Source organism: Aricia agestis, chromosome 7 (genome assembly GCF_905147365.1).
Source record: "Aricia agestis chromosome 7, ilAriAges1.1, whole genome shotgun sequence".
NCBI lineage: Eukaryota > Metazoa > Arthropoda > Insecta > Lepidoptera > Lycaenidae > Aricia > Aricia agestis.
Genome location: NC_056412.1, coordinates 13,517,642 through 13,661,820, shown reverse-complemented (window position 1 = coordinate 13,661,820; position 144,179 = coordinate 13,517,642). Strand labels below are relative to the sequence as shown.

At 35.8% G+C, this 144,179-nt stretch overlaps 3 protein-coding genes across 10 annotated transcripts; all 3 read right to left on the bottom strand.

The window, feature by feature from the left end:
* Positions 1-41,681: 41,681 nt before the first annotated feature.
* Positions 41,682-48,193, bottom strand: LOC121728542. 2 transcript variants are annotated; one of them, XR_006035830.1, is made up of 4 exons: positions 47,598-48,193; positions 47,033-47,213; positions 42,345-43,537; positions 41,682-41,987 (listed from the first exon to the last, which is right to left on the bottom strand). XR_006035830.1 is itself a non-coding variant. In XM_042116708.1 (3 exons), exons 1-3 carry the CDS (start codon positions 47,941-47,943, stop codon positions 43,195-43,197), a joined length of 870 nt encoding a protein of 289 aa, XP_041972642.1. In that variant the 5' UTR covers positions 47,944-48,193; the 3' UTR covers positions 42,299-43,194. The 2 variants fall into 2 exon arrangements, 1 of the variants encoding a protein (XP_041972642.1); XM_042116708.1 differs by lacking the exon at positions 41,682-41,987 and having other exon boundaries at positions 42,299-43,537.
* Positions 48,194-55,189: 6,996 nt separating this feature from the next.
* LOC121728541 (proton channel OtopLc-like) lies at positions 55,190-125,143 on the bottom strand. 7 transcript variants are annotated; one of them, XM_042116700.1, is made up of 15 exons: positions 124,990-125,143; positions 79,763-79,921; positions 76,842-76,999; positions 60,842-61,026; positions 60,535-60,758; positions 60,197-60,280; positions 59,632-59,746; positions 59,273-59,433; positions 59,034-59,199; positions 58,798-58,959; positions 57,834-58,050; positions 57,275-57,559; positions 56,653-56,890; positions 56,222-56,389; positions 55,190-55,984 (listed from the first exon to the last, which is right to left on the bottom strand). In XM_042116700.1, exons 2-15 carry the CDS (start codon positions 79,892-79,894, stop codon positions 55,844-55,846), a joined length of 2,436 nt encoding a protein of 811 aa, XP_041972634.1. In that variant the 5' UTR covers positions 79,895-79,921; positions 124,990-125,143; the 3' UTR covers positions 55,190-55,843. The 7 variants fall into 7 exon arrangements, with proteins under 7 accessions (XP_041972634.1, XP_041972637.1, XP_041972636.1 ...); XM_042116703.1 differs by having other exon boundaries at positions 56,653-56,833; XM_042116702.1 differs by having other exon boundaries at positions 57,275-57,505.
* LOC121728544 lies at positions 58,098-58,758 on the bottom strand. The gene is made up of 2 exons (XM_042116709.1): positions 58,288-58,758; positions 58,098-58,198 (listed from the first exon to the last, which is right to left on the bottom strand). Exons 1-2 carry the CDS (start codon positions 58,568-58,570, stop codon positions 58,143-58,145), a joined length of 339 nt encoding a protein of 112 aa, XP_041972643.1. The 5' UTR covers positions 58,571-58,758; the 3' UTR covers positions 58,098-58,142.
* Positions 125,144-144,179: the final 19,036 nt, after the last annotated feature.

Below are 144,179 nucleotides of genomic sequence, written 5' to 3'. Positions count from 1 at the left end.
GTGTCCATGGGCGACGGAAGTTGCTTTCCATCAGGTGACCCGTTTGCTCGTTTGCGGGCGCAAACTTATTTAATTAAAAAAAAAAACAATTTACAAAGTACGTTTTAATGACAAGTAATGTTATTTTTTAATTATATTTTACCAATATCATCTTGATCCATAATTATTGAACAAACAGACAGAACCTCAAAGAGGAAACGAAAACTTACTTTCATTCCATTTCGTTACGTATCCACTCTAATCCAAGTGTTCCAGGTTAATCGTACCCCATTTCAAAATATGGGTATAACATGACCCAATTTCTTAGAACCAGCATAGGGTTAACCTGAAGTTTGGTCGCCCTGGGACCGATTGGGCCATTTGTTCCCTCACAAATGCGACATAAACGAATTTAACAATTTCACCCTAACGTACTCTAGCTGACCCCAGACGGAGTTTAAAATTTACTACTGTAACCTGTTATTTGTTTTATGAATTTTACGAATCAGAATTATTTTAAATGCACGATATAAAGTCGTATTTACAAAATAAAATATTCTGAGTCCAACATCCGTTTTTAACTAAGGTTTATTTCAAAAGCGAGATGCTGTAATATTAAATACTCGTACATTTAGCTCATGTATCCGGAATTTTTATATTAACTTTAACTCGTTAACTATTTATATAACTGGGATATTAATAGACCTAAAGTTTACATTCCAAACAACCTTTACGAAATTTGTGAACTCATAAATTATGATTCTTTAAAACGAAGACAAGAATTATTATATAATTTGACTTTATAATAGATATTCACATAATAACCCGGAGTAGCCCGATAAGAAATTGGAACATCACTTTTTAATTATCGAACACTCTACATTCTGAACCAATACAAATTAAGCGGGAATTCGTAAGACGTTACAAAAAGGAAATTCTCTCGACGGTCTCAGGTGCTGGGAAGTTTTCAATCAAATCAGCAAAGTGAGGGAAAAGCGGTAAAGGAAATACGGCGTTGACTGATTGACAACATTGTAGCGCCAGATATTCCGAGGCGGTTTGTCCATCGCCGACGTCACGGGGACGTCACCGGCACGTCACCGAGAACGAGATTATTTTGGGCCGATAAAATGCCACTTTATGACCTAGGCTTAGGTTTCTTTTTTTATAAATTATGGGGCAAACGTGCAAACAGGTCACCTGGTGGAAAGTAACTATACTCGCAAAAATGAAGGGTTGCATTATTAGCGTATGTAGCGTATATAGCGTATAGCGTATTCCCTTTTAAGTTGCCTTTTAAGAGGGAATACGCTCTTTTCTTGAAGGTTTGCAGGTGGTATTATATTGGTCTGAAAATACTGAGGCCACAGTTCATTCCAGAGTTTTACTGTGTGTGGCAGAAAGTTACGTTAAATACGCACCGTGGGAGACTGCTACTCGTCAAGGTGATGGGGATGATGTATTTTTTTCGTGGACAGACATTGGTCAAGCGACCCATGACGCCAATGCTTATAATGTCGTAGCAAAATGAAACCTATTGCCTATGTCATAAAGTGGTGTTTTATCGGCCCAAAATAATCTCGTTTTTGGTGGACGGCGGTGGTGGAGAAAGGCGTAATTCTGAACTCCCAAACTCTTATTTGTCAGCGTGAGGCTGACGTGGATTTTTTTTTCTATATTTCTAATGACCTATTTGGAGCCCAAAGTAGGTGACAGGCAAAATATTGCTTCCAACCACCACCTGGGCCGCTGGATTTCATATTCTTTCGTAAGTAATCAGATAATAATAAAAATGAATTCCTGTTTCGAAGCATCACGCGTAAACAGCTCTACAGATTTTGACGAAATTTGGGGCAGAAATACCGTATACAAGAGGAAAGGACTTATGCACAATATCTACAAAATTTTATTTTTGCCAGAAAATATAAAAAAATCTTGCTAATAATCTTGATAATTAATGCATCTCACCTCAAAATTAAACAATATCTTGACTATTAACCGACGTTATACAAAAACCGAGATCTTAACCAACTTTAACTTCACTAATTAAAACCCGCTACGCTTCATTTGTAGGATAATGTAAACTATTAATAATAAAGTCAAAACAAGAACACGGGCCCGTCTTAAAGTTATAAACTACTAACCAGGACACATCACAACTCTAAAGTTTAACAAACTTTTAAAGTTTGCCAAACTTGGGCTAATTAGTGGAAAAACCGCCCGGGTGAGAAGGGTGTCTTGTGGTCTACATTTTTAGTCGGAACTTTTGCTTTATTGGCGTTAACAGCAACCAGTAGTTGGAGTTTTTAACCGCCGTAAAAAAGGGTAAGGGCCTGTTTCACCACTTCCTGATAAGACTATCTACCAATTAACTTGACAGATCAAGTATGGAGAATCTGTCAAAAAAGTTGTGAAAAGCCTATTAGGCACTTTATCAGAAAGTGGTGAAACAGGCCCTAAGTGTGAGATAGCACATCAGACACATATTATGAGGTGTGTATCTGTGTCTTAGAGCTCCTAAAGTTTTTTATCAGTTTATATCAATGTCAAAATTGTTAATACCATAACTTATAATAAGTACTTTAAAATATTAACTAAGTGCTTACGTACTACACAATAGTGTCTATAGGGATAGCAGTAAATATAACTACTTGAGTTTAGGGGAGGTATAATGCTAAGGAAGTGTACTAAAAACTCTTCATATATCACATTAATTCATATTATGTAGCAACAATATAAATAATTCAAACGTAAGTTGAATTCAACTCTTTTAAACTCAAACAATAAGCACCTTTAGTGTTATGAATATGAAAATATTAAAATCGCACTCAAAAGACGTGTACAGTCGGGGGTATATTTTAATTTCGCCTTTATCATTACGCTCACAGAGTTTAAGGCATTGTGATTTTTTTCATTGACTGTACGGCGTTGATTAAAATTTCAGAACAAAGCGCGAAGCCTTGCACTATACGTGAGCGGGAATAATTTACCCGCAGGACGCTGGCACCCCGAGACACCCCCAAAGACCCCCCAGCACCCCCCAGAGCCCCCTGTCATACTTTGACTGGATGATTAAGGCCGGACAAGGACTTAGTCATAGGTTAAAATAATGTGAACTTGAATTTAATTTCAATTTTCAATCCCTTTGTTGAGTTGTAACTTCCGAGATACGGGTTTTGTCAGGATTCGTACTGTACAAAGTGAGATGATAGATCTCGTAATCCTTCATCAAACAAGGCAACGTTGAAGCACCAATACCTATAGGTGCTTATTCATATTATAAAAAAAACCTATTTTTTTAGTTTATTTTTACAGAATTTTCCTATAATTTCTAAGCAAATTATTACAAAAAACTTAATGTTTTCTCAACGGGCATTGTCCAAAAAAAAATCACATGTACTTTTTATATTTTTTTTTCGTTAAAAAAGGGTATTTTAAGAATACAAATTAAATAATTTTGAAATTCATTGGCTAGTTTTTTCTCAATAAAATTTTAAGGTTTCGCTCTGACGTCATCATCGGCCGCCAATTGACCTCTGCATATGTTTTAAATTTCCTTTTAATCTTATTTATAATGGCTGGTTCGTCAAATGCAAGTTCTCATTATGTGAAAGCTGATACGAGAAGCTTACCACAAGTTCGAAACGTAATGTTGGTCGAATGTATTGCTAATTTACGCCATTGAAGGTCAAACAAAGGTTAAACGTATTTGTTAAAAAATATAAGTAACTAATGGGTATTTTTTTTTCGTTTATATACAGAAAAACGATCACTGACCTTATTCCTCGAAATGTTTTTGTAATGAGCAAAATTAAAATAAATGGACAATCCCCATTGCGATTTAAATAATATCACGAATTCTTGTAAAACCGTCAATGATAAGATTCATTATCAAATCGATTTCTTAAAAAACGTTAGTTAGAACTTAGAAGGTTTTCTTTAAGTTTCTATTAGCTCATCTATTTTATAGTTCAAAGAGTATTTTGTAGTGATCACGACACATTAGCTGCTGCAATCTTATTACAAATATTATGAGCTAGATACCAGTACGGTAACCGTTGCAAAGGTTAAAGTTATATTTATCGTGAATTTTTGCTTCGACGTAGACCCTATGTCATGACATGGGTGTGTTTCTATGTTGGTTTACCAAAGTTAATCGCATCACACTACATAACTCAACCCGTGACACAGGTATAGGGAAAACACTTTTATAAATTTACCTGTGATTTTGAATGAAAAAACTACATGATAAGCCTGGTCAGCATAAAAAACTGCTTTAGTCGCGTTATGTGCCCGTGTGGCGCCACCCACATATTCCCACATTGGTGGCCCTCGACAGAACACGCCTCCTTCATCATCATCACTCCCTTCCCCTCCACACCGCGCCAGCCAGCATCGCCTCATCGGGTACCTCGTCCACTAGCCGCAATGTACCGCGGCCTGGGCGACTCCGCATCGTCATCATGCAGCAAGCAGGACCGGTCAGCAAGCAGAGCACATCTCTCCTGGTCAGCACGTAGCATCGGCCCCGCACGGCAGCTATCCGACTCACTGGATCCCGTGCAGCAGCTTACAGTTCCGACTCACTGGGACTCACTGCAACAGTCCCGACTCACTGGAACTCACTGGCACTGATGACTCAAGCGACAAGACTTCAAGATTCGACCTCCGGTCTTCGGGGGGAGTGATGTGGCGCCACCCACATATTCCCACACCTGTTTTGGAATGGGTAGAAAATGTTTAACTATCAACAGACTTGACCAAATTTTGTATGATGCAAGGAGATCACCCGTACGGCGTAGGAGAGAAAGTACCTAATGTAAAATGAGTTTACGTTTATGATACAAGTTATTATATTGTTGTTCTTTAGTTTCGCTGTGAATTACTCCTTTCTTCATTTCTTAAACCTTACATATAATATTTGACTGTAACAGAGGACTCTCTTACTTTTAAGATAACTTTAAACATTTTAAAGTAATCAAATAAAAATCTCATTGTCAGCACAAAGAATCAGACAAATGTTTAACTCATGTCATACGCCACTTCTCAACCTTATTACTAAGGCGATAAGGTCCACAGCTGCTACACATGTTAGCGACCGTACATGTCAGCGCATAACAATGTGTTGTAGAGCATCTCACACATTGTAACGTGGCGCAATAGGGTCGTATTTTCACAAAAAAATTGTCATGATACCAATTAAAAAATGCGGACCGCCCGCCCCGCTACGAATCGTCATAATGTGTAGCTTTAGACCTGTATTATGATTTATGTCACCATGACCTAGCCTGACCTCAGTCTGAGCTGTGACACGATATGACGATCTTCAGACGCTAAGAAAAGCGATGTGTGCTGTGTCATGGACACCATATTGTAATGTTCTTGAATGCGTAATGCGGCCTCTACACGTTATTGGAACGTGAGAGAGGCATATTTGCCCATGATCGACATCAATTGTGTTACAAACAACATCGCAATCTTGGTGGCAATCACGGTAATTCATGGATGGATGGATGGGTGGATGGGCTTTTACAAAAAATGGTGTATCTATCGCACTGGTATAAAATATATAGCCACTGAAAAATGATTAAAATCGATAGCCTATTATCCTTCACGTGGTTTACTTCTTATCTGTGCCAAATAACATAAAAATTGCTCCAGTAGTTCGCGAGATAAGCCCTTTCAAATAATTTGCCCCGTTTGTTCCACATTCTCCTTAGCGTGATAAAATATAGCCTATAAGCCTTCCTCAATAAATGGGCTATCTAACACTGAAATAATTTTTTAAATCGAACCAGTAGTTCCTGAGATTAGCGCATACAAGATAGCCCTTTCAAATAATTTTCCCCGTTTTTTTCCACATTTTCCTCTATTTCTTCGCTCCTATTATCTTTGGGTGATAAAATATAGCCTATAGCCTTCTTCGATAAATGGGCTATCTGACACTGAAAGAATCATCAAAATCCGTTGCGTAGTTTTAAATATTAAGCTGGGTCTTAATCATCATTTCATCAATTCATCAAGCAATGTTAAATAAATAATGGCTTGTTAAATCAGTTAACGGCCTGTTAGAGCTATCGAGCGTTCCACCATACGCTAATGTCATGTCAAATCGCCTAACACGGTGTTAAATTTTAATTCCTGCTGGGGAGTTCCGTTAAATATACAGTGTGTAACAAAAACTAGTGATAATACTTTAGGGTGTGTACATGTTCCTTGTAGAGAATTCACTGTGAAAGTAGCTGCTCTGAAAGACGATTTTTTTTTTTCACTTTTGTATGGGCAAGGGCCCGAACGTCATGAGTTTCCCCATACAAAAGTGAAAAAAAATGTTGGTCTTTCAGCGCTGCTACTTTCACAGTGAACTCTCTACAAGGAACACGTACACACCCTAAAGTATTATCACTTGTTTTTGTTACACCCTGTATAACAGGCCGTTATAATAGTCAAAACAACAACTTTCAAAGACAATATCCAATATCAATAAAAGAATCTGTTTTGACTTTTGAGTGTTTCCGCCATGTTTCGCCACATCCTTACATATTATTTATTATTTTTCATGTTATGCATAATTATTTATTTTCATTTTGTCAAAAATTCAGCCCTTGGATTTTCCTTGACATTGCAAATACACTGACTTGTATCAAAATTACCAAACCGAAATAAGTACTTAAATAAAAGTTTGTATCATGATTCATGTTTTCAGCTTTGACAGATCATAATTATTAACCTGGTAAATTAAAAATAACTATTGTAGTGTAACAAATGTATGCGATCAGTGATATTTTAATTTGGTCGCATTATCTACCAGATAACGTATTATACGAATAAGGTGAAAATGACACATTGCAGCCAACATGTCGTATTAAACTTGTACATTGCAATTTTGTCGCCTTATAACAAGAACGAACGAATTGAATGTTATTCACTCGTTGTTCACTAATTACTAATCCGCTGTTAAATTTTTACTGTGGGACATAAGTATTTTAACAGTCTGTTTAATTTTCCAAGGTCCGTTAAGTAATGCCTTGTTAGGATTTAACAAACAGAGGTTGGTGAAATTGGGTCTAAAGCTTGAAGCGAACAAAGGGACATGAGGGAAAAAAGCGACTTTGTTTTATAATATATATAGATAATATAGAAGAGGAGATACCAAATGTTATTTTGTTTAAATCGAATAGACTCTAACTACTGGACTAATTTTATGAGCACGGTCATAAAGTAAAGGAAACTTTTGATGGTAGAAAAATGTGCGGTTCCGACGTAAAGAAACTCAAATAACACCGTCTAGTTGACGCACAGGAATACTATCAACGCCCTCTGCCCCTACCATGCATTTAAGTACTAATAAAAAGTGTGGTTACAACTTTTTCAGTCTAGCCCAAGGCGCAACGCGCGATTAGGAACTACGTTCCAATATAAAATATGATAATATTATATAGTTGTATACAATCGTAGTCCTTTGATATCATGCAAAATTCTTTTGGAGAACGTGGAATTAAAATATAAAAAGACATAAAAGTTCCTTTCGATTGTTTTAAATTTGCATAAAGAGGAGCTCAGCTTTTCACAACAACGTTCGGTTCTTTTGAAAAAATAGAGAATGAATAAGTAGGATACGGACTGCCATACTTACTCTTTTTTAAAGTTACTTTGTGATTTAAGGATTTTAGCTTATGAATGAAATAAAATTAATAATTATTATTTTAAGTATTGTAAGACAACATTACACTCCGGACAAACCTTAGTGGTTTATGGAGAGAAAATATTAATAACTACGTGTATTTCTTATGTAAGTATATAAATAAATCACAATGTTATGAATAGTGATTAGAACTTGAATATTTACACAACGTATGACTATACAAGGAGCAATGTTTGTGTCTGTCGTTTGACTTTTTCAATGTGCCAGACAAAGACACCAATGTATAGTTCAAATATCAATTCAATGTGTTTTTATAAGGTTTATATTAATAATTATTATAATTAACACTTTTTTGAAGAATTTTATTATACTAGTTGATACCCGCAACAGAGTATTACATTATTTGGTTCCTACACATACATAATATTTCAATTTTCTATAGACTTGGCACTCATTTAGATCTCCATCCTTTTTACGTCGAAGTCCATAAGAATAATGTTTGTATGGAACTTGGCTCTCTATTTTTACATTTATGTTTTTTGGTGGGATATCGTTACATTTTATTGCGCGAAAAACGTACATTTTCTCGGGATAAAAATATCCTTTGTCCTTTCCCAGGACTGAACTGGATCTCCATAACAAATATCATCAAAATCGTTTCAGCGGTTTATGCGTGAAGACGTAAGTACGTAATGACAGACAGACAAACTGTTGCATTTACTAATTTCAAAACTTAAAAGGATCATGGGACCTTTACGTTTAATTCTAAGGATAAACAAGTTAAAAAGATATATACGATTTATCAGATAACAAATAAATAGTGTCTCTAAAAGTATTTAAAAGAACATCTGCTACTTAATGTAAATAGCTTTCGTTATCGCATTCTTATCAGATGGGAACGGCTGTAAAGTATAGCCTGAAATAGCCTGAAAATAGCCTGGGATTGGAAACATATGGAGTATCTTCGTGAATAGTGGGAATGGGAAATGAAATGGGTACACTTGTTGCATTTATGGTGAATACTTTTCGATTTATTTGTGATCTGTCGGTTGGGTTAAACTTTAAACGCGACCAAATTACTTAGGTCCGCCATCTGCCTAGAAATTAATTTCTCTGATTGTTCTGTTGTAATTTATACTATCACTAAATAATATAAAACAAAGTTTTCATGTCCCTATGTTCCTTTTAATCTTTAAAACTACGCAACGGATTTTAATGCAGTTTTCTTTAATAGATAGAGTGATTCAAGAGGAAGGTTTATAAGTATAATAACATTCCAATAGTGGAGAAATATTGTTGGGGTTTCTAATGTGATGTCGTAAATAATTACATTTTTTCCGCTTACATTGCAAACGCAGGCTGAATCCTACGAGATTTATCAAAATAATGTACCAAGTATTATACACATTGAAAGGGTCTACAGAAAACTCCGCAATGGTATATGTCTATTTCTTATGGATATCCCACAATAACAGTTTTTTGCCATTTACTTTTAACGACAAATAATGGCTAATTTTCGAAGCGATTTTAACCAATACGGCATTAATACTTATTCAATAAAACACTTTTAATACATTGTAAATTTAATATAGATCTATATGGCTCTTTACAGCAAATGATTTAAATGAATATTTTTGAAGATATTCATTCAATATAGTTTAAAAATTGCGAGACTTAGCTTTTGCGGCGGTACCGACCAATGCGGGTCACGGGTAGTAATAATAAATATAAATCAAAACTGCTGAATCGATTTTAATATTTTTTCAGTGACTATATATTTTATACTCGTGTGAAGCCAGGGCGGGTCATTATGACTAGCGAGTCATTATATGTATATTATACATAAATCTAAGTGATAATACTTTAGGGTGTGTATGTGTTCCTTACATAGAGTTCACCGTGAAAGTAGCACCGCTGAAAGACCCAATTGTTTTTCACTTTTGTATGGAGAAACTCGTTACACTGAGGCGCCTGCCCATACAAAAGTGATAAAAATGTTGCTCATTCAGCGCTGCTACTTTCACAGTAAACTCACTTTAGGGAACACGTACACATCCTAAAGTTCTATCACTTAGTTTTGTTACACCTTGTATAGTAAGTATATCTTAAATATTGGTGTCAAGTCTTGCTTTTTGGCAAACTATTGGGTATCAATGTATTTTTTGTGATCGTTATTTTTATTCCCTTAAATAATAAAGTAGTAATAATTATTATTATAAATATTGGTGTCAAGTATTTCTTTTTGGCAAACTATTGGGTAAGTATAAAAGTATTTTTTTGGTGATCGTTATTTTTATTCGCATATTTAATTAGTTAGTGATAATTATTATAAACATGCAAAGAGTCTTTTGTAATAAATAACTTAATAAGCACAAATATGAGTCAAATTATTTTCATTTGCTATCTACTATTTCAACTTACAAAATGATTGAAAATTATTCTTGTCAATACCACGTGAACAATTGAAGGGGGGGGTCTTGGCATATACTACGCGTGGTCACCAGGGGGAGGGGGAGGTCAAAAAATCTTAAAAAGTAGGTCACGTAGTATGGGTATGCTCCTCCTAAATGCGAAAGTGTGTCTGTCTGTCCGTCTGTCTGTCCGTCTGTCTGTCTGTCTGTCTATCTGTTTTTTTTTTTAATGGCCCCGCACTTGGGACCTCTTGTTCCCCCTTACATGATAAGGGACAATTTCTACAATTATTTATGCGTTAATGCGTTTTTGAAAATAGTTATACTGTATGTCATAATTGTTAACTTTTTTGTTCACACCTGGTTTTTTACTATCAACAATTCTTTTCCTTTCAGTATACATAGTTTTCCATTTCTATTAAAATTTTACAATTATCATGTTATAATTCACTATTTTTTACATTTGCTTTACAATATTTAATTAAATAATAAGAGGTAACAGATAGATTTTTATTAAATTAAATAAAAATCTGTCTATCTGTTACCTCTTCACTCCCAAACCACTGAACCAATTATGCTGAAATTTGACATGGAGACACTTTGAGTCCCGGGAAAGAACACAGGATACTTTTTATCCCGGAAAATGTACGGTTGATGCGCGAAAAACAAATTTTTCCGCAACGGAATCGCGGGCGTCATCTCGTTTACTATATGTGCTCCGACCTTTAAATAATATTTTGCAAATAAATATTAGTATAATAAGCTTCACAATTTTCTGATCTATCAATAATATAATTAATGGTGCCTACACTTTACGAGTATCAGTATAAATTAACCTTTACTTAAATAAAAGCAGTTTATAACGTAATATAGTAAAACAATATAAGGAAACGTTGAAAACATACATCATTAAAACATAAACACACAAGAAAATTGTATTATAGTTCACGTTTGTTTTCGTTTCATTCCAGAATCGTTGAGTATCACAAGTACAAAATTAAGCGGGAACTTAGTCTGTTTGTACAACTGCGTCGGAACAACTTACCTCTTGTTTTAAATTAGTTACGAAGCCTGCTTTACATATCATCGTTTTCATCTCAAGCCTTAAAAGAGTTAAGAACATAATATATCCAACTACCACATTATCAATTTAAATTACGCCTTTCGGTCTGTCTGTTACCTTTTGACGCTTATTAATTATTATAATGCCACTCAAACGATTTCGACGCGTATTCCATGTACCATCAATAATATTTCGTATTTTATAAAAAAAAATATTAAAAAAGTATATATTGGAACGAAGTTCCTTATCGCGCGTTCGGCGTAAAGGAGGCTAGACAGAACGATATATTTTGACCTTGACACTTTTTTATTAGTACCTACAAGGTAGGAGCAGAGGGCGTTGATAGTATTCTCGCGCGTCAATTAGATGGCATTTTTTGAGAATAAACAGCGACGCGTTGTTAGTATTCCTGGGCGTCAAATGTCAATAGATGGCGTTTTTTAAATAATTTTTGAGTGTATAATATTATGTATACGTAGGTTTTTTGAACATAATAAATAACTTCTTTCCATTGGGGTGTCCCTTGACACCTCTCAAGATTTTTAAAATTTCTTTATTGAATTTTATTCTATCACCACGTAGGTTTTATTTATTTGGGTTTACACATATCTTGCCTGCTAAAAATATTATTGAAATGAAGTATCTACGTTGTAACTTTTTCATTTCAGTATCAAGTGATACCAATACGATATCAACTTCTGTACTCTATTGAAGGTCTATAGGTACTCGAAATTAATTTACAGCACTAGTATACCGACCTGACCTCGCCCGAGCTCGTCCCTAATTGGGACCACTACATTTTCCGCATCATAAAACCGAAGGCCGATTTGGCCTTTAATCGTAATTAAAATATTAAAAACTTATGAATGTACGATGTAAGCGGGCTTAAAAATATTTTTATTTCTATTTATTATTCATGAATATGAATTTCATTAAAAATTTCAATAAGTTTGTAAAATGAAACTAAATCAAAAAATGTATATTATTATTTATTAGTTTATTCAGTGATTTGATTTCGTCGTATTATTATAAAACATAATATTTCAGTGGTTTATCCGTCTACACAGAGGGTTCTTTTTAAAAGCTTTTATTTAACTTGCTCTGTATGTATGTAAGTATGTATGTTCGGGTGAAATCTTGGAACTCAATTTTGGAGTAGATATATTTAACCGATCGAGCTGAAATTTTGCAGGCACGTTTAGTTTGGATGACAATACATGATATTGTATGTGACATCACTCTACATCCAATATGGCCGACCAACCAAGATGGCGAAATAGTTATTTGCAATGCAGTTCTACAATATGGGTATCAAATGAAAGGGCTCATTGAGAGTAACTTGGTAACGAATGTAATGTCATTCTACATCCAATATGGCGTCTCATTCAAGGTAGGGGGATATAGTTATTTTAATGCACTTCTGCAATATGGGTATCAAATGAAAGGGCTCATTGAGAGTAATACATCCAATATGGCGGCTCATCTAAGACAGGGGAATATAGTTATTTTTAAAGCACTTCTGCAATATGAGTATCAAACAAAAAGGCTTATTGAGAGTAAATTGAAAAGTCATGTCGTGTCCTGTCGTGCCGTGTCGTGTCGTATCGTGTCGTATCGTAACAAGACGTGACGTGACGTGACGTGTCGTGTCGTATCGTGTCGTGTCGTGTCGTATCGTGTCGTGTCGTGTGGTGTCGTGTCGTGTCGTGTCGTGTCGTGTCGTGTCGTGTCGTGTCGTGTCGTGTCGTGTCGTGTCGTGTCGTGTCGTGTCGTGTCGTGTCGTGTCGTGTCGTGTCGTGTCGTGTCGTGTCGTGTCGTGTCGTGTCGTGTCGTGTCGTGTCGTGTCGTGTCGTGTCGTGTCGTGTCGTGTCGTGTCGTGTCGTGTCGTGTCGTGTCGTGTCGTGTCGTGTCGTGTCGTGTCGTGTCGTGTCGTGTCGTGTCGTGTCGTGTCGTGTCGTGTCGTGTCGTGTCGTGTCGTGTCGTGTCGTGTCGAGTCATGTCGTGTCGTGTCGTGTCGTGACTCGTGTCGTGTCGTGTTGTGTCAAGTCAAAACCAGTCGGGCATTAGAAAATGCCTGGTTGAATCCGGTCATTTTTGTTAAGTGATATTTAATTTTTTAGTCGTAAAATTAAGTAAGTACGATTTCTTAAAGACTTAAATCAGATTTTAACAAATTCTTGAAACAAAACAAACTACAATCAAGCAGACTTAAGAAATATAGTCAGAGATTTAACTAAAAAACAAAAAATAAATTATAAGCAAAAAACTTTTTGAAAAAAAGCTTTTATTTAAATACTTTAAAAAGAAGAAAATAAATTTCCCCTTAAAAATTCTAACTATTAAGTTATAACCTCAATATATTATACAATTTGCATGATAATAAAAGCTTGTCGCGAGACTTAATAATCTGTCAATATTTAATTACTTACTTACTTTAATAAAGTAAAAAATATAATAAGTATCAGTTTACTCAGTTAAATTGACACTTACTAGTTATTAACAAATCACGCGACAAGCTTTTATTATCATGCAAATTGTATAATATATTGAGGTTATAACTTAATAGTTAGAATTTTTAAGGGGAAATTTATTTTCTTCTTTTTAAAGTATTTAAATAAAAGCTTTTTTTGCAAAAAGTTTTTTGCTTATAATTTATTTAAATAAAAAATGTTGCTTTGATACGATCTGAAGTTTTGTGGTATTTAAGCTAGAAACGTTTATTAGGCATCCATTACACGGTAGGTTTTGCTGTCAGTTTTACCACAGTCACGGCTGTGACTGATGGATAACCTACCGTGTAAGAGCGTAACTGACGGTTGCATGAAGTTGATTGACGAAAATCTGGATATTTTGATTTTTGCTTCATGTAACCATCAGTCACGAATTTTGAGTGAGTTTTGTCACATCTGACAAAATTGGAAAAAAATTAGAAACGTATACCTACCTTTGAAAATTTTGGCTTTGACTGACATAAAACTGAAGAGAATTGAGTGACCGTCTAATACCATTCGTCAGTCCATCAGTCACCATCAGTCAAACATAATTCATGATTGACGGAATTGACTGTCGCTTGCCTGACCGTATAATGGATGCCTAGGTAGTTCATGCATTAAAGTGATCCGCAAAGCGATTAGATATCTTGCAACAGTTAAGCAACCGGCATTTGACAGCAAATATTGCACAATATCCGCTGTCTGTCTTACAAATTAACAGATAGCAAATATTGCGCATGTGCAATATTTGCTGCCTATCTTTCTCATTCTTCATCATTTCCGCATTTTTCACCGCAAATGCCGGATTCCTTTTTGTCGCAAGATACGTCGTCGCCCTGCTGGTCTTTTAAATGGTCGTCAGCTTTTTTAGGGTCAATTCAGACCGCAACGCGATGAGGCGAGGCGAGGCGCGGCGCGGCATAAATTTGTATGGATTTGACAGATTTCAATTGCGTGAGACATCTTGCGAATAAATAAAATAAAATAAAATAAAATAAAATAAAAAATGTTTTATTTCTGAGTAGATTTTAAGAAAATACTTTCAGAATGTTAATATTAGCTACGGTGCCTACCACCGGTTCGGGAACTATCCCGGCGAGAAGAACCGGCGTAAGAAACTCGCACGGGGCCCACTTTTTTTACCAAAAAAAAGTGAGGTAAAAAAAATTAATCTTTTAAAATAAAATTTACAATGCTGTAACTTAAAATTATACAATGTCAAAATACATATTACATACATAGTAAGTCATGTACAATAATGTAGAAGTAGCCTTGTAAGCAGCCATCCTACTCCCAAGATGTGCCATCGTTTATGAAATCATTGACCTTATAATAGGCTTTGGCACACAAACGCTCTTTGACTACTTTCTTAAATTTATTAATGGAAAGATTTTGAACGTTTTCTGGGATTTTATTGAAAAGGCGTATACATTGACCTTTAAAAGATTTACTGACTTTACTAAGTCTGATCACTGGCAAATCTAGCTTGTACTTATTTCTGGTGTTTCTACAATGAATGTCACCTTTAGCTTTAAATTTATATATATTTTTTCTAACATGTATTACATTATCCAATATGTATTGAGAAGCTACTGTCAGAATACCAATTTCTTTAAACTTTTCTCTCAAAGATTCATATGTAGACATTTTGTAAATCGAACGTATAGCTCGCTTCTGCAGCACAAAGATAGTATTAATATCGGCAGCGTTTCCCCATAAAAGGATACCATATGACATTCTACTGTGAAAATAGCTAAAGTATACTAATCGTGCTGTGTCTTCGTCAGAAATTTCCCTAATCTTTCTGACTGCATATGCTGCAGAACTGAGTCTATCTGCGAGTTTAGCAATATGAGGACCCCACTGTAATTTACTATCTAGTGTGATACCTAAAAAGACAGTAGTGTCCACCAAATTCATTTTCTCGTCATTCAATAGTACATTGGTTTGAACTTGCCGTACATTGGGCAAAGTAAACTTTAAACATTTAGTTTTCGTAGAATTCAAAAGTAAATTATTAACATTAAACCAATGTACTATTTTTGAAAGAGTACTGTTTACCTCGTCGTAATTAGACTGTTGTCTCTTCACTTTAAAAATAAGTGAAGTGTCATCAGCAAAAAGTACTATTTCATTATCATTATCCTTAACTAGATAAGGTAGGTCATTTATGTAGACGAGAAAAAGAAATGGGCCTAAAATAGATCCCTGTGGGACACCTAATTCTATTTTGGTTCCATTGGATCTCTTATTATTGATTTCAACCCTTTGAGTCCTATTTTTGAGGTAAGATGTCAAAAGATTGAGTGCTGAGTCCCTTATGCCATAGTGGTGTAATTTCCTAATCAATGTAGCATGCTCGACACAGTCGAAGGCCTTAGAGAGGTCACAGAAGACACCTAAGGCATCCTGCGAACCCTCCCAAGCTTCAAATATACTACATAGAAGACCTATACCAGCATCCGTTGTGGAACGACCCTTAGTAAAACCGTATTGATTTTCGTGTAATAAATTATTTGAATTAAAGTGTACCAATAGCTGTTTTAAAATTATTTTTTCAAATATTTTGCTAAGAGTCGGTAAAATCGATATAGGTCTATAATTTGTCGGATCAGACTTAATTCCCGCTTTAAATAAAGGTATAACCTTGCTGTGCTTCATTAAGTCAGGAAAAACACCATTCTCTATACAGTTATTAAAAATCATTGCTAGATGAGGAGCTATGATGTCAATTATTGATTTAATAATTTTTGTAGACAAGCCCCAAAGATCGGTGGTATTCTTAATGTTTAATAATTTAAAAGTATCAATGATGTCTTTGGGGTCAATCTCTCTAAACTTAAAATTGACATTACATTCCTTTACATTATCTTTGAGTAGTTTTTCGGCAGCTGCAGGTGAGGAGTTTAAGTTTTTCGTAGTTGAGACCGGAATGTCAGCAAAGAATTTTTCAAAGGCCGTCGCAACTTCTAGGTCATTGGTAATTTTTTTATTTTCAAAATACAGTTGAAAATCCGAGCTACGACAGGTGACGTTTCCAGTCTCACCAGCTATTACCTTCCAAGTAGTTTTAATTTTATTTTTGGAATTTTTAATCTTTTTCTTTATGTACATAGCCTTAGCAGATTTGCAAACTTTTCTAAAAGTTTTAGAATAGTTTTTGACGTATTCTTTAAATGCTACACTATTATTAAAACATTTTTCTTCATACAGATTATACAATATTTGCCTGCTTATTTTAATTCCTGCAGTCGCCCATTTAGTAAAATTATTTTTCATTTTTTTATTGTTTCTAACCGTTACTGAAGTAAATACACTGTTAAATTGGGTTCTTATTATCTTAAATAATTTATTAAAAGCTTCATCTGAGCTATTCGACCCATTCAATAATTGAATACTTGAACATAGATTATTTCTAAACTTCTCAATGCGTTTAGTATTCACAGGAATAAATACAAGCTTTTCCTCTAAGTTATTATCACAATTTATATTAAAAGAAGCTAACTGTCCACAGTGATCAGAGCTAAGCTTATTTATTATTTCTTTTTTTTGTGGAGTAATGTCAGTAAAAATATTATCAATACAAGTGGCCGTTGTATCACATACTCTAGTTGGCTCATAAAATAGATTAAGAAGATTATATGATTTAAACAAAGATGTGAATCTAATAGTGGTGGGGGTCGAGTCTAATAAATTTATATTGAAGTCACCACAGACTATAACTTTTTTATTAGATGCACATATTTTGCATAGAATTTGTTCCATGACTTGTTCGAATGAATCATATAATCCTGATGGAGGCCTGTATACGCTTACAATAATAAGATGACTCAACTCTATACAGGCTACCTCAATAATTTGTTCAGTGGAGAGACTAATAATGTCTTTACGTTCCTTGAATTTAATTTTTTTATTGATTAATATTAAAGAGCCACCTCTTATGGCCTTTTCTCTACTGAACGAACTGGCAATCTGGTGGTCACTGAAATTGAAAATGAGTTCATATTTTTTGAACCAATGTTCAGAAATACACAAAATATCAACGTCAAATTCCTTTAAAAATAACTCAGTTTCAAGTTCCTTACCTACCATTCCTTGTAGGTTTTGATGCACCAGATTGATTACATTACAATTATTATTACTTAAATCTTTGAAGTTTTTAAACTTCTTATTCAAACTTAAGTTATTTAAACTGCCAGAGGCATTCTCTATTGTCTTATTCTCTAATTTAAATGGTTATTTGGAACATGTTCCAATTCGTTAATACTATGGTAAGTATCCTGCTCAATAAAAGCAGTAGTCGTAGAAGCCAAATTCTTGGCTTGTGAAAAAGTAAAAATATTAAATAGCATACTAGCTACATGTCGCTTACAGAAATTGGATAATAAATACTTATCCAAGTACATGTTACTTAATTTAAAACTTAAGTTATTTATATCCACAACCTGACATTTTTGTGGTTGTGGGTCATTAATAACTATACAATTGTTATTTACAGCATTAAATAGTAGGCTGTTTAACTTATATCTACATACATTTTCTTCCATATTGGTTCGTGGCAACATTTTTATATAAGGAAAAGTAAACAATACCAATTTTTTTATATTTTCAATTTTAGACAAGGATTCTAAAAGTACTGTCATTTGGTATTTGTTTAATTTCCCTCTTCTCCCAACTAGAATAATAAGTGTTGTGTTAGGGCAATATTTTTCAGTTAGTGCCCTTTGTACTATATCCTTATAAGTGGCTCCGGGCATACAAATATTAGAAACTGCCTGTCCTTTGCATATTCTACTTAAATAAGTACCTAAGTTCTGTCCTAACTCATCACTAAATAACCTAATATTTGATTGGCTTTCAGTATGTGCCTTCTCAGTGGAACATATATATGACATATTAGAAACTGAATGATCCGCCTGAAGTGAGGAAATATTAAGTCTCAATAAAGAATGAACACGCTCCTCATTGTATCGAGTTACTTCAAGCAAATCATCCATTGCCAATATATGTGCCTGTATTTCCTTTTGTGAAGATTCATACTTTTTTGTCAAACTGTCTAAAGTATCATGTAAATAGGAAATTTCTAACTGAAGGCTGGATACATCGGCCTCATAATCACATTTTGTCTGTTCTAAGACAAAGTCACAATCTAACAAGTTATTATGCAATATTTGGTTTTGTTTGATACTGTTTGCTAATCTTTTCATAATGTTTTTGTTTTTCTTTGAGAGTTAGCTATACTTTTTGATACATTTTTTGATTTTAATATATTTCTTTAATTTTTTCTTACTGTTCATTTTAAGGGATGGTACTGTATCATCACAAGTTAAGTCTATGGTAGTAATGTTATTGCAAGGCACTGATAATTTCACGTTTGGAATAAGTTTCTTGAACAGGTCTTGTGTTTGACTGTAATTATGATAGTCTAGCTGGTCTTCAAGTTTCCTAATATACTCCTCAGCATTTTTGAGCTTGATTTGTAGTGCAGCTGAGTTCTTGAGTGTGCCTTCATATTCCTCCCTGCACTGGTCAAAACTATCAACAATACCTTGCAGTTCTAAATTGTGTTTACAACTGTCCTCGTAGTCCCGGCTTAAATTATTTAATTCTGACTTAAGTTCTGTGTTTTTTTGCAGTACAAGTAACATTTCTTTCTCATTATCATCTCTTTCCTGTAGTAGTGTTTGACATTGGTCTTTATAGGCTTTTAGTTCTTTGAGAGCCACTTGAAGTTGTTCCTCGGTACGGCGAGCCAAGGCTGAACGTGTCATCATTTTGCTTACTTTTTGCACAGAGCTGAAACTGATAAAGTAAAGCTTTAGTATGAACTAATGTCACCTATCTGCTGTTGCAATAAAGTCAGCCTTAAATTAGATTTGCACGGTTAATAGTAATATTTGGAAAAGAAAACAAGATCACAGGAAATGGATTGAAAAAGATATAATGAAATTGAATTGATAAGTGAAGAAGGGATAAGGGGACAGAGAAACAGAAAACAGTATAAATAGATTTAACAATAACTAAAACCTGCATATAACTGCACAATATATTATAATATCTAAAAAAAAGACATAAAACCTAAGTAGTAGTTAATATTCAATAATAATTTGAGGTTGCCTTTGTACTAGTGTAATGTGTGTACAGTTTTTTCTTTTGTATTATGTGTGTCTGGGCTGGTGTTTTTATCTTCAGCTTCGCTTCCACAATAAGTCAAGCCAAGTGAGATGTTAACTTAGCCAAAATATGTGTGGTTCATGGACGTGTCTCACTGGTGTGAGAAGTGTTCAGTTTATTTGTAAGAGTTTTGAGCAGATGGTGACTCTTATAAATGATAAATAAACACAATACTCCCCGGGATTAAGCAGATAAATCCATTTTCGGTTTGAATTTAACCAGTCGTTACTTGACAGTTTGCTCTTGACTCGACGTCGGCGGCTTGAACAATGTAAAACAGACACTAATAGGCAAACACTACTACTTCTCAATATTTAACGCGTATAATTTAACGTTATTGATGATTTGCAATAGAAATATACACTATAAATAAAATAAAATTAATTTTAAAGTCGGGAGGTTACAAAATTAGGTTGTGTCTGTCAAACCCATATAAATTTAGAAATTCATCTACGCGTCGCGTTGCAGTCTGAATCAACCCTTAGGATTGATTCAGACCGCAACGCGATGCGTAGATGCATTTCTAAATTTGTACTGAATTGACAGATTGGCATGTCGCCTCGCACAATTGAAATCTGTCAAATCCATACAAATTTATGCCGCGCCGCGCCTCGCCTCGCCTCGTCGCGTTGCGGTCTGAATCGACCCTTATTTAGCAGATCTCATCAAATCTGTCAATTAAATTTGCATGATGTCTCACGCATGACGCAATTGAACCATAGACAGGTATTCGTTAGGCGTAGTTCGCTGACCGCTAGATTATTAATTAAGGAATTCAAGTAAACAAACCTAAAACCTGTCGTATTGGCGTATAAAACAGAAACCCACACATATCTCAAATTCTCAGCAAAATTGCATTGGGGGAAGTTCTTGCAAACATTTCCGAAACTTATAATTAAAAGGTAAGAAAGTTGTGTAATTTTTCAGCTTCAATATCCATCATTAGCAAGTTCAATCAGCGCGTTATTTATTACTTGTGGTGCCGGTGTTAACACTCGCCCCTATTGCTATGGGGATAAGGTTCGAATTGGGTGTATCCCAGCCCCAACAATTACGGAAGGAACTTCCACCATTAGGGTTTCATATAAAAAGAAACGTAATGGATTCCCGATTTCGATTTCCCTCGCTGTTGGAATGTTTCAGGCTATTGTGAGAATATGTTTCATATTGTGATACGAGACTTGAGACAAGTCACATTTCTTTACACTTCACTTTTTTTTTTATGAAATAAGGGGGCAAACGAGCAAACGGGTCACCTGATGGAAAGCAACTTCCGTCGCCCATGGACACTCGCAGCATCAAGAAGAGCTGCGGGTGCGTTGCCGGCCTTTTAAGAGGGAATAGGGTAATAGGGGAGGGTAGGGAAGGAAATAGGGTAGGGGATTGGGCCTCCGGTAAACTCACTCACTCGGCGAAACACAGCGCAAGCGCTGTTTCACGCCGGTTTTCTGTGAGAACGTGGTATTTCTCCGGTCGAGCCGGCCCATTCGTGCCGAAGCATGGCTCTCCCACGCTTAGCTATGTTTAGTTTAGTTATATTTTTTATATAAATTGTTTCGTAGTTTGGACCATGCAAACTTCCACTGCTGAGAAATAATAGATTTTATGATTACTTGAATGTTGCACTAATTTTACAAAATGCTATAGATAATGTTACATAATTATATACAAGTGTAACAAAACTAAGTGATAATACTTTAGAGTGTGAAGGAGTTCACTGTAATAGTAGCAGCGCTAAAAGAGCAATTTTTTTTCACTTTTGTATGGGAATACTCGTGACGCTCGCTGGGGCGGTTGCCCATATCAAATCACAAAAAAATTTGGTCTGTTAGCGCTGCTACTATCACAGTCAACTCTCTACAAGGAACACGTGCACACCCTAAACTATTATCACTTAATTTTTTTACATCCTGTATACACAATATAGTATTATTAGTGAATGAAACAAATCTCAAATATTATATCGTAGTATAAAATATAATTATAAGTACTTAGAATTTTTTTTATCAGTAATAATAAGATTAATATATTAAATGGGAAATTGTGTATGTCTGTCTGACCGTAATCAAAAATTCGTGATTGTTGACGTAATAGCATGTAGTGTGTCGGGACACGCATTTCGTGAGGCATAACAGGGCTTAACAATGTATTTTATGGCGTAGAAAGTTTTATTAAATTTCATTGTGTAGATTTGTGTTCGGATCGGCGCACCTGCTGACAGGATTACGACGTGGCCACGACGCCTGCGGTATCCGCGATAAGCTTCACACAAAATATGTTATTTTTTTATTATTCTAACTTTTTTTTCGTGCGCAGTTTTTAATGTTATCTTTTTATTTATGCTTAATATTTTATCTAGAGTATAGTTGAGCAACTTGATTAGCATCGTAACAAACGTCAAAATATTATATCAATGTAGTCTACATTACAGATATAGTGTGGTTATAGCGTGCTGTAGCTGTAGTCGCGTAGCTCTGATACGGCGTAGCATTCTTCGCTACGAAGTAGCTTTGTAACTTCTTGAAGTGCAGAGGACGAATGGCTATTATAGCACAGTGTTGCGAAGTGGTTACGACCAAAACGCAAAATATTATTAAAAAAATATTCATACTTATTCCTGTAAATTATATTGTATACACCATAAAATTTACAGAACTAAATGTGCAATATGGTTATGTGACAAAATTAATCATTAACTCGGAAATTGTTATAAAGGGAAAATATTGTATGTGTGTTTATATTTGCTACTTTACACAAAAATACTTTACACAACTATCTTTGAATGAAGCGACTGATATAATAATGATCGAACTTCACTTGAGAATTTCGTTTGATTATTTATTATTAATCAAAATAAAAAAAAAGTTTTTTTTATCAAAACGCCATTTAAATTATAATAGAAATGGCGTTTTGTCCGGTGCGGTAATATTCACGGTCACCGTCACCACCGCATGTTTCGTGGCCCAACAGTCGGCGGAGCACGTGCTATGACCATTAGGGAGGAAATCTAAGGAGACAGCTTCGAATAAGTGAAATATATCGAATAGGCTCACTCGGGGAATCGGCGTCGAAAACAACGATTTTACAATCATTCGCTGGCTTGTCCAAATGTCTGCAAAACAATCAATAGGTAGATCTTCCGGCAGAGAAAAAGGATGTTATTTCTGACGTTGTGTACAGTATTAAGTCTGTTTGTTATCATCTACGAGCTTGATTCGCTGCTGTATCTGATTTTTTCATAGAAAAGACAGAGTGTATTATCCAGGAAAAACGTATGGTTACCACGCGTTAAACGATTAAAGATTGTTTTATTTATTTCTGTTTCGATTAAAATATTATCATTATGTATATTTACTAAAGATTAATCAAAAAATTAATTACCTAATTGTTTTCGGTAAACACCCAACGGTTCGATTATCCTAAACAATCTCTCTAATCCGTCGTATCAAACTGGCCGGGTTTTAGAGAGTTGTTTAAAAGAAAAACAAGGGACGATCGTCTCATTCGTCCGCAGATCACGCACTCACTTTGTTAACAAAACACCAGCGTCCTTTGATACACGCCAGAGTGATTTTTTAATGCATATCTTAAAGGGAATTATTGATGGCATCGATTGACTTTTTATCGTTTTTAGCCAAAGGAATGTAAATGAGGCGTTTTGAATGTTAACTGAATATTTGTAGAGTTTGAGGGATTCGAAGATTTCAATAGTGTGGTTGTTTTTTGGTGAGTACGATGTGAATCATTTTTTCGACAAGAGGGGAATCGTAGAAGATTAACATCTTTTTGAAATACACAATGTTCGATTAGTTTACTTTTATGTGATAGCATTAATAATGTTATGTGTTGGAACTGCTTATCGAAACTAAAATATTATTATGGCGGAACTTAGGTGACCTTGAGTGAGTTGGTGAGTCTTAAGATTCTGCGGTCACTTAATAAAAACTACCTCTAATATTTTCAAAGTCCGTATAACTTGCTGAATTAATGATAACTTAATTTTAATTATTTCATAATATAATTAAAATGAAGTTATCATTAATTAATTTTTAGGGTTCCGTACCTCAAAAGGAAAAAACGGAACCCTTATAGGATCACTTTGTTGTCCGTCTGTCCGTCCGTCCGTCTGTCAAGACCCTTTTTCTCAGGAACGCGTGGAGGTATGAAGCTGAAATTTATATCAATTACTCAGGTCTACTGTACCTTGAAGCTGTGAAAAAATCAAACTTCTAAGCCAACGCAATCAAAAGATACAGCCGTTTATGCCGCAAATTTTCGACACTTGCAAGGGAATCAAAACCTACAGGATGCTTCCCGTGAACTCAGAATCTTGAAATTTGGTACGAAGCAACGTCTTATAGCATAGATAAAGGAAAAATTACGAAAACCATAAATTTTTAGTTACATCACATAATATATTTTTTTTTAATAATTTTAAACTTACTACCCATTTCCTCATAAACGCGTAGAGGTATTAAATTGAAATTCATACCAAATACTCAGGTCTATAATACCTTTAAGCTGTCGGAACCCTCGGTGCGCGAGTCCGACTCGCACTTGGCCGGTTTTTACATATTAATATAAACTCTAAAAAAATTCTGAGTGCATATTATAGTCGCAACTTTTGCTAACTTTCAAGCTAATCCACTGATCTGAGCACTACAACTATGTAACAAAAGTTAAATACGAAATGAAATAATGGAGTTGAAATTCAGTAGGTAGAAGCATCAGATGAAATTACCTGTTCGATGCAAGTCCTGCTGTTGACAGCCTTTGTATGACGTGTTTCATTAATACGAATGTTGTTATGTGTACCTAAAGTCCAACTTAAACAGTACCATAGAGAATTAATATAATACACGGACAGGTACTGAAAAGTAGGTACCTATAATTTGGTCTTTTTTTTTGAAAATTACAAAATCATTGTAGCATCCCTTAACTGTACTTTTTAGGTGTTTTTATACATTTAGCGATTTTGATTTTAAAAAATCGTAATTTCATTTTTATCGAGCTCACAAAAGCTAATATCAGCATTGCATGGTATTTCCTATGGTTTTGGATTTGAACTCTAACGCCCATCTTTACCGGAGGCCCAATCCCCTACCCTATTCCCTTCCCTACCCTCCCCTATTACCCTATTCCCTCTTAAAAGGCCGGCAACGCAACTGCATCTTCTGATGCTGCGAGTGTCCATGGGCGACGGAAGTTGCTTTCCGTTAGGTGACCCGTTTGCTCGTTTGCCTCCTTATTTTATAAAAAAAAATATATCCTGCAAAGAGTTAGAGTAAACAAACAGTTAAATTATGATTATTAGATAAAAATAGACTCAGAACCTCAACAAACTATTAAGAACTTAATATGAAAACATATCGCTCGTATTTAACGTAGCTTCCATGTTGTCTCGATTGTAATAACTTTCAGGAAAACGAAAATAATTGCCTCTTAACTGTTGAGGAAAATAGCCAAACAATATCCATATAATAACTAATTTGTCATACAACGGATTGTTATAAGTTGTACAACAAAAATATTGCTCAACTAAGCCAATAACGAGCGTCGAAACTTGGGAACTCCGTCCAACTATTTTTGTTCGTAATAGCACAAGTTTTGTCACTATCTCACACAATTTAATTCTTCGATAACAACGTTATAAAGCCAGAAAGGATTAGTTTTATAGCAGTTTGCCCTGCAGTTTTTGTTGAAAAAAAAATAGCTGTTACTGGTGGAATGTGCTAAACTACTAAACTACCCGTACCGTACTAAAGCAGGATCGCACATTTGTCAGCACCGCACGCGCCGTACGCGTCGAACGCACCGCATAGTAAGTATGTACATGAAATGCGTTATGCGACGCGTACAGTACGGATGAATGTGCGAGGTTTCGCATTATTTCATACAACGAATTCTAAAATGCGGCGCGTGCGGGCTGATAAATGTACGTCCACCTTTATATTTCTTTCTAGCTGACCGGCTAATGTTGTTTTGCCATATTTTCTTTATGCGTGTTTTATTCCTGCCCCTAAAAGTCACTCTATCTTTTAAGGCGACGCTTTGATAATTTGGCTGTAGCGATATCGATTTTTCTCAGCAATGACTAAAGCTAAGAAATTAAAGTTCATTGTCAGTATTCATCATGTCTTTGTCTTTGAATTACCCATAGCATAACACGATTGGTCAACTTTTATAACACAGAATAATCAATCAAAAAGACCTCTGTAAAAAAAGGGATTCCTATTTTGCCAACAGAGGAGAGTGATTTAAGCTTCCAAAATTTGTACATAAATTGGTTCAAGCATACACTTTAATTTGCCCATAGTTTATATGAAATGTATTTATGGTTTTTAAATTACGCGACAAAAACCCTTTTGTTGCTTACGCCCTTTCTATTTTTTGCTGTTCCTTGCTTGCCATTGCTATGAGAGGCCGACCCGGCCTCTCATAGAAAACAAGCAATCTAAAACATATCCAACACGGTTTTTTACTTTAACGCGACGTCACCTTAAAACACTTGTTTAATTCTGTAGCGTAGTTGTTACAAAATCTAAGTATACGGGACAGACAGCAGGCGCGAAGCTACTTTATTTTAGTAAGTAATGTTTTTAATACTAAAGATCCGCTGGTGATCGAAATGTATCCCATATTTCCATATCCGTTAATTTCATTAGTACGGAATTTTACATAGTTACCTCTGTAGTACACAAAAACTCATGTTACCTTATCTTTTTTAATATCTTTTTTTAATCAAAGGCCCTTTGCCGTACATGACATATTATGAGCCCCAAATTTCTTAATTTTGTTTAGCATTAATATCATAAGACAAGACCAGTTCTGAACTGATAAGTTGCTTATGCAATTGTTTGTATACGAGTATTTTCCGGCCGAAAACCTTCATAGGAAAACGATGCTCGATACATAATAGCCATCAATAAAAATCTCCTTTATATCCTCTAAAGAACGTCATTTCCTAAATGGTCCGTGTATGATCGTTATTGTTATTAAAGACGGAGACTATTTCGGATTTCCACTACTTCCATACAATTGCACACCGAACGCGAGTCAGCTATACATTTTAGTTTCTCGTTAGAAGTTCCAACAATGATTGTCTGGTTCCCTATAATTTTATATATTTATAGATTTTCGGGAGAAAATGGGTATTTTTTAGAGATGTGCCGATCATGACTTTGGCCGACTAGCCGACTAGCCGATTAGGCGGCTGCAAAAAAGCCGACTAATCGGCCGACTAGTCGGCCAAGCCGATCATGGTTTCGGAAGTTTCTGTAACACTTTTTTCGTCACACAAGGTGTCAGATCGTGTTATGTTTGGTAACATTATGGTCAATAAACTATTTTTATTTGTTTACTTCGCGTACGTTACTTTTTTAATGATACAATTAATGGTTCTATGGTATTAAGGAAATATTTCATATACATGCAATCAGCAATCTTGATACCTAATGTGTTGTTAAAACTATATTAAAAATATATTTAGCAAGTAATTTCAGAAACACTTCACTTAATTATAAATATTTATTGAAAAAGATAATATTATATTGTTCTGTTTGGTATTTAAGACACAATTTTTATTTAATAATAATTAATGTCATAGATATTTCTTTACCAGCTAGTGATTTCAGAAACAATTCATTTAACTTTAAATTAATCAAGGTTTTTCTTAAATGTAATTTGAATAATAGTAAAATAATAAAAAGCCGGATAGTCAGCGCTTTTTGCCGACTATTCGCCGACTAGAAAAGTGGCCGGATAGTCGGCTTTACCGACTAGTCGGCACATCTCTAATATAAAGCATATAATTGCTTGTGATTTCGCGGTGTCGCCAAACCTTTGTATGGGCTAGAGCCCGGGCGTCACGAGTTTCCCGATACAAAAGTGAAAAAAAAATTGGTTTTTCAGCGCAGCTACTTTCACAGTGAACTCTCTACAAGGAACACATACAAACCCTATAGTATTATCACCTATTTTTGTTACACCCTGTATACTTAAATCGAGCCTAACAGCAAGAAGCTGTTTACGAAACATGTTTATTATTACACTAGTTCGCAAGCAAAGAGAAGTTGGAATAGTTTGGTACATCCGTTTAAGCATTAGCTAAGACAGCATATGCAAATTACTTCCTATGGATTTGAAGTACATATAAATCTTATGGGATCTGTTGGCAAATCCTTGGAAGCCTTCCCGAAAAGGGAGAAGTGGAAAAGAAAAAGGTGGGTTACCTTCCCATGCGGTATACATTACGTCACATAATCTAGTCAGGGAGTAGTGTAGATAGTGTGTTAATTTGAAAATGGTACATAATACCATGTTATTTTATTCTGAATCGACAAAAATACAACGATTATCAAAATTCATATTATAGTTTCTAATTATTTAAACAAACTACGAGATATTTTGTTTTCTCTTTGTGCTTAAGCAATTAAACCAATTCAGGTTTGGTATTTGAAGGCCTACGAAAGGACAAAAAATACTTTTTATCGTGTAAAAATGTACGTGATTGCGGTTAATTTATGTAATTGCGGACATGCAAGTAAAATAATGTAATATTAGATACAAAGTAAATATTTCCTTACTAAATAATTCAACGATCCTTTTCCCATTGGAATTACAGAGCATGAATAAAAAATCACAGGTGCTCTATCATAATTTGAACGAGATTAGAGGCAAATCGAAAATCGATACAAAATAATTATTTCCCTATCGCACCGCAAGCCCAGCTCATATTATATCCATACCTACAATACGCAGCTAATACTAAAGATATAACGATAGTGTTATATCTACCAATACATATCCATACATATCTGTTATATCATACATATATTATACATAATATCTGTTACGAGTAAGTATATCTAACAATACCCAGTGAATACTTAAAGTATTTGCTGGGTATTGTTTTGATCATACTAATTTTAAAAAAGAAATTAAGAAATTTCATTTGGTAACCTAAGCAAACCTACACTTAAAACAAACAAAAGCATGTCAAAGCAAATTACCAATTGGTACAATATTATGTTTTTAGGTTAATTCTATGAGTTTTTTTTTTTTAAAGAGAGAGAGAGAATTAAATTAAAAACCCCCCTTACAAAAGTGTAATCAGAAATTGGCAAGCAAAATATAGAACCGATCAAATCAATGAAACTTGCGCACAAGTTGAAGATGAAATAGATAAGCCCTAAATTTTTTAGAACTTAATGATGAACTATTGCTAATAGCATTCTCGATGAAGTCAGCTTTGAAATAAAAATACTGGACGAAAGTCATCCGTATGCTACGATACCACGGACAGTGGACACACGCAGATACAGACAGACAGACTGACAGATACGCCAAACTTATAATACTCACTTTAGTAGTTAAAAAAATAATGTAACAAATATTGGAGACATCCAAAGAAAGTTGCCTTTAACAGCGCTGCTAAATCGCGCGTACACACATTAAAAGGCCGGCAACGCACCTGCAGCTCTTCTGATGTTGCGAGTGTCCATGGGCGACGGTAGTTGCTTACCATCAGGTGACCCGTTTGCTCGTTTGCCCCCTTATTTAATAAAAAAAAATACATAATATAAGTAAATACAGTATATGGTTCACAAATTATCTAGACACACGGCAGCGTGTAAGCCAAGTTCCAGCATGAGTGACTTATATACAGCATAACAGAACTGGCGAGCAGCACCGTGTGTAATCAATTTTAAAAGAACTACTTCAAAAGGCCTTACTTCAATTTTAAATCATGCCTCATAAGATCAGAATCCGAGTACTTTTGCGATTAGTATAAGAGGCTTATGGCCAGAATGGAAAAGTTAATTCAATATAGTCACTATCTCATTACTCCTTCGCCGGGGATCAGTTTTGAGTACCAGCTTAGCAGAATAAAGGGAAATCAGCTCTGGTGGAGAGGGTACTTAGACAAATTGTATTAGATATTTCCAGCTAGATAGAAATAAAAAATGTTTGAACAACCCGTCGTTGTCATGACGCTTATGTGATGCCTTTTGTCAAAATTTTGGTACTAATTTTGCTGTCGTTATCGAGTGTGAATGTCTAAGTTCCTTAAAACTAAAGTTGAGCTTGATGGCGAATTTGGAATGGCGATATTTTTTTTGTAAATTTTTTAGCATTTTTCAAGAGATTGGGATTAAATAATTAGACAACAATTTTAATATTTGCCTATAAGTGATAGTATGACTATAATAATAAAGAGCCTACTTGTCATGTTTTACTATATTGACATGCCAGAATTCTGTCACACTGTTTATAGTAAAATTTTGTGTGGTTTTTTAGCCTTTACAATATGTATTTCAGATCAGTTATTGGTAGTATTAGAATATAATATTCCACTTAGAATGTTCATTTTCATTCATTCTCATCAACTATTTAATAATACGTAGGGTTCAAGGAAATATGTTTTATCCAAAAATAAATAACTAGACGTTCTCAATTACATAAAATAATATTTCCATAATCCTCAGTGCGGCTCACTAAACGCGTATTTCCCCGAGTCCTCTAACGTTGGATAATTAAAATGTTCGCTGAAAACTCTGAGCCAGTGATTCCCAAACTCTAAGATAATGGAACCCCAGACACCTTTTACGTAGAACTTCAGAGAGCCCTAAGATGTGTGAAAGAATCCATAAAATTCCATAAAATCTATAAAATCCATTTATACGTGGGAGAGCCATGCTTCGGCACGAATGGGCCGGCTCGACCGGAGAAATACCACGTTCTCACAGAAAACCGGCGTGAAACAGCGCTTGCGCAGTGTTTCGCCGAGTGAGTGAGTTTACCGGAGGCCCAATCCCCTACCCTATTCCCTTCCCTACCCTCCCCTATTCCCTTCCCTTCCCATCCCTACCCTCCCCTATTACCCTATTCCCTCTTAAAAGGCCGGCAACGCACCTGCAGCTCTTCTGAAGCTGCGAGTGTCCATGGGCGACGGAAGTTGCTTTCCATCATGTGACCCGTTTGCTCGTTTGCCCCCTTATTTCATAATAAAAAAAAAATTAAAAAAACTCACTGTAAACTCTAAACTTAAAAAAGTACTTTGGTTAAGGCTAAATTCATGCCGACTACTTAAAAAAAATTGGCCGCAACTTGATATTAGGATAGTTCTTATCCCAGAAAAAATTACAAGACTTACAATACGTTACGTATGCATGGACGACGGACGTATTGTATATTTTGTAAGTGCCAACCCACAAATACCACAGCCACACGACAACCACAACGCAACCGTTGTCGGTACCACAACGCAACTACAAAAAGCTGCAGCGATACCACTCACACGTGACCACTGCCTGACGGCATTTTGTCGTTGCGACGTGGTGTGGTTGTGGTACACACATACCACAACCACACCCCCACGGGTTGGCCCTTGGCCTTAAACATTTTTTAGGTTACATCAAAAACGGTTCAGTTCAAAGGTGAAGAGTAAATAACCAGACAGACGAACTTTCTTATTTATGATATAAGTATGGACGCGATATTATGATTTTTTCTGCGTCATGATTCAAAACATAGCAAAATTAAGTAAAAAAGAACCCCTACGAACCCGCGCATAGTATGTCAGTAGAACCCTAGGGTTCTTTATATACTTTGAGAACCCCTGCTCTAAGCAATCTTATTTATTTTTTACTCTGCATTCATATCCTGTACCATCTGCTTTTAATTTTAATATTCCTTTTGTAGAATACAGAGAAATAAGGAATTTATAAGAACATGCGAGCTGCGACTGACGAAAAATAATGAGGATTGCTACAAAAATAACAGCTACAATTATTTCGTAACCTCGTATTTGACACTAGCTTTTCCTAAGGTTTTGCTTTCTAGGCACACAAATTTTGATCCCTTTATTAGAATTTTGGACAAGCCTTTGTACGGGCGAGTTTGCATTGAGAGAATCGCCCATACATATATTTTAATGACAAATTGACACCTGCACAGTTGTCGTAGCCACCTACAGACTACGAATAATAAAAACTAAGCAAACGTAACTCCCTGGATACTCCAACCGTTTTGAATTAGGTTCCTTTTCGCACACTAAAATTATGGCAATAGCAACGAAACATTAATATTAAAAACAAAATATAGCCGTCTATATTTACACAAAATTGTGTACCGAATATAATATGATAAAGTATGCATGTATTCGGGTCACATTTTGTAGACTCGTGGACTTTTTTTTGACACATTTACTCTTCCTTAGTTTTTATTATTCGTAGCCTACACAGTATTTGTAGACATCTACTCAGTGTTCAGTTCCTAGACCCCTGTACAGTTTTCGTAGACACCTACACAGTTTCCGTAGACCCCTGTTCAGTTCATAGACCCCTGTACAGTTTTCGTAGACACCTACACAGTTTCTGTAGACCCCTGTTCAGTACACAGACCCCTGTACAGTTTTCGTAGACACCTACACAGTTTCTGTAGACCCCTGTTCAGTACACAGACCCCTGTACAGTTTTTATAGACACCTACACAGTTTTAGTAGACCCCTGTTCAGTTCATAGACCCCTATACAGTTTTCGTAGACACCTACACAGTTTTCGTAGACCCCTGTTCAGTTCATAGACCCCTGTACAGTTTTCGTAGACACCTACACAGTTTCCGTAGACCCCTGTTCAGTACATAGACCCCTGTACAGTTTTCGTAGACACCTACACAGTTTCCGTAGACCCCTGTTCAGTACATAGACCCCTGTACAGTTTTCGTAGACACCTACACAGTTTCCGTAGACCCCTGTTCAGTACACAGACCCCTGTACAGTTTTCGTAGACACCTACACAGTTTTAGTAGACCCCTGTTCAGTTCATAGACCCCTGTACAGTTATCGTAGACACCTACACAGTTTTCGAAGACACCTACACAGTTTTCGTAGGCACCTGTATAGTTTTTGTAGACATCTACAAAGTTTTCATAAACACCTACACAGTATTCGTAGACACCTGCACAGTCGTAGACCCCTGTCCAATTTTCGTAGACACCTACACAGTTTTCGAAAACACCTACATAGTTTTCGTAGGCAACTGTATGGTTCTTGTAGACATCTGCAAAATGTTCATAGACACCTACGCAGTATTCGTAGACACCTGCACAGTTTTCGTGGGCAACTGTTTTCGTAGACATCTACGCAATATTCGTAGACAATAGACACCTATAAATAAATAGTATTGGTATATTCGTACACCTACAGTTTTCGTAGGTGAAGGTAGGCAACGCATTTGTCATATAAAATTAAAAAGTGGGAGAAATACGAAACTGTTCGGTGCACTTGTTACCGTGCCGTGGAAGTAATGAAGCAATAAGTCGAGGGAACTCACACGTTTTACTGTGGGATATTTTATCAATTCCGTTTCTAATACTATAAAAGATTTTTGTTTCTTTCTTTTATCTAAAACTATGTAATGATTGAATATATTTGTTACATTACACAGTGTATAGTATACTTACCTAGTGCATCCAAAGCCTACTGTAAATTGTTGCTATATTAAGTATTGTTTTATTCTTAATATAGCAAGAATTATACATCTAGTCTTAGTACCTAGTAGTAGTACTTTTTACCTATTATCTATTCATGCTATAATTTGTACATTTGCTCTCTATTGAATGTATTGTTCATTATTAAATCTAGTAATATATAGTTAACGTAGCTGGTACCATAGTTATTAAGATTAATCTGTATGTAACTCTTTTTTAAAATAATATGTACTTTGGTTACTGTTTGTTGACTCAAATAAACTAAAAAAAAAAAAAAAAATTGTGTATGTCCGCTAAAAGCGCGAAACCGAATTTCGCACGTATATACAATATTATACACTTTGTAGTAAACTGTAAATGACACAATAAACTAATTCCGGAAAAACTAAGTTTCAGGCAAAATATTTTAGATTTTTTTATACTAGTAAATTATTTTAGCACGGAAGCCCTAGAACATTTTTTTTATTACTATCAAGCAAATTTTTTGTAAAAAGCTTCATTTTGATAAGACGAAAAACATTTTTATTTGCGAAAAATCTTGAAAGTGGTAGCTATAAAAGAAATACAAAGGATTTCATACTTTGACTTGATGGTCCGAAAATATATATTGTAGGACAATGTTACTCTTAAATTACATAACTATTAACATATCAATATACAAAAAATCTGCTTGTTTGGGTTTCGTTTTGTTGATTACAGAACCCTATAACGGAACCCTAATAGCAAATTTTTTGTATATTGAAAGATCAATAGTCATATAATTAATTAAGAGTAATATTGTCCTACAAATAAAACAGTCCATATTTAGGACCATCAATTCAAAGTATGAAATCCTTTCTATCTCTGTTAGCAACCACTTTCGTCTTTTTTCGAAAAATGTTGTTCATCTTATCAAAATGAAGCTACTCACAAAAAATTACCTTGATAGTAATCAGAAAAAATTGTTCTAGGGCTCCCGTACTCTTTGAATAACAATTAAAGACCCGCGTTAATCCGACAAACGTTTTGCACGACCGTGTCGGATTAGCGAATTTGTCGGATTATAGAGTACTGCATACATTTTTACACATCACACTTACTTAAATTTTAAAGTATTGTGATGTGTAAAAATGTATGCTGTTTTAAAATGATAATGTAACGGTTTTATCTGAACTACAAGTCATTTTCCTAAAGCTATAGGTACTTATCAGCGAGCTGTAATCATATACCGCATGCATTGTAACAAAATACCTAAATTATCCAGTGATAGACATGTCGGATTACAAGGGGCCGGATTAGTGAGGGTCTACTGTACTATTATTTTTTCATAGACACCTATTATACCTTAGCAAATTTTTTGGATAAAAGTTGCAATACAAAAACATAAAATGAGATCTTTACAAGCATGTACAAGGAAAAATATTATAAAAATCTATCGTTCAGAAAGTCGAATGTAGGCGGGCACCCTAAAGCAACGAAGTTTCATGTCAGCCATACGTTACCGCGGTTTGAAGTTTTCGAAATAAAACACGTTAAAGTTCACGTACTGTACACAGAATGAGAAGAAAAGCAATTGGGAATGTTTTGCCAATTTACCAGAATAAAGAGAGGTTCAATCAAACTCGAAAAACAAACTAAAAGAGTTACCGTACTTAAACAAACTCGAAAAACAAACTAAAAGAGTTGCCGTACTTAAACAAACAGGTGTAATAGGAAAATTTGCTGTTTTTTTACAGTTGTACGTCATAATAGATACGAAGTGTAATAATACCTTTAATCATATTACGCATTATGCGTGGGAGAGCCATGCTTCGTCACGAATGGGCCGGCTCGACCGGATAAATACCACGTTCTCACAGAAAACCGGCGTGAGTGAGTGAGTTAACCGGAGGCCCAATCCCCTAACCCCTACTCTATTCCCTTCCCTACCCTCAACAATTCCCTTCCCTACCCGTCCCTACCCTCCCCTATTAATATCCCCTTAAAAGGCCGGCAACGCACTTGCAGCTCTTCTGATGCTGCGAGTGTCCATGGGCGACGGTAGTTGCTTTCCATCAGGTGACCCGTTTGCTCGTTTGCCCCCTTATTTCATTTTAAAAAAATGTGATAGTAATTTAGGCAAAATAGTAAAGCAGATACTTACCTACATTTCAATGATTAGATACTTTATTAGTTTTAGTTAGTGAAGGTTTTTAAAGACAAAGTACCACATTTTCTGTGAACGTCTTATAGTTTCCTACTATAAACTTACAATAAATGTGTCCAAGTGCAGTATCTAGTAATTATATTGTAGTAATTTTTTAGTAATCTGTGGCACCTTAATCTGAGTGAAATATTTTTACTAGCAGTAAACCTAACATTACTGAAAAACGTATCACAACTGCAGAAGTGGTCTAGCCACTGTCAGAAGTTGGAAAGTTTGGCGACACACGTTGTCTCTTTTGAAAACTAAGTACATGGCGAGACGGAAAATCCTAACGACGTCTCGTGCATTGTATCTACAAGCTGTTGAATAGAGGCCATTATTTTTTTTACTCTTTCCTAGCGATGGAGTTTGCCAAAAAGGCAAAAACTTTGGATGTAATTAATGCTTTATTCGACCTATTCTTTCCGAATGCAAAGAGTTTAGGGCCAAGATTTTAAAAGATTTCTTTAGAATTACTTTTAAAAACCTCTACTAATGGGTTTTGGGATTGAAACTTTTAGTATTTAGTTTCTTAGCTGTATCGATTTCAATAGTGTTTTTTATTTCTACTTAGTTTTAGTAATAAGAAGCCACGTACAAGCTATTTTCTGTTCTACTTACCTATATATTTGACTAGCGGCCCGCCCCGGCTGCGCACGGGTGGACATTGATTTTTAAATATTTTTTTTTCAATCTCTATTTCTTACTCAATCTTTATGTTAAGCAGAACAAAACATTTACACTAAACGAAATTAATTAATGAAGCACTATAATATTATCCCATCAATGAAGCGGCACCCGGCTGTCGCATAACTATTATATTATAAATCTATTGTGTCTGCGATTCCCATGATCGAGGTAATAATAATTAATATTTACGTGGACTCTCCGGGCGAACACACCCGCGCGGCGCGCCTTGACGACGAACAATTCGCAACGTGCAGCAGAAATCGTAATATTTTAATTTCGCCATAACATTAAAACCAAACGTCCAATTTTAATCATTCAAAGACCAAATATTATCTACATTAACTGTACTTAGTAATGAAATAATTTATTTTGATAAGAATTAATGCCATGAGTAAAATAAAGGCATTTAAATGTAGTCCAAAAACATTTCAAGATTTTTTAATAAAAAATGGTTACCTCACTCAACATAGATAGGTACGGGACTTTTTTGTAGATATTTAAAAGATCTACAATTACTTAGGACATTTTATGGTTCTATCTTTTATAGTTTAGGCAGCGTACACGAAAAAAGTAATATTTTTGGTTGATTTTTTACACCTTGCGTCCGAAAATCCCAAATATCTTATGGAACCCTATTTTTTTTTCAAAATAAAATTTAGCCTATGTTCAGCAGAATTAATGTAGGATTCCAATGGTAAAAGAATATTTCAAATCGGTCCAGTAGTTTCGGAGCCTATTCAAGACAAACAACAATCAAATCTTTCCTCTTTATAATAGTAGTGTAGATATTAGGTAAATGAAACAGCTGTTACGGCTCTTTCGATGTCCGGCAAAATTAATTTGTGCCCGACCACGGACCAGAATATCTAGCGGGTCTGCAAGGTTACGTTACAAAATATTTGTAATTAATTTTCATATTATCACTACCCGGACGGTCTGTGAACGTTATCAGGAACACGAAATGAGGATAAATTCCTCATTTACTTAAGGCCTGTTTCACCACTTCCTGATAAGTGCCGAATAGGCTATCCACCAATTAATTTGACAGATGAAGTATGGAGAATCTGTAAAAAAAGTTGTGAATAGCCTATCCGGTACTTTATCAGAAAGTGGTGAAACAGGACCTTATTTTTTTTGTTTTTCTACGACCTACACCTATGATTGCTTAACTACGCGATAAGCCTTAGCGTGGGTATTAAAAATTAGCTTTGAAAAACTTTAGTTATTTAGGTAGTTAAATAAGTTAGGATAACTCGGATATCCGTAAAATTCAGAGACGTCTAGACTCTAGAAGTAAGTAATGTCTAATGAACGTTAGATAATAAAGTCCCTACTAGACCTTAGACTTAGGTTTTAACTGTCATTCATAATGGCCCAACAACCAACGACAGCCAGACCTAAGTTTTTCTTATTTTAAAAAAGCTGTTTTTTTCTGTAGATGGTAGAGGTCCCTTATAGTAGAGGTAAGAACTACCAGCGACTATTATGGCCACTGGTGTCTGGTACTAAGTGTGTAACTAGTACTATTAGAGAAGATGATTCGTAGGCAGAATGCGAACCTACGCAATTTGGTCGCGTTATGTCAAATTTATTCGCTGGTACAATATAAGTATTGGCCGGTTCGCAGTGCATGTCGTAAATAGAGTATGAAATTGGTGGTCCGGCCCCTTCCCCCGCGCCCCGCAGCCGGCGCCGCGGTCGGACATGTTTATTTTTCATTTCCGCGCCGAACCTACAGCTAGCGGCCAGGCGTATGGTGTTTGGCACAAACTTATTACGAAAACAGTAATAATTGACAGGAATATGTGCGGACAGAGCACGCGCTATGCACACTACATACGCACACATTTTTATGACGTGTACAATGTACTATCGAGAAGTTGATTGCTAGACAGATGGGGGACCTACTTGGTTTGGTCGCGTTACGTCAAACCCAGCGTACAGATTACAATTAACATTGACTGACATGAGCCGACCAAATGACGTTGGTCTGTCAACTGCCTAGGAATCAATTTCCTCGATGGTACATTGTACAAACAATAATATAGTACGGGAGCCCTAGAACATTTTTTTTTATTACTAAGTATCATGCAAATTTTTTCAGTTGAGTTGAGTAGCTTCATTTTGGTAAGACAAACAACATTTTTATTTGCGAAAAATCTCGAAAGTGGTAGCTAACAGAAATAGAAAGGATTTCATACTTTGACTTGATGGTCCTAAAATATGGATTGTTCTATTTGTAGGACAAATTATATAACTATAATTAACCTATCAATATACAAAAAAATAGCTCGGTAGGGCTTCGTTATAGTTAACCAAGTTTTATTCTGTGATCAATAAAACTTGGTTAACTACTGAAAACGGAACCCTAACAAGCTGATTTTTTGTATACTGATAATATTATGGTAATAGTTATATAATTTAAGAGTAACATTGTCCTACAAATAGAACAATCCATATTTTAGGACCATCAAGTCAAAGTATGAAATCCTTTCTATTTCTGTTAGCTACCACTTTCGAGATTTTACACAGATAAAAATGTTGTTCATCTTTAATCAAAATGAAGCTACTCACAAAAACTTAGCTTGATAGTAATAAAAAAAAATTGTTCTAGGGCTCCCGTACTAATATAATCTAACAGTCAATTGGTATTCTTATAGTAATTGTCAAACCAACCTGTTGTGGTTGATCGCAAGGGCGTCGCCAAGCGGGGCAGCGGGCAGGAGGGTTCAGAACCGTTCTTATTGCAATCGTCATCGAGGCAAAGACTCCCAAAGGGTAACGCTTCATGCTCTCGACTGTACCAAGCTTTCCGATTTTTTATCCTCCAGGCTCCATACCTATTAATCCAAACATACAACAAACCAAACCATACAAACATATTATATACTATCATGGCTCAGTCGTGTGAAAATTAATATTTTAATACTCATTAAAATTAATACTTATTTTATACCTACTTAAGTAAAACAAAATATCATAAAAACGCTAGAAGCTTATATTTAGACCACAAGCACATCAAGTGCGAACTTAATAGTTATAGTTGGAGAAATAAGATTGGTATCATAAACCAATATTTGAAAATATTATTAGCCCGGTTCTATGTCTGAACTCTGAAATACTTAGGCCCAGTTGCGCCAATGCGAGTAAAAGTTAACCCTGTGTAAAATATCAACTTCTCTTTCATAAAAATAATAAATGGCATACTATTTAACCTAGGAAATACGAACCTTGCGATAACAATAATTACTCGAAAATTTAAAAAAATACTACAGCACATAGCTTAGTCATTTTACATACATAGGTATAAAATAAAAAAATTAAATAATGTTTTCTTTTCCATACTTATTTATTATGAAACGGACTTACAACTAGAAGTAACAGTACAAGCGGCAATGAATGGAAAAAGTTGCACCGAATAAGTAGTTGATAAATGAATCAATAAAAAATAAACTTTGTACAGTCATTTGAAGTTTATTTCGCCTACTATCACAGTCCAAAGCTTACTTCCGCACTCATATTTTATTGATGATTTAACTTCAATTTAATGCAGAGTTTCACCGATAATGGGGTACTTATACAGTGTGTTAGTGTAAACACCGTTATCCTTGAAACCATCAAATGAGCCAGTCAAAATGAACAACTTTTTCTATGAGAACAATGCTGGGAACTCAAAAAAAATTCGTCTTCATACCCATACAAATTGTCGATCCGAGCATCCGTAAGTTGTTCATTTTGACGGGCTCATTTGATGGTTTCAAGGACAACGGTGTTTACACTAACACACTGTATTTCAAAATCTTCATTTAATTACAGTTAACTAATTAGGTTCGGTTGCACCAGAGGCGTGGTTAAAGTTAAAGTTATGGTCAAAGTTATGGTTATAGTTAAGGCAAATTTAACTTTAACCTTAACTTTGACCACAGAATTTGACAGAAGACGTCGCTGGTCCGACAAGGCTTTATAAGAACGTGGGCGGGGGCGCCCCGTCCAACGCCCCAACCCCGCCCGTGGGGGGTTGGTAAAGGAGAATTGTCAAAAATGGCGTTTTTGTATGATGACAGCGTTACTTCCTTTTTAGGCCACGTTTATTTAAAGGCTTGTCGAGCTCTATGGTTATGGTTAAATATGGCGTCTTGATGGCGTCCATTTTTAACTTTAACCAAAGATTTGACATTTTGCATTGTAGTTAAAGTTATAGTTACAGTTATAGTTAAAGTAAGTTAGTGCAACCCACCCTAAATATTCGGTTCTGAGTGCGGCAGTTAATGTATGTTTTAATGTAATGATAGTTAGAAAATAGAAAAATGTACAACATCGGCGCTCAATCTTTTTTGTTTTATGGTTTCAAATAGGAAATACAATTTGTCATAGTTGTTTTGTTGCTTTACTATATAAATATCACTATTCATATTTTATTTTTAAGTATTATTGTCCTGCTAATCTTCAAAACTTTAATGCGTTTCATCTGTAGATAATACCATTACTTTTTTTTGTAGTAGATGACCCTTTTCACCTAAATTATAAAATAATATTATTTTATCGTATTATTCATAAAAATAAATGCAGCTTTTTAGGTTTTTAAAAATATTCTAGCTTGAAATAACGCCATCTAGTGAAACGTTCTTAAACTGGAATGCTTACAAGTAGCAATTTTTATTTTCAGTTCAGAATTTCGCCGCTGGAGGCGCTAAAGCCTGAACTGAATCAACATTGGCGTCAATGAAATAATGTTATTATGTAATATATTTTTAAGTTACAACTTTTAAATTATAATATATACAGTACAATACAAATAAAAGCATTTTAATTTTACAATTTAACAGAAAGTAACTGATATTTTTATTAACACAAAGATTCGAGAAACGTTAAAGAAGTTTTTGCCTAAAGTTTAAACAACCATTTTATGTGCTTATTTCAATAATAGAAAATGCAATATTTATTTCATAAGAGCAGGACGCTTATGCCAAATCTATATTTTTAATTTTATACAGCCAGTGCGACTAGATAATAATAATATAATCTTACGTCTTAACCAATGTTCTAAAGTAGAAAAAAATGCAGGTTACAATAATTTTGCATTCAATTTTTTTTTAATTTAAGTATAAAAAAACGTAATTATAACATCTTTATTTTGTTTCATAAAATAAATGCAGTTTTAGAGGAAAAAAAAACTTTTTAAACATGAATGTTATGCTATATGCACTCAGATACGGTTTTGCTAGATAGTTTTACTGCGAATCGAAGGAAATGACATATTTGACATATTTAATTCCATCGAGCCGGCTCGAAGCGAGCCTCAGAGCTGTCAGTTTTGCGGTTCACACGGTGGTTATTGCTCGAGTTGGAGTAAAACTATCGAGCAAAACCGTATGTGAGTACTTAGCATTAGGGCCGCGCCACACCGGAATGGCAGCGGCTTTCAGTGTCATAATATGATTTTAAACTTTATCTTCATTACTGTAATACTGTATAGTATCGCTTGAGAAATCGCAGCCGCCGGCGGCCGCTGACTGCTCAAGCGATACTATGTATTACAATAATGAAGATAAAAAAATCATATGACACTGACTGTGCTCGCCGCGCCGCCATTCCGCCATTCCGGTGTGGCGCGGCCCTTAGAGTCTGAAGGAGTTATTGGAATGTTACTTAGGCTCATTGCTTGAGTAATTCAAGCTTTATTATGACGTAAAGTCTCATACAAATTAATATCTACTTTTTGATTAAGTATCTAATTGTTGCGTTGTATTTTTTATTAATCTAAAGCGCACTTACACAGATCTTAGTTAAAGTTAGCCATGGTTTCAATGTCATAATAATTGGTCTTCTGTACAATTCTTCAAATTTATGAAATATTTACCTTGAAATACAACCCATGCTTAAGAGTTCGGGTGCCATCGCAGTTCTCATGTACAAACGTAATACCAAGATAATTTCCCATACGAGAATATTTACCATATTTAAGTTATTATTAAGCTTAAGATAGTAATTACCTAGGTTCCTGTACAAAGCTGCAAAATATTTACATACCAAAAATATGAGTGACTACAATATTTACACACTAAATTGTAATCGTTCAAATTTTTTGGTGCGTAAATATTTTGCAGTGAATCTTTGTGCAGGAATCTAAATAATTAGTATCATAAGCTGAATAATAACTCAAATATGGTAAATATTCTCGTATGGGAAAGATCTTAGTTTTACGTTTGTATGAGAATTGTGATGGCACCCAGACTCTTAACTTTTCAGATCTGTACAAATAAATCTAAGGAGACAAGTCTTCTATTACAATAATTATTTTTAAAATCCATTTCTACCAATCTTTTTTAATCATTTTACATTCTTTGAAGTTTGTCTTTGTTAGTTAATACGACATCACACGTTTTTTTTTTATAAATAAATTCTAGGAAATTATTGTTTATTGTGACTGGGGTTGACTGGACTGATCCCCATTTTTGAATTTTGTATCAATTAATTATTTTTTATCGCTTTCAACACTCAACTTACAGTAGGTACACAATTTTATCCTACTATAATAACTAATAAGTAATTATAATTAGAGTCGATAAATTTTGCACAGGAAAAGTGAGGAGCACAGGATAATAATTTATTATTATTACTAAACTATAAAACTTGTTATATTATTAGACATTGGTAAGACATGTTGTTTAGGATTATAACAAAATATATTACTTAATTAAGAAGGTTAAAGAGTAAAGATATAAGTAAGTAAATCCTTATTAAAATTATTTTCTTATTAGAATCCTAAGCTATATTATCTCATATTTAGCTTTGTCATTATATTTTACACAAGCGATATACTTAATGTATTTTTGTAAATATTTTTTTTATTTGAATTTGTGAATGTTTCATTAATCTTGTCTTATAAATTAGAGTTCTGTAGGCTTAATGCGAATTTGACCAACGCCACACCAAAGAGTGTTAATCTACTGTCAAAATATTAGCATTCCCTTTTGTTCATCAAAAAATAACAGTGACAACACAACTTTTAATCAATGGTAAACTTTAGCAGGTGTTGGTGAAACCGGGACTTTAAAACTAATTTAGTTACCGCCATTAACAAGTTATAAAATGGATTTGTTACTAGTGCTCGACCAATTTATCATATCCGATGGTCCTTCTTCAATATCTAACAGAAGATTATTTTTGGACTCATCCTTTCTATTATGGAATACAATATCTTCGTCATTCGCTTGTAAGTTCACATACGATAGAGACTGCTTCTTCTGTTCCAAATCAAATATCTCTAGGTCATCCTCATCATCTTCATCTGACTCCATTGTTAACGGTATTCTAGAAAGTTCAAGATTGTCCCTACCCTCTTCCGACTGCAGCACTCCGTATCTGAACTGGTTATTGTCATTATTGTTGTGTGTGTTGTTGGAATCATAGTTCTTTCCTTTCCGCCTGTAAATAATAAAGAAATTCTGTAAGATACTTATAATTATTATTATTTGTTAAAATATGTACATTTATTAATATTTCAGGCTGTAGGGTCTACAGGTTCAATAGGTATATACTAATATTACAAATGTGAAAGTGTGTTTGTCTGTCTGTCTGTTACCTCGTTACCAAACCACTAAATTGATTTTTCAGATATTTGGTATAGAGATACTTTCAATGCCGAGAAAGGATGAATGAAACTTTTCATCCCAGAATAAAGTACGGTTCCCGCACGATAAACGAATTTTGGCACAATGAAGTTCCGGCAACAATCTATTTTTTTTTAATTATGTAATTAGGGGCCGTCTATAGGCTATTCGCCCATATCCATTTTTTGCTATGTTTGTATATAGGTTTTTCGCACCATGGACAATTGAAATAATATTATTACTTAATTGTAATTGTAGTCCATCACGCCATATAGACTTTTTTTTACCTATACATAATATTATATTATAATTTCACAAACATCAATCCATCTCATCTTTATATTTTCACCTTGTACAACACTATTAGTATGATAACATCATGAAAAAAGAATAGGTTTTAAATTCATGGTTAGCCATATTTAGATATGCAAAGTTTGGGAATTTTGAAATAAAATAAAGTCTATCGCGAACTCAATGTAAACTAGTATCAAGGACAATAATAAATGATAGTGTAATCTATACTTAATATTATAAAGCGGAAGAGTTTGTTTGTTTGTTTGAATGCGCTAATCTCAGGAACTACTGGTCCGATTTGAAAAATTCTTTCAGTGTTAGATAGCCCATTTATCGAGGAAGGCTATAGGCTATATTTTATCACGCTAATACTAATAGGAGCGAAGAAATAGAGGAAAGTGTGGAAAAAACGGGTGAAAATTATTTGAAAGGGCTTATTTGAACGGGCTAATCTCAGGAAATACTGGTCCGATTTGAAAAATTCTTTCAGTGTTAGATAGCCTATTTATCAAGGAAGGCTATAGGCTATATTTTATTACGCTAAGTCTAACAGGAGCGAAGAAATAGAGGAAAGTGTGGAAAAAACGGAAGAAATTATTTGAAATGGCTTATTTGAAAGCGCTAATCTCAGGAACTACGGGTCCGATTTGAAAAATTATTTCAGTGTTAGATAGCCCATTTATCGAGAAAGGCTATAGGCTATATTTTATCACGATAAGACTGATAGGAGCGAAGAAATAGAGGAAAATGTGGAAAAAAACGGGGGAAATTATTTGAAAGGGCTTATCTCATGAACTACTGGAGCAATTTTTCTGTTATTTGGCACAGATAAGAAGTAGACCACGTGAAGGATCATAGGCTATTTTTTGTGGACTAATTTGTCTGTGAAATATCTAATTTACGCGGGTGAAGCTGCGTGGAACGTTATATTTCGCGTGGTCACGACATCACGCGTAAACGGCAGGACCCATTTCGTTGAAATTTGGTATTAAGATACTTTGGGGCCCGAAAAAGAACATAGGATACATTTTGTCCCGGAAAATGTACGGTTACTGCACTACTTATATACTTTTATGATTTGCGAGTAAACTATTCAATCTATTTTGATGGAATTTGGTATGGAGATACTTTGAGTCTCGGGAAAGGACAAGGAATACTAATTTTGTCCCGGAAAATGTACGGTTCCCGCACAATAAACTTTTATGATTATCGCCTAAACTATTCAATCTATTTTGATGAAATTTGGTATGGCAATACTTTCAGTCTCGGGAAAGGACAAGGGATACTTTTTATCCCAGAAAATAAGGTAAAAGCACTAATGGTAGACTCGGAACTAATAGATGACACTTGCGACAAAAATACCATAAAAATATGAATTAGTCTAATTTTTTCTCAGCACTATAAATTTTATAAGCTTCTCAAGCTATCTGTTGACGTGAAAAAATATATTAGGTACGCCTTCGGGAACAAAATTTTAAAACGGGATCAGTTTTCGTAAAAGATGTGACCGCGTCAACACGCGCTCGGCAGTTTCTTAGCAAATAGGTTAAGGTAGGCGAAATTTTGCACGTAAGTTTTGAATACATTTATTAGATTTTTTGTAATTTGTATTGATTTCATTGGATTAATTGTCATGTTGTATACTCACACAAATTAATGTTTATTTATGATTTTTATCCATTTTCCCTAACAATATACTTAATAATGGGTGTCTACTATTAGTTCTTGAAAATGTAAAAAACCTAATAGATGACATGGAACTCATATATCATCATTTTGCAATACATACTAAAGTTATTTTGTAGTTTATTCTACTGCAAATATCACCACTATTCTCTGAAAATATAATTCTATTAACAAACTAACAAATTAGAACTACTGTACCTAAAAATTTACATATTAGACCTTGTCTGATCTAAAAATCGATTGTTTTAGTTTTTTAGCACTAAAAAGAAGAATAAGGAGAGCTGAGAAAAGAAAGAAGAAAAAAGAAGAGGCAAGAGAAGCATGAAGACTAAAGACTGAAAATAAATTTGATAGGAAAAAATATATAAAAATAAAAATAAAAGGAAAGATAGTTTTAGCATGGAAGAAGAATGGATAGAATCTGGAGACAATGTGGATAATATTTCATATGCATGTAGTTACTATGATGAAGAAAATGAAATCTTTTGAAAAAACGGCAAATTAAGACCTAATAATAGGAAAAATGTTAAATGTAATGTAATGTTCTATGTCAACTATTAGTTCATATTGGTGTCTACTATTAGTGATGTTCGTTTTCTGTGATGTCATCTATTAGTTGTTATGACTAAGTTTACAAAAAGACCAATAATTTATTTTTTAATTGATTTGTCAGTGAATAATCATAATAGTTTTATTTTGTAAGAGTTACTGAAGACATGGAAGAAGTTATCAATCCTTTATTTTAATTAATATATATTTTACAACATTCAAATGTTCCATGTTTCCTTAAAGCGTCTGCCATTAGTGCTTTTACCTTATACGGTTCCTGCACAATAAATTTTTTATGATTCTCGCCTAAACTATTTAATCTATTTTGATGAAATTTGGCATGGAGATTGGAGATACTAATTTGAATCTGGGACAAGGAATGTTTTTTGTCCCGGAAAAATGTGCGGTTCCCACACAATATACTTTTTTGATTTGCGCGTAAACGACTCAACCGATGTACGGGAACAACTATAAACTAAAGTCCACGTGGACGAAGTCGCGGGCAACAGCTAGTAAGTCTATAAAACGCTATAAAAGTTATACTTTGAGTAATATAAACATTATTTTACTGTGCTACTATATTATTATGTAGAATTTTTTAAACATAGATGTACCATCAGAGGAATTGACTCATAACACCCACATTATAGTATTACCAGTTTAAATTAAGTCAATGAAAAGCAGTTACCTACAAGCTACAACTAAGTTTTGATTAAGTGGCAAAAGATTATGAATAGTTAAATTAGCAACTATTCTTAAATTAAAATTTAATAACACTTACCTGTAGAATACAAAATATGCCACAGCGAGCAACGCAAATCCACCAAAAACTATCAGTCCTCGTTTCACAACTCCGGGATTGTTCAGCGGTAAAATGTTGACTGAGTCTGTTGGTTTTGATGTTACGGTGTCTGATTTTATAGCACTCGGTGCTACTTGCCCTGTTGTGTTGGGGGAAGATTCTGAAACAAAACAATGATAATCATAAAACTCTTATGAAAATTCAGTAGGGCCTCCGTAAACCGGACTCCCACTTGTTTGGTGATCGCTGTAATCCGGCCGGCCATTGAGATTCGTGGGGGTGGCCGGCGAGTGTAGGTGCGGGCTGACATCAGTCAGTCGCCGTCAGTCTTATGTTTATCGCCTTTCGTGTAATACGTAAAACAGTGGCTAATCCGAAATGGGTTGTGTTTTTGCCTCTCCGGATTAACAAGGCCCTAATGCTTAGTAATTATAATATGCCTGAGTTTTTACAAGCAAGCATAAAAATTTATAGGGAAGTAATGTAAGCATGTATCAAATTATTTTCTTATAATAATTTTGTATGTATTATTAAATAAGATTACCTTTTACAGCTTCTGTAACATCATTTTTTGCTTCGCTGTTGGTTTCAGATTTCGTGGTAGAGTTGGTGATCCCAGGTGGTTGCACAATATCATTTTCCTGAGGCGCAGTCTTCGAATCATCGTTTTTTACAACCTGAATATCATTTAAACCTATCACACTACTGTTTGTTGGCAGTTTTATAGCTTCATGTTGTATCGTGTCTTCACTCGTCTTTATAGCTTGTCGTTTAACAGAGGAATGACGCCAGGAGGCCAAATCTTCTAGCTGCGTGTTTTTGTACTGAATTTCATAAGATTTCACACTTGCAAATAAAATTAGTAGGCAAATTTGAGCAAGTATATTCATTGTGTAGTCGGTTATAAGATCCCACTGGCAGTAATAGTGTTAAATTTTCATAGTTATTCAAATAATAACTAGGCAATAACATAGGTTTGTACACATAAACACAAAAACTGCTGAAACTTGATATGACTTATGCTATTTAGTTTATATTAAATTTCTAATTTACTCGAGAAACAACTTCACAGAATGACCTAAATTAGGAAATATTTGCAATACTCAATATCAATTTAACGCTGAATAATAATTTCCGATAAATAAAGTAAATTATTCACGTTTTACATCTCATTGACAATCCACAAATTATTGACAAATGACAATTGACATGCTGAGCATTTGACACAAAAAAAGTCATTTGACAGTGACACTTTTTTTTCTGAACACGGCTTTTGGCTTTTTAACTATTGCCAGTGTCATGTAAAATGGCGGGAAGCAAAATTTTCGTAATAACTTTACCCTCAACTATTTCTGTATTAAATAATCACTTTTCTTAGATCTGTGAATTCACTCTTTTTAGATAATATTTATAAGGCTTTCTGTATATGTGTTCTGCTTAGTTACTTCGGATCCAGGATACACGTTCATAATTTATGAAAACTCATCTGAATTCTAAGTTCACTACCGCTTCAGAATTTCTTAGAAGAAATCCATGCATATTATTATAGGTACCCACCTACAACAGCTGTATTTAATAATTAATATGCTTTAGGTTTAAATGAAGCAAGGCCAAAAATGAAATGTTTGTTGTCAAAAATGAAACCTATCTCTAAACTCCAAAGGCTCTTGAGGTCTGTTCTGTGACTTTCGTTCTATTATAATTTAAAATAGCACTTCTGCGTGAAAACATCAGCTGATTATTAAAAAATATATCCGCCTTGCCATCCGCCGGCTTATGCAGAATAATGGTGTCGCAAGCCTGTATGGCAGCCGGCCTGCGACACCTTTTACAATCCTGATTCCTGCATAAGTCGGCGGGCGGCACGGCGGACTGCAATGCAGGATAGTGAATGGGCTACTTTAGTTACCTACATAGTTCCAACATTCATTACAATTTACAACATTTAAATTTAATTAAGTTTAGTTCCAACTTCTGTTAAAAGATGGCGCTGTACGTTTTAACATAAAATAATATTCAACCTAACGCAGTACATTACGAAATTTAGAGTGCGATTCTGCGCGAGGCCAATCAGCGTTGGTCGCCCGCAGACGTGTGCCTTACGCTCTGGAGTTAAAGGTTTTTTTTTTTATTATTATTAATTTCTCATCCCCCCTAATGGTGTCAGGGCTTGTTGTTAACATTTAGGTTGTGTATGCAACATAACAATAAATTTACATTAAATATTAAATACATTACTTACATTCAATTATTAAACTTATAAAATTATTCCAATTATAATAACTAACGATTAATGATTAACAATTCAAATAAATAGCATTCTGATTAAAATAATTATAAATGTCAAAATTAAAAACAATAAAAATACAGCACAACATTTAACTACCCTATTATCACAGCTTAAGAATCACAATAACATACTCGAATTTCTCTTATTAGTATCACACACTATTCTCTTGCAAAAAGAGAGAAACAAATCCCTCTTTTTCCCCCTCAGGATGGCAGGCAGATTCTCACCCGTCACCGATGTGCCCAATCTTTGCTCAATATCATATCTATTGCTAGCAAAAATTGGACACTCGAATAACAGGTGAGGAACCGTCTCCTCAACTCCTGGCTGACACAGGCACGACGGATCCTCCTTCAACTTGAATCTGTACAAGTAGAAGGCGAATCCGCCGTGTCCAGTCAGAATCTGTGTGGTGTGGTGTGTGATGTTTATCTTTTTGACTATCTTGTATGCAGCAGCAGCGCTTGGGAAAAAGAGCTTCGTGACTCCGGCCGTCCCACCTACTTCGTATCTCCTGTCCTATTCCTCAATCGTATCCTCTCTCAAGATACGCTTGACGAATGAAACATTACACAGATCATGGTCAGGTTTCCTTCTCAATCCCAGCGCGGCCTCCTGGCTTCGTCAACCCTCTCATTCCCTCTTAACCCTGCGTGCGCCTTAATCCAAAACAGGAAGACCTCCCGCCTCTGCAAGGCAGCTTTTCGGAGGGCCGCCCTTGTTTGCACTGCCAGGGGATGAGGGGAACTAAGGGTGACAGCCTGGAGAGCCGATCTGGAATCGCTAAGGATACCGACCTTCGCCATTCCACTCTTGCAGGCTATACTTACTGCTCTTTGGAGCGCTAGAAGTTCGGCTTGGTAGACGGTGCAATACGGTGACAAAGCAAGCTTGACGGCTTCACCATACGGAGAATGCGGCTCCGACTCGATCCTCAATCTTGCTGCGATCCGTATAGATCCTATGGATGTGGCTGCTAACCACATCAGCATACGAGTCCTCATCTACCATCCCGAACCTCAGCTCTACCTGCTCTGCCGGATGTGGGTCCTCAATCGCAGAAGCCATTCGTTCCACCTCCCTGTCCCTCACTGCCGGGACACTCACACTCCCTTCTTGATCTCATAAAGTCTCGATGCTTCGAGTATTCTGAGATCAACAGCAGCGCAGAGCTGCTTTGCAGATCTTCAGGGCAAAACCCCGTTGAACGGAGTTGAGCCTTTTTTGGACCCCCATCTTTTCCACGCTGGGTGCCCACGCTGCCGATGCATACAAAATAGTTGGTTCTATGACCGCCGTATAAATAATCTTAACTACTTGGGGGTTAAGCCCCCAACTTACTCTAGCGGCCTTGGCAAGCTGCTTGTAGCGCGTGATTGCCTTTTGGCAAACGCTGCTAACGTGGGCGTTAAACGTCAAGCTTTTGTCAATGATGAGGCCCAGAATCTTTATATCATTGTAGAACTTGATTTCCACACTCCCCATTCTCAAGCGCGGTGTGTCGTATTTAAGTCGTCTAGTAGACAACAATGCACAAGTCTTTTGTGGTGCGAAGTTAAGCTTGTTAGCTATTCCCCATTTTTTTATTAGATCTAAGACCTGGTTTGCTTTTAACTCCACCTCTAAAGCCGAGTCTCCCTCAAAAACAAGCACGATGTCGTCGGCGAAGGCCTGACAAAACACACCCATCTCCTCTAGCATCCATAACAGGGGGTCCAACAAGAGGTTCCACAGAAGAGGACCACCTATGGATCCCTGCACGCACCCCTTGTCGGTCTCCCTGTTCACTTCTACTCCGGCATACCTAACATTCACACACCTTCCACTCAGGTAGCTGCTGATAACCCGCCTCAGGTTCCCCGGACACCCAACTTCAGCCAACCGAACCTTAATGGCCGGCCACCAAGCACTGTCAAAGGCCCCCTCTATGTCCAGCGATACCACAACAGAAATTTTCTTCTCCTCCCTCAGCTTTCTGATGTGGTTCACCAACCTATAGAGGGCGTCTTCGGTGCTCCTTTGGGGCATGAAGCCATACTGGTTGGGGCTCATTTTGGGCAACAGGTAGAACCTAAGTCGGGCGACCAGCATCTTCTCGAAGATTTTGCCGAGAACAGGAAGGAGGCCGATCGGTCGATAGGCTTTTGGTACCCGGTATGATTCCCTGCTCAGCTTTCTCAGCACCACCACTGTCGCCTGCTTCCACTTTTCGGGAAAGTAGCCGACAGTGAGGCACTTATTCAGCAGGGCAAGGAACCATTCCGGGTTACAATCTACAGCGTGCTGGCAGATGTCGGACGTGAGGCCGTCCGCCCCGGGGGCCTTTTTGGGGTTGAAGGACCCTACGGCTCTCTTCAAATCCTCCATGATGAAAGGAGGATCGTCCGGGCCCATCGGCGGTTCGTAGTCCAAGGACTCCTCACGCCGGCGCGTCCGTCGATGTTCCTCGCTTTCATCACTTTCCAGGTCCGCGGGGTAGAAGGTCTCAGCCAACAATTCTGCGGAGCTTCGGGCGTCGAGGGTCTCACTGCCCCTTGTTAGGGGCAGATCCTCCTCCCTCCCTCCAACTCTGTTCAGCACTCTGTAGATGCCCTCCCAGACCCCCTCCCTATCCTGTTTCCGGCAAAACCTCTTCCAACTCTCCACTTGAGCATCTTTCACTGCCTTTTCATACTTCTCTTTCGCTTCCAGGTACAGTCCAACCACGCGGTTTCTGCGATCAGGCGCTGCGTTTCGGATTCTGCGTCTCCTCGTAGCGACTGGAGTTAAGGTTGAATTTGTTATGTTCAATTTTGGTAAGTCGCTTAGATGCACTTCGACTGCGCTAGTAAGGTTGGGTTGCACCAGAGGCATGGTTAAAGTTAAAGTTATGGTTATAGTTAAGGCTAAATTTAACTTTAACTTTAACCTTAACTTTGACCGGAGATATTGACAGATGACAGCTGGTCCAAAAAGGTTATAAATAAACGTGGGCGGGGGCGCTGCTGGTAAAGGAGAACTGTCAAAAATTGCGTTTTTGTATGATGAGTGATGACAGCGTTAGTTCCTTTTTTTGCCACGTGCATTATCGAGCCTGCCACCTTGTCGAGCTCTATGGTTATGGTTAAATATGGCGTCTTGATGGCGTCCATTTTTAACTTTAACCAAAGATTTTAACATTTTGCATTGTAGTTAAAGTTATAGTTAAAGTTAGTTGGTGCAACCCAACCTAAGTATAGATTAACCATATTTTTTTTATGTCCGTGAAGTTTGAATAATTTAATTTGAAACAACCTTATAATTACTTTCAAAATCTTTAAAAAATATATATATATATGGCTGCTAAGGAGGAGGCCGAACACAGCAGGGAAAGGGAGGCGGTCGACCCCTCGAGACGGCTAAGGCGGAGACGTGTGCGACGCCAGCACAATGATCCACCCTAGCCGGGGTACTCGTGGTGGCGGCGTGGGGACGCCGTCATCAAATTCGAGACCCAGAGTGGGTCACGATGCACAAAACGCTCCCTGCATCGTGACATCAAACAAGCCCCAAGTGGGGCCTCTGTCAGCCTGCGGGGCGAGAAGCGCCCCCAAATGAGTGTGGTCTGACACAGGTCGGACGGCCACTGACGCAGTTGCGGTGGGTGTGTCGTGACTCGTGCCCGTGGCTTCATCTTGGGTGGCGAGAGGAGCGTCGCAGAGTTTTAGTGGGTAGGGTCGCGGCACAGACCATCTTCGCCGCGATGAGCCCCACATATCTGCAGCGGGAGTCCCCATCCCCTGCGTCGAATGCGTTAATGCATTTCCCTGCGTGAAAAAAAAAAAGGTGTATTACATTCACTGACCTCTATAATACACTGGACAGGCGATCGCTATCAATAAAATGTTCCTATTTGAAAGTCGCCATATTGGCGCTGATTGCTATGTGAAAGTAGTGGTGAGTGTACTTGGAACTACTATTTTGCAAATGGCGGTTGTAATTTTCTGTGTAATTAGTTCACAGTAGGCACAAAAAATAGCTGTCATTTTGTACGGCACAGCCTGTCCAGTGTATTATAGAGGTCAGTGATTACATTGCAGTCGAAAACATAAATTACACGAATAATCATGCAAGTGACATTACTGATTAGAGCTTGACCTACTCTAGTAAGATAGATTGCGTTTTGCTTGGTTATAAAAAAACCTTTGGAGGTAATTACATTTTGTTGAAATAGCAGGATAGGCAAAAAATAGCTTTCATTTAAGATATAAAAAGTCTTTGATGCTTTTCTTTAACGGATTTATTAACAATTAAATATGTTACATTAACAAATTTAAACGTGGTAGAACCATGCCCGAATGGGCCGGCTTGACCGGAGAAATACCACATTATAAATAATTGTGTTGGCATTTACAGTTAATTACAAAAGCTCATGTTTCCAAGTAAGCATGAACTTTAACCAGACGAATAATAAAAACTAAGGAAACGTAACTCCCATACTTAACCGTTTTGAATTTGGTTCTTTTTCACACACTAAAATACTACTAATAATAAAAACTAAGGAAGAGTACCTAACTGTGTCAAAAAATTAGTTCTGATTCTACAAAATGTGACCTTCCGTAGTTTTTTAATTATTCGTAGCTTTAACCTAAATATTTTGTACAAGAGGGCCTATAAGTATGGCTTTTTGTCTCTCTTTTACTTCATTAAGTTTGAACCCAAGACTCTGAAATCAGGATCTTTATGCAGGTGGGCCTTATCTATTAAATAAAACGAACAATTTACTTAATAATTATCAGATTTATTCAAATAGACATTTATAATATTATTATTCTATATAATTTAATGTAGAGTTTCCAAACTTTGAAATTTTTGGTATATTGTATCTATTTAACATTGAGTATTCAATTTTACAATCGATTAAATCTAATACAATCATTCGTATATTATTTTCCAAACATTTAGGTACACGTAAATATCATCTACAAAATTGAAAATTGAATTTAGAAATAGTATAGTTATATCAAAGTACTTACAATTAGTATATTTTACAATCGGCAGTGACAATACAAGCCAAACGTATCCTTTCTGTGCTGCTTTCACCGTTAGCGTAAACGAGACATCGAATAATCGAATAATTTCCTTGTTAAATCACCATTAACAGTACAATAAATATTAAAACAGCCAAAACGCCAAACTAACGTCGGATCACCACACACTGGTACTACGGAAACCTTATTATAAAATTAATAAATATATTATAAATAATTTCATATAAGCTATTTATACAAACTCGTAACGTAGAAATGATATAGCGCTCGAGACGCGTTACCCTTTGTTATGTAGGTTACGACTACATAAAAAAATCAGCCTATAAAAATAGATTGCACAAAGTTCATTACGAAAATATTCGTGAAATTTCAATGCAAAACAATCGACCCAATCGATACAGAAATATTCGTCGAGAAAACTTTGTTGGAACGGTAAAGTGGGTAATAAGAAGAGAAGAAGAGATTTTCACCTATTTTCACTTATTTAACAAAAACTCGATCCGTCTTGGGTTACTCTATACACGGGTTGAACTAATACAACGCTTTTTTTCTACCAAAAATCCTTACCGTAGAAGATATTATAGTTTTTAATATCTACCTACCTATGTACGTACTTTATACCATTAACACCCATATAAACTCCAACTCTATCTCCTGCTGATTTCGAGTATTAAATAAGTGAAACCTTATTAAAAATTCTACAAAATTCCAGAAAATTTCAGCATGCATCAATATAGACTTTAAGAATGTGTCGGTACAATAAAACGTGTAGTGGCCCCATAAAATAAATTTCGTCCGTACCAAGCAGTCGACTGCGCCTTAACACATCGATCTTCATAACTTTAAGTACATTCAATAAGATATTTCGACACGTCTATAATATATCTATAATAAGTAGAATAACCTACTCTATAATACGTCGACATAGTAAATCTTTCAAATTTTATATAGCGTTTAAAACATCTAAATCGGTATAGCTACGAACGACTATGACAATCGATCCACGGATTTTGATATAGTAAATTAAGGCATTCGAAACGTACTATTACTTCAATTTGTGTATTCGACCAAAGGAATATTGTCTCGAATTCTAAGCTCTACGAATGGCACTCAAATTCTAATTTCTAAACAAAGGAGGGAATTTTCACAACAGGTTTTCGGGTACCCAATTGGCGACAAAATCAACTGTGAGCAATATTAATACGTATTCGTCAGTCTTCTGAAAACCTAACTGTAATGAGAGTGCTATGGAATGTCAAAACTGCTGATGTTTTCCATTGCGCTGCAGTACGTTGCTAACGATAAGTGTACGTAAAAGAACATTCGGAATCGACCCATACCTATTATCTACTACCTAAAGTTGATCTATCCATGCGATAAAGTATCCCTTCTAACTATAAATTGCTGCCCAAGATGAGGACGAAATTGCTAATTCCCTAAAGGGATGATGTTGGACTGATAGTTTCAATCGTTGGTATACAATATGTGTATTCACTCCAGACGCGCCTTGTAGCTGGTCTTCCAGATCTCAGCCAGGGTGACGGCGGAGTGGAAGCGGTGGAAGATGCACAGGGGCAGGGTGAACCGTTGTACCAAGGACCAGGCTACGAATCCGTAGAAATCTAGTTGAACCTGGAAATTTTGAAAGTTGAAGTTAGTGATTTTTGACTTTATCTCTTTTTAAACTTATCTTATTGACAGGAGGAAAACTTAAAAAGGAAAAACCATCCTATAAGTATAACAATACCAAACTTATCAGCCTACAATATAACAGAAAGAATCATAACAACATTGACCACAAAATGCCTACACCAGGAATTTTTGCTATCAAGAAACTATAAACTCTGCTACAAAGACAAAATATCTTACCGGGTTGGCCAGAACCTTCTGCGCCTCGAAGGTGTAGATGAGCCACATAGTGACGTTGCAGATGAGCAGGAAGGTGACGGCCTGGCGGGCGGGCTTGCTGCGCTCCTGCTCTGGGAGGTGGACACGACGACGGGACACATCCGCGATGAACAACAGCTGCAGGATTACCTGGAAACCGAGAAAATCCCATTTAATCCAAAGTAATAGAAAGAATCTAGAGGTTTAATGATAGGCAACTAGATAAGCACATTTCGGATGCTCTACATATTTTTAATGATGATGATGACTTGACGTCGATACTAAAAATGTATTACATTGAAAATAAGCATTGAAATAATGTAAAAAAAAATATCAACAATTCCAGAATGAATACCAACACTATTAAATACAATACATGTAGACCTCAATGTATTATCTGAAACGATACTAACTTGAAGCACACTCAGACATCCAGTGATCATGACCAGTAAGTTAGGCTCGTGAGTGAAGGCTCCCATCCCTCCAGCAATGACGCTGAACACAGCATAGATAAAGAGGCCGAAAGCGGAGACGCGAAGCAGAATGTCGTTCAAGTCCGATTGTTCTTCAGAGCGGAACTTCAGCGATTGCACCCTGTGGAGAGGTTCGGTGTAGGAGGGGGGAACTGAACTCCATTTCATCTTTCTACCACTACACATTAGAATGGAACCAACAAATGGTTAACATATAACAGATATGAAGGTGGTGAGGTTTAAACAATAAGTGGTGATTAGTTCACAAGGGCAAGCACAAAAATGCTCGAAATAATATTCGGAGTGATACAAGGATTATGTGGGTAATGTGTAGGATTTTGGTAGGGTAAAAAAAACAAAAACCAACATAAATATCAAGGTGAACGTAAACACAAAACTAAAGAACTAAACAAAACGGTTAGCAAAAATAGAATAACTAATATCTACTAATGATGGAATAAATCAAATCCGAATAACAACTACATAAGGTCAGACACGAGAGTGTATAGTTTATTTACATTAAAAATTAGAATTAAAAATTCTATAATACAAAGGTTCTTACCGTATAAATCCAATCAGAATTGCAAAAATGGATAGCACCATGAGAGCGCAATGCGAGACGTCAGCCAGATAGATTGAGAGCCGTTTTAATTCCTGGTGTCTTATCAGTACGAAGAATAGGATCAGACAGATGAGTGAGGCGACGAGAAGTAAGAGTCCACAGAAAAGTCCTTTAGCTGCACCCGCGCAGTCCACTCGGTTTCCACGCTGCGCCGCCGCTAGTGCCGCTGCCCTGCGGGACAGAACAGCCTCCAGACGTCTTTCCAGATCTTCGTCATTGGCCACGCTGCAACCAAACGCGTACGTACGCGTCAATAAGGTTAGCGTGGGGATGCATGATGTGCTTTAATGAATGTTGAAATCTAATGGGGTCGTTAATTTGGTTCATGCTTCAATGATTAGGTCAAGTCAAAACATTTTAGTTTATAAGAATTCTACAGATTATTGTTAACAAGATGTTAAACAAATTGTTTAATTTCTACTTTTTAACGATATTCTACTATGCGTTGGTTGCAATCGAAGGATGCGTAGTAATATCGTAATGAAACATGTTATCTTACCTGGGGTATCGTCCAATGTGCTTCCACATAACGTAGATAACCGCAGCTCCGATTAGGGAGTATTCGATGATGAACGGATACAAGTAAGGTGCCGAGTCGGTGACGATAGTGCCCATTATAGGATTACGGCCACAGACAGTCGTGTTATCAATATTCGCAATCAGCGCAGCCGGGTTCAAAGCATCAAATGATTCAAAGAGTTCGGTAGAGTTGTTCGCTGAAATAAAAATATATATTCGATAAATAAATAATATTCGTACACGTCTACAAAATAAACTATACTATGTGACAAAATATATCTAGTAAAACTTAGCTTACATGCTTAAAAATAACAAATAACTCAGAAGGAGACAGTGCACCTAGACCTACAAATTAAAGGAAAACTGAAAGAAGACGCAAATAAAAAGTGCAGCGGCAGAATACCAAGACTGATGACGACACTCCATCGACAAACCTGGTGAATGTGGCGGTTCATCGACACGGTATGTATCAATACTGTTGCCCCAATCGTCTTTTACAGAAACATAAGATCCAGATGGGGTAGATGATGCCAAAGTCGACATCGTGCTTATAATGGGTTTCATGGTAGTGGAATAAAGCCACTGGAATACTTCCAACATGGCCGTCTGAGTTTGGGTTCCCTTCTCAGCTTCGGCCGTCATCGGTGCAACAGTAGTGGTAGTCGTGAAAGGATTATCGTTAGGCCACGAATCTTTAAATTCACGACCGTAAACCATCCCCGTATCATACCCTATAGTACTTTTGATTGCGTCTAAGAATTTTGATTTTTGAGCGAAACCACCACCACTATTATAATACGAGGCAGTAGTAGTAGTAGTAGATGCTGAAATGTTATTGACATTAAAATTTAAACATGCAATGAATAGCTAAATGATTAGTATCGACGATTAGATAAAACATTAAAGATTCTAAAACACACAGATGAAATGTCATTTGTAATTACCTGTCGTAGTAGGTGCCGATATGGTAGTAGTAACTGCGTTGACGATTTGCTCACCAGCAGCTTTTACGGCTGTAGCAGCAGTAGAGCCCATCGTTGTTGCTGCTGTTGAAGCTGCACCAAAAACTTTGCCGGAATGTCTCAAGGTATGTTTTCGGATGACTCCTGTAAGAACATAATTTTTTTATTAAACACACCGCCACGTGTGCACGAGAAGAAAAATGGACACAAATTCTTACTTCCAAGCACTCCCTCACCAGGCACTCCTTGGGGATTTCTCACATGGAAATCTGTGATCTCTTTAAGAGACTCCAGTACCAGAGTACGTATCCATACACAAATGTTGGTGGCCACAACGTGCATTAATCCGAAACGAGCGATCACCTTGAATCTATGAATGTTCAACTGAAAAGAAAATAAAAATGATCAGTATTTTATTCATTTTGAGAAAAAATAAATTGAATGCTAATAAGCTCACCCTTGAATTCATGAATATAAAGTACATCTGCATGAAAGTGAACACCATTTGGAGCACTGGATTCACGCCTTTCAAAATCAAATAGCAGGGCGAGTCAAGTGGCAATTCAAAGAATGTTCCGAACTCGAGTCCATTGTATATCATCGTGCCGAGGCCAAAGGCTGCAAAGACGAAAATTCTTAAGTATTTGTTTAAGTGATGCATTGTTCACATCTGTTGCTGGTTCGATACTCAGTTTATATAATACAAGAGAATTGAATGCATGATATAATGTAGGTATCTCCATGGATTGGTAATTTACTTGGTGTGGTATCTAGAAAAATATGGCGTAATAAAGTTTCGGTCAAACTATTCCTTACCAATAGCTCCAATTCTCAAAAAGAAGCTGCCATGGCTATGGTCGTTTTGCGAAGTTTTTCGTCGACGATTCGGTCTGGCGACAGGGCCGGCTTCCAATTCCACCACATCTTGTTGCTAGCAAAACATATAGATGTTTTAGTCGCAAACTTTTCATAAATTGTAGCAGGCAAAAACAATAACCAAACACAGAGTGGATCGACCTTAATTTGCAATCTTTCATTATTTTTGTTGGTGTTGAGAAATTAATTAATAGGTACAGGATTGAATTTTTTCATTGCACTGCATATTACTTCGAAGTAGTGATTTAGATTGAAATAGGTACTTTATTAATTAGAAATACAGCAGGTCATAAGGTAGGTTTATGAGCGTGCGAAATTTCCTACGATAGGGGTTTCAATATTTGATACGTGTTCAAGATTTGATGTTAACGAATTTTTACATCCGCATGTGGTTCTAAAAGCAACGTTTACAGCACAACTAAAAGCATCTAATGATGAGATGATAACTAAAACAGCACATCCAAAGCTATCAACATAATCAGAACAAGCAGGATCGTAACCTCACCTGCTCGGAGGCATATAATTGCGCCATTTGCATTTGTAATTGCTGTTGACGAACTTTATCACGCATCTTACGGGGGTACACCTCCTGCCCAAATGATACGGAAAACAAAATAGTAGGCAGCATAAACAAAAAAGGGAATCATGCGCCAGATACGTCCTAGAAGCACTTAGTGTCCTTCGTGAAAGCTATAAATTTGCTAGTGCTAAACGTAAAAATCACATTAAAATTGTATGTGAATCGTGTTAACACACAGTAACGAAAACAAAACGGGATGATATTATAAACAAATGTTCTGGATGTGCTGATGATCAAAATATAAATAATGCGTAAAAATGTACCTGGAATTGACTTTGCTTCTTATTATCTTTGGCTGCTTTATCTTTGTCGGATTCCTTTCCTTCTTTATCCTTGGATTTTCCATCTTTCTTATCTTTCTTGCCATCTTTGTCCTTTGCGTTTTTACCTTCTTTATCTTTGGTTTTCTTTTCTTTTTCTTTCTTCTGCTTCTTTTCCTTCGGTGGGGGTTTCGGTTTAGGCGGACTTCCACTGCAGCATGCGCTTTCTGGATGTTTGAATCACTCGTTATAGCTAAAGATTTCAATCAAATAAGATAACATACCTCATAATATTATGAGAAATACATACCTTGTAGAAGGAAGCAGAACACGTACAGGAGGAAGAGAATACTCATTCCATAGAGGTAAGTGAAGAAGCCTTCGTAGTAGTACAGGGGTAGATTGTGGGTGATGACGTCACTGATGACGTATGCGAGACACACGACCACCAGCAGCTTGGCGTAGATGAAACTTGAGATGATGAAGAGTGATGTTCTGTGGAAGAAGAAATTGAAACATCAGAATTTGATAATAATAGTTGTCACGATGAAAATAAATGTAAACTAGCTAACTCTAAACTTAAACTGAATTAGAGACTCAAATTGCAATCGTATGTTCAGATTGAAAGATTTTTATTTGCGCGAATTTATGCTGAAACAAAAAGGAGCATTTCCTTTTTACAGTCTACTACTATGTACCGTACAAAGTATATAATGCTTCGGGTTATAAAGCTCCTTCATGCAAGGCGTATTGAAAGTGCGAGCTTATAAAGGCAGCTTTTACCCATCAGCTCGAGTGAAATGAAAGCTTTTTTATGTTTCAGACCTTATATTTGCATGTCTGCTCGAAATATTTAGATGCTTAATATTAAATTCGTTAAAACTAGACTGAACATTTTCTCAATGATTTTATTTTAATTAAAGCGTTAAATTTTTTATAAGTATTTTTATTTTTTAGGTAACATCAGCCACTTTTATTTTTACCACTCCTATTTGAAACACGTTTTTGAAGGTAGTAATTAATAGCTATAGAAACCAATAAGGAGGCTCAATTATTAAAACAAGTAACATCGAAATCCTTTTCATTAAAACTACCTCAATGACGAAAGCTCGTGTAACTCAGAAGCGTGTTTTATAAATATTAATTTTTACGTTACAAGTGGCCATGGCGGGTCACGGAAAGAGAAATTAAAATGTTTTAATTTCAAATATGTAAAAAGGGAAAATTTATGTCAATGACGCTGAGGACGACGTAAAAACGTAACCTTAAAGTAGTAAAGAAGAGAGACTTGAGAGTTAGGTTGGGTTGCACCAACTATCTTTAACTTTAACTACAGTGTAAAATTGCAGATCTTTGGTTGAAGTTAAGAAGAGTCCACACCGCCGTTTTTCCATACAAACGTTGTCCCCTGTTTCCTCCCTGGATAATGCCGGTAGATTTATATTTTTTTTTCCTGAATATCTATGGCCACTAATACAATGTCCCTATGTTTTCTTTTTTTTCATAATTTTGTTAATAAAAAAGATATGAACGTTCAAAAACCCAAAAAAATGGCCAGATTTTCCTCTGTGTTCAAACACCCAGAAAGAAATACTGGATAGAATATACAAAAAAACTAAAACATAGGAACACAGCTCAATCCTTGCTTTAATTCTTAATGAAAAAAGTACTGAAATCGGTTAAGTTTTGGAGAAGGAATCAGCGGACAACGAATCGAAGATTTTCTGTTCTTTTATTAGAACTTTTGTCGTGTTGTCTCTATCGCGCTCTGCGGGAGACTTGAGATTGTTGAGACAGCAATAGATTTTAAAATACCTATTTTCAATTTCTCTCGCCCCTGGTGTATCCTCTTAAATATGGCGTCCACGGACCGCTTATAACCGCTAATACGTATATCTAAATTTTTCGTGAAAATTTACTATGTTTCACAGTGTTATATTTTTCCTGACGATTTTTACGGATAATATTTTTTTTATACTGTCAATCCCGTTACCTGTAGCTTAAATAAGAAAATAAACGCAACAGACATCTGTGAATTTCTCCAGTTAAGGTTAAAGTTAAAGCTAAAGGACGTCATATTTAACCATAACCATAACTTTAACCTAAACTTTAACTTTAACCACGCCTCTGGTGCAACCCAACCTTAAGAACTTAAGACTATGCCTGATTCAACAATTTTAATGCGACATGCAGTTTACCATTCCTTGTTTGCTTAAAAATAGTATGATCATGAATTAATGTCAATGCTGCCGGGTTGATATTGAGAATACATTTTTTATTTTGATAGAGACAGACTGGATCGAACAAGAAACGAAGCTGTATAAATGTGGAAATAAATAGTAAAATTGAGGTAAAAACCATGTAAAAACTAATAAAATATACGTATTTGTTTCTGATTATGTAGACATTTTGACTTTCTTCATTGTTACTCGTCACATATTTTATTACATAACATTTATCATGACATGACAATCAGACTCCTACCTAAAGTTAATTTCATACAAAAATTAAGTTCTTGCAATATTGTCTACAATTGTCTATAATAAGTCTTAAATATTCCATATCTTAGAGTTATGACCTCATAATTATAGTACTTAATAAATTAGTGTTAATAAGAATATTCTTCTTATTTCGTATGACACATTAATATGACTTCTGGATTATGAAGTTATGAGGGATAGAAGATATAACGTAGTGGAATAAGTAGATTAAAGAACAAAAGATAAGCGAAGACTCTACAATTACCCCCTTACTAATAAACGTATAAGCTTTACTATAAAACGTATAAGCTTTGAATACAGTGTTTTATTCCTGTCACACAAGTGACATTTTAATTGGATTGAAGAAGACAAAACACTGTATAACTATTCAAAACTTATACAGCGTTTATTAGTAAGGGGGTTATTCTATAATCAATTATTCTATAATCTCACTTTTTATTAATGTTTACTGTACTCTTGTAATGCCTGGTTTCCGAGGTTTTTCAACAGGAGTTTATGTACTCACTACTCACTAGCGCCTTTGACTTGATGACATAATAATTTAACAACGCTGTGGAAGACATAAACTAGTATAGTATATAGAAAGAGACTTTGACTACACTAGAAGTTGGAGGATTTCGGCATAGACTATTAAGTATAGAGTTTATAGTTCCTACAGACCGCTGTGTTTAAATGTAGTCAAAGCTTCAAACGATTGTGCAAGCAAACGCCGAACTAGCAATGTTGCCAAAACGCGTAAAGTTACCACTGTTTAATCTCAGTCAGGAAACTGAAACGATTAATGAAGCGACATTGTCATTAAGTGCGCATTTCCGTTGCGCTAAAATTGGCTTATCGTGCGGAAACCGTAAATTTTTCGGAATAAAAGTATCTCCATACTAAACACTTTTTTCCATACTTTCAGTAAAATCGGTTCAGTGGTTTGGGCGTGAAGAGGTAAGAGACAGACAGACTTTCGTATTTATAAAATTAATATGGATTAAAGGGGCGACTAACCCTAAAGTGTCGATTTTATAATTCATTTATATACTTAAAAATAAGCCCCGAATTGTTTCATTTTCTAAAATTAGATGCTACATTATATTTCCGAGAATTCGATCTGAGCAAAAACACGATATCTTAAAATTTTCTCGATAGAAAAAAATCACAAATATGCATCTAATTTTCACGAATTTTTCATTTATTGTCATAACCGCGCATTGAACTAAGTTAATATTTTAACACATTGTATAATATTCTATCATTGAGAGATCGACCTAGCGGATTTTTTAAATGTTGTATATTTATCGAGTTATTGAGAAAAACTAATTTGGCGATAATCCGTATCGTCCTTTTTCACCTGGCATATTATGAAAGACGGGCGTGAGTGTGAAGAGAGGACGATGTTTGATTTTTTGGGTTAGTCGCCCTCCTAAGAAGATGTTTCCCGTCATGTAGCGCAGAAACATTTTTCTATCGTTCAGGAACCGTATAGTTATCCTGGATAAAACTATCCTATGTGCTTTCGCGGAAATTACGGACCTGAACGTATCTCTACTTATACAAGGGCGAGTAACCCAAAAAACCAAACATCGTCCTTCTCTCTTTAGACCGCCCGTCTTTCATATGCCAGGTGAAAAAGGAATCATCGCCAAGTTAGTTTTTTCTTAATTACCTACTCGATAAAATATACAACATTTTAAAAATCCGCTAGGTCAGTGTCTCAATGATAGAATTGTATGCAAATTATACAATGTATTTTAATATTTACTTAGTTTAATGCGTGAAAATTAGATGCATTTTTGTGATTTTTTTCTATCGAGAAAATTTCAAGATATCGTGTTTTCGCTCAGATCAAATTCTTAGAAATATAATGTAGTATCTATGTTTAGAAAATGAAACAATTCGGGGCTTATTTTCAAGTATAAAAATAAATTATAAAATCGTCAATTTTGGGTCAGTCGCCATCTTTCTTTTTCATTTCAAACTACTGGCAAACTTTCACATGCACTTGTTTTGTTGAAAACACTTAAACATGTCAAGTTGCCCGTTTCAGATATTTTGATAATTAAAAACTTCAAACCTCTTCGTTAACGTCGATCGTTATTATGCAAGCCACGCAGTATTCTTAACGAATCTCTAGAGATACATTGCGGTCTATAAAAACCTGTTTTCAGATAATCTGGCCTCTTAAGCCTCACGCTAATACGATCTGAAAAATCTAGGGCGAAATTGCAACGTAATTTTTAGCTGTTGTTGGTTTTTTTTTTCAAAAAGATTAAGTTAGGGTGCAGATGAATTTCTCGCAGCAATTTAATTAAAAACCCTATACGATATTTGGACGCTGTGAAGCATTCGTGTACTAACCCACATAAAATTATGTATTGAGTTATGAATGCAGTTATGTTCTTTAGATGATTAAGAACAAGACTGAATTCAAAATTTTACAACAAAAAAAAATTGTGGGTTTAGAGCGACCGCAGACTTATAATTTCAAGTTGGCCGACTATCGTTATACATTACTAAATTGCGTAGTTTCACAATTTAATTGGAAAACTTTTTAATTGTGGGTAATCGGAGTCCAATTTTTTAGGTGTACAATTTAGTTGGTAGAATGTGCTCTGATAAGTCTCATATCTGATGAGCTCTCATAAGTAGCAATGGCTATAATTGGTTATTGAGATTTAGTTGGCCAACTTGAAATTGTAAGTCTGCGGTCGCTTTTAGGATACTAAGGTCCGTATAAATAGTCAGTACTCAAGATGCATCTCGGTCTCAAGACACAGTTGAGGCTCTGTGATTGGTTGGCTGTCAAAATTTGGACCAATTACAGAGCCGAACCGCGTCTTGACACCGGATCGCATCTTAAGTACTGACTATTTATACGGGCCTAACACTTAACAGCGACCATATTTTGATCCAGGATACTTAACAAAGTTTTTAAACCTTCTTTTTTACATTTCCTACATTGTCTACACTTAAGACTCTGCAGTTGCATTAATTCTGCTCAGTCGTCAAGCCAATTAAAAAACCTCTATAGTTTGGCTCAAATCATTTTCAATCTTTCGGCTATTCTTTTAGCCTTTTGAGTATTCGACCTTTGGTTGGGTTTGGCTTCGGTACTCAAATCCCATTCGTCTGTAAACGGGGGACAAAGACAGATGCGGGTGCATTGTGTCTACGATTTTAATCCCTATTGTGAGGCTCTTCGCATTCTGACTAGACAGTAGACATATTATGTATGCGTTGTGCACTTGTCATATATATCTTGATATCTGTCCTAGGTAGACCTTTGGTCATACCGGTCAGCTACCGGTCCATATTATAATATACGGCTTAGACTAGTTTCTGTTGAGGTCTAAACCCATGTCCACACTCTTACGAACCGGGTCCCTCTCGTAGCATAAAAAGGGTTTCTTTTGACAGATGAGTAGACAATTATTGTGACAGATTAATAAGGCATTTGTATCATGTTGTCCCAAAATTATGTCAAATGAAATTTTTCATATCTCTACTGTAACCATGTACTTTAGTCAGCTGGGCTCAATCGGTCCTATCTTCGGGGTTTTTACTTGAAGAACTTTATCAAAACCAGTGATATTTATATTTTAGTTATACAATATTATGATAGGATGAGAATTACTCCTTCATTATCACTATTTTGTTCAACTTTTAAGTTTTCGCCTTAGCTTGTCTCTGCTGCGTTTAATATTTTCCGATAACAATATTATCTCTACGTAAATCATTTTAGCTGTTAAATAATTACAGCTGATTAATAAAATATTACTTTATTGTATCTTCATAATTTTAAGATTTATTTTAAGGATTAAACTAAAGTATTCTAAGGAAACGCGAAGTAGTGCAGAACCATTGAGTAATACTTAAGTCGGCGCTTTTGTTCAGAGAACGTGCGAAGTGGCTACTTAGCTAAACGAGCTAGACGGAAACCAGGAAATAGGAGCATAATAGCCTTTGCATTTAGGTTCATATTTAAACACTGCAATGCTTTAAAAAATAGATATTTGCAGACCTAAATAATTTGATTCTGATTGGTTTTAGTGATTTCACAAAATGAATATTTTAATTTAGTGATAATCGATAACAAATTATGACGGTTCATTAAAAACTTTGGGTACAAGCAGAAACAAAGGTTTCGCCCCATTTCGAAATATTTTTGGCGCCATTACTTACTACTGGAACTGATCCTATCATATGACCACCATATTTCTATTACTCCAACAAAGACATAAGGATCTGACCGACATTCCAGACCCACTATCGCACTACGGAACTGACCAACTACCAAAGACAAAAAACTCATACTTTTTGGATGGCTTCGGCTGCACACACTTGAGCTCCATCTCCTTATTGGCGGTGTTGTGTTTCTCGGCGATGGCCACATCGGAGCCCTGCTGCCGCTGGCCGACCGGCAGGGTCGCCATGTTGTCCACCTCCACCTCCACCGTCGCCACCTTCACTTCAGCCTCCGTGGGGTGCTTATCCTTCCCCATCACTTCACATGGGAACTTCTTTCCGGGATAAAGAGGGTCCGGGAGGGTAAAGGTGCGGCCCCGAACGGTGTCAGCAGCCCGAGTGCGCCGCGAGTTGCGCGCTACTGGAAGCTGCGCAGCTCGCGGTAGGGTCGCCACTCCCTAATTGAGGGAATTTTCGCCCCCTAAATGAGGGTCGTTATTGCAAGGGCTCAGTTGCAATTGAAAATCGATAGTGCAGTGTTCTTTTGTTGGAGTTTAGCTTTGATTGTTTTGATTTTAGGTGGATGTTCATTCAGATTTTCTCTGATTCGTTTTTTTTTACAATTCTTGACATTGGTAAAGAGCAAGAGATTTAAAGGTCAAAAATATTTATTTGATTCTCCGTTTTATAATTTTGAAATAAAAAAAGTATAAGGAGTTCTAATAAAAATCGGTTTACAAGTGAAACGGTTAAATGTCACATGAACCTTAAATATATTTAAGTACGAAAAAAATCCATATAACAAAGCCTAAAACTATGATAATCAGTAACCAAAAACAATTAAAAAAAAAACTCCCAATAACTTTTGACATCCCTAAATCTGGCAGCACGCGGTCGATAGAGAGTAGAGACGCGTCCCCGACGCGGAGCGCCGCGGGAGGCTGCGGGAGGCTGCGCGAGCGACCCACTGACCCGGCCCTGCCCGAGCACAGCCCAAAAACCTTCACGTAAACATACGTGTGTCACAGCCCTAATTCACTTAACTACGATCTTACGTGACAACCCTGATAGGACTACAATACAATGTAATACAGTACAATATAATGCATCGGTGCATACACGATCATTGACCCGAATTAGACAATCTCCAAAATAGCCGAAATAGCGGTCAAACCAAAATAGTCTGTTTTAGAGCTTTCAACGGCCGTAGTGCGCGAGAAAGGCGGAAGAGAATTTTTGTTGATTGTCCTAATTGCTCGTTAAAATTAAATGAGTCCAATTTCAATAGTATTATTGATTGGTTAGCTGTTTGACGGTAGCCAATAAAAATACTATGAAGTAGATAAACTTCTGTCAAACAACTGCAAAAACATAACTTCCGGGCATTAGACAAATATTGGTCCAAAAATGCTCTACTTAAAATATTAAATTATTCAGATAGGTATTTAGGAGAAAACGAACAAAAATTAATATTAATAAATTGATATTACAAATCACAGTCACAAAAAGGTATTTCTATTAAAAAATACCATAACATGGAAATAAATACCAAAACACAATGTGAAACTTTTCCGCGTACTAATATTGAAGCTTATTTCCATTTCCATTAACTAGACCAAAATAGCTTTTGTTTTTGGTATTGGACGGCTTTCAGCTTTTGTATTAAAAGCTTTCCAGGGATATCTTTATTGTATTTTAAACTAAAAATACTAGTTTTTCGATGTACTTTTAACGCTCTCAATAGTATAAAAACGTCCACTCTAAGCAATAAGCAAGGTAAGTTCGGACACAAGGTAAGTCCGGCTAATTCAATTCATCACTCAATTAGTCAGTGTTTTTTTTTTTGCCTGGTGCTACGGTCCTATACGACATGCTACACTGCAATCGCAAACTGTAGTACCGTACCGTAACTGTAGTTCAATTCAGCGTTAACTTGAATTATCCGGAAATATCCTGTGTCCGAACTTAAGGGAGCGACTAACCCTAAAGTGACGATTCTATAATTCATTTTTATACTTGAAAATAAGCTCCGAATTGTTTAATTTTCTAAAATTAGATACGACATTATATTTCCGAGAATTCGATCTGAGCAAAAACACGATATCTTAAAATTTTCTCGATAGAAAAAAAAATCACAAAGATGCATCTAATTTTCACGAATTTTTCATTTATTGCCGTAACCGTGCATTGAACTAAGTTAATATTCTATCATTGAGAGATCGACCGAGCGGATTTTTTAAATGTCGTATATTTATCGAGTTATTGAGAAAAAACTAATTTGGCGATGAATCCGCGTCGTCCTTTTTCACCTGGCATATGAAAGACGGGCGTGAGTGCGAAGAGAGAAGGACGATGTTTTATTTTTTGGGTTAGTCGCCCTCTTAAGCTTCGGCCAAATCTACGCGACCAAAGCGTCGACTGCGAAGCGGGAGCGTCTGCAACACGGGGCGTTCGCGTCGGCAGAGCGGGAATAATCTACGGTTTCGCACCGTAGTCGCACAGGTGTGCACACCAGTTTCACGTGACGTGGCACGTGACAGACATGGCAGACGCTTCTGTCCCGCGTCCCGCTCTGGTCCCCCGTTACTGACGAGTAGGTTTGGCCGAAGCCTAACCCTGATTAACTATAACTTACAATTTACTGGATTTCCCTACGATCCAAAAAACATTATCAATTATAACATATTATTTTGCGCATTAATTTTATTTTTATAGATGGATTTACTTAACTAGAAATTAATAATATTAAATATTATACCTACACACGTTTTCAATTTAATTTTCAACCTAAATACCGTGGAGACAAGGTTGAAATATAATTTGAGTGCACATTGCATTAAAAATAACAAAATTAACAAGCTCTCAGCCGAGTTATGACATTATGAGTTTCAAAATCCCCTGACGGAATTAGCACGATTAGATGTGACACGCTATGTCTCATGTGAGCGCTAATACCTCAACTTGATACTACTAATACAATATATTCTGTGCCTCAACTGTAAACAGATTAATAAAAGTAAAAGCCTGTTTATTGCACAATCTTATCACATTATCACACTAATGAAATATGCGAAAGTTTGTATGTTTGTTACCTCTTCACGCCCAAACCGCTGAACCGGTTTTGCTGAAATTTGGTATAGAGATATTTGTAGTCCCGGGAAAGGATATAGGATACTTTTCATCTCGAAAAAATTGTACGGTTTCCGAGCGATAAAAGAATTTTGGCGCAACGGAGTCGCGGGAGTCATCTAGTCGCCTATAGTTATCTATTTATTATATTACGTATGCTTACGTATGCTTTATACGTGTTAGAGCCATGCTTCGGCACGAATGGGCCAGCTCGACCAGATAAATACCACGTTCTCACAGAAAACCGGCGTGAAACAGCGCTTGCGCTGTGTTTCGCCGTGTGAGTGAGTTTACCGGAGGCCCAATCCCCTAACCCCTACCCTATTCCCTTCCCTACCCTCAACTATTCCCTTCCCTTCCCTTCCCTACCCTCCGCTATTACCCTATTCCCTCTTAAAAGGCCGGCAACGCACTTGCAGCTCTTCTGATGCTGCGAGTATTCATGGGCGACGGAAGTTGCTTTCCATCAGGTGACCCGTTTGCTCGTTTGCCCCCTTATTTCATTAAAAAAAAAAATTAAGGGCCTGTTTCACCACTTCCTGATAAGGCTATCCACCACTTAACTTGACAGATGAGGTATGGGGAATCTGTCAAAAAAGCTGTGAATAGCCTATTCGGCACTTTATCAGAAAGTACACTAAAGTTGTTATATAAAAGTTGCATATATTAAGGAGCGTGTTCTACTAATTTCCGAAACGGAACGCAGCCTGCGTTTACAACAAACTGACTGTCAGTAACCGAAAGTGAAAGAACGTTAGGTAGTTTTTAGGGTTCCGTAGCGGGTAGCCAAATGGCAAAAAACGGAATCCTTATAGATTCGTCATGTCTGTCTGTCTGTTCGTCTGTATGTCACAGCCACTTTTCTCCGAAACTATAAGAGCTATACTATTGAAACTTGGTAAGTAGATGTAGTCTGTGAACCGCATTAAGATTTTGATACAAAAATGGAAAATTTATTATTTTTTATTTCCATACATCCACGTAGTTCATTAATTGCGTAGGTATACTGAACCAGCTTTCAATGACAAGCCCAGTAACTCATTTATACTGTGGTTCAGGTGAGTAAATTAATATGTCCCAGTTTGAATCATGATTATCTCGAGTTTAATCCCAGCCTGGCCTTTGTTAGGAAACGTTTCCGGGCTTAATTAAAAAGTCAAGGCTCAATTACGAAGTGCATTAAGCTTTTGGCGGACTTCCAAAAGGAGCGGAACTTTGGCTTTTTAAGAAAGGAGCAGATAGATTGTCCAAATGAACCTTTAGAATATTACTATAAGTACTAGCAACATTGAGTCAAAAGTGGATTTTCTTTTTATAAATTAAACTATCGAATCGAGTGACAGTCAGCCGAACTCCTCGACCGATTTTAATGTTTTCGTGCTTAGCGGCCGTACGTTTGAGAATCACCTAACATCTACCCAAAATAACAAACTTAGGTAGGTATATGTCAAAAATACTTTGGCCGGGTCAGATAATATATCTATGTATTTATTTAAGAGTAAACGTTCCTATAAATTATTATTATGCTACTATAGTTAGCTCAAAAATATTAATATATATTTTATTAAATTGATCAATACGGCGAAAAAGGTTTGATAATGCCTGAAAATATTTCGTAAAGTGTTCGTAGAGTTTGTTCGGAAGTGACCCTAATCGTCTTTGTCAATATTGTATTAACAATATATTACTTCCTTGTTATCGCCACCCGTATCATACTTTAAGTTGGACAGAAGCCCATAAAGATTATGACAGGTCGAGTTTATCTTTTCAATAGTGTAGTTGATTAGTTGGCGTTTTGGTTTCAGCCAATTAAAAGCGTTAGAAAAAATTTTAGAAAACAGGCATTAGTAATATTTGGTCATTTTTAAGCATATTTGTGTCCTAACCTAACCCACAATTTTTTTGTTGAATTTTGAATGCAGTCTTGTTCTAAATAATCTAAAAACATATTAAGTTCTGCATTCGTAATACAATACGTAATTTTTTGTGGGCTAATACACGAATGCTTAACAGCGTCCAATTTTAACACTTAGTTCTGTCTTTCAAAGACTTATAAGTCTGTCAAAAAAGTGATGAAATTATGTTGCCACTTTTCAACCACTTTTAATTTCTTCACTTTTTTGACAGACTATTACTTCATTTTTTAAATATTAACCCTCTTAATCACTTAATTAATATTAGGTAGCGTATAAACTAACTTAAAGGTTCGCTGTCTTCGCCAAAATTTAAGCTCGACAAAACGTTTTAAGCAAGGGAGAGCCATGCTTCGGCACGAATGGACCAGCTCGACCGGAGAAATACCACGCTCTCACAGAAAACCGGCGTGAAACAGCGTTTGCGCTGTGTTTCGCCGAGTGAGTGAGTTTACCGGAGGCCCAATCCCCTACCCTATTCCCTTCCCTACCCTCCCCTATTCCCTTCCCATCCCATCCTTACCCTCCCCTATTACCCTATTCCCTCTTAAAAGGCCGGCAACGCACCTGCAGCTCTTCTGATGCTGCGAGTGTCCATGGGCGACGGATGTTGCTTTCCATCAGGTGACCCGTTTGCTCGTTTGCCCCCTTATTTCATATAAAAATAAAAATAAAACACAGGCAGATCCTATATATTATACATTATATAAGTATCCTGTATTTTTTTTTTGCCTTTTTAATATTTTTATTAGAAATATAGTAAATATTAAGATTTTTTTTCGCATTTAATAATATACCGAACCAAGTTGCGTACATAATAAATGTAATTAAATATTTATTACTTGGATTAATTCTAATGTTCTCGATGACATAAGGCTTGGCCTGTAATTACCACGATTGTTAATATATTATCTGGAGTCATGTTACGTGCGTTATTATTTAGGCCACTCACGTATCTATGACAATAAACACTAAAGTAAGGTCTGGTCTAATAATCTAGACTCTAAGGGGCAGTTCACATTGTAACGGAACGTGTCGACGCGATCTTTATTTATTGCATTCGAAATAGGCAGCCCGACTGCGAGAGCGGTAAGACAGTCAATCCAAAGTGTGTCTTCTTGTAAAATTAATAGAGTTCAGTTCCGATGGCTCATGTCAAAATGCATTGCATTGCACCAACGCGTTTTGTTGTATTGTGGGCTGACCCTTAGCGATAAGCCAGTGAAAGCCTTAATTGAGAGAATAAAGATCTTTAAACCTAAACCTGAAACTATTGTGGACGATGCGTTTTTGCGACGGTCACTAGATGATAGGCGGTTTGATCATTCAGGTGGGTGCTGACCACTACTGACCACTGTTACAAGGTGGTGGCTAGTAGGTTTAGACGTACTATGGGCGCCACGTAACCGCTTCGCCCATAGAGTGTGACTAGGACTTAAATAAAGGCAAATACTCAATAGGTTTAATCGATTGGGCGTTCAGTGGATGTGCTTTATGACCACTTCCTTCCTTTTATTTATTAAATTGTCTATTGAAGTTTTGTGTCCTTTCTTTGTCCCCCATGGTTTAATAGGTCAATTTATGACCAAACAAACTGATTGTGAACACTTTTCACTAACATTGTACCTAGTGGATGTTGTTTTCTTTATTATTTTACTCTTATTCTCTTACCTACTTGTTCTTGATTAATCATATTAGTTATTTAACTAAACTTCTTAAGTTTTATTAAATTATAATTAATTCCTAGCGTTAAAATACGTTTAAAAATAATTAATCACGTTTTTATACAAGTCTATTATAACAAGTACCTAAGTAAAATGTATTTTTTTTAAAAACAATACTTCTTTCGATGGATCTATTCGATCTTCATTAAAGTATTCAAAGGCTAGAGTCTAGACTCTAGAATTAAGATGAAAGTAAAAAAAATATCAAGCAGTAAAAGTGATCTTAATTGGCCTCTTGAAGTGCTAACTGGCAGCTTAAAGTTACAGCACAGGTTACAGTTAAAATTATTCGCAGAAAAATGCTACGGCTACGGCTATATTCAACGATGGATTTTTTAAACTTTTGTACTTTTAAGCGAATATTTTGAATGATATTAATAATAACTACAATCCATATATACATACCTAAATAGAAATGGATTTTCAATTTTGTTTGTCTCGCTAAAACTAGGCAACTTCTGAACCGATTTGGCTAATTGTAGTCTTGAAATATTCGTAGAAGTCAAGATTTAGAACTTTATAATAGCAGAAAAGTGATATGAACTTTGTATCACTTTTCTTCTATTATTTTATGTAAGTTCAACAGGTCATCTAGTGGCGTATAAAACGAGGTAGTTTTTTTTTTTTTTTTTATTATAAAATTGTGGCCGTCTATGGACTGTTCGTCCATATCCTTTTTTTGTTATTTTATTATTTAGATTTTTCGCACCAAGGATAACTGAAATAATATTATGAATTTTAATTAATTGTGGTCCATCACGCCATGGACACTTTTTTTTTTTTTTTAACATAAGTAATCTATATTTATATATATACTTAGTAGAATAGACTATAATATATTATACATATAATAAATAAATATATATTTATTGTTTTATAAATTACTAATAATAATAATATGTTTTGAACGGTGAGGTCCCAGTCGGTGTGGCGGCCAGTAGGTCCGACATTTTCCGATTTCCTTAGATTTTATGCTGCTCCACCCTTTGCCTTTAGATGTTGTGACATTGGCTTGGTGGAGAGGGGTCACTCAAGCTGGGTGGAGTTTCTAGGGTGTTAAAAAGATATCGTTCTGTGTCGAATCTACCCGCCATGTGGCTTAGGACTTTATCGTTCCTGTCTTTTATACTTAGCCATTTTTATGTTATAATCTCTTATGTGTTCGGTTGACACCTCCGTGGCTCTTTTTATGAAGCTTGCCACAGCGTCTCCATCAGTGTCAGTGTAATAGACACAGGTGTTAGTGTGCCGGGATATGGCTACAACTGCATGAGGAACGCTGTCATGGATTGCCAGCTTTCGGGACTTGGTCTGTATGATGATCACCGAGGGACTCGTTAATCCCTGAGCTTCATGGATTGTGAGGACGCGAGAGTCCGTTCCCGATCCATAGCCTGTATTAGTGAGGGCTGCTTTCTCCTCTTGTGTGTGGACAAGATACAGGGTATTTAGATTGGTTTTAGGTATTCTCGCTCCTGTATACTTCATTAGCTTTAGGGACCGTACAATTTCCTTCGATGAATAGATGTTATTATAGACCATGCTTAAGGCGTATGCCACATCCATAGGGCTCCTGTGTGTGCAAGACAACTCCTGGGTGATGCTGGTTACCAGGTTTGGACGAGTGTAATTAAGTTTAAAGAGGTTTTCACGCTCTATAAACGGGAGTTGGTTAATATCTCCAATGAGGATGACATCGTTGGCGCCTGTTAACTGATTCAAAAAAAAAACTTAACTGATTCAAAACGAGGTAGTTTATGTAACGACTGAAGTTTACGTGACTCAAGTGCTACAACGTTGGAGCTTTAAGCAATAGAGTGGTGTTATACCAGCTTTACTCAGAAATAACATGTTTCCAACGCGGGAATCGAACCCACGACCTCCGAGTCAAGAGCCGCGCTCTATACCTCTAGACCACGGAGGCGTTTACTCCTACATACACCTAATGTTACTAGCAGACCACTGGAATGGAGAGACTTGGACGACCAATAAACACAGTTAGCATTTTGGCCACCGCAACCGTTTTTGACGGCATACGTCATCTTCTTCACGGAAAACTATTACTAGGAGCGCCACATACGCCTGATGCAGCTAGACGTCGATAATTTACATACGACAATATACGAGGAGAGGCGAGGCGCGTCACGTCATTACGCGTCGCGCCTCGCCTCGCCTCGTCACGTTGCGGTCTGAATTGACCCTGACAAGTAACATGTACAAACTTAAAGTGAAAACCTCACCTCTAAGTTCGTAACTAAAACTTTTATATATGATATCAAAAAATTAATACCATTACTTGCCGTTAGGGGCGCTGTTTCAATTACATACAAATAAGGTTGTTTGATATTCTATTTGCCACCAGATGCCGCTATGTAGCCTTAGGGTAGATCGTGTCAAATAGACTTATTATCGTGACATGGAACAGCTATATCGTGACATATTATGACAGCAGTTTGACACGATAGACCCTTCGCTATGAAACCTTAGAGCCCCCCAGACTGCAGACTTTCTATCGACGGATAGTTTGGTCGGATTGGGTAGTTCGCGCGCACACCACGCCAACTTATAAGTTGGGTTGGTGGTGAGTGCGCAGACTAGACAACAGTCGGCCGATTGTTCTCGCACGATTCCATTCACAGCTATAGATTTAGCATCGGCCTACCAGTTTGCCGATGGTTATGTTTGAAGGCAATCGCATAGCCCATTTATTATCAGCCGACTCGGAATCGTTGTAATATGCGCACTTCCATACAGCTTCATACTGATCAAGAGCTACACCAAACTATCGGACGATAGAAAGTCTGCAGTCTGCAGTCCTATTTCAATTCAATTCAAAAGAAGCAGTGAACTGTCTGTTGTTGGCTACTCACTTGGCATTCTTGGGTTTGGTTTCGGGCTGGCAGCAGACGCGGTACCGCAACACGTCGGGCGTCAACGCGTCGGTCTCCTCCGCCGGCGGCTCGCACTCGTCGGCGACGAGCGGCGCGCGCGCCGGCGAGGTGTGGGACCCGTACCCGTCGGAATTCAGCTGCAAAACGGAATATGGTTCAAATATGGGAGAATATGATAAGTATAGAACGACATTATGAGTAATGACACTCCTGGACCCTGCGAATTGCGCATTGTGAATCAGAATTCACAATGCGCAATTCGACTCGGATTCGGAAACTTCATCACGCGACATCCAATAAAGGCTCGCCGCGCTAGGCATTGACCAATGACCGCACTGTAAAGTTTCCGAATCCGTGTCGAATGGGAGTCGTGAATCGCAGTGCTGATCCCACCATTAGAGCCCCAGCATACTGCAGACTTTTAGTCGGCCTATAGTTTAGTCGAACGCTTAATCAGTATGAAGGTGTTTAATAGAGGTGCGCGCAATAAACGATTAATTAGTATCGGCCGATAAAAATCTGTACATTTCATTCAAATCTACATAAAACCTAATTCGTTTTGGGTAGTCTTTGGGGCTTTTAGGCTGATTTTAGTGTCGCGCTGTGCGCTCGCTAGCCGTCGGCACTAACACCAAAACTTAAGAAATATGAACGCTGACGAAAACGCTTCCTACGATTCAGACATCGAGATGTCTGAATCGTAGGAAGCGTTTTTGTCAGCGTCACCGTCGCGTCATCAGCTATTAAAGTAGCATAGCTGTGTCTTGAGCTGCTGGCTACGGATGGCAGAGTTCGTCGCGCTTGCGATGCGAGCACCGATAAGAGGCGCCGAAGGCAAGCAAGGGTCCGGGCACTGGCTTTTTTTAGGACTACCAGCACCCTGGGCGCCGAAAAAATCTCGCCCAGGGCCCTGGTGGCTGGTAGTGCTAAAACCGGCACTGCTGGGCTCTACTTAACTTAATGAAAATGTAACTATAAGGTTATGTTAAACCAGTTCACCATTTATAAAACTACACGTATGGTTAACTTTCCGCCATATAATCTCGCCCATAAAGAAGAATAATTTCTTTGGAGTATTGATGATTATAATATTATGAAAATTAAATTCTTTAAGGTTGGGTTGCACAAGAGGCGTGGTTAAAGTTAAAGTTATGGTCAAAGTTATGGTTATGGAAAATTTAACTTTATCCTTAACTTTGACCACAGAATTTGACAGAAGAAGTTGCTGGTCCGACAAGGCTTTATTCTTATAAAAAAAGACGTGGGCGGGGGCACTGCTGGTAAAGGAGAACAGCTGTCAAGAATGGCGTTTTTGTATGATGACAGCGTTAATTCATTTTTTCCCCACGTACATTTAAAGCCTTGTCGAGCTCTTGGTTATGGTTAAATATGGCGTCTTGATGGCGTCCACTTTTAACTTTAACCAAATATAAAAAAATAAAGTTATATCTAGTTAAAGTTACGTTATAGTTAAAGTAAGTTGGTGCAACCCACCCTTAGAGACATGCTTTGATGAATGTCAGTGATTCACTTACAAGTATATTTTAAGGGCTCTTTGTATGGAAGTGGTATCGTGTACTACAAACCTTTTATGGGATTTGGGTTAAGTGTACTTAAATTCATTCGCAAAACATGTAGAGTCAACTGATATACGTTGCCTCGTACATATTTCGCTATGTAATTAACCTTGAACTTCGTAATAAATTTAAAATTATAATATTGTAGTAATACATAATTTGACCAAAAGCGTAATTCCAAAAGTTCTTAAAAATTGATGGCACAATATTTTGTTTTTATAAAATTAGGGGTCAAACGAGCAAGTCGGGTCACCAGATGTACAATTGTACAACTACCATCGCCCATGGACACTCGTAAAAACAGAAGAGTTGCAAGTGTATTGCTGGCCTTTTAAAAGGGAATACGCCCTTTTATTAAAGGTTATCTTGTAATGGTCAGGAAGTACTGCTAGCGCCATCCAGTTCATTCTAGAATTTAACTAAAACGCACAGTGGAAGACTGCCACTCATCAAGGTAATGAGGATGGTATATTTTTCGCGTGGAACTCAGTTGCAGAAAGCATGATATCTGTACTAAACTTAACCTATAGTGCAAGGACGCGTCTTAAGCATTTGATCAATTATTATCATTGTAGGTTAGGTTAATTTTGTCTCTACATGCTACAGACTGATAAAATATAGTAATTATTTCATTAGGTAATATTAACATTTACAAGTTTTTTTTTTATTTACCCACATTTTAGTATTGTTATTTTTTATTAATTTATGCCTTTGTAGCCATTTTCCATTTTTAGCATTTTATTAACCTTTAATTAACCCTTTTACGTTGTCGTTATTAAATTTCATTTCAAAAAACTATGATAAGTATCATGAAGTTCTCACTTTTCATTTCACATGAGTTTTTCTTTTTAGTTTATTCATTCGCGCTGGCAATAAACGCCAGCGTTTTAATTACAACTGAGTTATTGGAAAAGTTGCATAAAAACTGTCGGAATGCAATCCATTGTGATTGTATTGGATGAAATCCGTTTTTACTTTAAAAACTCAGAATATCAGATAACTTACCAACAGCGTAATTATCTGCTAAGTGCTATTTAAGTCAACATAAGACGTTAAGTACTTGTTTCTGAAATCTGTGTTAACTGTTAAGTACCTACTACATCAATTATGTGCAAACGGGGAAAATTACTATGCCATCTTAGCGCAATTAATAATGTAATTTTTTACTTGAATATTTAAAACAATAAATTAATTTCACTAAACAAAAACGTAATTTTTTAAATTTGAAAATCGAGCACCTGGCCAGCAAAAATAGCCGTTAAAAAAAATATACGCGTTTGACGTTGACTCTACTTCGTCCCTTTCGTCATTTAAAAAGTTTACCTTGACGATTGTCGGGACCTGGGTGTCAGGCTCCGGCGGCAGAGGCCGGTCCTTGTCTATTCTCTCTACACTGTCCACAGGCGCGCCCAGCAGCCGCTCCTTCATCTCGTGGATGTAGGGGCAACGCTGCATCGCGATGTAGAACTCGCGAACGCGCACCTGGAAATAAAAAAAAACATAACGTCAAAATCCTTCTCCCCGTTAAAAAAAACAATAGCAAGTAAATTGTAAAATTGTTTCAAAAGTATTTCTAGTTTAATAATGAATGGCTCATCGCACAGATCGCACAGCAGAAAGCACTTTTTCACACTGCAATTTTAATTTAAGCCCGTCGACAAACTGCTTTGCAGTCTGGCGGGCTATAATAATTAGAATATGGAAAAATAATTCGGTTTGAATAAAGATTTTTATTATTATTTTATTATTATTACACGTTGGGTAAGGTAAGGTTAGGCATATTGATTGCTAATGGCCGATTTACACGGGTGACTAAAGCCGCACGATTTACGACCGTGCAAATACTCAGTCGCAAGCGATCGCTTGCTGCGAATGCTACTGTTGACTGGTGACTTGCCGGGTGACTAAAATCGACCCGTTAGTCACCCGTGTAAATGGGGTGACGATTCGACTTGGACAAGCGATTCGACTGGTGACTTGCCGGGTGACTAAAATCGACCCGTTAGTCACCCGTGTAAATCGACCATAAGTTATCATAGACGTGGGAAAGCCATGCTTCGGCACGAATGGGCCATCTCGACCGGAGAAATACACACACTCACAGAAAACCGGCGTGAAACAGCGCTTGCGCTGTGTTTCGCCAAGTGAGTGAGTTTACCGGAGGCCCAATCCCTTACCCTATTCCCTTCCCTACCCTCCCCTATTCCCTTCTCTTCCCATCCTTACCCTCCCCTATTACCAAATTCCCTCTTAAAAGGCCGGCAACGCACCTGCAGCTCTTCTGATGATGCGAGTGTCCATGGGCGACAGAAGTTGCTTTCCATCAGGTGACCCATTTGCTCGTTTGCCCCCTTATTTCATTAAAAAAAGAAGTCGATCGTGGGCAATCATAGACGAGTATGCTTATCTACTTGTTCGAATTCGCTTGTGTTAGACGTTGGTCTATCATTGGCTAATTACGTAGAGCGGTCATAAAAGTTAACACCTCATTTTCTAACGGATTCACTTTTACGTACATGAAAATGCGTAAAATGTTACTTACGTACGAGAGTACGTAACGTAAATGTTTATTATTATCTGACTTTGACATGCTCTAGAATGCTAATGTTAGTTGGCAATTATTGGCGTCATGGCGCTTACAAACAAACAAACAATACTATGCATTGCCACAGGTCAACGACCGATTTCGGCCATATTGACTTTTCCAAATACAAACATGACCATGTTTGACGTGGTGCGTGACCATAAAAAACTCTTTCTCCGATAAGAAAGTGAACATGATAGAACCACAGATATAGTAGGGCATAATTTATACAACTGAACTGCTAGAGCCCAGTTTTTTAAGAATTATTTTGACAAGATTATATTAATTCAACAACTTTGATTGTCTAACGACTTTTGTATTGTTCCTCTTTCCTGCTGCTAATATGCGGCAGGAAAGAAGCCAATCATAACGCTTTTAAATACATGAATTCCTGCCAAAAATATTCAGAATATAGGCATTAACGGAGCTTTCGGCAATTAAATTATTAGTTATTTTTAAAACATTTAAATTACTGTCAAAATGAGACCATTGTAGTATTTCCCACCTTTTACTTATCTATATATATAAAAATCAATTGCTGTTCGTTAGTCTCGCTAAAACTCGAGAACGGCTGAACGGATTTATCTTATCTTGGTCTTGAATTATTCGTGGAGGTCTAGGGAAGGTTTAAAAGGTGAGAAAAATTCGAATAATTGCCGGGAAAATCCTCAAAACAGCATTTTTCTATTTCCCATATAAACGTTTTCTAAATAAAATGGAGAGTCAATTTGTAATTTATTACCGCTGCATAAAGTTCAAATTCGCGTGCGCGTTGGAGGACCTAATATCGCGTTCTGAAACTCAACAAAAGTGAAAGTGAATCGCGAACGCGACAAAATTGCATAGTCTCAAAATACATAGTACATAAATAAACACAATTTTAGCTAACTTCAGTTGTTACTCTGTCCGATTATTTTTTTATTTTAGCTAACTTAAGTTGTTACTCTGTCCGATTATTTTTTTAATAAGACTATATAGAAATCGAAAGATAAATCTATATATATAAAAATCAATTGCTGTTCGTTAGTCTCGCTAAAACTCGAGAACGGCTGAACGGATTTATCTTATCTTGGCCAATTTTGATGAAATTTTTTGTGTGTGTTCGTGGAGATTCGAGAATGGTTTAGATTTACAGTTTGGTCTACTGGAAAATGTTTTTTCAATTAATTTCTTATTTATAAGGAGTTGTTGATTTTGGAATGTTTTACATTAGATCCGGCGGACGGCGCTATCATCGCATTCAATATTATTCTATTTCAATTTTAGTTTGTCCTAACAGATGGTGCTACGATTAATTTGAAAAAAATTTTGTTATTCAATTCATGTGCTGATTAAAATATTAAATAAATAACACATAGGCTACAATTTTAACCGACTTTCAAAATGGGGGAGGTGTTATGTTCGTTTTCTTATATTCAACGATTACTCCGCCGTTGGTTAACCGATTTTCAAAATTTTTCTTTTGGTATATAGGGTATCATCCCAATTTGGTATTATATTCAGAAAAGTGATGATCTGATGAAGGATCCGTAAGTAATCGAGGGAACTCCTCAAAACTTATAGGGAAACATATGGTGACTTCGGTTTCGTGAGAAGTATTCTAAGCATATGCTACCAACAAGTAAGATTTTGCACCGAGATATACCTGGTATACTGTGGTTCGGAAGGTGCTGAGAGAATTCCTGATTCTTTATAGATACAAGTTTGGGAGTTTCGGCGTTGTTTTAAGAACAGAAAGCATATGCTACTATGCAAATTACATTCTTCATCATCATCATCATCATCATCACTACCATATCATAGTCTTTTAGATCGAGACTCGAGTTTGTCAAGCGATAATTAAAAAAAATCTATATCTACCTAATATTATAAACCTGAAGAGTATGTTTGCTTGAACGCGTCAATCTCAGAAACTACAGGTCCGATTTAAAAACTTATCTCAGTGTTAGATAGATCATTTATCGAGTAAGACTCATCATTTATCGAGAAGGTTATATTATATTATTACTCTAAGACTAATACGACAGAAGAAACTCAGGAAAATGTGGGAAAAACGGGGGAAATATTTTTTATGGGAAAATGTACCTACGGATTCTGTAAAATTTCTAATTTACGCGGGCGAAGCCGCGCGGGACATCTAGTTTTATTATAAAATTATCGTATTATATTACCTAATGTATGGCATTTACAATACTCTTATTATTATGTATCACCCGGTTTCAACAGCTTTTGATACAGTCAAAAGCTGTTGAAACCGGGTGATACATAACTCCCACACATAAATTGATTGACATAATAATATTATGTTCCCATCCTCTTATTCATTCTACCTCCATCACGTTGACAATTCCAGTTAACGAAGAATAGGAACACGCGAAAATAGGAACAATATCAACAAACTTGCCGCTAAACCAGTTCCAAAAGATCGGCTAGACCACCTTAAAAATACGTTTAAAGCTTCTTCACATCAAGCCATGATTGTCACCATGATTGCAAAACTACCGGTGCAACATTTTCAACCTGATCCCATAGCCAACAGTCAACACGTTTTCTTTATCCCTTCTTTATAGAATGGCCAATCAAAATGTATGGAAGTGACATGACCTGAGTCAATGTTGACTTCATATTATTATCGAACGCTTATGTCAATTCCATACATTTTGATCGGCGATTCTATAAAGAAGCGATAAAGAAAACGTGTTAGCTATGGGACCTGGGCCTCTATCATGAGCTCTTAAATCCATTCTTTTTACGTCCTTATCTGACTGTATAAGGACGTAAAGTGAATGGATTTAAGAGCTCATAATAGGGCCCCTGGCATCTTTTAAAAACCTTTTGATATAATATCGTAATTCATAACATATTTAATAGCAATTATAAAACAGCCAAGTTTTTGTGAGGAGAAACGATCTAGAACACCGGGACAGTTCCATCCGCTTCTGTATATGGGATAATTGCTTCCATACTAACACTTCTCGATCGCTAGATAGAGTTCGACGAAAATGTCAATATAGCAATGATTATAATACTATATCATTACAAAGTATACTATGGTATGTACATAGTTATACTAGCTAAAAGCCGAGTTTTGTGAGGGCTCGCGTCGTCCTTGACTGACTGATGATAATTGATAACACATCTACATAAAAATAATAATTATGTTAAAGCACAAATCAATAGGCGTGATAGTTTTTCCGTAAATTGTACCACAAAATGTTCAGGTTGTGGCATATACTAGGGCTCGGTTCGCTCGCACTTATAATTAGTAAGAAAATGAGTTATTTAAAAATAATTTCCCATTTTTCATTCCGCTGCGCACTGGAAAAAATTTCTTTTAGACGTGCCGTTTTGTATATTCCTTCTTTCTGAATCATTTATATGTACCAAAAGCCTTTGAATTTAAACTTTTAAAATTTTTTGCATAAAATCAGGCAATATAGTTATTTATTGTCATAAAAAGTAACCTTAATAATAAGTCCTCGAGGCCAAAACTTCTGTCGAACTTAGAGAGATAGTGAGTCCTGCAGAGTCCAGACAGAAACTTTCATCAAAAGAGAGAGTTTCCATCGATAATATTAATGAATGATTTCAAGAATTTATACTATACTATCGTAAATTTTGTAACTACTATAATAAACTATACTACATACCACAATGTACCTAGTAATAAAAGTTAATGGTAAAGTTTACTACTTACTACAATCTACCTAGTAATGTGGTTCCTAGTAGCTAATAGAGATTTTAAAGTTGATACGTGCTAGGGTAGGGCCGCTTTAAAATGCATGAAGGCGCATTGTCATTGCGTGTTGTAGGAATCGATCGAATCAGGTCATTGGGTTGAGCTAACGAGCGGCGGGGAACCTGATACTGAGCATCAACTGTGACTGCCATACGATATGTTGCAAAACTTAAGCTCAAAACTAGTGTGTTACGATGCAATCGATAGGATATGATTTCATTGAAAGAACGCGTACTTAATCAAAATTAATTCAACAATGATTAATTGTTGTTGACTATTTCTTTGCACCATCATTTATCGAGCGGGAACCGTACATTCTCAGAATAAAAACTATCCCGTGTCCTTTCCCGGGACTCAATGTACCTCGATAAAATTACATGCAGTCAGTTTCACCGATTTAAGGGTGAACAAGTAACAGACAGACATACACACGTTTGCTAATACCAATTAATAATTTTGTAATAACTATTACTAGTACATAATAAATAATTATTAGTTGGTTTGATCAAATTGGTGTGTAAAAGTAGTACAACAGTAAGCTTCTATTTGCCGATTAGAAATCTGAGTGGGATTAGAATAGTCGGTGGATGTAATGTGAGTTTAAGATATTAAGTCCGCTTAAACTAAGGCTTAGGGCTAGGCTCTAGCACTCTTTATAGTATAGCATTGGTATAATGTAATATACATGGCATATTGGCATATTGTCGAAGCCAAAAAGCGTACTACCAGAGTGCTAAGCCAAAATACATTCGCCAGTTTTGATAGAAAAGTTAGATGTCGAAAATGAATTATGGGACTTATCGCATTGCTAATCTCTGAAAGACTCCTTAGAAATGGGTTGTTTTGGTTCATCATATCATCTTATCATATTTTTTACATATTATGTTTTGTTATCACGTGTATGCCATAGTATCGATATAGTCATAGACCATAACACCAATCACAGGACTACATAGTCCCAAAAAATGTCCGGTAAATACAATATAAAAGAAATAATTCATGGTTCATAACGTGGGGAGACCAGCCATAACATTTGTTGATGTCTGACATAGTTATCCCAAAAATGGCCCCATAAAATTCCTACGTGAACAAATACGTCATGATGACACACAATGACACGAAACGAAAGCCGATTGACACGAGGCATTACAAACAATTAAACTTTCAGTGTGCATTCTCACTCTTTTTATGGCGTATCTCGAGTTCTTACACACGCCTTTTGTGAATAAATACAAGAATAATTATTCCTATACATAATACAAAGTAAGAGAAGTTACGTAGGTGAGTGAAAAGTTTAAGTAATATTTTATTTCAATACTAAGGGCATGTTTCACCAATTTCTGATAAGTGTCGAATAGGCTATCCACAACTTATCTGACAGATACTCCTTACTCTATCTGTCAAATAAGTGTCAGATAGCTTAATCGACACCTATCAGGTGTCGATTAAGCATCAATCATCAGAAAGTGGTGAAACAGGTCCTAAAAATGTAACTCGCAATTTCATTTAATAGGCGAAAGCCATAATCTGTTTCCAGATAAAAACTATGCTTCATGGACTTTTCTTCAAGATTAGTAGAGCGATTTCGGCGTGAAACAGTCGTGGAAAGTTACAAGGGATAGATACAAGCTGTTCTGAAGTTTTAGAAGCTATTATAACAATAAAATCTGCTTGAACTTTAAAGTAGGGTTAGGGGTAGTCAAAACACTAATTGTTCAATAGGAAACAAACTTCAAAGTACTTGACTTGTTTATTACGTTTAATGTAGCTGTTCCACATAAAATATGACGAATATCTAGACCTCATTTATAGTTTTGATTCATATTATACGTAAAGGTGACATTCCGATCTTTTCCCCAAGCGACGGCGACGGCCAAAAATTCAAATAAAATGCAATTTTATAGCATAGGCAGGCATATATTATAGGCCATAGGCTATTATTATTGCAGCGGCTCTTGACTCGGAGGTCGTGGGTTCGATTCACGCGTTGGAAACATGTTATTTCCAAGTTTGGTTAGGACAATGCAGGCTGATCACCTGATTGTCTGACAAGTGACAAGTAAGATGATCCATGCGTCGGATGGGCATGTAAAAAGTCGGTCCTGCGCCTGATCTCTCGCCGGTCGTGTCGATCTTCCGTCCCACTGGGTTATGAGAGTAAAGGAGTAGGGAGTGCTCTTGTGTACTGCGCACACACTTGGGCACTATAAAATTACTCCTGCGTAGCTGGCCTGGTTTCAATGAACCCGGTGTGGAAGCTTTTAGGTTCTATCGTACCCGCAACTCTGTCTTAAGCGAGGACTGAGGAGCGGAGCACTATGGGGTTTTAGTGCGTAGAGTACTCACTACGCCGAAGTCCCACATACCCCAGCCGATATTCCTAATTCGCCGGGAATACGTAAAGCAACCCCGTGTTAAAAAAAGTAAATGAAACCTATAGCCTAGAATCTAGATCATAAAGTGGAATTTTATTTGATTTTTTGTTAGTCGCGGTTGCTTGCCGCGTTCTTTGAAACGGTACCTTTATAGCGATTTCAGTTTTATATGAATACAAAAAGTAGTTGGCGCGAAGCCAGTTCTCTCGGCTATGATCAATGTGTGACACCGTATAATGTCGGTGTTTAAATAATGTTTAATGACCTAGATTGGGGCTAAAAAAGTACAGCCTTGTGTGTAATGAGGCGTTGTTGTGTCAACACCCGAAATACGGACACGTTTACGAAAGGACATCTAAAATTATGTGAGCTTTAAAGCTTAATTTTAGAGTGCCAGTGATAGCTTACAATTTACAAACATACAGTCAACGCAAACTTAATATTTTGACAATGTTAAACACCTCCATCATGGGTATCGTAGACACAATAGATTTTCTATTGTTATGCGACAGCCGGCTGCCGCTTGGGGATTGATGGGTTAGTTTACGGAATATTATGCAAAGGTCGGAGCAGATAAGAGCAATATTGTCTAATAAATAGCTATAATATTAATATGATGGTTACTTGCGCACCGGCTACGTTCCATCAAATGTTTTTAAATTTATGATGGGTAAGGTTGACTCTCCAAATTGTGCATTATGTGGAACACCTGAACATGTACAACATGTATTGGAGTGTGGTCGGGGCGAATCCCGACGTAGTAGCCTCGGTGATGGTCTTTTAGGAAATATAGGAGTCCGTAATAGTTTTCTAGCCACACCTAATTCAAGGGAAGCCCGTATCCTACTAGACATATATCGACGCCCCCACCGAATAATCAGACAATGTGCTATTGTGGGGTTTTTGCTGTTATGGCATCTAGAAGTCAAAATACATCATGCGATTTTTGGCATCTAGAAGTCAAAATACATCATGTGATTTTTTTCAGAATTTTTCTGTGGATATTTACAAAGATATAAAAAATTATGTGTTTATTCCATAACAATATTTAAAATTGTATTTTACACCAAAAACTGGGCAATAGGCTATTGCGAAAAAATATGTCAAAATGATTTGACGATAAACGGCTATTGCATGATTATTCGGGTAAATACATTGCTGCCTACTGCACACTTCCACTCCTGCACATCTCACTTTCACACTCCTTCCACTCAGGTAGCCACTGATCACCCGCCTCAGGTTCCCCAGACACCTAATTTCAGCTAACCGAACCTTTACAGCTGGCCACCAAGCATTGTCGAAGGCCCCCTCTGTGTCCAGCGATACCACAACAGAAATTTTCTCCTTCTCTCTCTTCTTTCTGATGTGGTTCACTCACCTTCTTCGGTGCACCTTTGGGGCATAAAGGCATATTGGTTGGGTTTTATTTTGGACAACTTGTAGAATCTGAGTCGGACGACCATCATATCGCGGTGATCATCTCAGTCCACTCACCTCCAGACTCTAGTCTTAAAACAGCATCAGATCAGTCATCGCAGAGGTTTACACAGAACCAAAGAGTCAGGAATAGTCAGACTTTTGTTCTGTCCCTGGCTAGCTTTTTTGGATGTCTTAGTCGTTATAGACGTAAGAATGACCAGCGGACGTTTTGTAAGACATCAAGTGGTAAAGTCCTTTTCATTCCAAACATTCGTTAAATTATGTACATTGCTCATATTTTTATTTTATACCTTACGGTTATTGTAGGAATCAGTTTTTTTCAGTTTTCAGGATATATAATCATATTCTGTTTCGATTTTTGTAATCCACTTGCGAGTTTTCTCACAAACAAGGATATATGGGCATTGGGCAATACTTGCTACAAAATAAACTAATCGTGACCGACCGGTAAGCAGCGAGATCTGTTACAAATATACAAGAACGTATTTAGAAATTTTCTTCTTTCGCAAAGACTCCTAAGAAGTGCTTAAAACTGTCGGGACCCAATTCAGTATTTAATTAGGAATGCGATTGCTAGCTACTAAAAGATATGCTGTTATAGTGTGTTGTGTGAATATTATATTGTATTGTATTGTAACTTGAGAAGTTTTTATCATAGTTTTGATCCTGATTACATTGAACTGTATTACGATGTAGGTAGAAGTCGACGATTAAAGCACCGTCATATAAGAAAGGCCTATGATGCTCTCGGAAGACTGTCTAAAGCAATTTCCTGCCATTCTCATTCATTTTATTAGACTACAATATGATACTGATTATTGTGACACCAACTCTGGTGTCGATGAGGATTATGATTAACATAATTAACTGCAATGATTATAAGTACTAATGAAATGATAAAGCCAGTCTCCAGAGTGTATTTTTTTGAACCTAGAGCTGTTTTGATTGCAAGAATGTCATTTATATCATCAAATGATGAATGTATTTAAACAAAAATACATATTATTTTTATTTTACCTATAGTAGATAATCATTGAAATACACAACAATGACTATAATTATAAAGTGTACAATATCTTTTAATTACCGAATAGTAAAGTAATAGGTGTTTACCAATATTCTTGTCTCAAACAATTTCCCCGAATAATATTACAATGAGATATTATATGTGCATTTTATTGTAGTCGAAACACAAAATTACCCGAATAATCATGCAATAGACAATAATGATCAGAGCTTGGCCTACTCCAGAACGATAAATTGCGTTTTGCTTTAATTTAAAAAAACCTTTGGTGGTAATTAAATATTGTTAAGATAGCAAAATAGGCAAAAAAAATTGCCTTCATTTGAGATATAAAAAGTCTTTGTTGCTTTTTTTGACGGAGTTATTAACAAAAATCAGTTTTTCGGCTCTCCTGAACATTTTCATTTTTACGATTGTCCGATTATTCGGTGGGGGCGTCGATATATTTTAGATTTCGTTGTGAGTAATATTTAGGTATAGATAGTATATAATATAATATTATGATAGTATATAAATAAATTGATAAAAAAAATATATGATGGTTACAGTTTTCGTATAAATACGTAAAGGCCTTTCATAGCACACGCTGGTCGCTTTGAAGCGTATTGATAGTACACAGCAATTACAGGTGTTATTCAAGCTTTTATGTCTGTTTACTCAAGAGGTCGTGCACCTTACCCTAAAACTTCCTTTAAAAAAGAAGACAAAGGGTTGCACTCTGGGAGAGCCCACAGAATAGAAAACTGCCTGAACAGACATTTTCTCAGCGCAGTAGAAAGAAAGAGATTACCACTTCTCCTACGCTGCGCCGGCGGTCTACTCTCCCTTCGTCTTATGAATATTCGATCAGGTTCTGTCATGAGTTTAAAATACACTTACCCATCCTAAAATATTCACAACACAGATACTAAAGTTTTGCAGCGATTTAGTGGTAAAAAAAAGAAGTATGAAAAGACACAAACTCAGGTCTCAGACTACACGATTTACTTTCACATTCAGACATGCGTTTTCGGATATGAAAAGAGTTTTTCACAATACAAAAGAACATCCAACAATGAGGTACGCATTGTTACTAGCCCGTGTCTAATGTTAACAAAGATTTTTCTGATTAGAAGCAAGCATTTTCAGAAAAGCAGAAAGAAATTAAATACATACTTTGATTAAGTACTTAGACTTATGAGGAAGTATATGTCTAGCCGAAAAATATGTTAATATTCATAATAAAATTGTATAGATATTATTATAGAGTTACTAGATGATTTAAAAGATGAGTAATTTTTTTGGGATAAAAAGTATCCTTTCCTAAAATTTACCTTTTTTATTTAATAATAATACCAAAATTTCAGAATAATCTGTTTGGACGTGAAGAGGTAACTGACGGATAGACATACCTTTCATGTTTGTAATGTTAGTATGGAAAATTCGAACTAATCTATGGTTATAAATTATGGTCAAAAATTACTTTTGTCCTTTATCAAACCACAGACTAACAAGTAACAAAAAGCCATTAAACTTCCGCGCAATGTAAGCCACTTATGCCACCGATACATAGCCGAGTATACATAAAACCGTCTATTTTGGAATAAGCGATAAAATCGTATGTGTGCGGGAAGAAATTAGGTCGAGCGTAGAGCAGAACTATTACCGACGTTGTGCCTATATCCGCCTGTTGAGCGACTGTCAACAAGTTGTATACTGTGTCTATACATATTGTAATAAAATCGTAGGAAACTCAATTCTGTACCTACATTGAATATTTTTGAAAAATAATACTTGGAACGTGATCTACAATCGATATGGAAGCCAAAAATATAGTTTTTAGAATTTTTATCTGTTTCTCTGATTGTCTGTTTGTCTGTATGTATGTCCGGCAAACCTTTTTCTTTCAACAAAACGATGTCGCGGAGACATATTTCTCCTTTTTTTAAGAACAAAGTTAAAAACAACACTAAACATACGGTTTTCGAGTTTCATTTGATTTGGGACGAGATCTACTATGCTGACGCGGACGAAGTCGCGGGCACCAGCTAGTAGTGTATAATATAATTGTACTTTTTCGTAAGTGAAATCAGCGTTTTCAGCTTGAGTTATGACTTATGAGTCTTGTTGCCAGAAATTTCGCTTATCACAACCTTACATATTATTATTTTGCTGGGATAAAGATCCGTTCAAAGGATCTTTACACCAAATTATATAAATTTGTTCAGCGGTTTTAGGCGGTTAATGAGTACAGACATAATATACATTTCCCAATAAATAAATAACTTAAAGCATTCTGATTCAACATATTTCTCAAATTAAAAGTGTTATCAACTAAAATCTCAAGTAAAGCGTTTTTCATCTTTGTTAGTCCATAAATACCATGTTCGTAAAAGTATTTTATAATTCTTCTTTCAGTGAAACTACAAAAAGGCTTTCGGTTTACATTTCAAAGAAATTATTTTTGGATGTTTATGAAGCTTCTATCTAGTTTGTAAAGAGAAAATCTCCGTGGATTTATCGTCCGTTTTAATTAGTACAGCGTCAGACATAAATAGTAGTGAATATTTTACTGTGGTAAACGGTTTACCATGTACGTATGGAATGGAATGTCTGAAAACTAGGAAATGATATAAATAGAGACTTTACAGGTATACTTTTGTTTCTTTTTAGGACTCTGGAAAAATGTTTTTTAAGTTTCTCCTTGGCCGTGTTGACAAAAAGTATATTTGAGTCGCGAAGGTTTAGAATCAGGAATTATGATAAAAATAAATGTCTTATTAAGGGCCTCTTTCACGACTTCCTAATAAAGTGCCGAATAGGCTATTCATAACTTATGTCACATATTCTCCATACTTGATCTGTCAAGTTAATTGGTGGATAGCCTATTCGAAACTTATCAGGAAGTGGTGAAACAGGCCCTAAGTCATGCAAAAATACTAGAACGGCTTTTTGGCTAAATTTTTGGCGACGATTTGGCTAAATTTAGTTTTGAAATATTCGTGGAAATCCAAAGAAGGTTTATATTTTGAGGGAAGTAATACAAAGTTCAACGGGTCATCTTGTATTAAAATATTTGTAGTAAGTACTATCTGAGAAGTTGATTCCTAGGCAGATGGGGGACCTACGTAGTTTGGTCGCGTTACGTCAAACCCAGCGGTCAGCCGACAGATCACAAATAACATTGAATTGACATGATCCGACCAAATGACTTTGATCAGTCAACTGCCTAGGAATCAATTTCCTCGATGGTACATAAAAAATACGTATGCTTCGTAGCTTATTTACCACGATGCCTCCGTGATCCAGTGCTATAAAACTTGCGCTGGTTGCTTGGAGGTCGTGGGTTGGAAAATATTGCTTTCATGTTTAGTTAGGACAATGCAGGCTGATGATGGAAATGTCCATGAAAGCGGCCACCGTCACCGAAATCGGTGTGGTTCATTGTTATTAGTACCATGAAGCTTAGTTTCCTAATTTAATAAGAATTTATAAACTTTACCTATTATAAGTAATCCTTCTTATGCCCCTACGAATAATAAAAACTAAGTTAGTTTTTATTATTGGTAGTTATGCCCACTGTTGAGCTTTTTAACCGGAGTATAAACTCCGGAACCGGAGTATAATCAAAAGCAATACTAAGAATATAACTTTTTACTATTGCTTTGCTAGCGTCAAAAAATTAACCAATCAACAACGCTAGTGAAAAGATAAACTCCTTTAAAAAAACCTTACAAAAACCGGGCATCAGTCATTCAATGTAAAAAGTATTTTTTTTTCCATATCAAATAGACTATAGGAGTTATGGTCGTACCTTCATGGAATGAACTAATTACTGGCAGAGGAAGACGTTACTCCTCTTTTTCACTTAAATGTCTATTAAATTACGGGAGCGAAAGAAAAATATGGCCTCAGGCTTTTTTTTTTTATTAAATAAGGGGGCAAACGAGCAAACGGGTCACCTGATGGTAAGCAAGTACCGTCGCCCATGGACACTGGCAACATCAGAAGAGCTGCAGGTGCGTTGCCGGCCTTTTAAGAGGGAATACGCTCTTTTCTTGAAGGTTTGCAGGTCGTATCGGTCCGGAAATACTTCTAGTGACAGTTCATTCCAGAGTTTTACAGTGCGCGGCAGAAAGTTACGTGAAAAACGCACTGTGGAAGACTGCCACTCATCAAGGTGATGAGGATGGTATGTTTTTCGCGTGGGACGATAGCGAAAAGTTGCAGGTGGTATGATTCCGAACAATTCCTCAGAGCACTCCCCGTGATACAACCGATAGAGGATGCAGAGTGAAACTACATCTCGGCGTTATTCCAGAGGGTCCAAGCTGTTTGAAACACTATGGCAGTCAACAATTCGAGCAGCCCTTCGTTGGATATGATCCAGAGGGAGTAGTTGGTATTTTGGCGCCCCTGCCCAGAGATGAGAACAATATTCCATATGAGGCCGAACCTGCGCCTTTTAGAGTTGTAGGCGTTGGTCCGGACTGAAGTACTGTCTCGCTCTGTTAAGAACGCCAAGCTTCTTCGAGGCTAATTTGGCCTTACCCTCAAGATGATATCGGAACTGGACTTCGCTCGATATGTTGACGCCAAGTATCTCAATGCTAGGGGAGATGGTTAAAGATGTGCCATTGAAACGAGGATAAACGACCATTGGTGACTTTTTAGTGGTGAACGCGCAGACTTGTGTCTTGGTAGGGTTGAATTGGACTAAGTTACGTCTACCCCATTCAGAGACCTTCTCCAATGAATTCTCCACCTTAGACACAAGTTCGTTTCGACTCTCAGTGACATTTTGCCGAGAAATATTAGGGGAGCCGGTATATACAGCATCACCTGTACTATCATCCGCATAGCAATGAATGCCGTTGGTTTGTAACATGTCATTGATATGCAGTATGAATAGAGTAGGCGATAGCACTCAGCCCTGAGGGACACCAGCATTAACAGACTGAGTTTCCGAGCATTCAGGCTGTTCTAACCACAGACATAGATCAAGATAGATACCGCATGTCGCTCCATTGGTATGAAAACGAGCGTGTCACTTTTTTCCCACTTACTGTGACGTACCGATGATAAGAATCGTGTCCATTATTTAGGCCAACGTTTCTATTTGAATTTCTATAGCTCAATACGGCACTTTTAGGTATTTAGGCATTTTTAAAATTCCGATTGACGTTCGATTCTGATAGCAGACTAAAGAACAGACTTTCAAAAGACGAGCATTGCTCGTCGTTTGGGAACGCGATATGGCACGCGAAGTACATACACATGCGGTATCTATCTTAATCTGTGTCTGTGGTTCTAACATATTATAAGCGTCATAGCCATATACTGGCTTCAGGTATTGCTAATTGTAGTAAATAAAACTGTAGTAATAAAATATGTTTGTACACACGACAGCTATGTAGTAAATAAGGATCTGATTACACCTACCGAGTAGAATGGCAAGACAGTGCCCTCGGCCGAGTACATCCAAAATAAACATACCGAGTACTTGACCGAGTGTTTTGTGTGTTGAGTTTATCTCACTAAAGCTCGAGAACGGCTGAACCGATTTGGCTAATTTTAGACCTGAAATAGTCGTGGAAGTCTAGGAAAGGTTTATGCATGGGGAGGGTAAGTTTTACGAAGATCACCGGGTCATCTATTAAAAATTATTATACAGTGTAAAATATAAATTAAAATAGGTCTCTCGTGTGGACCATGAAAATTTATATTCTCTATCGAAAGATGTAATGTGATATATCATACTATAATTATAATATTATAATAATTGAAGCAAAGTCATAGACAATAAGCATCATCATCAGCCTGAACAGGTCAAACGTGAGGCGTGACTGGTTAGATGCTTATGGGCATTTTCCGCACATTAGCTATGCACAGGTAGGTATTATGTTCATCGATTACAAGACTGCGTCTCGATATTGTTTACAACAATTATTATCTATGCTTTATATAAAACCAGGGGGGTGAGCCAAAATCTTTTCGTTTTCGCTTCGTTATAGAATCGCCGATGAAAGTGTATGGAAGTGACATAAGCGTTCGTTAATATGACGTTGACTTTCGACTCGTCTAATGTCAATTCCATACATTTTGATCGGCGATTCTATAACAAAGCGAAAACGAAAAAGTTTCGGCTAAATGGCCTGATGACTCCCGTAACTCCATTGTGCCAAAAGTCATTTATCGCGTGGGAACCGTATATTTTTCCAGGATAAAAAGTATCCTATATCCTTTCCCGGGACTTAAACTATCTCCATACCAAATTTCAGCAAAATCGGTTCAGCGGCTTGAGCGTGAAGAGGTAACAGACAGGCAGACAGATACGCTTTCGCATTTATAATATTAGTATGGATGCAGATCAATAAGTACGTATACTTAGATATTAGTGATAATTATTTGATAAAAATTAAAATTAACTTCTGATAGAGTCTCGATTTTCGATGTGAAAACTTCTATAGCGGGGTTTCTTAGGATGAGTAACCTAATTTAGATACAAAACCATGATTGCATTGTACAAAACACAAAGTTTTCTTATCATTTTCCTCCCTGTCAAGGGAAACGTCATCTACATGATACCTCCTTCGAACTCTAGATGCTACAATATTACTTGTACAATGAACTTGTACTATTATAGTACTCGGTACAAAAATGTTCGTACTACGAACTGTGTCTTGACACGCGAATAAAAGATAGAAGCAATTCCCTTTCCTGTTTACTCGACCCGGATACACCAGATGGTTCTGGTCCATTCGTGTTTTAAAATGTGAAGAAATCGTATAGTAATCTAGTCGATGCCAGCAACTCCGTTGCACAGTGTGAAGAGGTAACACCGACAGACAATAATATGGATGAATTAAGAGTTTAGTTAAATTATATTTGAATGAAATCTGAGACTAGTCAAAATGCATTCGCTAGTTTCGATAGCGATGTTAGATGTCAATAATGTTTACAGTGCTCCCAAAGTTTTCGTAAATTTTCAGCAACGATCGTATTTTCCGAGCGTTGGAAGACGCTCGGAAAATACGATCAAGCTGCAAGCGCTGTTTTTCTTAAACTTCAGTTTAAAACACAGTTGCAGCGACGTAGAGGCGCCTGACGTTGCTTGGACGTTACCATGGTAACGCCGCGATGGCTTCCTGGTGAGTTAGCGACAGCGGACAGCCACCGGCTATACGATATTTACTTCAATTTCCTTTGAACAAGGTGCAAAATACAAGTTTTATAGATTCGGGTGTTTTCGTAATAACGACAATTAACGAAGATTTCCATGCGCATTATTAATTTGGGAGTACTGTAGGTTTGACGTAGCTCATCGCAACTGCTTAATTGAATCTAGCGAAAGTATTTTGACAGGTAATCAAGAGTGGAGGGAAACTATCGTGTCTTTTTAATCAACTGCGGAACGCAAGGCGATGTTTAGTTTATGAATTTTAGCAAAATATTATGTCTCAAAATACATTACCAAACTATGTTAGAAAATAAAAATTAAAAAAAAAAAACTAAATAATATTATGTAATAAGTTTATAGTATTTCAATCTACACATGCATTTTCGGCCAACTTTTCAGAACACTACGTGTTGCCTAGCTTCATAAATTATTTTACAAGTACTTGTTAAGTGTTGACATTGTGTCTAATTACTCTAACTAAAGTTATTATCACTGTCATAAGACAAGCTAACCTACTAGCACCTACGCCCGACAAAATGTATTTAGTAGATATAGTTTACTTTGTGTTGCCTTATCATTTAAAATAATTAAATTATTTGTACCTACATATTCAAATTAATATGTTTCTTATCTTAAGCGCTTTCATTCAGAAATTTGAATAAAAATTTCTGAATAAAATTTTTAATGCATCTTGAAGAAAAAACTAGCTTGAATCCTTGATTCAGAATCCTTGATGAAGCTATATCAATAAAGCAATTTATTTTCATATAGTTTAAATATGAAAATCTTAACTTACGTAGGTGGTGAATTGATTTTTATATCCATAGGTACTATTAATAATAATATGCGTTTATATTTTTTTTAACTTTCAGACTATTAAGTAATAATATTATGACAATGAACTTCCAAACTGGTCGGTTAGTATGTAGGTAGGTGAGGAATTAGGACACCTCAATACAAACCTCCTACGTGAACGTGTAGGTGGTAACTTGTAACGAATTATTAGTAGACTTATTATTATTATTTGACTTATTAATGATTTATTAGTTTTCTATACATCGGTAGATATGCACAGAAAAAAACAACCTAAAATCGACCAAGTGCGATTCGCACGAAGGTTTTTTGTACCATTTAATTGTTATCGAACATAATCTTATTGGAAGAGTATCGTGCGTATCGTATAGTTAATATTTTTTTAATTAATAATATTTGTTGTTATAGTGGCAACAGATATACATAATAATTTGTGATAATGCCTTTTGCTTTTACCTTTTGCAAAAATCTCTTGCTATTAAACGATCTACTACTCGTTTCCTGTTATAAAATTTACCTTTTATGTTAGTAACCTATATTACTTTCACGCAATAATTGCATTCAAAAGCATGACTAATAAAATTATATGAGGCCGTGGGAAAGAGAGAAAAGTCTACACAGTCCATTGATTTTGAATACGAATAGTTTTTATATAATTTCAGAAACAAAATACAATACTGTCTTATTCTGCCTTATTAAGGCGGCATACGAAATAAAATAGACATTTCTTGTATTGTATTGCAATTTGTAGCGAACCGCTCTGCTTAATATTATTATGAGGTACTTATGTAATAAACCACAAGGTTTTTAAAAATTAAGGAACTTCGGAACTACAATAAAAATATTTTTAACTTTTTCATTATTCAACGGTTTTACTAACGAATAAAATAAGGACTGTATACATTTGTTACTTCTGGTAACTTACCCAACACGTTTTCTTTATCACTTCTTTAAAGAATCGCTGATCAAAAATGTATGGAATTGGCATAAGCGTTCGATAATAATAATCTCGATATCGACTTGTGCCGTGTCAATTCCAAACATTTTAATCGGCGATTTTATAAAGAAGAATGAAAGAAAATGTGTTGATAAGCCCTTGATTCTTCGTTTGTGTATTCACGCGAGTACTTAATTTATTTTTAGTTACTTTTTTGCGCTTATCATATTTTTGAGTATCTTATATCCTTATTATTTTATGTAGTAACGAAAAAACTTACGGAGTAGGAAGTACAGTTATACTTTATTCCTCACGTACTAAAAATAAAATAATGCATTAAATAAAGTAATTTTATAGTTAAAAGACACTACCAATAAAATCTAGGTCAAGTATGGCTAAAGCCATCTTACACTGAGTATGGCTAAGAGGCTTACAGTGGCTGTCAGTGTTCAAAAGGCACTTGAGTAAAATTAGATTCTTGTCTAGCCCTAGCTTGGCTTTTGGCTCATTTTCGATTTTTTATAACAAGTTGTTGTCCTTGAACCCCGTAGAAAAGTACATTTTGCAGCCCATGAAAATAATGTATAATTTTCGCTGTGGTCTTCACTGACATGAGATCCAAATTTACTCTCTACTCTCTAGTCTCTATAGTCTATTATACTACTCTAGACTCCAGTAGAGTAATAGAGAGCTGTTATAAAGACCCACATACTGCAGTATGTACTACTTTTAACATGGGTCGTGCAGTAGTAATTGAATATAAATCTTTAAATTTATGTCAGGGCAAGTCAACGCTTATAGCTAGGACTGCATTTAGCCTATAAATAGCCTTAATGACATAATGCTTAGTAATAAAAAGCTTTATTATTTATTAGTTTACTATATTTTTCCTGCAACTGCATTGTGTGGAAATTCATTTATCACATGCAAATTCTACATTTTTCCTAGACAAAAACTGTTTTATTCTCCAGAAATCAAAGTATTAGCGTAAGAAATTTCATCGAAATCAGTTCCGCGGTTTAGGCTTGAAAAGATAACAGATAGACCAACACACTATTATAAATTAATATTTTGAATTCGAGTCCGGTTGACTCCAGTCAAAAATATTTTTAACGCACGTATTTTTAAGCACTGACTCATATTTTATTTACCTTGTAACAGTTATAAATATACAATTTCTTAGTACCATTATTTATAGTGATTTATCTACTAAAGTTGTGTATTTATTGCGACAGTTCTTATAATACGGTGTGGGGAGTGAAGTCACTCTATTGACAGACATGTGAGGGTGACATGAGGAGCTCTTAACTACTTAAGGAGGGCTAATGATGCTATTATCCTGAGAAGAACGACTTCAAATGTCGCCTCTCTATGTTTGATCATGACCTATTGTTTTATTTTTAAAGTAGGCATTTATGTCGATGAGTTGCCAATTCGCGGGCATCGTAGTCAATTTATCGCGGAAATTGTGCATTTTGTTACGATATAAATAACCTCCTTTTGTGATATGTCCTATAACTTCATCTATAATCGTCTAGCAATTTTGTACCCTATTTACAGAGAGCATACTAAAACTGTAATATTTCTTCTTGATAATTATGTTGCCTATAATAAAACGCATAACTTGGCATGAATAAGGGATCTCACAGAATATTTTTTATTTTGAAGCTTAATTTCTCTTGTTTTGCTCTAGCTAGATAATTATAATAGACTACAGTCTGTAAGGACGAAAATCATTGAAACAACAAAACACCTGTACAGCTATTCGTTATTAGTTATAAGTACAGCTTATGGAGTAAATGTGGTCCGTTAAACATAATATTATATAGAACCTAAAATATTACTTTAGCAGACCACTTAGAACGGAAAAATTAATATTTCTGATATACATCATACAAAAACATTGTAAATTCTTAGAACACGAAAACAATCTTTAAGATTAGGTACGTGGGACACGCCGTGGGTGAAATTCCCGTGTAGGTAGAGATCTAAGAAATAAATTATAATTCAATTGGAACAAATTGAGAGGTATCGTTTATCGCTACAAATATAGAGGCAAAATCAAATTATCTTTTACGTAAGTCTTCAATTTAATATCAGGATAACAGACGGTCCGCGCAGCTCTGTCCGCGTAAGAAATTCCGCGGAAGACCTTTCCTCACAAAAAAGTAGCCATTGTCCTTCCTTGTGGTCTCCTCTATATTAATTGTGCTAAAGCACATAAAAATCGTGCGTGAGTTGTTAACAAATAAAGAAACTCTTCAATTATACTAAAATTGGTGTTACTTGAATGGAACCCCCTCAACGCAACTTGTCATTCACCATAAGAGAATAATTGAGAGTTGGTACATGCTTTTAATACATGATCTTGTATATTCATGTATATTTTGTGCCGGAAAAGACTTTAAGTGTGTCTAAGAGTATGGCTTCTTCTGATAACTTTTGTAGTTAATGTCAGAAAGCAATTCATTCATAAAATATAATAATCAATATACGAAGTGTCTCGTATTCGGAATCCTTTGACAATATAGATAAAGGTCAGATCATAAATATCGTTATCAGAATAGGGAGGGAATGACAAGGAAGTTCGTTGAACTATAGGGTGAACTACTCACGACATTCCAATATGGATCAGAGGGCTTAGTCAAAATGCATTCGCCAGTTTCGATAGCGAAGTTAGATGTGTAAAATGTATGGGATTTGACATAATGCTATGCGTCGTGGTTGCGTCCCCATGACACATAGCATATTATACATATTCGACATCTAACTTCTCTATCGAAAGTGGCGAATACATTTTAACTAAGCATTCAGTATTGCGTAATAAGTAATTCAATATGCCATGTGGCTTAAGTGTGGCATCTGCCTTATTGCACTTTCTAAAATTTATGGCTTAAAGCACTTATTGATTGCAGATAGGGTGGATCCAGAACCAGTAAAGATTGTCTGTTTAGTGGTTAGTCTAGCCAGTTTATATAATTTCTTGAAGATCGATTTCAAATGCGTTATATTATGTCGTACTGTTTGTCGCTGGAAATATAAAATCTTTACTTACATGCCATAGGTATATTTAGTGTTAAATTAAAGCCCAACCTAAATCAACTAATAATATTATGATGATTAAATATTATAAGTTATAACTTGTAATATTTAATTATTGTATTTAATTATTGTATATTACAATTGTACTCTTACTGTATTTTCTACAAGCTGTAAGTTTTCCGAATAATAAAAAAAAAACTATCTTGAAACTAGAACAAAATCCTGAAAGAATGAAAACTCTATGTAGGTATCATACTCTTATAATTTGTAATGCCTAGATGCGATTTTAAGTAATCAATGAGAGCTTGCACTTATCGTATTAAAGTATTATATATAAGTCTTAATTGTTTATCTAGTGCAATTGCTCTCTTCTTAAAAATGGAACAAGAATAACTATTATTGAGCAAACCAAACCAAACATTATTCTCTATAAACCCGTGATACAGGGCTCCTCCCTTTTAGCCGTGATGTCAATAATGTAACATGATGTCAATACGTTTATTTTAGTTCATTACCGTGGCGTGATCTCACCAATTTATAGTTAGAATTCAAATGGTTTATCTAGGACATGTCGCTGGCACCTAGTTTTCCCTGAGCACTAACTTCTTAACACGATTCTATAAGTTCGTTTGTCGCCTGTGCAAAATGAATTGACGTAAGTTAAAGTAGAAATAGGAAATTTAACTTTATATATTGGTACTACTTATGATAGTTATTAAAATTACCTACCTAATTGAAGAGATGATGTTATGTTAATCACAGTCAGACTCAAAGCTAACCTGTAAACGATTTAGTAATCTCCGGAAAAAGGATCGATATTCAAAACAAAAATACACATGGATACTCAACGACGCGACACTGAAACGGGGCGGGTTTGTGTCACAACTTTCAGACACCCCAATCAGTTGCATCCGATTGCCAGGTTTGAGATTACGCGAGTCTAGACCGAGCCGTAGTAGACTCTACCGCGTGGAGATAGGGGCGGTTTTTACACAGGGGTCACCAACCTTTTGACACTGAATTTCAGTGGCGGCGGCCGTGCTATCGAGAGTCGTGTCGGAGAACGTAACGCCGCGGCCGGCGCGGCGCACGTCGTCCGCCAGTTTACAAGATGGCGGCCGATGGCGCGCGAACCGCTGCGCTCGCGGGCCGAGACTGGCGTACGTTCGCGCGTTTTCCCTCCCGCTTTCCCGCCATGCGCAATCGAGCCTGCATTGTTCTGCAAATAGCCGAGGGCTGGGCACGCCGGACTGTTGCTTCGACGTGTGGTTTCTGCCTCATTATACAATCGCATCCTCGGAGCCCCAGTTACACTAATAGCCGTGAAAAATGACATAAAAGAACAGCGCGACGGCAAAATGACTACATTTTATAAAAAGCTTAGCCTGCACAATTTTAAAGCGAGACTTAATGTAAAACTTCACGTGGCCGCTTCGTATTGAAATTGCTGAGTGGTACAATACGGCCTCATTATAAAAGGCAATTCGCGTAGGGCCATAATTGGGTCAAGGATTTCTTTCAAAGACATGTTTCAAGTTTTATCGATTTGTGAGGGTGGGTATATTAATTAACTATGGAAAATACAGCCGGTATTATGTGTTAATTATGAAAAAGGTGTTTATTAATATTAGCTAGAGTAATACTTTTATTAATATCATCACTTTGTGCGTAATAAAATAATTATTATCATGTATATTATTGTAGAGAATACTTAGGTACCTGACTTACAAAGAGTTTTCATGTATTGTTCAATTTTGGCTACATTTATAGCTGACAATAAAAAGTTATAGTTATAGTAAATACAATACTTTGTCCTTGTCTGATACTTTAGAAAAGTAGCTTCACATGCAAGAGCAAAATTTTACATAACTATTACAATATCTGCATACGTAGTTTTGTTATTTTTAAGAAGAAAACCGTCTTATTATGTATCTAGAAATGTTATTTTTTTAACTTAACAAATATTTGCTTAGTTTGTAATATTTAGCCCCAATTTCACCAACGTCTGTTAGTGCTAACAGCTTGTTAAAATATCAAGTCTTCTCTTTTATTCATAAGAAAAACGAAAGAGGTAACGTGATACTAATTCGAGCGTTAATTTTAACAGTCGTTGGTGAAATTGGGGCTTAATCTTCTAAATAGATACCATATGTAAGTAGCATATAATGACGTGAACACGTGATGGAAGCTCTCCCGTAAATTACGTCGTAACTCGTAGTCACCGAGCAAAGAGGACCCTTCGGTTTTCTATAAATATGTAGGTCACATGCTTTTGACATTATACAGCTTCCATACAAGTAGGTACAGCTACGTCCCCAAATGTCCCCAATACTACAGCTGCGGATTATTATTACTTACAACTTAAATATTAAACAATGGATAAATTTTATCCCAATTAAAAAGGAAAATTTTTACTCAAAAAATGATTTGGTACTCAATAAGAATAAGAACAGGAAAAAAAGAAGGTTAGGTACGGTATATAAATTCAAATACTTTTGACATCAATACTACAGATTATTTTTTCATCTGTAATCAGTCATATTCATATATTAATGACGCTTTTTCTTCTGTCGCATGCTATTTTTAATCAGGCTCTGGTTAGTGGTATCAAAATTTAAATATTTATGATATATTATCAAGGAATAATCATCAGAAAAAAGGAGATTGTTTTGTATTGAATTGTTTTTTTTTTTATTTCGCAATAAGGCATTTCAATTGCATTTCAAACAAAAAACTACTATAATAGTTTGTTAATTACTTCTTCCATAAAACGAATAACATTTCCTATGAAAACTATATTCACAACTGTACCATCACAGCCACCTTTTCTGCCATCAAAATAAATTCGGCGTATACTTTATATTTGCGATCTGCATCGTGTGTGCTGATCTGTTTTTCATTATTTCTCATCGCATTTTTAACGATCAATGACAGCACTAGAATCCTTTGATATAATAATACCAACAATCAACATCTTTTAACACAGATAAAGAAGCAGATAAAGCTATAATAGCAGCTGCTCTGTCAGAGACTCAGGTAGGAGAGCTAATGATGGAAAATTGAATCTCTTTTTCTTGGGTGGCTGAGCAGCTACTTATTTTGGCGATTGATTAGCTTGTAGAAGCTAGAAGAAGCTAGCTAGAAGAAGCTACAATCGCTGGAACTCGTTCTTTCGGTTGTTAAGTCATCATGCAAAGAACGAGAACAAGACGTCTGGTTAGGATCCATTATCTCTTTGTTACGAAGTCATCCTTTGTCTTGTATTTTTATTTTCTTCATATTTTTAGTCGCATTTAAGTATATCTAAACGGCCTATTATCATTTTCTTGCAGTTCTTTAATCAAGTAAATACCTAATATACTTCTTTTTTGGGAAGCGACGCTTTTCGCCAGATATGTAAAATTTCCGTAGCCAGTCTTTGGGATACATCATGAACTGTCGGCTCTTTTGTTGTTTTGTCCAGCTTTGAATCATATTAATTAATAATTATGTAATTTTTTAAACAGAAATATGAGTTGGTAGTTGAGAAATGGTAACTTCTTCAATAAACCAAAAACGGGATAACATCAAACATGTCTCTTTTCGTGTTTTGACGACATATTATGACTGTCATAAAGAGAAATACTATGTATAAATTATATCTAAAATAGTATTTTATCAACAATAAGTGAACAGGAATTTAAAAATATTACTTACAGGAGTTTATTTTCTTGCGGGTAGTGCTTAAAATCACTGTTTCTCACAAGCAGAATTACAATAATAGCGCGCACTTTATGGCGTTCAGACAACGATTGAAAAGTGCAATGAAATCACCTCTCCTGCCTCAATCTCCCCATCTATCTGAGCAATATTCAAGCTTAAACAGTTACGAACGTAACGGAATACACATAATATAATTCAGCGTTAATTTGGCAATATTAGAAGTTGGTGGTTTTTGACAAAGTTTTTCGAATTTCTCTAAAGTTCATGACGTTGGGCATGTCTAAATTTATTATGATCTAAATAAAATTTTGTATGTATATTTGTGAACAGTAACAGCAACTTTTTATAGGTATGCCGAAACGAATATCAAAAAAAACATTTTTCGCTCCACCCATATTGTGTATCTGATAAAATGTTTAACACTCCTGTATTAGTTTACGTCATCATAATCAGCAGCATACCATGCAATTTCATCGCTAAAAACTTTTAAAAATCGGCCAAGTGCGAGTCAGACTCGCGTACGAAGAGTTACGTACCGATAATAGATAATACCGAGATAGAGCGAAAGTGTGGAAATTTTGTGTTTTTTGGATGGGATTATTTATTTATTTATTTTATTTTAATTTTATTATTAAATATTAAAAAACATATAGGTACTATTGAGGATTTTGTGAAAATTTTAGGTGTCTACATGTTGGCATTATGGATTACGAGCCAAAAAAGGCTAATAAGTCACGTTTGTTATATGGGAGCCCCTCTTAAATAATATGAACTTTATTTTGTTTTTAGTATATTTTTATAGTGGCACCAGAAATACACAATCTGTAAAAAATTAATAAGTCTCGCTATAGCGGTTCTTGAGGTACAGCCTGGAGACAGACGGACAGACATCGAAGTCTCAGTAATAGGGTCCCGTTTTTACCCTTTGGGTACGGAACCCTAAAAAGAGTTTTACAATGTAGGTCACAGAACTTAACATGCCTTCAGTAACTGTCCTCAATCTAGCAACCGGTAATTGATTTCTGGTTGTTATATTTAGAGGAGAATCACTATCATAGGTTATTGCTCAAAGATTATGTATAACAATGCCATAAAATGTCCATTTTTATTCACAAAATAGAAAAAAATGGTCACAAACAAAATCAATGACTTGTGAGTTGTGATCGACATAATCCTTTATCCTAGGTTAAATTTGAAAACTTTCGAGAAATCATTATTATGACTAAACAATGTAGGTACCACATTAGGCTGCTATGATCTATTGATCAATTGTTGATCAATAACAGAAGTATCATTGGCTTTAATAGGCGTACTAAAATAACATACTAACCTACTCTACAAAGCGTATACAATTCTAGAGTAACATAAAAAATTAAAAACGTTTACAAAAAATATTTATAAAAAGATAATTGTATAAATTATACAGTATTGTTGCAAAAAGCTACAAAGAAAATTGTATAATTTTCTACTTCATAAAGTAGGCTAGTGTTTTGATGTTCCTTTCAAGTTTTCTCTGCAAGATTGTTTTGTATTCTGAGATGTTTCATGGATATTCTATGCATTGGATGGAGTTTGTACAAGTTTTTACCCCATTCTATCATACGAAGTAGGTCAAACTTTTGCTTTGCAGTTATCACATTGTTGTACTATTATGTTACCAGCTTTCCACCCCGGCTTTGCACGGGTGCAGTGACTGATTATAACAATAATTATATCTATACAAATATAAAAAACGTTTTTTGGATATGGACAATCCAAAAAAAAATAAAGAGACGACAAATACAATAATAGTAAAGTTGTAAAGAATATCTATGCATTTCGTTTATAATAATTATTATATTATGGGATAATAATTTTACATAATTTGTATTAGGCAACCTTAAAGGCTCTATGAACTGAAACTTCTACTGGATATATATTTAGTAAATTGCTTATAGTAGAGCTACTAATTCCACTAATGTTAACTAGTAATTACTAATTAGTAATTAACAGTTTACTTTCGATGCGGAGCTTGTATTAGAAACTTTTAACTGGAACGTTTTCTACGTAACTTTCCACTGCGACTACTACTGGCATAAAAACAGAACTATCTTAAGTCAAAACAACGCAGTACATAATAAGTATTTACTTTTTTCCTATCGGAGTAGTTATTATTGCTGCTTAAATATTTTTTCATGAAAGCAATAAAAAGTTGACGACAGCTGGCTAATAAAAAGCCAATGTAGTTGACAGTGTATTAACTGTCTCATATTTTGCAATTTTTTTACCCGACTGCCAGGAGGGTTATGTTTTTGTCATTTTTATTTCAGAAGTAGTCATACGTAAGTTTTACATGTTTTTTATTTTTATGCTAAATTGGTTTAATGTTTACAAAGTTCGATGTAGAGTTTTTCGATGTAGACTAACCAGAAGTAATATAATTTCTACAACTCCTACATACTTCTTTATTCTACTCTTTAAATTCTAAAGCTTTATTTTCCTAATCAACAATAATATTTATTTTACACCTTACACAAATACGAATGTTTTGTATGGTACGGCACGATTGTAACAATGTAAAGCAAAACTTACATTATTCTGGGTGGTTCCGCGTATTTACACTAACAAACACACACTATAAATAAAATTATAACTCGAATAGCACCGAACACTGCATTGCAACGTAGCTTTTAAGAATGGGACTTTATGGGGCTATAGCTTGGTGTTTTGGTTGTTGCGAGAGAGATGCAAGATCCCATGATGAAGGTTATGGTGGGTGTGAGTGGGACAGCAGATACAGCAAGCTTTCGGCAGCCCTCGGCCACTTTCGTGAGTCATTGCCTGATAGACGATCTCAGTATGGAATATGCATCGAACTGTTATGTAAATAACATCCGCTTTTATTTTATTGCATCTGTGTTTTTGTTTTTTTTTTTTTTTGTGAAAAATAAGTACTTCAGCCTGATAAGGTATCAAAATGTTGTAAAGTGTAAAGGTATCTTCTAAAATTATGTTAATTATATTAATCTTGTTCTGTATTAGGACTCTACAATTATTTTTACGAATGTAAAATTTTGAAAAAAATATGAATTACGGGATACGAGCATAATAACATTATTATAGCAAGACGGCCGCGCAATACATAGAACTATCATGTAGGTAAGGTAACTAAGTAATTATTATGTATCTACGTTCAACGGTGTAGTACCAGATATGTACTTATATACCTGTCTATAACTACTATAGTAATTAGTAATTACAATTAGATGAGTTATTAGTCCATTTGCGTCGGTAGTTAATTATTAAACAACACTTACGGCCGCACTCATCGACATTCATGTTCACTAACATTTTAATGTTTGTAGTTTATGTCAAAATCTAGGTGGCAAAGTCCGTACTCAATATTATAAATGCGAAAGTGTGTCTGTCTGTCTGTTACCTCTCCCCGCCGGAACCGCTGAACGGATTTTGCTGAAATGTGGTATGGAGATACTTTGAGTCCCGGGAAAGGACATAGGATACTTTTTATCCCGGAAAAATGTACGATTCCCGCGCGATAAACGGAATTTGGCACAACGGATTTTTCGGCTTCATATAGTTGAACTTTCCGTCAGGCTCCTTTTACTCATTTATATCTTTCTATGTTCAGAGAATCTATGTATATCTATAATATTATGTAAACAATCAGTAACTCTCTAAGCCTAGAGAATATAGTATGTATTTGCATCTAAAGAGATTCCTTTCCGCATAATTCTAACTTTGTTTCTCCAGAGTCTAGAGTCTAGACTTAGACAGGTATCTCAAAGGCCTCTCTGCATGTATGATGTAGAGTAGTTACACAGTATAAACTTCATACAGTAGAGTAAGTATCTTAGCTGAAATAGAAGAAGAATGTAATACTTTAACCTATTACTAAATACTGTACTTAATAGAAAAATAATAAAATTGGTTAAATCAGATTCCCTAAACACATTGACAAGTTTTTAGAGCAACGTGATACATGGATTGTTGTTAAAGTTAAATTGTGTAGTGTGTGATTGCCTGATTTGAGCGGTTTAAATAGCGAATCGTGGCACTAAAGTTGATATAAAATGTCGTATAAATTCTACGCCTCGTATCGTAACTTTAATTAATCGTTTAAAGGTATCTTACTGTATGGTGATTATACTGTGTCAGTTATGTAGCTTCATATCCACACAAATCCAACGTGTCGGCGCATCAAAGGAAACAGATGGAGGCAGGCTGGAGGCATGTGGGGTTCAAATCCGAGCTATCACTACAACAACAAACAACAATACGTAACACGGCGTATACGATACGATTCATCATAATATTCCGTTCAGATTTATCGCAACGATGAAATAGTATGTCAGCATATTGACAACTAGTCGCAAGATGGCGCCCACAACTAGGTTGCGCGAACCGTGCATTTTTCTAGGATAAAAGTATCCTATATCCTTTCCCGGGTCTTAAAGTATCCTTATACCAAATTTCAGCAAAATAAAACGTAACGTAAATAAAACGCATAGTATTAAGTATAGCAAGTAAAATCGCCGTTAGTAGTAATTATAGACGATATCACGGACGACGGAGCATATTTTAACTAAAGCCGGGTCCAGACGAGTGTAACGTGTAATGTAAGATTACGTGTAATATAGCGTCAACAGTGTGGACGGCACACAAACTAAAAAGCGAATTGTCCAAACGAGCCTTTGTGCTCGCGCGAAAACCGACAGCCGATGGATAAACCCCGAGCGTTACATGTAATGCTCGTAGTGCCGACTGCCGTCCACACGTAGAATTCGTGTTACATTACACAGTGAATTAAATTACACGTTACACTCGTCTGGACCCGGCTCAACGATAAATCGTAGACGATTAGTCGTAAGTATAAAGGACTCTTTAGGCTACGTTCACACAGTGCTACACAAACACATGCAGAGATTGTCGTTTTGTAGACTGTATTCTCACAGGAATGATAGTACATTAATTAAGTAGACTAATTATTTTATTTGTTAGTTATAGGCGTATGTTAAATCATTGTTTTCATATGTGGATATAGTAATAGGTATTTCCGGCGCCATATGATCCAAAGCTGTATGTCAGATGTTTGCCATATTATGCCGATTTAAGGAAGCAACAAGAAATATAATTACACGTATGTAATTCCTTCTTTTTACTAGAAAATTTAAGTAAAGCACTGTACGCGTAATATGAACACTATCAAGAACTAGATGGTTTTATAAAACTCTTATTGCCAAAATTTCATTTTGTAATGGATATAAAATGGGGTACACCTAGTTTCATTCGGTCCCACATAAGGATTCACCACACATGTTATTCTTAGAACCAACTGAAGTTACTGTTTAAGTGCTAAGTGATTAAAAAACTTGACGATATAATTAAAGCGAAATACATTTTATAAAATGTTTGATCACAATCTAAAAAAGATACGAAAATCACAAAATTTTATATTATTGTTATTTAGTTTCGTGACTTGCCTCATGGTTTGGACTATAACTATAACAGAACGACACAAAAATAACTACAGGCTATTTTGTGAAGCTTGTGTTACTTTACAAAAATAATCTGAGTGCTCAGTCAAATTGCATTCGCTAGTAAGTAGCAAGCGTCATGAGCCCATAACACGTGAGGAAAAAGAATCAATGAGTTTATGACCGAGTATAAATAAGATGCTTTGAGTTGTATTAGGGTAGTCCCTAGCTAGCCTTAGTGAGGTGATATAGTCCCAAAGTAGAGTTGTTCAATGTTCAGGTACTAAGTCCTGACGTAGCTAAGACGGAAGCAAGTTGTGCCCCTCGTTGTAACTTGTAATTTGCTGTAAGTTAATGTGAGTTAATACTCAATACACTGGTGATCGATCCGGCTGCGTTTCTTTTACCCAAATGTAGTATCAGTGTATTCTCACACATTAACTTACTACAAGTTATAATGTAAGAACGGGCACAACGTGCGGGGACTCTGTACCTGAACAACTCTACAAGACTATAACCGCACATTTTTAACTCTGAATTGGGACTGTATCACCTCTCTAAGGCTAACTTGGGACTTGCTCGACTGTTTCGTTTTTGCTTCTGCCGTCTTTTAATTTAACACTTCTATTCCCGGAATGGTAAAATAATGGATTCTTAAAATGTCTCACGCGCGTGTTTAGTAAATATTATGTCTGTCTGTCGGTAGATGTAGAAACAAAACTCGTAATGCGATATGCGATACGTGACGGGCTAACACAGCTATACTCAACCTGCGGCCCGAGGGCCGCATGTGGCCCGCCGCGCCGCGCGGCCGCGCGCCCGTGCCAGGGACTTTGTCAGTGGCCCGCGTAAAGTCAAACCATCTTGAAATTCACACTCATGACCCATCGTAAAAATAGTATAAAGCTGTAGTCGTGAAAAAGTTTTTCTTTAAAAAAACCTTATTTTCCTAAAAAAATTTGGTTGCGACTCGCGACACTCAGACCAAAACATGCTTATGGCCCGAATAAAAAAATGTTGAGTACCACTGGGCTGACATGATGTTGGTAGCTGCTCTGATGGCAGATAAAAACAGAGATTTAGGGCGTGTTTCACCACTTCCAGATAAGGCTATCCACCAATCTGTCAAAAAAGTTGTGAATAGCCTATTAGGCACTTTATCAGAAAGTGGTGAAACAGGCCCTTAGAGATAGGATAGAGTATATCCTAAGAAATTCTACAATATAGTTAGGTTACGGCAAAATGTATTTGTTCTCGTTTTATAAAGTGCTTAAAGACCAACTGCCGCATTCAAAGACGAATATTAATAAAAACTGAACTGTAATTAAATGGAGAGTTTGGCAGATAATGTAATATGGGTCTTATGTTAAAATCTTTAGTTAATTACAGTAAAGTAATTAATACATAATATTTATCTCTGAGTGCGGTCTTTATAAATTATATTATACTAGCTGTCCCGGCAAACGTTTCTTTGCCATATAAAGTATTTCGCCCGTATTACCCTATAAATAAGTATGTAAAGTATGGTTACATACTTATTTAGTCACTTCAATAGAATACTATTGAAGTGACTAAATAAGTATGTAACCATGGCAACGTCCATCGCTATCCCGTCGTACAAACAAAGGTCGCCGTCAGTCTCGAGTTGTAATAATTTACTATTATTTATTCAACAAATGCACTTATTAATGTAAAAAGTACCCAGTAGCCGATTCTCTACTGAATATGCATATTAAAAAATTTGGCAAAAATCAGTCAAAACAAAAATCCGTACTCCCCCGTTTCGGGGGAGTACGGTAACTAACATTGTGACACGAGAATTTTATATATGTATAAGATTATAGACTCTACAAAGAGGTAGAGACTAGAGATATTATCAAATGTGTAAAATTCTCGTGTCATCGTATTTGTTGCAAAACTCTTCGACGAAACTTTTTTGAAATTATGTTCTTCTTTTGAAATTGTGTTCATAGGGTAAGAAACTATACGTTTGCCGTGTCAGTTAGTAATTAATAAAAATGTAGTTTATTAGGGTACCGTACCCAAAGGGTAAAAACGGAACCCTATTACTAAGACTTCGTTGTCTGTCCGTCTGTCTGTCTGTCTGTCTGTCTGTCTCCAGGCTGTAACTCAAGAACGGTGATAGATAGAGAGTTGAAATTTTCACAGATTATGTATAATTGTTGCCGCTATAACAACAAATACTAAAAACAAAATAAAATAAATATTTAAGTGGGGCTCCCATACAATAAACGTGATTTTTTTTATCTTTTTTGCTCTATATCAATAATGGCAACAGGTAGGTACTTGAAAGTCCTTAAGTATATGTGTACTTTAATATTTAATAATAATATTAATATAAAATGAAAAATTAAGGGGGGCTCCCATACAAAAACACAATTTTTGGCCCAATTTTGCACTATAATGGTACGGAACCCTTTGGGCGTGAGTCCGACTCGCACTTGGCCACTTTTTATAATATTATACACCAAAATGTTACTTGCAACTTAGTTCGCGTAGAAATTCTGAAAAGAGTATCGTCGATAAATTCGATAACTTTAAGGAAGAAGTCTCGAGTTTGTAGAAAAATTTTCCGTGTTGAAAACGAAGATTATCTTATAAAATATAACTTCGGTGTTAGAGAGCATTTGTTATAGTTTTTATTTTTCTGAGGCGGACGAGGAAGAATTATTAAGAAAAATATTTACGAATATATTTATAACAAAACAAAATACTTGTTTGCAAGAATAAGGCTTACTTTTCTTCCATTTCATTAAAAAACTTTTAGCCTTTACCAAGAAATTATGTAATTATGTGAATATACGTCAAGATAATATAGTTTAAAGTACAAACATAGGTACCTAATTTATTGCAAATTCACATTGATTGTTAAAAATTATTATAATAAGACACACAGTATACACTCACACGTAAGTACAGTATTTTTATTATATTTAAGTCAATGAGGGTTCTTTAGCGAATTTAAATTGTAACAAATATATTATTATCATATTATTTATCACGTAAATTCCATGGCATGTATATTAATTACCCTACAGTTTATTAGCATATTATATTTTAATTGCGCGTATAATGAAGGTGCAGGTTATGTAATATGTACCGCTAATCGTGATGGCCTTTTTAAATTATGAACGAATAATTTAGACCTCTTTGTCTTTATTTGTATTTTATACACACTAACTATAAACTTTTTTTGTATTTCAGCCTGGAGCAAATATTCTCGAAGTGGGTTACGACTTTACGCAGCAGAACATACACAAAATTTCATCAAAATCGGTTAAGCTTTTCACGACAAGTTTAATCATTATTCATTCACAATAGTTTATGCAAGGTGTACTTCAGGATGTGTATGTGTCCCTTATATTGTTGTAGTATACATATACTATATAGGTTAGGTTATACATATAGGTTGGGTTAGTTTTAATTATTGCAGGGGAAATTCATGTGACCTTCGGCCCACACATCGATAGTTGGGACCGAAGGTCGTGAGGGTAGCGTCAGCACTGGGCCGGCTCCTGCCTAATATAGGAGGGCCCAGTGATGCCTGCAGGCGGTTATACTCCGGAGTCTGTCGGAGTATAGCCATGTACGGTGCCCCAATTTGGGCGGATTCCCTCACCGCTCGTAATAAGCTGCGAAGTGCGCAGGAGGGAGTCAGTCCAGGATAACCCTCCGTATATAGCTGAAGGCAAACCGCAGGTGGTTTTAGTGGGTAAGAGTCCCACATACCCCCGGGGTGCTTCAGTTTACTGAGGCACATCCCCAACCCGGGGCACCCATGATGGGTTTCCCCTGCGCACCACAAAAAAAATAAAAAGGGAAATTCATGTAATAAAAATACCAAACTCTTTCAGTGTAAACTTTATCATTATATTTAATATTACATATTATGTAATAGGTAAGTGACAAATACATTTCCTAGGAGTCAGGACTTATTTAATTTGTAAAAATAACCCCGCCGTCAAACAATTAGTTTGGCGAGATTTAAAATGTGACAATATTATGTAGAGCATGAATAAATTTATACTTAAAAAAATTATGTAATGTATGCAGTTGCCGAAAACGCGAATTGTGCAATGGCGGATGCTGCTCCGCCTACTGCATTTCTGGCTATGGCACACATAAATTATTGTTACACCCACGATGTTTACACGTTGTTCTAACATAGTATTATATGTACGTAGCCTATTGCATAAGAACAACCGAACTAAGTTACTCGTATTGTTGCAAAACTAGCAACAAAATAATGCGACAAGAGGCAAATCACTTAATTGATAATTGTTTTTATTAACAATTTAACATAAGTGTCTAAACACACCATGCCGAAGATACGCTGCCGAAGTTCCGTGGCTGATATTACGTGCCGACGCATTCGGCTGATATGACACACGGAGCCGAAATTACGCGGCGGAAAATCAGTTGCGTAACTTTGTCCGAGAATTCAGAATTGACGCCGAAAAAAAAAACATTACTGCTAAATCGCTGCCGATCTTACGCTCGACCGAAGTTCGGCTGTACGCTCGCGACGTAATTTCGGAATGGTGTGTCATCGGTAATTTAAAATACATTGCAGGCGGAATCTTGCCGAAACCATGGCCAATCTTCGGCATGGTATGACTTTTGAGAGAATATAATACACATGGGCGTATATAAGGGGGGGTCCTGGGGGTCCGAACCCCCCCCCCATTACTTGCCATCTTACTTGTGAAAATAATTATTATTATACTGTGGAGCGCATTACTTTTTTTTTTAATTAATAAGAAATATATTCAACATTCAGATATTCAGATTTTAAAAAATACTTTTGATTTCCTAAAAGTACAACTCGCACTTGGCCGTTTTTTACGTTAGGACTTAGGGACCCCCCCCCCCCCCCCCCCCTTACCAAAGCTATAAATACGTCCGTGATAATACAATACTAGCTTTTTGACCGAGCTTTGCTCGGTATTCGATAAAACACGAATAAAATGACATTTTCTAAGAATGATTCCTAGCTAGATCGATTTATCGCCCCCGAAACCCCCTATATACAAAATTTCATAAAAATCGTTGGAGCCGATTCCGAGATTCCAAATATATATATATATATATATATATATATATATATATATATATATATATATATATATATATATATATATATATATATATATATATATATATATATATATATATATATATATATACAAGAATTGCTCGTTTAAAGATATAAGATATAGGACTTATGTCAAAATCAATAATTTAAGATATTCGTTTTTGAGTATGACAGTAAAACAATGTTGTGGGCCTTTTATTGTTCCTGTTACATAACATTATTTTGTTACAAAGATTTACGAGATTTTAAACAAAGTTAATTAGTCGCTCCAGTCAATGATAAAATGCGTCTTTAGTCTTTGTCTGAAAAACCTCAATTGCTTTTAAAATGAGACTATGTTACCAAGTTTTTCTACAAAAATTATCCAATACCTGATAAGTTAAGTTTATTGTCATTACTTAATTTAAATGCTGTCTCATTTTCCTGCTGTATCTGATTTAAAATTCACCCTTAACACTCATTAATCTTATTTTGATGACAATATCGCCATAATTTTCTTTGTTTTGTGTAGTTTTCCTTCTTTGTTTACAATTTTCACAACACAACATGCTGCTATAGTATAAGCGCGGTTAATAGTCCCAGCAAGGGTGAGTCGCCCCCGGGGTCATTGACCGCGCGTAAACAAACCTGCCCACTTGATCAATATACTAAATGTTATGTAACAAGTGCGTTCAGTGTTAATTGTGGTTATGTCTGACTGTCTACCCTATTTGTTGTATTTTTAATCCAGGTAGACTGGGGTATTTCATAAATTACGTAAAAAAACTTTGTTCGAAGGCTTTGGGGCGTTTATCACCAAATCTAACGCCTTTTTATATTTTTTTTTATTTTACGTCACATTAGGGTTTTAGGTATACCTTACCATAAAATGCATTTCTTCCCACCAGTGGTGGGAAGAGAAGATCAAAAATCTTTAATATCGTTTAACAAAAATTATGGACGTCCCCTTGTTTACAACTTCCAACGCAGGGCGGTATCATGTTTGTGGCATAGCTCCTAGACTAAGCAGATTAAGATGTGGTTTTTTGTTGTTTTATTTTCTTCATTAGAGCGACGATTGTCTAACGTAATAATTATTACTCGCATCGTGTAAGAAAACATAAACAAGCATGTAGTTTAAATTCCATGTAAAAAATAATTTGATGTCACTGTCCTGTTTTTAAGTTTTAATTTATTGTAATAATTTTGTTTTAAAAAAAGGTAATAATTATATTACCTTCCTCTCCCTCCTTAATATCTATAATATATTATATAAAACCCGAAGATGACTGACTGACATGGTGATCTATCAACGCACAGCCCAAACCACTGGACGGATCGGGCTGAAATTTGGCATGCAGGTAGCTTTCATGACGTAGGCATCCGCTAAGAAAGGATTTTGATAAATTCCAACCCCAAGGGGTTCAAATAGGTGATGAAAATTTGTATATCTATACTAATATTATAATTGGGAAGAGTTTGGTTATTTGTTTGTTTGTTTGAACGCGCTAATCTCAGGAACTACTGATCCGATTTGAAAAATTCTTTTACTGTTGGATAGCCTATTTATCGAGGATGGCTATAAGTTACATTTTATCACGCTAAGTATAATAGGAGTGAAGAAATAGAGGAAAACGTGGAAAAAACGGGGGGAAATTATTTGAAAGGGCAGTTTTGAACGCGCTAATCTCAGGAACTACTGGTTCTTTCAGTGTTAAATAGCCCATTTATAGAGGAATGCTATAGGCACGCTAAGACTAATAAGAGCGAAGAAAGAGATGAAAATGTTGAAAAAACGGGGGAAATTATATGGAATTGCTTATTATCTGATGAACTACTGGAGCAATTTTTATGTTATTTGGCAAACATGAAAAATAGATCACGTGAAGGGACATAGGCTATTTTTGCCGCAAAATGTACGGTTGCGTGAAATTCCTAAATTAGGCAAGCAAAGCCGCGCGTTCCGCGCATCTATATATAATAAAATCGTAGGAAAGTCAATTCTGTATGTTGAATATTTTTGTGCAATAAATAATACTTGGGATGTGATCTACTATGCTAACGCGGACGAAGTCGCGGGCAACAGCTAGTGTATAATAATACTTCTTAACGCGAGCGAAGCCGCGGGCAAAAGCTCGTATACTATAATTATTACTATTCAAGTATCTTAGAATTTTGTCCGTCAATTGACTACTGACTACGAATGTGTCAGACAAAGGTAAGCATTTCTTGCATAGATATTAGACATTTAATTAGTTTTATTAATAGGGGCTATGTAGTCAGATACTTCATCTGTTTGTTCTAACTCCACAAAACGGTTTCTCATGCTAATCAAGCTTCCCCTTGGGCAATGTCTCGCTTTATAATTAACTAAGTACCTGGAAAGTTATGGTGGAGTTATGCCACAACTATACAACAATTCTAAAATAGTAGTATACATTATACGTAGTCGTAAAATCAAATGTAAAGCATACATACTAAATGGACCTTGCGACAATTATTATTAAGAAGTTGAAAAAAAAAAACAATGACCTGACTAAGTAAAAATACAAAATGTTGAAAAACAAATGTGATATTAACACCGCGTTTCCTAAAATGGGACTGGTAGTTGAGCCGGTACATACATATTACACACATACACTTTTGGCTTCACCAGGTAAGAAATAAATTAAGTAAATTAATCCTAAAAAATTAAAATAATAATTAATAATAATCAGACAATTAGTGCTCATTTTCAGCGGTAGATGTTACCTTTCAGTGAAGTAGTCGAGGGGCCAGGTAATGTGAAGATAAAACATTACAGCCCCTTATTATATGCGACCTATTTGGAAAATGTCGCTTAAAACTTTGTGTCACGCATGCAATAAATTAAACGTATGCTCGTTAAGTTTTAATTAATATTAAACGAATGTGTTACATGTTCGTTACTAATCAACGCGAAAACTACTGAATGGAATCTGACTAAAGATATGATAAGAGTTAGATAGACTGGAATCTGACTAAAGATATGATAAGAGTTAGAGATAGGTGTTAGATATTGATAATAAGACATAGGATATTCATCCCGAAGAAGTGCTCCCCTTGAATACTGCATGCAAATTAGCATAAACCTAGTACACGTATTCTTATAACTCTGTTAGTTAATAGTAAACAAACTCTTTTTTAATCTGCAGGCATACCACTAATTACACATGCACCGAGAGTCAAGCGCTTCCGTAACAGAACAAAGGAGGCAACAAAATGCGCACCCGAGGCCCCTGGGCTTCCGCGGCCCCTCGCGACTTTAATTAGACAGCTCCGATAGTCACGGGCTCTTGGACTAAGCTGCATTATTTATTCAAAAATAGGGACGCACCTCCGTCGACATGAGAGGTAGTTTTTGGAAACTAAACCGAATTCGCCGGCATTAAAGTTTATTTTAGAGTTACGGCTGTTAAAGGATGCGATCGATGAAATGCATTTTTATTTGTCTCAGGTTTGGTCTGTGAAGCTGAACCAAAAATAAGCTAAAAACTTCAGTGAAGCTAGATGCAAAAAAACCTTTATTTTGCTTTATAGACTAGACGTTTCGCGCGGCTTCGCTTGCATAAATTAGGAATTTTACAGAAACCGCACATTTTCCTGCAAAAAATAGCCGTCCCTTCATGTGGTCTACTCTACGTCTGTGCCAAATGACTTAAAAATTCAGCCAGTAGTTCGCGCCTTCAAATATTTTTTCCGGTTTTTTTCACATTTTCCTCAGTTTCTTTAGTAAATTAGATATATATTTCATAAACAGACAGAACAGACAAATTAGTCCACAAAAAATAGCCAATGATCCTTCACGTAGTCTACTTCTTATCTGCGCCAAATAACAGAAAAAAATATCCATGTATATATATATCAGTTCACAAACTTTAAAGTGGAGGATTTTTTCTCTTTATTTAAAGGCCTATATGTAAAACTTATGACAAAGTGGGAGAGGCATGCTTCGGCACGAATGGGCCGGCTCGACCGGAGAAATACCACGTTCTCACAGAAAACCGGCGTGAAACAGCGCTTGCGCTGTGTTTCGCCGAGTGAGTGAGTTTACGGGAGGCCCAATCCCCTACCCTATTCCTTTCCTTACCCTCCCCTATTCCTTTTCCTTCCCATCCCTACCTATTACCCTATTCCCTCTTAAAAGGCCGGCAACGCACCTGCAGCTCTTCTGATGCTGCGAGTGTCCATGGGCGACGGAAGTTGCGTTCCATCAGGTGACCCGTTTGCTCGTTTGCCTCCTTATTTCATTAAAAAAAAGGTATTAGAATATATTCATATGCTTAGTTCTTACATAAGAAGAGTAGGTATGCAGGTATGCTGTATTTATATGAGTAATGAGAGAATTAATTGTGAATGTCAAATGTTGTCGTCGAGATGGCCGTGAGTCTGACCTCGTGCTTCTTGCAATTTTTTTTATAAAACTTTGTCTCTGAAAGGTCACATTAGATAAACACAAGTAGGTATTGGCATAATATTTGATCTATTGGTCAATGGGCACTTTGATTTGGAAATGCCATTCGAAATAAGAGACTGAAAGAATCACTTTTTTAACTTTGATGGAAAAATATAAATATAAATAATAAAATGGAAAAAACTTATGACGCTTGCCCATACAAATCACCAAAAAAATTGCTTCACCTTCCATTATGCGCTGCTACTTATACAATACGAGCTTTTGCCCGCGGCTTCGCTCGCGTTAAGAAGTATTATTATATACAAACTTTACTTTAAGAACATAATTAAGTTTATTTCAGAAAAATAATGTTGCTTATGAATATTCTACATCTTTAATGATAATATTATAATATATAAATCTGTTTTTAGTCTAACTAATGAGTATACGATCATTCATCGTCGCCGTTGACCATGTTTTAGAAACGTCTAATAAATTCATTTGCATGTTTTTAGGCAAAATAACGATTTTGCCTAAAGACATGAAAATGAAGATATTGTAAACTCCTTTCAGTCATGGGTTTCAGTATCGTCAGTAATGGTCGCTCACGATCTGTATCCATTGTCTTCTTTCAAGCATAATCAAATGAGAAAAGTAAAAGGTGCTACGATCGAAAACGGTTTACATTTTACAGCCTTTCTTTTAATTGCCCAGCTGTAACCTTAAAATATACATTACTGTAACCTTAAAGTATTTAACGATAAAAACAATGTCATTTACAAAGATTTATGTTGACTAGAGATCGCCCAATGGTCGAAATTCGACCTTAGTTTCAACGACATTAGGACTACTAGCTATATTTTGTAAAAAGATATGTCTTTATCATATATTTTTTCAACTCTTGTCTCTGGGACTCAGCTGATCTCACACTGGCCATGTAAGCATTGTCTAATAATGTCTTAAGAGGAGTCCACACCGCCGTTTCTCCATACAGGTGTTGTCACCCGGTTTCCTCCCTGGATAATGCCGGTACAGTTATGATTTTTTTCCTGAATATCTATGGCCACTATTAGCATGTCCCTATGTTTTCTTGTTTTTCATAATTTTATTATTAAAAAATATAAGCACGTCTAAAAACCCAAAAAAATGGCCAGATTTTCCTCTGTGTTCAAACACCCAGAAAACAAAACTGGCTAGAATATACACAAAAAATAAAACATAGGAACACAGTTCAAGTCTTGCTTTAATTCTTAATGAAAAAAGTACTTAAATCGGTTAAGTTTTGGAGAAGAAATCAGCGGACAATGAATCGAAGATTTTCTGTTCTTTTATTAGAACTTTTGTCGTATTGTCTCTATCGCGCTCTGCGGTGGGAGACTTGAGATTGGTGAGACAGGAATACATTTTCAAATACCTATTTTCAATTTCTCTCGCCCCTGGTGTATCCTCTTAAGATTCAATAAAAAAAAACTACAATCCATTTTCAATTTGTCACCTTGTTGTCAACAGACTTCAACCATAAATAAAAGAGTGTAATTCGTATGTATACAGTATAGGCTTATCACTCAAAAATCTGTCATTTTTTCTAGTGTGTGTGTTGTAGTGTGTGTAATGTTTTATTTGTTAAAAATGCATGATAAAAGCATAATTTCAAAATAATATTAGCTCGATGCACTCCTTCACCATATAAACTATTAATGTGCAAAATTTCATTGACCCACGTTTCCCCATTTTTCGTCAAATACAAAGTTTTTGGCTCACGTATTAATATATAGATAAAAGTAAAAATTAGAATTGCTTACTTCGTAGTATTAACAAAATAGGTTGTACACGGTTGTACGAAGTTTTTTGTTACTTTTGTTCAGAGTTTTCAGCATTAAAAAAAAAATTAAGTATTCAAATAATATTCGAATTATTCGAAAACTTTTGTAAAATATTCAAATTATTCGAATAGTAAATTTGTCGAATAATAATAACATTCCCTAGTACATACATACACTTTATATATGTATATATTATGTATGTTTTTATGTTTGTGTTCTCATATCTCTGGAAATACCATTCCGATTTCAGTTGTACTAGGTATTTTTCACTTAGGGAACAATGCAAGCTTCATCAAAATCGGTTCAGTACTTTTTGAGATAGGATATGGAGTTTTAATTCTCAATTACGTACAATTTTGAAGTCGGTTTCATGTTATTAAAAAAAACAGTTATTTTCGTATAAAATGTGGTACTTTGTTGACCTACCCGTGACCTTCTACTAAACAAACGGATATAAATGACGATTCTAAAGTCATTTGATGACGGCAAAATGCAAATGGTGGGAATGTAGTAATTGTAGACCTTGTCGTGACTATTCTTCACAAACACTGCGTATATCTTCTTAGAAGAAAACAATTAAAGGAAGCATTTTGAAAAGGAAGAAAATAAAAAGATAAATGCAAAATTGTAATGTAAATAATTTACAAGAAACCCATTAAATGTGTATAATATTACTTTTTTTAAATGTGAGTGGGATTTTACAAATAATTGTTTTACAAAAGTATCTATTAATGTTAATTAAAGCACTGAAAATAAAATCATTTATAAATACTAAAATCTTTTTCTACCCTGTTTCTTCTAAATAAAGCTTCGTTCTCAGTTCGATCCAATATGTTTACGTTACTATTTCAGCAGAATCAGTAGTAAATTTTTTAAAACAAAAATAGCGTTTTTTTGGCACTGACTTATTTTTTTAATGATGTTATGGCCAATGATTCATGATGTTTTGAATCCCTGTAAATGCAGAGATTCAAAACATTTTATTTTTGATTCTACAAACAAAGACATTTTATTTATATTCCAATATAAAAATATCAATATTCATATATTATTTTTATTAGTATGTATAGTAGCTTAAAACAATCGATGAAAACAATACTAATCGACACAGGAAACACTAACTTCATTCCCAAGAGTATTCTGTCACGTATTGAGTCGAAGGTTGACTTGGATGAGGCCAGTGGCTACTGTAAAGGTTTGTGAATGTTTTCTTTAGTTTCGAAATTTCGGAAAATGTAACAGCATTTATAGTAAAACTAGCTAAAAGCCGAGCTTTGTGAGGCAATTTTTAAGGCAGTTTTTTTATATATAATAGCCAAACCTTGAGCGACCGACGATAACTTAACTAATTAAAAATTAAAAAAAAATATTTTGTTAAAGCACAAATCAATAGGCGTGATAGTTTTTCCATAAAATGTACCACAAAATATTATAATAACTAATAAGCAATTTAAGAAAACATGTAGAAGGATCTAACAAGTACTTAAATTGAAAAAAACTTATCCGGTTTACGTAAAAAAACAAAATACAAAAAATAGCCTAAGTATGTCAACTGCGGTCTGCGGCATAATTACTAATTTTTTTAATTGAAATAGGGGGCACACGAGCAAACAGGTCACCTGATGGAAAGGAACTTCCGTTGCCCACGGACACACGCAACATCAGAAGAGCTGCAGGTGCGTTGCCGGCCTTAACGCCTTTAAGAGGGAATAGGATTATAGGGTAGGTGAGGTAAATATCCTTTCAGTCAGATAAATAAAAGTCAATTTTCAGACCGAACATCTTCTCGAAACAGGTATGCTGCGCCCCCCCCCCCCCCCCCCTCCAGCTGAAATCCTAAGTACGCCCTTGGCCAAAATCATTACCCTTGCCTTCGCGATAGTCGGGTAAAAATTACTGCACGGTGCATGCATATGTATAAGCTCGCACTTGAGAGATAAGCCGTCTGCGTCGACGATCTTCACATTGCATAGATTACAAGAACCTGTGTGACAGCTAGACTTTCATCAATCAAACAACTTTTTATGATCCGATTTAATCTACGGTTGCGTACACCTGACAGAAATTATACATCGCTTTTGACGTTGGAGACAAAGATTGATTAAGTGCATTTTATATTTTGATTTGAAAGATAAGATGCGCTTATGAAAAGAACCGTATTATTAATTAATATAATAAAGCATGGTATGCTTGATTATAATAAATGATCTGACACGTAATTAATCTTGCGATATTATTAACCACCGTCATTACCTTAGATGCAAACATACCATAAATTAACATGATGTTTGACTTTATTTTGTTTTCTGATTTTATTGATATGATTTTATTTTCAGTGCTTTAATTAACATTAATAGATACTTTTATAAAACAATTACTTTTGTCAAATCCCACTCACGTTTAAAAAAAAATATTTTACACATTTATTGGGTTACTTGTAAATTATTTACATTATAATCTTAATGCAAATATTTATCTTTTCCTTTTCTCCCCTTAAGCATCGAAAATTCTGAGCTATATTATAAATATAATATTTTTTAATATCTACGCTATGTTCAACTGTGTTTTAAATACCTAACGGTAAACTTGTGACGGTGCAACGAAACAGACATTTCGTACTTTGTAGGCTCTACTCATATTTTCTAAGCTTCAATGTATTCAGAAGACAAAATTGATAGGTATAGAAGCTGTTGTTAGATATAATATTATTATTTATAGTTACTATTTACATTTTATATACAAAATATCTATTCCGTGACAAACAATAATTCGGAAAGTGTAAGTTGACATGCAATTAAATGGTTGACGACGGCTGCCGCCGGCATCGCCCCGTTAGTGGCACAGAATACAAATCCATTAAATGTAATTATATCGACACACGGTCACTGTGATCGATAAAAACTATGTTTAAAAAAAACAATAAACTTACGATATCATCTTCACAAACAACATCAACGTTTCATAGTCAATCACTGGCATAAAACACACACGAAAAAAAGTAAATTGCCTATGGGTCAAATTTAAATTGCGCGTGCCGCGAACGCGCGTTCGAGTCCAAAGCTCGCCGCCAACTCGTGTTTGATTCGCGTTGTTATAGCGCACGTAATACTACGGGCTCCTTTGTGCCGAAGCCAGACACGCTAACCCTCCTCCTATGTCTATAGGAAGTCCATAGCTATAGCTTCCCTTCATTTGCCATCGATTTTTGGACATTCGAAGCGAGGAAAACGCGGAAAAACTTTGTTTATGTTGTTTACGGTACCTGTTATTTTATTGTCAGGTTGTTTATATTTTCTTGGCAGAAAGTACGGTACTTAAATAGGTATTATAAAATACTAGAGATCGCCCAATGGTCGAAATTCGACCTTAGTTTCAACGACATTAGGACTACCACCTATATTTTGTAAAAAAATATTGACTTTATCATATTTGTTTCAACTCTTGTCTCTGGGACTCAGCTGATCTCAGACTGTAAGCATTGTCTAATAGTATATAAGATTCAATAAAAAAACTATAATCCATTTTCAATTTGTCATCTTGTTGTCAACAGACTTCAGCCATAAATAAAAGAGTATATAATTCGTATGGATAGGCTTGTCAATCAAAAATCTGTCATTTTCCTAGTATGTGTGTTGTAGTGTGTGTAATGTTTTATTTGTTAAAAAAATGTATGATAAAAGCATAATGTCAAAATAATATTAGTTCGATGCACTTCTTCACCATATAAACTAAGTATAACATGGCAAAATTTCATTCACCTACGTTTCCCCATTTTTCGTCAAAAGGGATAAAAGTTTTTGGCTTACGTATTAATATATAGAGATATTGCAAAATAAGTTTAATACAAACATCTGTAATACATGGAGACTAGCAGGTGCATCGAAACAATACTCTAAATATGATTTCAACCGCCGACAGAATCAAATTACTCGTAAGTCGTACTACATTGCGGTATCGGTCCGAGACAAAACAGCCTTAACCTCAGATTTATACTGTATTATCATTAGGTACTTATTGTGAATAGATAAAGGAAACGTTCTAAAGTTCTGTTTATTACTTGGAGACATGGGCGTACCGAGGGGGGGACAGCAAAAATTAACAAAACGAATTTTTGCCATTGGTTTGCAATACAATATTTTTACAACTAAAAATTATCCCCCTCCCCCCTGGCCCAGACCCTGGGTACGCCCTTGCTTGGAGACAATATTATATCTATATTCTATGCAAATGATAATAATATGTATGTACTCATGTAGTCTACCGGAGGTTCCGGGGAGACTCCGAAACGAAGTGAGTCACGACGCCGGCAAAATGTGACAGTGTTAGTTTTTTTAAGTATATATAAAATATGTATGTTACTTTTAAGGTATTTATTATATAATTATATGTATGTTAGATTTAGGGTATCTGTTATATGGGCCTCTCATGCCCGAATTAAATTAAATGATTTGATTTGAATAATCATTAAGCTTAGGCCAAACCTACACGACTAAAGCGACTGCGAAGCGGTAGCGTCTACCGCGCGGCGGACGCTGCCCATGTAATCTTATGGCGCCGTGCACATCTACGCGACCGCGACGCGAAATGTTGGCGTCGGCAAAGCGCAACATGCGCGTCAAGTTGTCAAACGCGTGTTTTGAAGTGTATATAACAATGATGAAAAACTTAAAGCAGATATGTTACTACCGCGCGCGCTGTGAAGATTCAAATACGGCCCAATTGGGCCGTCTGTGGTTTACTCCGCATCGAGCGCAGTCACGAACGTGCCACGATAAATTGAAAATGACGTCGTGCGTGTATCGAAAATGTACCAATTATGACTCGAAAGTAAACAAAACACATGGAATCTCTTACCACAATATGTCTTGATTGCATTAAATACCTCGATTATTTACATTTTCAATAATTTTTTCGAACAATCTGGAAAAAATCGAATTTTCGTCATAGCTCAGGCGAAGAAAGAGACAGCGATACAATTCGACGTTTAAAAATAGAACTGTCTCTTTTATGTAAATGGTTTTTCGTATCTTTTGTTTCACTTATCTGTCAAATTTATCAATGTCTGCAATTTTGAATTTGAAAATTGTACGGAAGAGATTTAAGCCGGAAAATAGTATGGAAGTAACATATATGTATAGGTAGAATATCATTGGTACATAACTAGACTTCTTTTTTAAAACCTGTTTTATATTATTTTGTACAACTCTTTAGTTTATGATTTTTTGATTTGTTTACGTTTTGATAGATTGTGTCATGATATTAATGCACCTACCACATGTGCATGCTTGAACACAGTTTTGCTAGCGCATTTCTTGCATGAAAAGATGTAAGACTAGGGATTGCAAAAAACGGATTTTGAAAAAAATCCGGATTTTCGGTTTCTTTCATCCTCAAATCCGGATTATCCAGATAATCCGGATTTTTTGTAATTTTTAGAATATTTTTGATAAACAGCTTTGAATGTGAGCTATTTTCTTATTATTTCTTTACTTAACATTCATTTTAAAAGTGCAAAATAAAACGTCTTAAAAAATTATAATTTTGCATAAGTTAGCGATTTTCACATGGGTGTAAAAAGGAAGAGAAACAGTATCTGATACTTTAAATATTATTACCAACTTAATTAAATACCTTGATTTTTTTAACTATGTATTTAAAAATGTTAAATTTTAGTTAACAAGAAAATCCTAAGCAACCTCCGCTTTATCGATGACTTCGTAATTTTAGCGCCTACATCCGTCAGCCGCACATCATCAAATTATGCTCCAAGATCTGCAAGCCTAGAGGTGGAACTTACAAAAAATAGGTCAAAGACACAAACAATGATCTACAGTACGAGACGTAGGGTCGAGGTAGACGAGCAAGGAATTCACTATGTCAACGAGTACCTGTACTTGGGCCAATTATAGTTCTACGAGGATCTGATGGCAAAAAGTGAGCATTGGAATTGACTCTAGCAATACCGGGGTAATTGGAATAAAACATTTTGATCCTTTTTTTCCTTATCATAGCGGCTGATTCTGTGTGTGAACGTGCAAATATAAAAATGTATCCAATGATCACGAATATTTTTGAAAATCTGCCATCCAAATTTGCCATCAGATCCTGGCAGACATATAGTTTCTTATGACAATAGAAAGGCAGAAAAACTGGTCCATGAAGAATGGTGACTTACCAATCTCCCTGAAGCGCAGACTTGTTGATATTATGTGTATTTCACTCGTCATAACCAACGATGCGCAAACTCTATCATTGGCCGATTTACGATTTACAAAACTTCCAACTCGGGGTCTGCCAAAGAGCAATAGAGCTCAAGTCTCAACAAAACAAAAAAAACTTAATGTGCTCCCAAACTAGAATCAGAGACGTTAGGAATCAAGATTGCCAAGCTAAAGTGGCATTGGGCTGGTCACGTTGTCTGCATAAATCTAGGCTGGATATCGACTGAGTGGATATCTAAAGATAGCGCTATGCTCTGTAGGTGTTTTTTTCCTCCGAAGGCAGATCACTGTAATCCTGACGTTACGACGATCCTTGAGAATCTAATTGTGACTCCTTCATATTAGAGTACCGTCCCCAACCCAGTGCTGCTCATCAATTTAACGATGTGATTGGGATTGGTGCCACAATTTTCCTCTTTAGTAAATTAGGAGAGTTTTTGCTCTGTAGTAAAGGAGTAGAGTCAAGTAGAAGGTGAATAGGTGTGTCACAGAATCTGCAGATCGTAATGCTATTAACACCTATCCTGTAAAGGTGCTTGTTGAGCTTACATTGTCCAGTTAGGCTTCTGGCAAGTATTCTATTTTTTCCTTACTAGCCAACTCGTCAGCGGTTACGTTACCATTTACCAATGAGAAACCAATTAGGATTGCGAATACTTTAAAAACTGCCGACTGGAGGCTAACAAAATAATTCAGACAGTGATTAAAATATGAAATGTTAGAGAACAATATGTAGTTACATTAGATTCTTTATCCAAAACGTTTTATAATGTCTATCACGTTTGTCTGTCTGTCCAAATACAGAGGCCAATATGGCTGGATTCTTCCATTATGGTACGGTTCGTTCGGAGCATTTCCGTAGCACGGCACCATCCTGTAAAATGGTGCTGTATGAATATAGATGGTCCAGAAAACTACATAATATTTGGATAGATAAGAGCCATGGGGTCAACCATTTTAAGTAGATAGATATTTAAACAAAATGTGAGCGAGCTAGTTAGGCACTTGCTCACGTTGCCGCGTTGTTTAACGAGTGGTAATTTTTTTTTCCTTAGGTTCTTTGTAACATCTTAGACACTTCTTCTCAAGTTTAATAAGTGAAGTTAGTTGTCATTAAAATTCGCAGGTTTCAAATGTTTAGAACCACTACGACATAATATTCACAGACCGATTAACGATTTACAAAACATTTTAAGGCCATGCCTTTTGAGAAAATAGTAGCACGTATACTGTTTTATTGGAGAAAAAATACAGAATCTACGGCGTTTAAGCTTTAAACTTTGCATATCTTTCTTAAGGATTGCCTTGCCAAGATATAAAGTTAAGTATTATGTTCATTTCGCGAACTCTACCGAGCTCTACGATAATAATAATTAATACTTACTGCACCTACGAATAAATAATATTACGTTACCGTCAAATTGTAGATACCGGTAGATAGTATTTTGTAATATTCCGAAAAGATTTATAAACCTAAAATGAATTTCTACATAGAACTGTACTTACATTCAACAAAATAAAAAAAAATTGATACTCGTCTTTCAAATTATTTTAAAACTAAAAAGCGTTATGAATATTATATCCTATGGTCCATTGACCCTTACTAACCATGATTTCATTGTATCTGCACCATCATTGTTTAGTATGAAAAACAATCGTTTATACAAATGCTTTTCAGCAGACATCAATCATCATTATTTCGTGCTAAACGATATCTTGCTCGGTAACAAAGGAAAGGCACTGCATTTATAAATATTATCTAAGAATTTTCAGAATAAAAGCATTACGAAGTGTTTAATAGCAAAGAAATATTTGAAAAAATATTTCTTGCCAAGTGAAAAATAAACTCTAGTGAGATCTTGAAAGAATATACAAGAAAAGTAGTTAATAAAGTTAGTATTATGTATATTTTTTAATACTCTTTAATTAACGTGGGAGAGCCATGCTTTGGCACGAATGGGCCAGCACGACCGGAGAAATACCACGTTCTCACAGAAAACCGGCGTGAAACAGCGCTTGCGCCGTGTTTCGCCGAGTGAGTGAGTTTACTGGAGGCCCAATCCCCTACCCTATTCCCTTCCCTACCCTCCCCTATTCCCTTCCCTTCCCATCCCTACCCTCCCCTATTACCCTATTCCCTCTTAAAAAGCCGGCTACGCGCCTGCATCTCTTCTGATGCTGCGAGTGTCCATGGGCGACGGAAGTTGCTTTCCATCAGGTGACCCGTTTGCTCGTTTGCCCCATTATTTCATAAAAAAACTCTCTTCTTTTAAGAAATTAAGATAGATGCAAATATTTTAATCCAGGAAAAATACATAGTTGCGAAGCGGTAACTTCGGAAGTTTCAATAATTATTTAGTGTAGGAGAAATATTCGCTAATGATTAACATTACGATAATATAAAATCTATTTCTTAAATAAATTATTATGAAATTTGAGACTAGTTACACGTAGCAATAGATAAGGATAGCTTATATAATGGGATTATAAACCAAAACCGCAGTCGTAGGGATTCCTTTACTGAATATAATACTCGTAGAAAGAAAATATAAAGTATTATTTATTTTGCAGAATTGGAAATTCGGTATTCTGGCCCTTTTTGCTTTTTTCTAGATATATTTGTACTACTATGGCTATGGTGTCTAGTCTAAATTCTGTAGAATAGAGTCTATTGTTAAGTACTCACATACGGTTTTGCTCGATAGTTTTACTCCAAATCGAGCAATAACCACCGAGTGGACCGCAAAACTGACAGCTCGAAGGCTCGCTTCGAGCCGGCTCGATGGAATTAAATATGTCAAATATGTCATCTCCTTCGATTCGCAGTAAAACTATCGAGCAAAACCGTATGTGAGTGCTTAGCATAACATCTACTCCATATTTTATCTATGCTTAATATCTTAAAGAGCTATGTGTATAGAACAGCCTCCAAAACTACTGCAACTATAGATAGAAAGATATAGGTTACTTTTAACGTGAGAAAAGGCAAGGCATTTTCCGTAGGAAAGTCTATTAAGCAGGCATATTGCTTTTTATGAAATAAGGGGGCAAACGAGCAAACGGGTCAGCTGATGGAAAACAACTACTGTCGCCCATGGACACTCGCAACATCAGAAGAGCTGCAGGTGCGTTGGTTGCTTCCATTATCTATGTTATAATCGTTCATAAGTCTTCCGATTAGTCGGCTAATGTGTTTAACGCATTAGCTCCACACTTCCTGGCAGTAGACAAGTTGGTCGATTTATCGCTCTACATTACAGACACGGACCCATACAAGACATTAGTTGTTCTAAATAGAAGCACCATACTGTAGTGTCTTATGTCTAGCCCAGTGTTTCCCAACCTGTGGTCCAAGGACCGCTGGACCATGTGTTTGGGGATCCGCAGTGTCATATCTGGACCATACATAAATGCTATTGCCTTGTATTCGCTACGCTCTCAAATTGCGCTTAAAATGAATTCGATTTTTTTGTTTATTTTATTAAGGAGGTCCGTAACAACAAAATCTAAGTTATGGAGAGCATACTTAAATATTATAGTACCTGGATGACCGAGCTTTATTACCGACCTCGGTATAGCAAACACTCATTGACTTCGTGTTACTTAATAACGCCATCTGCTGGTCGTTAAAATAATTAGTTGCTGACAACATAGTATTATTATGCGCCAATATTAAATGCGTCAGGAAGAGTCATATTTTTCAGTTTATCGATTATCGATAAAACACGAATAAGGAGACATTTTCTGAAAAGGAATCATTTTAGCAAGTTTATCGCACGGATACCGTAAATTTTGCCGGGATAAAAAGTGTCCTATGTCCATTCCCAGGGCTCAAAGTATTTCTATACCACAGCAGAATCGGTACTGAGGTTTGGGCGTCAAAAAGTAACAGACAGGCAGACGGACAGACAGATGGACACATTTTTGCGTTAATAATATTAGTATGGAAGTATGAATCGATCTCAACAGAGTCTTAGTTGAAATCTCACCCCAGCTACCATTGCACGTTGCATTATCGATCCACAACGGGGGAGAGCAACGTTCTTATCAAATTGCCTGCCATTTGTTAACGAAAACGAAATTCGCTTTAAAAAGTACCTCGATCATCTTGTGTATAGTAAAAACGTAGAGTGAAACATTTTTGATCTCTACTTGTAGGTACCATGATTATTCCCGTTCATCCTATGTATAACTAGGTAATATTTAAGGTAAATTTTATTAAAATGGGATCTGAAGTTTCAGAGAATATAATTAGGTATTATGTCGCAAACAACATAATACATTGATACCCTAAAACGTGTACATAATATGAAGTAGCATAAACCATGGTCCATGCTGTTAATCTAAGGATCTTCTTAACTGGAGTGGAATAGTCTTATAAAAAACCGTCAGTAAATAACGCTTGTGGTGAAATAAAATGAATCGGTTGGCAAGCGTATAATATCTTAAGCTTCTTAAATAAATAGCGAGTAAATTTTATACGCTCATCCTAATTTCTATTCTCAGAATCCTTGTCCTATTATCTATATTTAGTTTGAAGGGGTCAGCCCCTTGATATATAAGCTTAAAATCGATACACAAGACTTACAATTTACGAAAAATTTTAAATTATGGACTAGCTTTTTATTTGTGCCCGCGTGAAATACTACCCGTATTTAATAGGTATTCTTTATGAATTAAAAAAAAATAACGGATGCCGACATAGGAGGAACGTGAGTGTGAAGTTTTAAGATTATTATTAGCTTCAATCAAGCTAGACAAAATCAAGTAAGAACGTTATTTTTAAGTTGGTCAAAATGCATAATATATATATTTTTTTAAATTAAATAAGGGGGCAAACGAGCAAACGGGTCACCTGATGGAAAGCAACTTCCGTCGCCCATGGACACTCGCAGCATCAGAAGAGCTGCAAGTGCGTTGCCGGCCTTTTAAGAGGGAATAGGGTAATAGGGGAGAGTAGGGAAGGGAAGGGAAAGGAATAGTTGAGGGTAGGGACGGGAATAGAGTACGGATTAGGGGATTGGGCCTCATTCACTCGGCGAAACACAGCGCAAGCGCTGTTTCACGCCGGTTTTCTGTGAGAACGTGGTATTTATCCGGTCGAGCCGGCCCATTCGTGCCGAAGCATGGCTCTCCCACGTATAAATAGTTAACAATACTAATCGTTATAAATATTTTTCAAGTAATCACTTATTCAACCACTTACTATCTCTAAACCGACTTTCGGTTCTATTCAGTGGCGGATTTACCAATAGGCTAAGTAGGCTAGGGCGGTAGATTTAGATGGGCGGCAAATTTAGCCCAATTTTTTTATCTTACAGAAATAAAAAATCCCACCAAAAACATTTCTTGTAAAATATTGCCGAGACGACCACATTAAAGGTTTACGGTTTACGCTGTGAAAAAGATATGAGATCTCATGGTAGAGCCAAGCTTCTGAATCTACATGGCCTAACTTAAACAAATTTTACATACCAGCATAGAGGAATTAATGTATGGCTGGTCTCTGATACCAGTAAATATTATGTAACTATGTTCGCTACCGCACAGTGTGAAACCTTGTGTGGTCGACTCAGCAAAAATTTTCAAAAAATGTTTTGGTGGGATATGATTGTGAACTAAACTAACGTATTGAATTTCAAAGGTCAGTTATTGAGGCGGCAAAAATTGAATAGCCTACAGGCGGTAAATTTGTAAATCCGCACTGGTTCTATTACTACATATCAGTAATAGGGTTCCAAAGTAATATGCCGCCGTTCAAGACTGTGCATAGGCTATTTAAGTTATCTACGATTAAACTTGACCTGGGTAAGTGCTTAATATATAACATGGATCTGATTAATGGCAGTGCAAAGAACGGGAATGACTGGTGACGATGTCCTATACTTAGGGACGTTGCATTAAGGTTGCATTAAATAGGTCTACCAGGATCTGATGGTGGATGACAGATTTTCAAAAGATATCCTTGATCATTGGATAAATTTTATTTGCATGTTTCAAACAGAATCAGCCACTAGAATATACAGGGTGCAATTAAACCTTCCTGCCAAATTTTGATATATTGATCCTTGTTAAAAATAAAAATACACGTATTTATTATTACTCAGTACTCAAATGTTGAGAAATAGCTTCCGAAAGTTATCCTAAAAAACACTACAATTAACGGACACGACGCGTCGCCCGCGCGTGATTTGCAAGGCTGCGGACCGTTATATTGCTATGAGGTCTGTAATGATATAATATGAGGTCTGTCAGACCTGACTCTTAAAAAAAATGTGCGTTACTGTTGCAATCTTAATAATTTTGTGAAATACAAAACGAGCGTTTTTTCTGCTTGAAAAATTCATGTGGTATATCAATGGCCATCATTACTCTGCTAGCTCTGGGTCTGGGTGACTGGCCACTTCCGGTATGAAATGTAACCGTAATTCAAAGCTCATCTTGGAATGCATCTGATCAATCTTCTTATATCAGTATATATTATATCAACGGTAACGTCTATGTCCATGTTCTCGTCAAAAGGGTTTGAATTTGTGTATGTCATAGTCGTCGCTCAGCGTGATAATTACTTTCTGATTCACTTACTGCCGCACTCAGAGTGGAACATTAATTACCTAATTGTAATTATGTAATTCAAAATGTTGACATAAGCCCCATACATTATCTGTCAAACTTTTCATTAAATTGAAGGTTAATCGTAATTAAATGTCTCTAAGTACGGCGGTTAGAGTCGAATAATCTTTATTCAATTACTTATCTGTAATCTAATCAAATATAGATTTTGGTTGCAAATAAAATTTTGAAAAAAGACTTGGTTGCAAATAAAAATTTGAAAATTTGAAATTGGACATAATTTCCATACATTAAATGTCAAACTCTTCATTAAATTGAATCATGTAAACTCTGAGTATTGCCTTTTGACTCTTTGACTAGGGACAGTAATTGAATGGTAGTAAGCCCTTCGATTAATTTAATTAATCGTATTCCGAATAATCGTATCTGTATTGTTTTAATGCATCGTTAATGCACATTAGTTTTTGTTCGATCCAGTGCGTTTCCTATCAAACAAAAAAATGATAATAATTTATAGTCTGTCAAAGAAGTGAAGAAATTAAAAAGTGGCAACATCGTAGTGTCATCTCTTTCAAGTCAATCTAAGAAAAAAGGGATGTTTTTTTTTTAATTTATTCTACCAAAATCGCGTTTTGGATGAAAGTTATTCTACCAAAATTGTTTTCTTTTGTTTTCAAATCAAAATTATCAACCTTATACATCGAAAAATCTTAGGATTAACCGCTAAAAACTAAGTGTTAATAATTATGAAAATAGTTTTTAGCCCACAATTATAGCGAAGGTTAAGAAAAAAAAGAGGGCTTTTGTGACTACTGACTAGCAATGATAGTTATAATAATAAGGGTTTTTTCATTAACTTTTTACAATTCTTTGCAGTAAATTAACATATTTACTACAAAACATAATATTTTATAAATCTAAAGTTCAAAGTTCAAACCCTTTTATTTTGCGGTAAGTATTATTTTGTCAAACAAGGACGATGTTTGATTTTTGGGGTTTGTCGCCCTCTTAAGTAGTGTTGCAGTATAAATTGTTTCGTATATTTCAGACAGGATGTTACTTACTAACTAACATACCTAACACCTACATAAGTGTCAGTCAACAAAAACCAAATCCTCTTCATATTTGGTACGGAAGTAACAGCCGTAAAGTATATTTTTATAAGATAACATGTTTTGTCCCTATAAATCAGTGATGATTGTGACATGTCGTTGATAGCTTACTGGCTCTTCATACTGTGTCTGAGATTTAAATAAAAGTACGTTACATTATATTACTGTAAAAGACCGCGTTTTGGATGAAAGTTATTCTACCAAAATTGTTTTCTTTTGTTTTCAAATCAAAATTATCAACCTTATACATCGGAAAATCTCAGGATTAACCGCTAAAAACTAAGAGTTAATAATTATGAAAATAATTTTTAGCCCACAATTATAGCGAAGGTTAAGAAAAAAAAGAGGGCTTTTGTGACTACTGACTAGCAATGATAGTTATAGTAATAAGGGTTTTTTCATTAACTTTTTACAATTCTTTGCAGTAAATTAACATATTTACTACAAAATATAATATTTTATAAATCTAAAGTTCAAAGTTCAAACTTTTATTTTGCGGTAAGTATTATTTTGTCAAGATTTAATACAACGCGTCAGGTAAAAAAGATATGCGGTAAAACTACTAAAAGGGATACGACCTAAAGTTATTATTTTATAAAGTATATTATTTTAGTAGGTAAGTATGAAGCAACCGTTTAAGTAGATCGATTGGTGAGAGCAGCTCAATATGGACTGGTCCATAAAAGTTGCACGATAAACTCGTCAAATCTTTTCACTCGAGATTTATTGCCGATTGTTCGATATTATCGATAAATTGACGAGTTACTGCGGTAAGAGCATAAAGCGATTAATTTAAGAAGATAAAAAAACTAAAAGAGAAATTTGTTCTTGTAGACAGATTCCTACCCCCTTATTAAGTTATCATACAAACAATATACAATATTTAGCCCTTTTTGTAAGATACAATGAAAAGAAAGGCCAATTTGAATTCTATCTCTTTATAGACCACGCGCGCACGCCGACTGAAATGTCTTTGTTGCCCACCATTTACAATCAGAGTGTAACGTACATTCGCCAATCCTTTTCGATCGAAAAACAAAGCTTCTCTGCAAATTACCTAAACTGTAAAGTTTTGTGGAAAAATATTTACGTGTACCCATCGTGAGCCTATCAGGCTGCCTTCACATTAAGTGGCGAGTAGTGCGGCAGCCGCGCGACTTAATGTGAAGGAAGCCTAACAATCACGACAAAACAACCACAATAAACATTTTTCGAGTCTACCGACCTTCGAGAAGGAGGAGTTCTGGCCGATTGGAGTCGTCTACAGGAGGTTCCGAGGACGACTTCCGAACACGTCGCGCCCCACGTCGCAGACAATACGTGTTTAGTGTTTTAGTGTTAGTGTTAGTTTTAAGTATAATTGTATGCATGTTAGTCTATAAGGTATTTATAATATGGGCCAAGATGCCTGAATTAAATAAATAAATAAAATTTAAAAAAAAACTCGGCAGCCACGCAGTTATTTTCTCATTTCATATATAACATCGTCAAATAAAGCTGCCCTTCAAAAAGTGTTGAGTTGTATGTAGCCTCTGAATGGTTCCCGAGGGATTGAACCGGAACCCGATTGTAAACGATTTGCATCACAAGGCTTATGAGTCTCCGATGGCTGCATTCATACGCGCACGGATCATTTTATCCGCTAATATTTAATAAATACTTGTTTAAGGGCTATCAACGGGTGTAAAAAGCTAATTTATTATCTATACAAACAAAAATGAATTTAAATTTTGTTAGTCTCTCAAACTCAAACTTTTTTATTCAGAATAAATTTTTGCAAATATTCTCTGAACGTCTACATGATGCCTACCACCGGTTCGGGAACTAGCCCGGCGAGAAGAACCGGCGTAAGAAACTCGCACGGGGCCCACTTTTTACCAAAAAAAGTGAGAGAAAATTAATCTTTTAAAATAAGGTTTACAATGTTGTAACTTAAAATTATATATACAATGTCAACATACATACATAATTGTAAGTCATAAAATATTATGTAGAAATAGCCTTGCAAGCAGCCATCCTACTCCCAAAATGTGCCATCGTTTATGAAATCATTGACCTTATAATAGGCTTTGGCACACAAACGCTCTTTGACTACTTTTTTAAATTTATTAATGGAAAGATTTTGAACGTTTTCTGGGATTTTATTGTAAAGGCGTATACATTGACCTTTAAAAGATTTACTAACTTTACTAAGTCTGATCACCGGTATTTCTAGTTTATACTTATTTCTAGTGTTTCATCCGTGACTGTCACTTTTGGTTGTAAATTTACTAAGATTCTTTCTAACATATAATACATTATCCAAAATGTATTGAGAAGCAACAGTTAGAATACCAATTTCTTTAAACTTTTCTCTCAGATATTCAAAAGCTGACATTTTATAAATGGAACGTATAGCTCGCTTTTGCAGCACAAAAATCGTATTAATGTCGGCAGCATTTCCCCATAAGAGGATGCCATACGACATTCTACTATGAAAATAACTGAAATATACTAGTCTTGCTGTGTCTTCGTCAGAAATTTCCCGTATTTTTCTGACTGCGTATGCTGCAGAACTGAGCCTATCTGCAAGATTGGCAATATGAGGACCCCACTGTAATTTACTGTCTAGTGTAATGCCTAAGAATACAGTGGTGTCCACCAAATTCATCTTCTCATCATTTAATAGTATATTGGTTTTAACTTGCCTAACGTTGGGCAAAGTAAATTTTAAACATTTAGTTTTCTTAGAATTTAGAAGTAAGTTATTAACGTTAAACCAATGTACTATTTTTGAGAGAGCACTATTTACCTCGTCGTAATTTGACTGTTGTCGCTTCACTTTAAAAATAAGTGAAGTGTCATCAGCAAAAAGTACTATCTCATTATCCTTAACAAGATAAGGTAAGTCATTTATGTAGATGAGAAAAAGAAATGGACCTAAAATGGATCCCTGTGGGACGTCTTATTCTATTTTGGTCCCATTGGACCTTTTACTATTAATGTCAACCCTTTGAGTTCTATTTTTGAGGTAAGATGTCAAAAGGTTGAGTGCCGAGTCCCTAATGCCATAGTGATGCGATTTCCTGATCAATGTAGCATGCTCAACACAGTCAAAAGCCTTGAAGAGGTCGCAAAAAACCCCTATAGAGCATCCCGCGAGTCCTCCCATGCTTCAAATATACTATAAAGAAGACCTATACCAGCATCCGTTGTGGATCGACCCTTAGTAAAACCATATTGATTATGGTGTAATAAATTATTTAAGTTAAAATGTAATAGTAACTGATTTAAAATTATTTTTTCAAATATTTTACTTAGAGTCGGTAGAATCGATATAGGCCTGTAATTTGTGGGATCAGATTTAAGTCCCGCTTTAAATAAAGGTACAACCTTACTGTGCTTCATCAAGTCAGGAAAAACACCACTCTTTATGCAGTCATTAAAAATCATTGATAGATGAGGAGCTATGATGTCAATTATCGATTTGATAATTTTAGTAGACATGCCCCAGAGATCAGTAGTATCTTTAATATTTATTAATTTAAAAGTATCAATGATATCTTTGGGGACAATCTCTCTAAACCTAAAATTGACATTACATTCCTTTACATTATCTCTGAGTAGTTTTTCAGCAGCTGCAGGTGAGGAGTTAAAATTTTTTGTAGTTGAGACCGGAATGTCAGCAAAAAATTTTTCAAAGACCTCGTAACCTCATGATCATTGGTAATCTTTTTATTTTCAAAATAAAGTTCAAAATCGGAGTTACGACGGGTGACATTTCCAGACTCTTCAGCTATTACTTTCCAAGTAGTTTTAATTTTATTTTTCGAATTTTTAATTTTATTCCTAATGTGAGCCTTAGCGGCTTTACAAACTTTTTTAAAAATCTTTGAATAATTTTTTACATATGTTTTGAATTTATCACTAGTATTCATGGATTTTTCATCATACAATTCATATAATCTTTGCCTGCTTATTTTAATTCCTGTAGTTGCCCATACTGTAAAATTAATATTATTTTTATGGCTGTTTCTAACCGTTCTAGGAGTGAATACAGTATTAAATTGGGTTCTTATCATCACAATCTGTTAAATGCTTCATCTGAACTATTTGTCTCATCCAATAATAATTGAATATGTGAACTTAAGTTGAAAATTAAGTTATTTCTCAACTTCTCAATACGTTTTGTATTCACAGGAACAAACACACGCTTTTCCTCTAGGTAACTATCGCAATCTTATATCTTTAAACGAGCAATTCTTGTATATATCTATATATATAATTGGAATCTCGGAATCGGCTCCAACGATTTTCATGAAATTTAGTATAGAGGGGGTTTCGGGGGCGATAAATCGATCTAGCTAGGAATGATTTTCAGAAAATGTCTTCTTATTCGTGTGTTATCGATAATCGATAAACTGAAAAATATGACTATTCCTGACATCTATTGGCGAATAATAATACCATTTTGTGAGCAACTAATTATTTTAACGACCAGCAGATGGCGTTATTAAGTAACACGAAGTCAACGAGTGTTTGCTATACCGAGCAATGCTCGGTCATCCAGGTACTGTATATTAAATGAGGCTAGTTGCCCACATTGATCAGAGCTAAGTTTATTTATTATTTCTTTTTAGAGACAAACAAAAGAAGAAAATATGAAGCACTGGGGAATGATTACTTTTTTGTACCTTTCGGGGTTGAAACCCTGGGTCCGTGGGGCCCTGGTGCCAAACAAAATATGTTCAGAGAGTTATCCCAAAGACTGGTTGAGAAAACTAACGATCCCAGAGCTGGCGCTTACCTCGGCCAACGTATCAGCCTTGCGATACAGCGAGGTAATGCTGCCAGCCTCTTGGGTACGTTGCCCGCAGCCTCTGACTTAGATTTAGTTTTTTATATATAGTCTTTGTTTTATATTTTAGCATTATTTATAGCAATTATTACTTATTATTATAATTATCTTTTTTTTTTTTTTTTTTTTTTTTAAACATACAAAATTAATTGTTATATGGTTGGTTATATGTTTCTACACAATAAAGTACTTATTTCTTTTTTATATGGAGTGACATTTGTAAAAATATTATCAATACAAGTTGCCGTTGTGTCACAGATTCTTGTTGGCTCACAAAACAAGTAATTTAGGTTACATGATTTAAATAGAAATGTGAATCTAACCGTAGTAGAGTTCAAGTCTAATAAATTAAATTAAACTCTCTAAAAAGAACGGCTCAAGCAATTTGCAAAATTTTTGTCTTCAAATATTCGTAGAAGTACTAACAGAAAAGCTTTATAAAAAAAAGAGTTAAGAGATATAAGCCTAAGGACGCTATCACATTTTTTCACAAATAATATCAGCTGTTTTCAGGTACCATTTTAAAGAATCAGGATTCAGGAGTCACACTGCGAGGATATTTTGGTTTCAAACAGTGCCGTAAATAGGGCCACCGGTGCCCAGGCACAGGGCGTAGACTCTGGGGGACTAGCTTATTTTAAATAATTTTAAAATAAGCTGAATGATTTCAATAGCCACTTTAAATAATGCTAGTTTTACTAAATCATAATATTATATTCAAAGAAACTAGCAAACGTGTGGTAACCCTATTAAATCGACATTCAATACATTCGGAATAGGGTCAATGGTACAAGATTATTCGATCGAATCCAAGCGTTAGAACTTGTGCTGTTGTTCGTCTGTGTAGAGATAAGGTAAACCGGTAAACCTTACCGTAATATTTCTGTTTCATAACCGAGACAATGCCAAGGTAAATTCGATCTTGACTCGTTTATGTCGTAAAGTATGATAAAAAAGTGTTACGAAGTCCTTAATGACATAATATACCTGATATTTGTGATTTGTGACATGAGTTTATCTATTTACAATTAGTGTTTCAATTGGCTAACAGAAACGAATCAATCAACCTTTGATTATATACACCAATCAACATCACTATTGAAGAGACATAATATTCCAGTCGAAAAACGTCTAGAAACATTGCAATAATAATTAAAGTAAATATATACATACATACATACATACATACAGGTCAAAATCATAACCCTCCTTTTTGTTTCGCCGTAGTCGGGTAAAAAGACAGAGTGCATTATAATAAAGATCGACAAAACTTTAAAGTTTAAATGAACGTGCGTGGGCGGGGGCGCTGCTGGAAAAGGGGAGTTCTGTCAAAAATGGCGTTTTTGTATGATGGCGGGTTAGTACTTTCGCCACATTAAATATAAAGCCTTATCGGGCTATAATCTAAATACAGTTCGACAAGGCTTTATATGAACGTGGCGAGAAAAGGAACTAAACTAAAAAAAATGTGTTTGACAGTCCTCCTTTACCAGTAGCGCTCCCGTCAATGTCACCCACGTTCATATAAAGCCTTGTCGAGCTGTACAGCAATAGTATACCTCCATGGTATAGCACCTCCACGTTAACCTATGATAGATAAATACACGAACTTAGAAGTTTTTGTTAACTCCTGTTACCCGTAAGCGACATCTTTTAGAACCGCCTTAAATTCGACCCACTTTTTACGAGCGTTGCCATCTTGCGGGCTTTTCAGAAACTATTTTGAGTCTAGTTCCTAAAGCTAACTAAAAAAGACCTGTGTTAGGTCTACTTCGAAAGTTACCCAACAAAAAACCTTTAGGTTTTACCTGATTAATAAGAACATTAAATCCACGCTTAAGTTTATCCATGTCGCTTTCTTTCGCTTACGTAAGTTAGGAAATCCATTTAATTTTGCAATTATTCGTAATTCTATTCTCTAAACTCTACGTAGACTTAACAGCTCAGCGACGACGCACTAAAAATATGTGATTTAACATTTTATTTAAATTTTATATATAATATTTATTCATAAGTGGGAGAGCCATGCTTTGGCACGAATGGGCCGGCTCGACCGTTCCACCCACTAGAAATACCACGTTCTCACAGAAAACCGGCGTGAAACAGCGCTTGCGCTGTGTTTCGCCGAGTGAGTGAGTTTACCGGAGGCCCAATCCCCTACCCTATTCCCTTTCCTTCCCATCCCTACCCTCTCCTATTACCCTATTCCCTCTTAAAAGGCCGGCAACGCACCTGCAGCTCTTCTGATGCTGCGAGTGTCCATGGGCGACGGAAGTTGCTTTCCATCAGGTGACCCGTTTGCTCGCTTGCCCCCTTATTTCATTTAAAAAAAGTAAAAAGTTGCTTTAAATTTTGCCAGTGTGGGTATAAAACAAAGACATTTCGCAAGAGAATTTATTTTGCTTTGTAAACGTTAAACATCAAAGGGGATTCCTTATGACTATTCACAATCTTAGTCTAAACAAATAAATAGTATACAAATATATATCGAAAACATTAATCTAGTATCACTATTACTTTTAACTATCTCGTTTAAACGTACTAAAATATAAGGCATAACAAAGATTTATTTGGCATAAAAAGGTCATAAGCTATGAGTAAAATATTCGTAAAATCTAAAAAACAGTTCTGATGCACGCTTGCCATTAATTCCCGGCTTAATAACAAATAATGATTTATAATTTTAACTTGTAACAAACGCAAGTTGGTGAATAAAATGTATAATATTTGTCCAAAGACTAAAATGAGTAGGCTACAGTTTATTATGTAAGAAACCTCAAATATATTATTATTATGAAAACTGTATTATTTCAATAAAATAGTAGATAGAATAGATCGCCATAATAATACAAAACAATAAAAATAAATATATCTAGGTATACCTATCTTACGTAATAATATGCATTTTATTTACATTTTACACTCACTATAAAAGCATTTCCAAACTTAGGATTGGACTTTATCCATTAAAAAGTTTTAAAAAAGTATTCAATTTACTACCAAGAAAAGCCCGTTATGCCTGTAAAAATTATTAAAAAAATCTATGCAATACTTTGAGCTATTATTCTTGTTTTGCATTAATTGTTGAGTCCTTTCTTTTGAATTTTCCATGGAACACCAAATTTTTGGTTATAACTCTTAAATAGTTGCTGTTTACTAGTCTAGCTACATTACTAACTAACATTTTTAAGCTGTATGTATTTCAAAATCTGTAAAAATATTATGCAAAAATGAGCTATTTAGTTAAAATTTATTTGTATTGTTACTGTTAAAATTGTTGCACAAAATTGAGCCCAATACATGGCTTATAATAGAAAGTTATTTACTTTAATAATATACTGTAAAGCTAAATGTTTGGTTATGATATTATATGCAA

Coding starts and splice junctions, on each gene's coding strand:
- LOC121728542 (XM_042116708.1), bottom strand. CDS start 47,943: ATGAATATACTTGCTCAAATTTGCCTACTAATTTTATTTGCAAGTGTG. Junction 47,214..47,597: donor TGTTACAGAAGCTGTAAAAG/GTAATCTTATTT, acceptor GTTTTGTTTCAG/AATCTTCCCCCAACACAACA. Junction 43,538..47,032: donor GCATATTTTGTATTCTACAG/GTAAGTGTTATT, acceptor TATTATTTACAG/GCGGAAAGGAAAGAACTATG.
- LOC121728544 (XM_042116709.1), bottom strand. CDS start 58,570: ATGGTTTACGGTCGTGAATTTAAAGATTCGTGGCCTAACGATAATCCT. Junction 58,199..58,287: donor TGAACCGCCACATTCACCAG/GTTTGTCGATGG, acceptor TTTAATTTGTAG/GTCTAGGTGCACTGTCTCCT.
- LOC121728541 (XM_042116700.1), bottom strand. CDS start 79,894: ATGCAGCGTTGCCCCTACATCCACGAGATGAAGGAGCGGCTGCTGGGC. Junction 59,434..59,631: donor TTTGAGAATTGGAGCTATTG/GTAAGGAATAGT, acceptor TCGTCTTTGCAG/CCTTTGGCCTCGGCACGATG. Junction 58,051..58,797: donor ATCGGCACCTACTACGACAG/GTAATTACAAAT, acceptor TTTTTATTTCAG/CGAACAACTCTACCGAACTC.